The sequence below is a fragment of the Sceloporus occidentalis genome, unplaced genomic scaffold (genome assembly GCF_023333645.1).
Source record: "Sceloporus occidentalis isolate IW3139 unplaced genomic scaffold, rSceOcc1.0.p SCAF_25, whole genome shotgun sequence".
Classification (NCBI taxonomy): Eukaryota; Metazoa; Chordata; class Lepidosauria; order Squamata; family Phrynosomatidae; genus Sceloporus; species Sceloporus occidentalis.
The window spans coordinates 13,482,359-13,626,537 of record NW_028317005.1 but is presented as its reverse complement, the minus strand read 5'-3'; the positions used below and the strand labels follow the sequence as shown (position 1 = coordinate 13,626,537).

General features: G+C 40.4%; 5 protein-coding genes across 5 annotated transcripts; 2 read left to right on the top strand and 3 right to left on the bottom strand.

The window, feature by feature from the left end:
• Positions 1-41,222: 41,222 nt before the first annotated feature.
• Positions 41,223-45,893, top strand: GNB4 (G protein subunit beta 4). The gene is made up of 9 exons (XM_089485239.1): positions 41,223-41,279; positions 41,789-41,827; positions 41,935-42,041; positions 42,138-42,201; positions 43,395-43,557; positions 43,758-43,824; positions 44,567-44,768; positions 45,300-45,516; positions 45,787-45,893. Exons 1-9 carry the CDS (start codon positions 41,223-41,225, stop codon positions 45,891-45,893), a joined length of 1,023 nt encoding a protein of 340 aa, XP_089341365.1.
• A 5,794-nt stretch (positions 45,894-51,687) lies between these two features.
• Positions 51,688-60,718, bottom strand: LOC149300421 (mitofusin-1-like). The gene is made up of 17 exons (XM_089485393.1): positions 60,604-60,718; positions 60,363-60,498; positions 59,764-59,926; positions 59,536-59,660; positions 59,062-59,170; positions 58,616-58,723; positions 57,796-57,949; positions 57,525-57,592; positions 56,036-56,157; positions 55,648-55,774; positions 55,206-55,310; positions 54,682-54,784; positions 54,034-54,260; positions 53,623-53,775; positions 53,084-53,280; positions 52,429-52,563; positions 51,688-51,757 (listed from the first exon to the last, which is right to left on the bottom strand). The coding sequence occupies exons 1-17, from the start codon at positions 60,716-60,718 to the stop codon at positions 51,688-51,690; spliced, it is 2,217 nt and encodes a 738-aa protein (XP_089341519.1).
• A 4,810-nt stretch (positions 60,719-65,528) lies between these two features.
• Positions 65,529-69,045, bottom strand: LOC149300420 (zinc finger protein 639-like). Its single transcript, XM_089485340.1, has 5 exons — positions 69,012-69,045; positions 68,275-68,376; positions 66,976-67,071; positions 66,775-66,882; positions 65,529-66,613 (listed from the first exon to the last, which is right to left on the bottom strand). The coding sequence occupies exons 1-5, from the start codon at positions 69,043-69,045 to the stop codon at positions 65,529-65,531; spliced, it is 1,425 nt and encodes a 474-aa protein (XP_089341466.1).
• A 451-nt stretch (positions 69,046-69,496) lies between these two features.
• KCNMB3 (potassium calcium-activated channel subfamily M regulatory beta subunit 3) lies at positions 69,497-87,296 on the top strand. The gene is made up of 6 exons (XM_089485339.1): positions 69,497-69,653; positions 71,555-71,643; positions 81,323-81,435; positions 84,784-84,984; positions 86,155-86,353; positions 86,889-87,296. The coding sequence occupies exons 1-6, from the start codon at positions 69,497-69,499 to the stop codon at positions 87,294-87,296; spliced, it is 1,167 nt and encodes a 388-aa protein (XP_089341465.1).
• Positions 87,297-97,833: 10,537 nt separating this feature from the next.
• LOC149300418 (phosphatidylinositol 4,5-bisphosphate 3-kinase catalytic subunit alpha isoform-like) lies at positions 97,834-121,003 on the bottom strand. Its single transcript, XM_089485238.1, has 20 exons — positions 120,652-121,003; positions 117,315-117,524; positions 116,706-116,956; positions 114,879-115,124; positions 114,705-114,790; positions 112,487-112,592; positions 111,347-111,499; positions 111,122-111,256; positions 110,028-110,152; positions 109,572-109,653; positions 108,817-108,981; positions 108,116-108,219; positions 107,665-107,836; positions 105,760-105,866; positions 105,078-105,199; positions 102,792-102,870; positions 101,371-101,541; positions 100,423-100,540; positions 100,180-100,331; positions 97,834-98,104 (listed from the first exon to the last, which is right to left on the bottom strand). Exons 1-20 carry the CDS (start codon positions 121,001-121,003, stop codon positions 97,834-97,836), a joined length of 3,207 nt encoding a protein of 1,068 aa, XP_089341364.1.
• Between the last annotated feature and the right edge of the window lie 23,176 nt (positions 121,004-144,179).

Below are 144,179 nucleotides of genomic sequence, written 5' to 3'. Positions count from 1 at the left end.
CTTTTAACCCTCTAAATGCCAGAGTGGCATATAGGGGTATAAGGCATTTCTGGAGGCAGAGTGGCACATAGGGGGTCAAAAGGCATATCATGGGACACAGTGGCATATAGGGTTAAAAGGCATATCATGGGGCACAGTGGCATTTAGAGGGTTAAAAGGCATATCATGGGGCACAGTGGCATATAGGGGGTATAAGGCATTTCTGGGGCAGAGTGGCAAGCCAGGGGGCAGATGTGCATAACTGGGGGGCAGGTTGGAAAATAGAAGGAAATAAAACCAAAATATTTTTCTCAATCATAGCTTTAATTAAAAAAAAATAGTTTACATGAATTAACATTTATTGGTAAAACTTTTTTCCTATAGGGTCGTCTTATATTCAGGCTTTTTCTTTTTTTCCTAAATTAATATTCAGATTTGGGGGGTCGTCTTATAATCAGGGTCGTCTTATAATCGAGCAAATACGGTATTTATGCAACTGTTCTAAACAAATACTACATACGTATTTCTTACAACCATAGGCTGATAGCAAAATACTAACCCCGTTTGGTGGGAGTTTTCCTGTAAAGGAGCATTATTATAACAGCTTAAAATGAAACACATCTTTACATCTCAAGAATCAAACAATCCTACAGGAATTTTCAGACAACATTGAACACAGATTAAAACTAAATTTGAAGTAATCACATGCACAGATAGAGTCAGATGACTTGTGAGCACAGCCTTGTCTCTCATCTCTGCCTTTCTCCTTCTTATCATGATTGTGAGCTGCAGAGAGACAGAAAACCAGTAAACCAGTAAATATATATTAGGAAATTATATAGGAATATAATGTGGTTTTCAAATCAAGGCAAGTTAACAAATATTTTTTTGAATTATTATTTTTTCCATCTATACTAGTGTTAATAGTTTATATATCTGTGAAACAATATGTTTTTTTAATCTTTTTAAAATTGTATTCATAAAAATATGTTTTACATATATGAATGTTTATTTATTTATAAAAAAAAGCCCTACTTGTCCCCAAATAATTTATGTGGGTACACTAAATGAGAAAAAGGGAAATAACGGTTGAAGACGGACACAAAAATTGCTCTGGTCCTATAGCATAAAAAAGCCCTAGTACTTAAGTGGTTAAGGCACAGAACCTGGCAGAAAGCTAAATTAAATACCGCTTCTACAAAACTATTTTTCCTTAGCAGATCTGCCTGTTTTGAACACTGGTTCATAACTAACTGATATGATAAAAACAATAAAATTATAGTATAAAAACGTAATTCTATTTAGGAGCAGATGTTTTTTTATAAAACAGATGAAATGCAAACATCTCCACAATGCATTCAGGATATATCCAAAAATATATTAAAGTGAATCAATATTTGGGCTGGTTTATAAAGCATAGGAAAGATAAAGAAGGGGGATACGCCGATACATAATGCTACTTAGATTGCTAGATTGTAGCATGCACATTAGCTATTATACCTAACATAAGCCTTATAATAATTTAGACATTGCTCATCTACAGCCGTTATTTGCATTGTAGTGATAAGCAGGTCTTGCACGGTTACCAATAACACCATGGAGTACCGCGTCACGCACGCTGCTGCTACCTTCATGACTACTAGCTCATGATCTGCGGTCTACACCAACATTTCATGCACCTTTCAACTAGGTGACAAATAGCTTGTAGAGTTTGAAATGTTCACAGAATATTTTATACAGTATAAGCTCGGGTTCGTCTGTAACATTTATCGTTCATCACAAGTGGAACAAACCTGAACTACCAAGAACAGAATGGGGGTAAAAAAAAATAGCTTTGGCACTAAGGCCAGTGCCTGCTAAATGGTTTTATCACCGCCCCTCTTGGGATGCAGTATGTTCTCGATACCTAACGCTAAACTTAACTGTAAGTCTGAGATAATTACCTTTGGGTAACAGCATCTCCTGACTTTATAACTTCACACGTAAGGTGCTTCTCTTATGGCAGATTTTAACCCCTACATGACCAGACGGATTTTCAAATTTTGGACCCTTCGTGACAATGGCTGTTTTAACATTTAGTGGTTGTGTTTAGCTGTAAGTTTCTCATTTACTATACGGACACAAATCTATTTTTCCAGGCAAGAAGGGCTTTTTTATTAATATAACATTAATCTGCTCATTTCATATAATGTACTAAAAATAAAATTATTAAACAGTGTATGGAGGACACTGATGCCCCGGGGAGGAACGCCTAACGCACTGCGAGGCCGGGAGGTGGAGCAGGCGCGGGCTTAAGGCTTACAGGCATGTGGCGGGGGGCTGATGGCTGGCAGGTAGTATGGCGGAGGTGGGGGGATTAAGGCTGACAGGTATTGGTGGTGGTGGGGCCTTAAGGCTGGCGAAGGGCCAGTGACGAGAACCTCGGAGCAACTTGGCCTGGTAGGGGAGGGTGTGCTCGATGGAGAGCGGCGGGACCTAAAGCCAGGGTGGCACGTCGACTCATGGAGTTAAGAGCGCGTTCCCTATGAAAGCTGGAAAAGCACGCGGGTAGTTGAACGTAAACGGTGCTTCCCCAGGTCAACAACCAAATCCTGACACGCCCCACTCCCTGCCTATTTCCCCTTTAAATAAGGGTGTTTCCCGTGATGTCAGCAGGAGCGCCCCACTGGCATCGGCAGGAACAGCCCTGCCATCAATGGGAATGCCCACCCACCTTAGCGAGACCACCAACTGACGTCAGTGGACAGTGCTGGCCGCATCCCACAAGGGTAGGCTCCGGGTAATACTGCTTCTTGTCCCGGTGGGACGCTGGTCAATAGCCGTGCAAACTTACTTCAGTGCATGGCTGCCAGCTGGATACAAATTTAACGAGTGGCTGAGTGTACCCAGCCAGCGGCTGCACATACATTGTTTGACGGCTGCTGGCCTTAAAGTGCCATGGCCACTTAGTCATCCCCAGTTCAGCCCTTAACAGTACCACAGTGATAGTATAGTCTTGTTGAAAAAACATGCATATATCTATTAATTTAGCAAAGCACTGACGTGTCCCCAGACTCCCCACATTGGCCATCACTCCAAATGCGGCCATATGCATATCTGTTCAGTGGCCTTTAGGAAGGGCTTTTACAATTGGGAACCACAAACCTCTGTCATTTATTGTTCGTTCCGGTAAATATTAGTACCTCGATGCTAGTTTTAGCGCTAGTGGTGCGCACAGCAACATTCCAATACGTGCTAGCACACAAGCCTAATTCATGTGACGCTACCCTATGGAACTACGATTCCCGTGATCCTCTGCGGTATGGGTGGGCTGGAACCTGAAAGCATCCATTCCGCAGCCTTCCTCCATCAGCTTCTCTTACAGCAGACAGGGAGACAGGACAAAAGGATCTCAGCTGGAGAATTACAATTACATGCGATCCCCAGCTCACCCTTTACATTTTAGGTAAGTGCTGTCACTTCTGTACCTCATTTTCCATCACTATCACATATCTTACAAATATATATGTATATATTGAAAAAAAAAAAACCAGAGGGTACAATATTTTATATATATATATATATATATATATAAAAATAAAAAGAAGCATTTATTATTGTATTATATATCTATATCTATCGATATCATATATATATATTATATATATATATATTATATATATTTATAATCATCTGTGTGTTTAGTGTGCATGCAGATTTTAGGTTGAGACATCAGGAAATGGTCCCCAGGGAGGGACTGAAATGCTGGGCTTGATTTATGTAATGGGGAGGATATCCTTGCAGGGGTAGAGGGAAGATATCTTTTCTTACTGCTGATCACAGTGACACGGTGGAGGCATACAGTATAAAGATGGGCTATATTTATTCCGGCACAGCTGTCCCCGTGGGTGTGCCCAATGTGAATGGTGCCACTTTAGGAGGCTGGAACAAGGATGTTCCTATGCTTTTCGCTGTCAGGCATATGATGCAATGAAAAAAAAAGATAAACCAATAAATGAATGGCTGTCATTTTACAATTTAGCTATTCTAGATTGCTTTTTTTTTGACATTTTTATATGCGCCTTTTGTCCTTTGCAGTCCTGATGTGATTGTGTCGGATGATGGTGTTGCCTGCATCTTAAGACCTAATATGTAATTGTGCTTAAATATTGATCAAGAAAGGAAAACTGATATTGAAAATAAATTGCATGAAATGGAACCCTGTTGGGTTTTGTAAGTGACCACGTTGGATTATGAAATCATTAGATGGAATCACAGAAGGCAAACTATACAGACTTCTTTACTTGCATAAAATGCATCTAATACCTCGATATTCATTATTTTAAATGGTCTCGACCATCATTTAATTTTTATGTATGCGTTTTGTGACAATACAAGTTGTAACATGATAGAAATCAGTATTCATGTTGCGCTTATATGAATTTCTAGGTCATTTTTTGAGAGGAATAAAAGAGTTTTGATTATTGTGATCTTATTAGATTATTATTATTATTTTTATACCTTATTTATAAAGCGCCGACAGATTCCGCAGCGCCGATTCTGAAAGCCTTGCGGGCTATCTCAAGAGCTTGTCTTCAAGTAGCCAGTCAGTTGATAATGTGCGCTTACTTGGCAATTTGGGACCAGTGCATTTGTGAAACATCAGCACCTTGTGCGTATATTTAGGAATCCGTATATTTTTGGCAGTTCTGTTATTTGAACTTTGTTGATTTTCTTAGACTTCCCTTGCTCTACAATCTTTCTGAAAGCCTCTTGGTTCAGTAGGCTAGTGTTTCATTGTGCTTGATGGGACCCGACAGGATTCTTTCTTCTGGTAGGAGAGAATGCATTGGTAGCTTGTAAGCGTGAATACTGTTTGTACCACCGATGTCTGAAAAATCAGCACTACTACCCCTTTAAACGTGGCTGTAGCAAGGTGTGTCCAGAATGTGCAATAGCAGCGCTGATGGCCAGTGCACGCGCACCATAAGAGATTGGTCCAGAAGGACATATTGAGGCATGGAAAGTAGAACGGGCCAGCAAACTAGGAAGGGAAGGCTGATGAGGCTAACCTACATTCCCCCACTTCTCCATAACTGCCTCCCACTTCCTCTGGCTTGTGTCCCTCACTTCCTCGTTCCCCACCAGGCAGTCATGCCTATTCCAGTCAAGGCTTCCTTTAATTATGCACTATGATCAGACACACTTAAATTAAATGAGGGACGTCTTAGCGCACGTATGTGATTTTCACTTCCTGCCCTACAATCCTGTAGATGCCTGTAGACATTCACTCCATCCTGTCCCTCCATTGCTTGGTTTCTTGTGTTTTTTTCCTTATGTTTTTTGTATCTCTTAAGTGCTTCCTAAAATGTGCATCTGAGGAGCTTCACTTGCTTGCTTTGTAGGTGAAGTCATATTTGGGTTAACCTCCGAATCAGAAGTATAATTTCCTGTGGCTGAGACTTCTTTTGTGCCTCTATATAAACCCATATCTATCGATAAATTAAAATTGAATAACGAGGTTATGACAGTGGGTAGGAATAAGGCTCATATGTATGTTACATAGTACATAAGGTTGAAAAAAGACCTAAGTCCATCAAGTTCAACCCTTCTACCTAACCTTCCTACTCTTGATCCAAAAGAAGGCAAAAAAACCCTGTAATTTACCTACTTCGAATTCTGCCATCAGGGGGGAAAAAAATCCTTCTTGACTCCAAAATGCTTTGGATTTCTCCTTGGATGAAGAAGCTCTAAAATATTAATTCTATTTATAGCCCTTTTATACCTGCAAGGCTGGCCAGTTGCTCCGACCCATCACACTCTGGCTTCTAAAAGATCTGTCCTAAGAGCTAAAGTTCAATTAAACAATAGATGTTGTATTCACTCATTAGGCATGCCTGTGGTGCTAAAAAGTTGTTTGTTTAGTAGGTTGGAATGGAAATTGTGTCTAGTCGTATGCAACAGAATGTAAAATTACGTTCTGGTACTCTCACTACTTCCAACATGCAACTGACCAAGACTTGCTGCTTATATTTTATTCATAACCCTAGCAAAAATTTCCACCTAAAGATGTGCAAGAGGAACGTTGCCTTGGTGGCTTCCAGTGAAATAGTCTGTATGTGTTTCCACCCATATGTTGCTTCATGGCCACTCTGGACAAAAATGCATTTTAATACTCTGGCACAATGCTCTCTGTGCTCCTTCTTGGGACATTCTCACAATATTTGGTATTTTTACCTAAAAGACCATTTTTTTTGGTGATTTTTATATGTTTGGTAAACCAAGATTCCATATTTGATGTACCCACACAAATTATACATCGTTTTGTTCACGAGAAGTAGGGCATAATAGAACATAATAATTATTAGTGATAACATGTAAAAAAACCATATACCTAAAATAGGAAAACATTTAGGCTTTAAAATGTATTTAAAAATGTAAAGATTTAAAAATGTAAAGCTGTAGGTGCTCCACCTGAACAATGACTCAATTTATGTTCGGCAACATCTCCTGAATACAGTAATACCCCACATACATATTTTTCATATTTTTAAGACGGTCACATCGATACTTTTTTTCCCCTCCTACTTCTGTCTATGCTGATCCAGCTGTGATCAGCAAGGAGGGCTTCATAGCCCTGCTGATTGCAATACAAGGCATCATCCACCAAGAAAGACTCTGCTGGGTCTCTCCTGTCCTCCAGTGACCTTCCAGAGGGGTGTCAGCATTGACATCTACCAGAAGGGAATGCCCAATCGTGTGACGAGCATTTCTTATATAATAATGTATTAGCACTTGCCGACAGGCTTCTTCCGACGGGAGAGTCCAGGCCGTCAGTAGACAGCCAGATCCCCCATTTAGTGGTAGAGAGATTTCCCTGCTGCAAAAAAAAATCAGGATGTACCGGTATGTCCTAAGGGACATCTTGGCACAGCTTTTAAGGATATTTTGTGAGGCAGGAGGGACAATAACAACATATCTACTATGTTAGATGTCAATGTAAAAAACTATGCATTTTCACACAATTCAGTTTTTGGTAAACTGTATTAAAATATGTTAAAAGTATTATTATTGATTCGTATAGTGCCATCATATTCTACATATTCTGGAAACAGGACATAACAATGCTTCACATAAAAATGTGAAGTTACGCTAATAATAATGAATAATTGGAAATAGAAAATAATAAATAAATAATAATACATGTGCACAAATGTATGTATGTGACTTTGGCATCTACATGAAAAAGAAAATAAGTATTAGATCTGTTCCCAATTATTTCATTTTTAATGTATGCAAATAAACAGGTAATGTTGAACCAGCGCTATGGTAGTGTACAAAATGTCACCTTTTGCTCTATGTTCCAATTTCAATGTTAAAGAAAATAAGAATAATGTTGGTAAAATTCTTGGTAGAGTTGCTTGTACCATGACTCCTATAGAGTGCCAACATACATTGGTTTTTTTGCTATTTTATTGATTTCAGGGCTATGGTAACCTGTATCTTTCCAACAGTTACTGGACAGCAAACCTCATCACCCATAACAAATTATTACTGGCATTTTAGTCTAACAGCGATAGATTGGTGTCTAAGGTAAATCAGTCAATATTGCCAAATATTTATACACTGCTATGGGACTATTGATTTATGGGTGGAGGAGAATGTGCCAGTGAGTACCGGGTGAACCATTTGTGTGTTAGTGTGATTATTTTTAAGTTTTATGGAAAATCTGACTAGTCATCATGTGGCAGTGATGAGAAGAATCAATGGGTGCCAAGGAGTGTTGGGCAAGTCAGTGTATAGAGTGGGGTACCTGTAGAGTCAGTGTGTTCTGGGACATATGAGGAGAGCCATTTCATTTCATCTGACCAACTTAACAATGCATTATGAATTACCTACCCTAGCAAATCATCGCAGAGGAGCTAAGGTGGCTCTTCATAGAACATATTTAGGTCTGTGAGAGGATATTGGTACATTTAACTCGGTGTTGTGGAGGTAAAACCCAGCCCTTGAAGGAGATGTTCAAATCTGTGAGTTAGAGAATAAAGTCATGCCTCAACTCACCTGCCTCTCATTGAGGTTTATTCTATGTAGGGATAGTTTGCAGGAGAGTTGTAATTTTGACTCCCTTACCTCACTATTCATTGTGGGGCACACAGCAGCTATGAAGGCCTTCAAAACTCTCCACCAGCACCAGATGCTCATTTGGTTGTCCATTGATAATATAAAGTGAAATTAAAGTGCTGAACCACAACTCTCCCTTTAGTGAATAGATCCCACTATGTAGTGTATAAACCTCAGCGTGTTCCAGGTTCCATAGTATGTGAAAAAGGAGTGTACGATTTACAGGGAAAACAAGTTCTGGAAGCATTGGAACCAGTCATAGGGACCTAAGTAAGAGTAAGCAAGCATAGGAAGAGTAGCTAGCCATGGAGCATAGAAAGGGTCAGTGTGCACCGTTAAGTTTTAGTGATACAAAGATTATGGGTAGGCTATGTATGTGTGCAAAAGAGTAAAGAAAAGAGCTACTGTAGTGACACTGTGACCCAAGTCATGTATGGTGTATAGTGCTTCTTTTGATCTATCGATCACTTACAGAGATGCAACCCTGAATTGGTTAAGGTATCGTTGGTTAACGGTGGCTTAAGGTGATAGAACTTATTGTCCTACAACCGCTGAAGGACCACAGTTTGACAAACCCCAGTTGTATCTTTAATAAAGTGTTGGATTATGTGAACAAGTGATATTCAGCTCTATTAATGTACAGGAAAATTATACAAAAGTGATAACAGCGTATGAGAAGCGGGGACAGTAAATGCAGATGCTTGGTGAGATGGCAGGTGGGAGACCAAACTAACAATTTCTCCTTGAATGGCCTGTATGTAAAGCATCTTATAACTACTTTCAAAACAGTGAGAGCGGTTGTATGATAGCGCTGGTATAATTCGGACGGGGACTAAATGTATTGCAAAAACATATTTAGATATATTTGTGAGCATTTGGATTTAGGCAAATCAAAGGCTCTTGTGACTGCAGTGCACCATGGCATTTAACAAGTTAAACCTCAATCCGCTCCAGTGTGATAATCACAGAAAAGAGCTCTTCAAGCACTAAACTGCGTCTTGTGTCACGATTTAAAAACTAGATTAATGGCAGACGAAGCTGGATGGTGAGCTGTTCGGATATCATATGAAAGGGGCAATTTTTCTCGGCGACTTGCTATTTCAGAATTTCTAAGTGACATGCCATATTACGCATACACTACCAATCAAAACTTTGGGGTCACTTAAAAAATGTCCTTGTTTTTGAAAGAAAAAAGGCAAATTTTGTCCGTTAAAATAACACCAAGTAGATCAGATACAGACATGTTGTTAATTGTGTATTGTATTGTAACTATTGTAGCTGAAAACAGCTGTTTTTTTAATGGAATATCTTCATAATGTGTACAGAGGCCCTTTTTCACTCTCATCACCCCTGTGTTCGAAAATCCCATTGCAATTATATTACACAGCTAGAAATGTTCTTGTTTTCCAGTGACCCCAAACGTTTGAATGGCAGTGCATATATATGATGCGCATATGCTATAGATATATCAATGTGGTTCATTGTGTGACGAGTATAATTTAGGGACGAGGAAGGTGTATTTTTGAAACCCTCCACTCTAATTGCTTGGAGAAGTGGTGGTAGCAGTATAAATATACATTCTGTATACTTAACATTAACAAAAGACTCCGTGCATAACTGTTGTAATGGCTCCTTAAGTACGATTTGTGTGTGTTTTCCGAGCTGTCCTTTCTCCATTTAATGAGACCGGTGTAAGATCAGACGCGTGATTTCATGCATAGCCAGATTTATAGAGGCATATACAGTAAGTGTTATCTGTCAAGGGAAAAAACAGGCAATTTAAATTCAGCCCGGGTAGCTTCTCTATGCCGAAGAGCTATTTTTAGCCTCAGCTGCAGCTTAATTTAGAAACCGAACACTTGAATTTCTTTTTTCTTTTTTTTTTCACCCAGACCGGGCGTTTTCTCTTTCCCTTGCATTGTAGATCTACATATCAGAAGGACGGTGGCATATCCTTGGTGTATGCCCCCATTTAACCTCTCCACTGCCTGGTGGTCCTCAGATCGATATGTTTTCCAGGATTAGATATAGCGGAAGGGAGATAATAGTCATTAATTTCCCTTCTCTGCCAGTCTTGATATTTCTTCTCCATTTTATATAACTGCAGAAAAACTGGATGGCAAATAAACAAAATGATCATTTTTTTGTGTATTTCCCTAAAAATGTTATGGCATTTTTTCCCGTGTGCTTCATACAGTGTTGTTTATTTATTTATTTTTTGTTATTGGCAATGTTGCATTCTCTGCTATTGAATATGGCCACCTACCCCTGGTCAGCCATTAAGGTGATGAGCACCTTCTGCGTTGCTTATTTCTAGAACTGGAACACTGAGAGGCATCATATGCCCTATAAATAATAATAAATAACATGTTATCTTGTGAGATTTTACAACACCTGGATAGGGATAGCGTGGGTAAAGGTCCACTTAAAAATGAATCCTGGGCATATCCTGGGAATATGGGGTATAAATAAATGAAAATATTTGGGGTATCTTTATCTGCACAAGCTAGGTATAACATTATTATTGTTATAAGGGTTAACAAGGCATATTGCATTGATACCAGAAATTCTAACTTTTGTTTAGGTCAGATCCGGCCATAAATGATATGTGGAAACCTGGTCATACCCCATCATAAAGTAAGTGGGGCATGAAGAGCACTGATGCAGAGCATCTTCAAAGGATACACAATGCCCTGCCTTGGACATTGACAAAAAATCCTACAAGGGACCAGGCATTGGGGTCACATAGGGACACAGCACCTGGCATCTTCATAGTTATGACTGAGTAATATGGTTAAGTTGCGATAACAGAATCATTACGTGAAGATGTTCTGTGTGATCTCCAGAGTGATATGAATCATGGCATGAAGGGGGTTGAAGAGGGCGTGAGAAGCAAGGATAGGTCACATAGGTGTATGGTACATTGGGGGTGTTTGGTACCTGTACGCTTGTGATAACATGGGGGACGTGATCACCATACCTGCAAACTTTTGGCCTCCAGCTACCCGGAGCCTTCCCTTGCGCGACGCGGCCAGCGCTGCCCACTGACGTCGGTGGGCGGTCCCACTGATGTCAATGGGAGGTCCCGCTGACGTTGGTGGGCTGTCCCCTGCTGTCAGGGGGGGGTCCCGCTGACATTAAGGGCGTTCCCGCTGATGTCTGCTGGAAACACTCCTATTTCAGGGTAAAATGGGCGCAGAGCTGGGTGTGTCAAGACCCCGCTCCCGCGACCTGGAGGATTCGGGTCTTCACCCGGAGAACCGGAGAAACCCGGAGAGTTCCCAGGTATGGTGATTGACATACAAGTTACTATAACAACACTGTCGTGTCTGGGCTACACACTCCCCTCCCCATGTGACACCAAATGGGCGTCTCCCAGAGACAAAGGAAGAAGACTCCTATAAGAATGGGAGAAAAAGCATTTGATTTTTTTATTGACAAGGGACTGTAACCTCTGGAGATTCCCACGGATTATTTTACTTTTGTTATATGTACGTTTTTTCTGTGTTTTATCCGTTTTATGGCCTCTGTAAAGTTCTGTGAATATTTTTTTTATCAGATTAGATATAAATTAATCAGTTATGTCTTTGTGCTCTATGTTTTAAACTCATAGTTTTAGGGGATAACGTTTTTTTAAGTTGAGTTTTTTTTTTTACTAAATTGGGTTTTTATAGAGTTTGAGCAGTTCAGGGGGTTACCAAAGCCTCATTAGGTATTATTGTAGTTAATGCATCGAGTTATTCTTGCCACCATCTTCTCCTAACATTGTTTGACAAAAACAATGACCTTTAAATAAAATGAGCAAATCATCGAAAGTCATCGAAAGTAATATTACGACATGTGAGACCCCCAACAATGAGGGGATTTATAAGAATAATAGATGTGTAAGAACAAGAAAGAAACAAGGAGAAGTGTGATTGCGCCTGCGTATAAATAGCATTGCGAGAATAAATTATCGAATCCAGCAGTCGCGCCCAAAAGCTTATTTGGGAATGTAAAAGTGCCGTCGTATTTTATGCCATAAAGGTAGTGATAGTATAGCATTGATGAGTATTGACAAGTTAGGAATTCTGTTTTCATACGCATTGTTATGTGCACATTTTCTGTTGTTTGGAGGATAATCAAGGGGTACTATTGCCCCATTATGTCTTTGTGCAATAATGAATAAACTAGTACAAATACAATAATAATAATAATTCAATAATGAATAAATAATACAACAGGGCATCTAAAACTAGAACTTTGTGAGTGGCCAAAATCGCACAAACCCGTGGCTCTCCAGCTGTTCCTAGAATGCAACTTCCATCTTTTTTGGCTTGTAATCCAATACATGCGCCTCACACCCTGATGTAAAGGTACAGTTTAATGTCCTTAACACCAATGTTAAAGACCCAGGACACTGCCTCACAACTGGGGCAAAATTTTGGACCCAAACGGTGATCGTGGGGTCAGGTGATCACTACTATTAACCAATCACAGCGATCACTGACGCTCACATGTCAAAGTCCATGTTTTGAAGCATTGCCTTTGTCTCTGTGTCTCCCTCTAAACATCACACACTGATCCCGTGTTTGGGGTTGTAGACTGACAATATAACCAATAAAACCAATATCTGTATAATAAGACAGAGGTTGAATTGATGACCAGTGCCACGCCTTAGAGGCAATTGCTGGGATTTTGCCCTTACGTCCACGATTAGCCATTTAGGCTAAAAAAAACTTTGGCTGTAAGTACATACTATGCACTCCCCCTAATGTATCGGTTTGTCTTAGTCTGTCAATTCTCGTCTTATCATACCCCTTGAACTTATGTATTGTATTAAGCGCTGCGTAAATTGTTGGCGCTATATAAATAATAATAATGTCTCACCTTGTTTATTAGATTTGAGTAAGTGTTTAATGTTCTCCATATTTTCTTTACACATGAACAATTATTTTGTCCAGCTTTCCTGTGCCATGTGGAGCACTTCTACATGTAAGGTTATGCACATGGGGAAGAAAAATCCAGGCTGGGAATATGTATTAAATGGGAAAACACTGGGGACGACTGACATGGAAAAGGACTTAGGAGTTTTAGTTAACAGTAAATTTACCTGTAGCGACCATTGTCAGGCAGCTGCTGCTAAGGCAAATAAAATCATGGGGTGCATCAAAAGGGGCATAGATGCCCACGACAAGGAAATAATTCTACCACTGTACAAGTCACTAGTCAGACCACACATGGAATACTGTGTACAGTACTGGGCACCAGTGTACAATAGAGATATAGTGGAGCTGGAGAGGGTTCAAAGACGGGCAACCAGAGTAATAAGGGGAATGGGAGGACTACAGTACCCAGAAAGATTATCAGAATTAGGGTTATTTAGTTTGGAAAAAAGACGGCTTAGGGGGGGACTTAATAACTATGTATAAATATATAAGGGGGCAGTACAGAGATCACTCCCAGGGCCTATTTATACCCAGGACTGTATCTATAACAAGGGGACATCCCTTACGAAAAAATTACTGCAGTTTTTCTGAAGTAATACTGCAGTTTTTTGGACATGAAAAAACTGCAATACTGTACTTTTACTGCAGTATTACTGCACATTTACTGCAGTTTTACTGCATTTGTACTTCACTGTACTGCAGTTTGACTGCAGTTATTTTTGTACGGAAGTACAAATGCAATAAAGCTGCAGTACATTGAAGTACAACTGTAGGTTTGCAGTATAAAAAAAAAAAGTGCACTAAATGTGCAGTAATACTGCAGTACAACTGCAGTACAGTGAAGTACAAATGCAGTAAAACTGCAGTAACTGTGCGGTAATACTGCAGTAAAAGTGCAGTATTGCAGTTTTTTCATGTCCAAAAAACTGCAGTATTACTTCAGAAAAACTGCAGTAATTTTTTGTAAGGGATCCTCTACGGTTGGAGGAAAGAAGGTTTCTACACCAGCACAGACGGGGGTTCTTTACAGTAAGAGCGGTGAGATTATGGAACTCTCTGCCAGAGGAAGTGGTAATGGTAAACTCCATAAAAGAGTTCAAAAGGAGCCTGGACGTGTTTCTTGAAAGCAATAATATTACAAGTTATGGATATTAGATTAATAGGGACAGAACGTTGATCCAGGGATTTATTCTGATTGCCATATTTGGAGTCGGGAAGGAATTTTCCCCCTGGTATGGGGCAATTGGCATCTGCTTCATAAGGGTTTTTTTGCCTTCCTCTGGATCAACACAGTAGTATGAACTATGTTACTATGTTACATGAAATGGTGCGTTGGACATCAATGCTTTACCCTTCTTACACTGATGGCATCTAGCTAGAGTGCCATCTGTATGGACACGTTGTATGGACACTGCTCCTTTATAATTAGTATTAACCACTAAACCTATGTGAACATTCTTAAAATATTAACCATTATATAGTCAATCACAAAGACTATTGCACTCAAATTGTGGTAAGTAGTTCTGCTAATGGTCCTTATGATTACTAGTTTGGAGATAAAAGATATTTTGAATAAGGTCACCTGAATTCAAGCAGGGTTTCAACTATGATATACTAGTTACAAATGTACCAATTAGGACTTTCATATATCATTAAGTCAGTGTAGGATATGAAGGAGCTACCTGTGTGACCCTGACAATCTGACTATTCACCCTACCACACAGGAATTTAGGGACGCAATTGTATTGTCCACTGCGCACAGCAATTATAACAGCATATGGTGCCGGTATAAATAAAGGATTATAAAACATTCTTATTCATAGAATTTTTTTCCTTTGCTTTGTTCTTCGCTGATGTTACTGTGCTCTAAAATCCTATTTCTGTTTCTTTCAGTACCCCCTATTCTGTTTCCTCTAACTTTTAATAACACACAGCCTTCCTCTGATAACAGCTGCAGTGATATAGCTTGTTTAGTTGCCAAATCTCCATAAATGCAGGGTGCTGTGACATCACACTTCCTATGGTGCTAATTATCAGGTACTAAGAATAGTATCAAATATACACAGAGTAGAATGTAAGATGAGCCTTCATCCTCTGGGAGCAATGAAGCTGGCTTTGCTGACTCAAATCATACAGATAAAATTATACCACATATCCAAATGGTGGTTTTTAAGTGTTTTTCATATATATTTTTTCTGTAGATAAGAAACTTATGTTTAGGTGAGGATTCCATATCTATATATCATATAGGAAGAAGCATAATTAAGGCGCTTAATATGTGGAAAATGTTTCACATACTACTTCTTCCCAGTTCACACACTAGGTTTAGATTTCTATTTCAGGCTAGAATTTATTGTCTATGGGTTCTCCAAAATGACCAGAAGACATTAAGAGTAATCCAAGCTGGTTTATGAAGGTGTTGCAGAAGTAAACACAATCTCTGTCTCCATTCACATCTCCTCTTCTAACCGGGCCTGATGTCTTGGGGTCCTCAGGCCCTCCCCTTCAACCCTTATATTAAATCTCTCTCCAGATCCTGCCACTTGCACCTAAAAAAAACATCCTTGCATCTGCCCTTTCCTCACCCAAGAAGCCACCAAAATCTTATTTAATTCCCTTATCTCCTGTCTCGACTATTGCAACACCCTTTCTGGTTGGTATTTCTCTGTTTCAACTCACTCCTCTGCATTTTACCCCAAATGGTGCTAGGCACTGTTCTTATTCTGCTTCCCCATATACTAACTTATACTAGCAGAAAGCCCTCTATGATACTGATCCCCATACATTTCTTCCTTCCCCTGCTTGATCTTTACGTTCTTCCCGTGGGCTAAGACTGTCCTCCTCCCTTATCACCTCTTCCTTTTCACGCTTTTCACTTGGGCTGCCCCATATCTCTGGACTTGCTTTCACCGAACTTCCAGCATCCACCCTCCCTCTCAATCTTCAAGAAAAACCTCAAAACCCACTTCTTCAGAGAAGGGTACAATGTTATCAGATAAAACCTATCTTATGTGCCACTAATACAACTCCCACATGCATCTATGGCACTGTCTCTCCATCTTTGTCTATACTTCTTGTCTTTCTTCCCCATGATCTAGATTGTAAGCTTGTGAGCAGGGCCCTCTTGACCTAATGTATCGTTTGTCTTAACCTGTCAATTCTAGTTTTGCCATAACCTTTGTACCTATGTACTGTAAGAAGCACTGCGTAACTATTGGCACCATATATAATAAAATAATAATAACGTATCTGGAATGCAAGGGAGCAAAATCAGATCTGTAAATGAAAAGGTGCACAAGCACACCATATAAAGTGACGTATAATAATTGCATAACAGTACGTTCATCAGCAAACAAGCCGAAGTCAGAAAAACCTGCAGATAAAATCCAAGAATTCCAAGTCTCTAATCCAAGCGCACCCAGGAAGACTGAGCGCTGATAAATTCCAGATACAGGTTTTTATTTTGGAAGCCTGACGGCAAAGATACGGAGCGTTGTGTATGCACCATGTGTCTTTGGGGTGCGTCAGCCTGTGTTTCCGTCATTACATTTTCTTAATCGCTAGTTAACCCATGACGAGCCATTGTGGCAAGCAAGTGACCTGGAATTATGCCACATACATCAAACATGTCTTCCGTGTAGTTGTGAAGACATGGCAGGTGCATGCGGGGTTTGTATTCTGAAACCTGCAGGCAGAGGCCAGACATTCGGAGGACAACATGGCTTTCCATGTTTTCATTAACTAAACACCATTAACCAAAGGTATAGATGATTTTGTGGATAAATAGCTGCCTTCATCACACTGTTTTTAGTATAAATAATGAATTAGATGCTTTTATTCTCCAAACTGGCAGTTAAAGTGAGGACAGGAGGTAAGTACTTTAGCAGTGCTAAAAGGGATTGTAAAATGGATTTACCGTAAGTTTAATGTATATAGAGATTCGGGAAAAAAATACTTGTTAATGGAAGCTAGTTATTTATTTATTATGGGTAGCTTAACAATCATGCGTCTGCAACAGTCTCCGCAGAATGTTTTTTTGTGTGTTTAATAAAATTTGAATAAACAGTTGCAAAAGGCAATTACTGTATAGCCAAGGGTGCGGCATTGAGGAAGCTAATGGCTGTGCTGCTTGGCAGCTAAGAATGACTTCAAAAAGGGAAAAGGGAACCAGCAACCCGCCATGCTCTGGGTGAAACACATAGGGGTTTATTACCTAAAGTTGGAGATGACGGGAGAGCTGTGGTTTCAATGTAATTTTTACAGTGCATTATATAGGGCCATCCCTGGCTAATGGCTCTGCAATGGCTAAGCTGGTCCTACGTATTGGATAGTTTAATTAGCCGGTTGACATTGGTTTGTCTCGTGTGAGCCTGTCCGCTGCATTACTTACTGTATTTATTTAACTTACCTCTATAAAAGGGTAGGAATGACCATATTTTCTAGGCTCAAGGTCACAAACAGTGCTTGCCTCAGTGGTGCCCTATTCGGCTGAACTAGTGGGTTTCCATTTAAAAACACCATTTGCTTGTTTTCCCATGGCTGGCGCACGCCTCCTGGCAGGCAGCCTTGACACGTCTTCATTGTGCTTCCAGTACATACTTCCCTGGCTGTAAGGTTCAGGTTTTAACGCAGGATTAGGGTCTACAGACATATGGGAGACTGCAGGGTAAATGACTTTAATATAAAGGAGCAGATTCCAGAATAAATCAATGAACCAGGGGATGCCCAGACCCCATGTAGTAATAACAAAAATAAATAGATATGTCTAGCCAACCAGCCTTTTTTAACCACCCATTTTCTGTAATATATAGTTATTGTTTCTGAGGGTTCCACATCACTAGCATCATTTGTAAGGCTGCAACTAACGATTATTTTAATAATCGATTAGTTGGCCGATTATTTTTTCGATTAATCGGATAAAAAAAATGCAATTTTTTTAAAATGATGTAATAAGAAACGTACAATTTACACTTTCATGTCTTTATCGCAATGGCCTCTCTCTCTCTATTCACCTTCTTATTTTACTGACGTAATAATAAAAGCTACAAGAACCCAAACACAGTGTTTCTCAAACTAGGTTTTAATACAAAGTTATTAGTAAATATTAATTCATATTTTCATATTTAATAAAAACTATGAGAAAAAAGCCTTGTTTATATTTTCTTTTATTTACCAAACTGCCCCCAGTTATGCACATCTGACCCCCAGCTTGCCACTCTGCCCCCATATATGCCTTACACCTCTTATATACCAGATTCCACTGTGCCCCCTGATATGCCACTGTGCCCCCGATATGCCTTATACTCCTTATATGCCAGTGATATGCAACTGAGCCCCCTGATATACCTTTTACCCCCAGATATGTTTTATGCCCCCCCTGATATGCCTTATACCCCCTATATGCCCTGAAATTCATAATACCCCCCCATACACCACTATAACTCACCCATACACCACTCTGGCTCCTCCCTCTCCCATTCACCACTCTGCCTCCTCCCCCTCCCATACACCACTTTGGCTCCTCCCCCTCCCATACACCACTCTGGCTCCTCCCCCTCCCATACTCCACTCTGGCTCCTCCCCCCTCCCATACTCCACTCTGCCTCCTCCCCCCTCCCATACTCCACTCTGCCTCCTCCCCCTCCCATACTCCACTCTGCCTCCTCCCCCCTCCCATACTCCACTCTGCCTCCTGTCAGCAACGGAGGTTCACAAGACACCAGGGAGCCGGGTAGAGAGGCAGAGTGGCGTATGGGAGGGGGAGGAGCCAGAGTGCTGTATGGGAGGGTGGCTTCCATACACCCCTCTGACTCTTCACCCCTCCCATACACCGCTCTGCCTCTCTACCCGGCTCCGTTGCTGACAGGCACTTTCACTGCAGCTTCATAGAAGCCTCAGCGTAAGTGAAGGGCAGTAACGGAGGCGGTCTGTGCGATGCAGACCCCCACTGGCTGACAGAGAGGATGATCCTCTGCAGGAGACCTCGATTCTCTGTCGGCCGGGTAGAGAGTCAGAGCTATGTATGGGAGGGGGGGAGGAGTCAGAGGGGTGTATGGGAGGGGGGAGAGAGACGGAAGTGAGAGACCGGCCGACAGTGAGGGGAATCCAGGTCCCCTGCAGCGTTGCGGGGGATCTGGATTCTAGTGTTATAATCCGATCTCTGTTTGAGGTCGGATTATATAAGGAGAGGAGTTTTTCAGAGCATTTGCTCAGAAAAAAACCTCTTTTTATAATCGATAAAAATCGATTCGAATAATCGATAATGAAAATCGTTGACAACGATTTTCATTATCGATTTTATCGATTAGTTGTTTCAGCCCTAATCATTTGAGGAACTAATTTGAATGGACCTCCAAGACAAGCAATCTCTATAAATACAGGTTCCCCAAAAAAGCACACCAAAGCTCGTCCAAACTTACATGTGAGGCGTTTGGTGAAAATATCCGGTTTTAGCTATATCTGCCTAAATATTATTACACCCATGTGCCATGAACTTTCTCCTTAATACAACCAATGCGATACCTACTGCTTGGAATACTTCATTCTGTAACAGTCATTTGAACTTCAGTCATGTACATTGCACAAGTACCGAGAAGTATCAAGTATCTTGAAAAAAACTAAATTCATTGGCAGCTTTGGTACATGGGACCACAAAGGCCAAACAACGACCCTTGCCACGTTGCGCTCCAAAAAGGACCTTAATCATAGGTGCCTGAGTGGTGTTCTTTTCCCCTGCTTGTTGATAACAGTCCATTATAGTCCCTGATATCACTATGCCAGGAAGTCTATAACCTCATCGCCCTACCAGTAGTACAAACCTACGCGAACACAGAAACAGAAAGGATAGTTAGAGAAATTGGACATGGAATAATTATTTTAGTTTTATTTATAGAAGGGATGTCGACGGTCCTTTCGACGTTAACCTTAAACTTCCAGGACTCTCAGCCATTGTTTGCGTTGACGAAGATCCTAAGGGTTGTAGTTGAACAAGAACCAGGGAGCTTCATTATTCTTTGTGTATTCTTTGTTATATTGTGTAATGTTTAGTAGCAACTACATGACTACTACATTGTTACTGTACAGATTTTAGAAAGGTATTTCCAGATGAAGAATTACCGCTTTAAAAATAATCCAAGCACAAAATTATCTAAAAAGAAAAGATGTCGTTTTGTAAAATAACATACTGCTGACACAGTTCTATTCCCAGCATAGTTTTCTCAGCCTGTGCCAATCTTCTAGGAGGGAAGGATGGGGATTTACAGAATGTTAACTCGCCTCTCGCTGGATATTCCTTATTCTCAAACAAGGCTGCCTGGCAACCTAGACATTCCCTTATCCAGCAGTGAAAAGCATTCCAGTTCTCTTTATTTTTGGATTACTTTTTTTTTTCCATCTCACGGGCAATAATAATGGCAATGAGACTTCCCACACCAGAACATTCTGAATATGTGTATTATTCAAATAAGGATAATAGATTAAGGGAACTGAAGGTATACCCTCTTTATAGCAATGAGTTATATGCACAGATGTATTTGGTGCCCTGCATCTTGAAAACTGCCCCTGGGATAAATCCCTGTTGTCGAATTTGTCCACACAAATTTGAGAGGGTTGTCGAATAGCTTTTAGAAGAAGTAGCACATGCAGAGGTGTATGGCTATTTTGAACAAGGACCAAACATGGGTTGGGGTTTTTATGGCAGACTAGATGGGCCAAATGGTTAATTCCTGTTAAAGTCTTTCTATGTTTCTATCTCAGGTGGTCTGGTGCAATCTAAAGGATCTAAACTCAGCAGTCATATGCAAGGAGACGATCAATAAAAGTTGTTCATTTGGGTTACCTGGTTGGAGAAATTGGGCAGCAGGAGTTGGAGGGAAGCAGTGTCTCTGTAGTTGTGTAATGACCTCATACATGCTGGTCACTGCTATAGCTGACTGGTAGAGAAGCAGAGAGGACAGTGATAAATAAGCCACAAGATCATTGTAACTGGATCAATCTTGTGTCTCTGCTCCAACGCTGTTGTGTTACACTACTCATAGTAGAAAGTGTAGGTGGTCTTGAGCTTTAATTTTCAATAGGATCAGTAGTTCATCGGGAGTTGTAGTTCATGAAAAGCTGTGAAACCATGAGTCGACCAACTCTGATGCACACATATAATAAATATTATATAAAATTGAAGAAATGTGGTACATTTTCTTCCAATTGCTAATTATTCCAATATGTATTCCAATATGATTGGTATTGTGTAAGAGCAGCTGATGGCGCAAAAAAACATCAATCTTGCAAAAATGTACAAGTAAACATGGAAACACAGAATTTGACAGCAGATAAGAACCAGTTGGCCCATCTAGTCTGCCAATTTGTCTGATGTAGAGACTCAGACCTTAATCCGTCTTGGTCTTCAAGATTCAGGATAGCATTATGCTTATCTCATACATGTCCCCTTGCTGTATTAGCCTCTGAAACATCTGATGGGAGGCTGTTCCATTTAGCTACCACCCTCTCAGTAAAGTAAAAACTTCCTTACATCACATCTGGGCTGCTCAGGTATAACTAGCCCTCCTAAAGTACTAATAAATAAAGTGTAATATTAGGGCTGCAACTAACGATTATTTTAATAATCGATTAGTTGGCCGATTATTTTTTCGATTAATCGGATAAAAATTTTTTATTTTTTTTCAATTTAAAATAATGTAATAAAAAACTTACAATTTACACTTTCATCTCTTTATCACAATGTCCTCTCTCTCTCTCTATTCACCTTCTTATTTTACTGACATAATAATAAAAGCTACAAAAACCCAAACACAGTGTTTCTCAAACTAGGTTTTAATACAAAGTTATTAGTAAATATTAATTCATATGTAACTATTTTTCATATTTAATAAAAACTATGAGAAAAAAGCCTTGTTTAAATTTTTTTAATTTACCAAACTGCCCCCGGTTATGCCCATCTGACCCCCAGCTTGCCACTCTGCCCCCATATATGCCTTATACCTCTTATATGCCAGTGATATGCAACTGAGCCCCCTGATATACCTTTTACCCCCAGATATGTTTTATGCCCCCCTGATATGCCTAATATCGATATGCCTTATACCCCCTATATGCCACTGAGCCCCCTGATATACCTTTTACCCCCAGATATGTTTTATGCCCCCCTGATATGCCTAATATCGATATGCCTTATACCCCCTATATGCCCTGAAATTCATAATACCCCCATACACCACTATAACTCACCCATACACCACTCTGGCTCCTCCCCCTCCCATACACCACTCTGGCTCCTCCCCCTCCCATACACCACTCTGGCTCCTCCCCCTCCCATACACCACTCTGGCTCCTGCCCCTCCCATACACCACTCTGGCTCCTCCCCTCCCATACATCACTTTGGCTCCTCCCCCTCCAATACTCCACTCTTCCTCCTCCCCCCTCCCATACTCCACTCTGCCTCCTCCCCCCTCCCATACACCACTCTGCCTCCTCCCCCTCCCATACATCACTTTGGCTCCTCCCCCTCCCATACATCACTTTGCCTCCTCCCCCCTCCCATACACCACTCTGCCTCCTCCCCCTCCCATACATCACTTTGGCTCCTCCCCCTCCCATACATCACTTTGCCTCCTCCCCCCTCCCATACTCCACTCTGCCTCCTGTCAGCCACGGAGGTTCACAAGACACCAGGGAGCCGGGTAGAGAGGCAGAGTGCCGTATGGGAGGGGGAGGAGCCAGAGTGGTGAATGGGAGGGTGGCTCCCATACACCCCTCTGACTCCTCCCCCCTCCCATACACCGCTCTGCCTCTCTACCCGGCTCCGTTACTGACAGGAACTTTCACTGCAGCTTCATAGAAGCCTCAGCGTAAGTGAAGGTGAGTAACGGAGGGTGTCTGTGCGATGCAGACCCCCACCGGCTGACAGAGAGGATGATCCTCTGTCAGCCGGTGGGGGTCTAAACGATGCGCACAGACAGCCTCCGTTACTGCCCTTCACTTACGCTGAGGCTTCTATGAAGTCAGTAACGGAGCCGGGTAGAGAGGCAGAGTGATGTATGGGAGGGGGGAGGAGTCAGAGGGGTGTATGGGAGGGGGAGAGAGACGGAAGTGAGAGACCGGCCGACAGTGAGGGGAATCCAGGTCCCCTGCAGCGTTGCGGGGGATCTGGATTATAGTGTTATAATCCGATCTCTGTTTGAGATTATAAACAGGTCGGATTATAATTTTTATAATCGATAAAAATCGATTCGATTAATCGATAATGAAAATCGTTGACATTTTCATTATCGATTATTATCGATTTTATCGATTAGTTGTTTCAGCCCTATATAATTTATATATATAGTGGAACACATATACACAGTAGCTCTGGAGCAACACAGTAAAATGGTTCAGTCATCGTAGCCGCTAGTGGAATGTTGTAGTCCTCTGCTCCACTTTGAACTAGAATTGCTCTTTGTATGTAACCCACCAATACATTTAACATTAAGAAATGTAAAGCATACAAAAGACCACTATGGAAACAACAGTACAAAAATAAAGATGTATGAGTGAGATTCCAGACATCTGAGCCTCTAGAATGCTTTTCTCAAAGATGCGATCTTATGTGCTGTTCCCAAAGATGTTTTAACCATTAAATCTGTATAATTCAGCTCTTAAAAGACCATGACTATGGAGCAGCACCTTTAAAACCCGTAGCCCTTATATTACATACATTCACTGCACGGAAACGCCTTCATATAGCAATATGTCTGTCTAATGGCTGCTTAGAGCATTAATGACTAGGAGTAATATATAGGGTATAGAGATGCACTTTCGCTTTGCTGCAGTGAGACTTTACAATCCATATTTTGGTTGGAAAGCTAAATTTTCCTCTCAAGGGCTGAGTGCGACTAAGAGTAGTTATATCATAGGCCAATCTAGTAAGGGAATTGGTTAAGTTTCCCCTTTCATGACGCAGGCCTGGGAATCCCATGGCAACTGTCTGTCATGTGGGTTCAGCCTGTGTGCAGGGGAAGAAGCTGCCTGCTGCTGGGAGTTGCTAGGCTTCACGGTCAGCAAGTAGCTTGGAAAATCTGTAGCTGCTCAGCTGACCTCTCCTTTTCTGTGCGGATTCATATACTGCTAATATGCAGTGTGAATGTAAAGGGATATAGATGTGTAGGTTCCGTCCAACACCGCTATTGTGTTTATCTCAAACAACAAAGAATTGGTTCAAGGGTATCAATCACTTTTTGCAGAGACACTAGGCCCAAGGCGTAAAGCCTGCACAGCCTGCTTTACCAATGTGTTTATGGCAGAAAATGGCAGATAAGCAGAAAAAACAAAACCAAAAAACATGCGCTGTCCATGGAGGACACCTTGTATATACACATCATCAGAAAAAAGGCAGCTAAATCAATCAGATGTGTGCTGGCTGTGAAAAATGCCAGTTTGATGGCCTCATAATTATAATATATACTTATGGTGTTATTATCCCTTTTATGTGCATGTACTATTACATATTATTTAATACATGTAGTATTAATATTTTGCCTTGTATACATTTTCAACTTACGTGTGGCTTCCCTCCTCCTATTAAAGCAGGGCCACATGTACCATAGGCAACCTGCAGGAGTACCCAGTGTACCCAGTCTATACAGTGTACTGTGCAGCTGGAAGGGAAGGCAGAGCAACCCCCCACCAGATTGGTGTCCTTAGTTGCTCCCACTCACTCACACACTCACTCACTCCAATACCATACACTAAAACCAACAGACTTGCACACACTGACACACTCTCTCTCCCCCCATCTCTTACACTCTCCCAGGCTCCACTAACTCAGCTCATGCATGACACTCTAACACCATATCCTGACATAGATACTAATGCCAATGCCATACCCTAACATATATACATTGTATGCTGACAAAGATACTAATGCAACACTGTACACTAAGATATTCACACCATATTCTGACACACTCCATACAGTAATACACACACTCATACACTAACACCTACATATACAGTGAAGGAAAAAATATTTTGATCCCTTGCTGATTTTGTACGTTTGCCCACTGACAAATACATGATCAGTCTATAATTTTATTTGAACAGCGAAAGACAGATTAACAACAAAAAAAATCCAGAATAAAGTATTTCAAATAAATTAAAATTGATTTGGATTTTACACAGTGAAATAAGTATTTGATCCCCTATCAATCAGCAAGATGACTGCCTCCCAGGTGTCTTTTATACAGGTAACGAGCTTGTTACCTGTATAAAACACACCTGTCCACAGAAGCAATCAATCAGATTCCAAATTCGCCACCATGGTCAAGGATGTCAGGGACAAGATTGTAGACCTACACAAGGCTGGAATGGGCAACAAGACCATTTTCAAGCAGCTTGGTGAGAAGGTGACAACACTTAGTGCGATTATTCGCAAATGGAAGAAACACAAAATATCAATCTCCCTCAGTCTGGGGCTCCATGCAAGATCTCACATCGTGGAGTTTCAATGATCATGAGAACGGTGAGGAATCAGCCCAGAACTACACGGGAGGATCTTGTCAATGATCTCAAGGCAGCTGGGACCATAGTCACCAAGAAAACAATCGGTAACACACTACGCTGTGAAGGACTGAAGTCCTGCAGCACCCTCAAGATTCCCCTGCGCAAGAAAGCACATGTACAGGCCCGTCTGAAGTTTGCCAATGAACATATGAATGATTCAGAGGAGAACTGGGTGAAAGTGTTGTGCTCAGATGAGACCAAAATCAAGCTATTTGGCATCAACTCAACTCGCCATGTTTGGAGGAGGAGGAATGCTGCCTATGACCCCAGAACACCATCCCCACCATCAAACATGGAGGTGGAAACATTATGCTTTGGGGGTGTTTTTCTGCTAAGGGGACAGGACAACTTCACCGCAACAGAGGGACGATGGATGGGGCCATGTACCGTCAAATCTTGGGTAAGAACCTCCTTCCCTCAGCCAGGGCATTGAAAATGGGTAGTGGATGGGTATTCCAGCATGACAATGATCCAAAACACACGGCCAAGGCAACAAAGCAGTTGCTCAAGAAGCATATTAAGGTCCTGGAGTGGCCTTGCCAGTCTCCAGACCTTAATCCCATAGAAAATCTGCGGAGGAAGCTGAAGGTTCGAGTTGCCAAACGTCAGCCTCGAAACCTTAATGACTTGGAGAGGATCTGCAAAGAGGAGTGGGACAAAATCCCTCCTGAGATGTGTGCAAACCTGGTGGCCAACTACAAGAAACGTCTGACCTCTGTGATTGCCAACAGGGGTTTTGCCACCAAGTACTGTTTTGGAAAGGGGTCAAATACTTATTTCACTGAGTAAAATATAAATCAACTTATAACTTATTTGAAATGTGTTATTCTGGATTTTGTTGTTGTTATTCTGTCTCTCACTGCTCAAATAAACCTATCATTAAAAGTATAGACTGATCATGTCTTTGTCAGTGGGCAAACGTACAAAATCAGCAGGGGATGAAATATTTTTTTCCTTTACTGTACACACACTAACTCTTCCCCTCTCACAGTCCTATGCAAAGGATGGTCCTGTATGCAAGCGTTCTGAGCTGGCCCAGAATAATGCATAGTTCAATTAGTGATACAATTAAATCTCATATATATTGAAAAATGATTACTAAAGGGCCATCCAAACTATTATTTTAGCAGAAGCTCACCTGTCAACTCCCTCTTTATTGCAGAAACCCCATTATATGTCATTTGTTAATGGGAGATATTGCTGTGTGGATCTCATAGGAGACCTATAGCTTTACTGAATCCTGAGTTCACTTCTGAGATTGTTTAAAAACTAGCTATGCCACCTTAGATGTTTGCTAATGAGATTCTGGTGCATCATGAGTGGACTTGGCTTTTGAATTTACAGGACCCTTGGCTGCTGGGACTCCAGCTAAAGCTCAGTATATTAAAAGTTCATTATGATATCACTGCAGTCATCAGAACATGGAGTTACAGGATTGTAGTGTGAGGGTGTCCTTACCTGCTATCTCACTTGAGAGAGCTAACATGGAAATGAGCCATAAATTCTCCAACAGAGCATAGTGCCTGATGAATGGTGCTTCTGTATAATTCAACAACTTTCTATGACATTTAACCCGTATAGGAAACAGCTCACATCCGTCTCTAGTCGTAAACCTGGCATCATGCCTCCAATTCCAGTCCATTTCAAACATAGTTTCCTTACAAGGATGAATAAAGTGAAACGTCCCCTGATCTAAACATAGTTTGTGGAAGGTCTTTTTTTTATTCGGCATGTGCCCTAGTGCACAAAGCAAGGTCCATAAAGTCATGGTTGGATGAGTTTGGTGTGGAAGAGCCCCATCGATCACCTTTGGGATAAACTGGAACGAAGATTGCGAGCCAGGCTTTATCATCCAACAGCAGTGTCTGACCTCACAAATGCTCTACTGGATGAATGGACACAAATTTCCATAGAAACACTCCAAAATCTTGTAGAAATCCTCCCCAGAAGAGTAGAAGCTGCTATGGCTGTAAAGGGGGGACCAACTTTAATTAATTAATGGCTATGCATTTAGAATGCAATAATAGTGTACAATGTGTAATAATCTGGCCTGTAAGTATTTACGGAGCTATAATGGACCATCAGTATTATGTGCAATAATGAATGTAATCTAGCATTGAGATTGGTTTGTTTTAGTCTATCAGTTCTAGTTTTGTCAGACCCTTTGAATGTATGTACTGTAAGAAGCGCTGTGAAAATTGATGTCGCTAACTAACTGAAGTTGTTCAGTTTACGGCCCATTAATGAATCACAAACTGCAGATGTGACATATTTATGAAAATGTTATATCACTATTATTTAAGTAAACATGTTGCCATGCTATGTTTAAGGGTTAACAAGGCATCTTGAAAAAGTAACTTTTTCTTATACCAGATCCTTCCAAATGTTATCTAGAAGCCTTGTCAGACCCCACCATAAAATCAGTGGAACAAAAAGAGCACCCATGCAGGTCATCTTCAATGCCAGATGTCCTGTCCTGTGTGCCATAAAATCCCAGAGGGGACCAGACACTGGGGTCACACAGGGGACGCAGCACCAAGCATTTTTAGAGTTATGGTATCAAACATTTGGTTAACTTTCCTTAGTAGCATCATAACATGAATATGTACTGTGTGCTGACAGTGTGACCTCCAGACTAATCGTAAAACATGTCAAGAGCGGGTTAAATGGGGCCTGACAAATAACAATGGATGATCTAGCTGGCAGGTAGATAGGGGGTGTTAGGTACCTGTACGTTTGTAATAACATGGAGGACATGATCACCTCACAGTCAGGCTCTACAACCCAACTCATTGTCATAGTGTTTTCTACAACCTTTATATTTGTAAGCACTGTGACCATTTTATTCAGATGAAATTACATACATCAATCAGTTCTGTCTTTGTGCTGTAATTTTGAGTTCAAATTTGGGAGATAGCACGGTACCTTTCATGCTAAATTGGATTTTTACATAGTTTGAGCAGTTCAGGGGTTACCGAAGCCTCAGTAGGTATTTTAAAACCTTAAATAGAACTTGATGGCAGCGGATAAAGTTTTGGGGTCGTAGAGTGAACAGGTTTGGGGTTACGGTGTAGTTCCTTTTGAGTGAGCTGGCAGGTAGTGGCTCCTATACTATGCGTGACACACACAACAGCCCCTAATGCTGTAGTTAAAACCCCTTCACACTTTCCTGTAGGTCCCATGTTGTGCAACCTTGGACTGTGCAAGGTTGCGTACATTCTTGCACTCCTTGTGCTTCCCCTATTGGGGATGGGTTTAATCATGGGTTCCACAAAGAACAATTATTTTTATGTTAAAAAAATATATATTATTGCTGTTAGGGCAATAATACTGTGTGTACTAGAGATGGACTATACTGTCTGCCGCTGAAGGGCATTCCTCCTTCTAACCGGTGCAAAAATTAAGAGAGCGGGTGGTCTGTTCATACAGACCATAGTATCTTGCTCCCAGCTACTGATGCTGAGTGTCGGCATTTGATGTAGGCACTGAAGTCGTGCCCACTGTCCTTATTCAGTCGGCCCGGAAGGCCGACAAAGACAGAAGAACGAGAGAAAGAAGAAGGGGTGGAAGAACACAGGGATGCAGGAAAGGTAGGGAGACATTGTGATAGTGTGAGAAAGCATGAGTAAGTGTGTGAGTGAGCATGTGATTGGAGTTATGGTGTACCTCCTTCAATGCCTGGCTCAATATAAAGTGATGGGAGTTAAGGTGTACCACAATCAGTGCCTGGCACAGTATAAAGTTATGGGATTTAAGGTGTACCACTATCAGTGCCGGCTCAGTATATATAGTGATGGGAGTTATGCTGTTCCACCGCTAATAGCTGGCTCAGTATATAGTGAACATGAATATAGCTTTGATAAAGTAATTGATCAATTTGCAGAATAGAATCCATTTACCTTTGCAGAATAGAATGAGTGGCCACTTTGGACCTGTGTTTTTATCTGTTAAGTAAATGTTATTTATGTAAACTTACTTATTAAAAACAATTTTAGTGTGGGGAGTACTTACAAAGTCACTCTGCATTGTTTGCTTTAGAGGGCTGCCTAGGGCTTCTCTTTAATTGTACACGTAAGCGGGGATCAGTCACTGATGCCCCCAAAAAACACACAGGAGCATTTATTTTTATAATATGCTGTTGGGCAGCATGGCTAGCAGGACGGAAGAGCACCCACCCTCTCCTCCAGAATTTTGCATGCATTATTATAAATAGCACCATCCATATTATGTAGCGCTGTACAATGTACGATATGTATCTATAAATATGAAAAAATGGAATAAAAGATTATTTTTAGTTGTGGCTTTTATTGTGGTAATGGTTAAATTTGTTATAAGGGGGTGCACTTGGTAAAATGCCTTCCGACTAATACAGATCCATTTAAGGTTGTAGGCCAAGGGCTTCTGGTATTGTGTAACTATTGTAATGCAGCAAAACTAAATAAAGTTTTTTCCATCCAAATTATGTGTTAAGGTGCTTTGTTTATTTGTATTTCGTGTGCCAGCCATAACAATACGTGTACATGCGTGCATACAGCGTGTGCCCCATCCAGAGCATTAGGATGCTGCCAATATCCAACACGTTTGTGTTTACTGTTCGGGTACGTGCCGGTGTTACTGGTTCCTTGAAAAGCTCCCAATGACGCAATGTGCGTGATGGGTGAGCGCTGCTGTAGCGCAGGTCGCATCCTCCCCTAGGTGCTGTTTGCTGGATTCGCTGCTCAATAGGCAGGATGGTGATTAAAAAAAAAGGGTTGTCAGTCCTGCTTTTCCTTCACCTCCTCCTCTTCGCGTTACTTGGTAGGTTCCGTGCTCTAGAAGTGGGTTGTACCATTTTTCTACGGGGGGTGTGTTAAGGGAAGGACGTGTTTAGCCTCACCATTGAGCTTTCGGCATTTGTGGTTCACCGTTGTAGGGACGTTGTGGTTATTTTTGTTTATTAAATACACTGTTTGGGGTATACAAGACGCAGCTTTGCACTGTGCGGTGTGGAGGAGAAGATAGAATTTCCACCCCTCATCTCAGCTTTGGTTGGTTCCTGTCTGGGTGTGGCGGATTTCGGGGCCGTATGATACGAGCTGCAGGGAGGCCGTTTCTTCTAACGGGATCCGGGGAGACCGAGTCGGAGGGTAGAGGCGGATATCGAAACGGAGGCCGCGGAGCAGGAGCGGGTAACTGCACAGCGCTTATCTTGCCATCGCTTGGGTCGGCATATTCATAAATGCGGGCCGTCGTCTTTTCCCCCAAGCTCCCGTCTCCCTCCGCTCCATCGCTGAGGCCCCCACCATTCCTCTTCTCAGCACTGGTCCTAACCGCTTTCTCCACCGCGCCTGTCTCTACCGTCCCTGCCTGTCTCTACCGTCTCCGCCAGACTTCCCGGTCTGGAATGTTTATATGGTCCCCACCACTACAGCCACCATCTTCGCACCCCCCCTTTCCCTTGTCGTTAACGCAGTTCCTCCACTCCCTCACTGCTAGGAAACGGCAGCACAGCCCATCGCCTCTCCCCTGCCTTTAGTACATAGACCCAGACCCACTGCATTACTGCCTGGTATCCCCCCTCCTATATCCCACCATCTGGGTACCGCCTTTACCATCGGCTCCATCTTTTAGATCCCTTCTTATTCTGTATAATGGCCTTTATTTGCATCCCTGTTAATGAGCATCCCCTCCAGCGCTATTCCTCCCCATGTCTCTCGCACACCGCTCCTCTGATTCCCAATTCTTTCATGGTTATTCTGAGTAACGTATATATCCTATGCCTTTTATATAGGGTGGTTACATATAGTTATAGTCAATTGAACCTCTATCATCCTTGCTGTTACCCAGACCTTGTTTCGACGTAGTTCTGTAATGAAATTGTTGTGTTTTATATAAAATCTGAGTGTTCCCTTTAAATTAGTTTCCCTTTTCTAATGCATTGGAGGGGTCGGTGATTGTGCAGAATACCCCGGCATGGGTTTGCCCTCCCCGGGCTCTTTTCCCTGCAGGAACACTTCTCCATGCATGTGATGTACTAACTGTCGGTCCGCTCCGGTGCTGGCGGGGGCAAACACTGCAGACGGGTGTATTGCGACCCGCGTGGTTGGCATGCATCAAGTAGCCCATCAGTGGCACTGCTGAACCACAGGGGAGGGTAGCTGGGATCCGAGTACTTTAATATGGATTCTTCATCAACGAGGCTGTCCAATGAAATATCCTTACCTTTCTGCAAGTGTCTAACTATCCCTGTCCTTTGCCACACCTATATTCATGCAGCAACGTCATCCACCTGATTATTATGCATGCCTAGCCACGACCATGGCTCTACTTAGCCCTACATAGTCGTCATTGCCCGGGTATACAGGCTGGCCTAGTCATTGTGTCTCGATACAAGTAACCTCAAACATACATGTTCTTAAGCAGCCTCATCATCTGCTCACGTGTCATCCTACACGCTTTACCTGTCATCGAGGTGGTCGCCATGGAAATGCCGCAAACTTACAATTGGTTTGGGTGTTTCTGTAAACATATCTTCTGCCACTTTTGGAATAAGAAAAGATAGAGGGAATTAGATATTTATGGGGGGGCGTTATCACCTATCATAAATGCATACGATGACTGGAGGGTCCCATTAATAATAATTAATAATATTAATGTGATTCTTGTATCTGTTCTCTATCGCTACACTAGGGTTTAGTTGCTTAGCTTGTAGCCCTATTTTTTGGTTTTGAGTTAATCTGTATTAAGGGTTCAGGTATTCTTCATCTAAATGCCATGTATCACTTTAATTCTAAAAACAGTATAACTCTAAAATAACAATTTAATAAATAACTGGATATGCAGGCAGGTGTATGAGCCCCGTTATAGCAGAACGCATATTAAAGTACCCTGCAGAATCCCCCCGGGGCGTTCGTGATGCATTCACAAGGGGTAACCGTGGCGGGACCACCCAGCTCTCCTATGCATTAAAGTCATCACATTAAATGCATGTGATGACTGGGAGGCCCTTTCATTCAACATTTGTGTTTCCAGCACAGTTTATCTGGTTGTTCTCTCAGATGCCTAAATTTTACTGCATGTGTGTAATATATTTAACCCAACAGCAGACAACTGGTCTTGTGCTTTTGGGTAACGGGACATTTTTTGTTGTGGTGCCATACAATTTGAAGGTTCATGTTATGTGTGTGTTAGTTTTTTGTGTGTGTGAAGTGGCACCAGCGGCACTGAATACGCCAGCTACTGGCGATCAAGTAATGTTTAAGAAGTAAAGGGCCCGTATTGACGATTTCCCCCTAAAGCTTCTCCAATTGTTAGCTGATTGCTGGTGAAAGTGGCCAGTGATCTGAGCTCCTTGTTGCCGCAGGATTTCCATGATGTTGCCATAGCCAATGGGAGTCTAGCTCACCATTACCTAGCACTAGAGAATAAATAGTGAGATCCTATCAATCTGAGTTGCTATATATATATATATATTATATATATTAGTTGATGAGAGGATGTAGTAGAACATTAGAATTTTCTCACCATTTTTCCCCCCGTAGAGCGTATATCTCGGGGTGATGTACGTAATGTGGCCTTCTCTTCTAGATTGTAAGCTTGTGAGCAGGACCCCCTTTTCCTGATATTGGTTTTCTTATATGTCAGTTCTAGTATTGTCACACCCTTTGCATGAACTGTGCAAAGTGCTGTGTTAATTCTATATAGTGCTACAGAAATCCAATATAAAAATAATTGGTCTGCGGTCTTGGCTATTTGTACGATGTACAGTTGGTGATCAAGAAACGCAGAAGGTCCTGATGTAGAACTGTGATTATTTACAAACATGACACACGGTGGTCCTCGTGAGAGAGATATATATATATATATATATATATATATATATATATATATATATATATATATATATATATATATATATATTTTTATTATTGGTTTGGTAACTCCAGTCTTGCAGTGATGCAGTGCTTTTTACGGCATTAATAATTTAGCTATGGACGTTAGACTATTGTCTCATTTAAGTTTTTCCTGGCTGCTGCTACTAAACCATCGAAGCAGCAGCAGCCAATGGTGCATATGCTAGCAAAACACCAGTGTTCAAGTAGCATACATGTAATTGACTAGAATGCGACTCCTACTGAACATGTGCAGGAAGCGTGTTGATGAATGCTGCTGGGGAAGGAGTTAAATGAGAGAGACATACTGTTTTCTAGCTGTGATAACTTGCAAGAACATGCACTGGAGTCTGATATGCGCATATTATGGAAAAAGGAATTCTTTTAAAGCTATTAAAGGTTTTATTGCTACAAAGGAAAACCACAATGTAGCTGCTCGGTTGTATCGATCCATTTACATTGTACAATACCCTGCACCAGAAGAAGTAGGTGATGGTGTTTGTGTCCGTGTCGGATGTGGGACAGAAAGCTGTCGTTTGACCTGGCATACTGTAAGATGACACTCTGTAATTGTTAAGCGTGGATTGTGATATGTCAAGGGTGAGATTTCCTCTCTAATTCTACCGTGGATAGGGTTTGCATGAGTTTTAACTTTCTAAAGGGCTTCATACCAAAAACGGTAGAGTGCCAACGTTGGTCTAGAAAAGAGTCTGCACTTCACACACTGACTTGAGAGCCGGCGTTCTGTCAAATGCCCTGATAATTATATATGATGTATACAGTATGCATAGCACAGGTGGGTTTGGTATTTCTTCTATAAAGAAAACTCTCTAGTTTGCCCCGTTAACTTTTTTTTTTGTAGACACTTCTGTGCCAGTTGAAGTCAGCAGAGACCGAACTTAATTCCGGCCAACTAACAAGCCTTATGCCGCAATCCCCATTGTTTTTAATAGACTCTCACTCAAGGGATGCATAACGGCGTTGCCTTATTTAATAATAGTCGAGAAATGGTCACTATGTTGGCATGCACAAAAACTGTCGCAAGGCGGTGCACATGGGAAGATGTCGCTTCATAGGGTGTGACTTTCACCTTTTACTTTACAAAAGCCAACTGGCTACCAAAACATGGCTGTTGGGTGGGTTGTGCTCGCACATTGAAGGCAATGGAATTCCAAGGTGGCTCTGTAGGGCATGACCCGTAACCAGTGCCAGCACCAATTAGCTAGGTGTAGTTTGTTTATATCCATATGTTAACGCTTTCGCTAGAACTATATATGTCATTGCCTGGAAAACCTAATGGTCCTATGACATAAAAGCAGGTATTGATTGTTGCCATAAAATCCTCAAAAGGTGGAACAGCACCTTGAAGGAAGGGTACTAAGTCTTTCTTGACTCAGTTGTTTACCCTCAATTATTATCGCAACTGTTTGAAGCAAGGGCAGCATCAAAGATTGCAAGAAATAGGAGATCTGGCTTTACTATTCAAGGTGTAATGAATACATTTACTGTAACTAATGTTAAGGGCCTAAGTTCTAAATGGCAATCAGTAATTGTCTAGAAGAGATCCCATGTCTTCTCTGTTTTTTCTGTGGCAAGGGGTTTTACCAAATGATGCCCCCCATGCAAATCCTAAAGGGACGGTGTTGGTTCTTGCCAATGCTATAAATGTATGTGTGCTAACGAGACACCAAGGCTTCTGTGAACCTTAAGAAACCAATAAAGCAAACCTTAAAAAAATAAAGTATACAGAAATGTTGTGTTAATCTCTTTGAAAGAAGCCCATTTACTCTCTGCAGAAGCTGGCGGTGTCCATACTGTGTAACCGGATCCGTTATGTTAAGTGAACGGTCCGCCTGTGCCTTACAGAGACATCTGCCAGATTGGAGACCAGCTTTTGCCTCGAAGAAAAGCAGACACAAGCAAGACATAAGTACGCATTGACAGCCTTTTAGGGGGTCAGTTCTATAAATCTATTGTACCACCTCCAGCACCCCAATCATGTAGAAGACACACCACCTTCCCAATTATAGGGCCATACTGGGTTTATTTTATTTTTAGAGTGCTGGATCCATCGCTTGTTGTTTTTATAGCAAAAATACCCTAAAACAGACTAAATGATGTGGTTGTGGCAGCACCATGAGATTTCTGAGATAACAAGCCTTCTGCCTTGTCTGGTGTCTGTAGATGAGTGTTTAATAATGCTTCTACATACCCCTAAATTTTAGTGGAAGGGTTTTCCATCACCTTTACCCACCATAACTTATGTAATGAACGTTGGGCTAGAAAAGAGTCTGCACTTCACACATTGACTAGAGAGCTGGCGTTCTGTAGACTGCCCTTATAATTATATATGATGTATACAGTATGCATGGCACAAGTGGGGTTTGGTATTTCTTCTTTAAAGAAAACTCTCTAGTTTGCCCCATTTACTTTTTTTTTTTGTAGACACTTCTGTGCCTGTTGAAGTCAGCAGAGACCGAACTAAATTCTCTCTCTAAACTCTATGGATACGTGCCTTTCCTGATTTCTAAGAACAATTCATTCATTTTAACTTATTGCTGCAGAAACCTTGTTCTAATAACTTTCCTTATGGCATGAATAGCGTAACCATGGGCTTATCCATGATAAACATGATATCGCTATAGCAACCAACAAACTGTACTTAACAATGTCACCATTCTATTGGTTACTATGGATAATTTCTTTAAATAAAATTATACCAGTGCCACTTTTACCCCCTAAACTTCCCACTGTATCTTCTGTTTCATGTACCTGATAAAATATGTTTCGTCATTGGAATTTTTACGTTTTAATGTTCATTTTCTTCTTAAATGTCTTGTAGCAGTGCTACTTTTTAATTCTATGCTTGGTTATATCAGGGTGATTGATCATATGACTTGTCATAAGCAGATATATCGGTAACGGTGTCCATGTAAGTAGAAGCGGATTCCTTGTATAATGAGATGATGGGTCTTGGTGTCCCTCACATACAGTGGGGCAAAAAAGTATTTAGTCAGCCACCAATTGTGCAAGTTCTCCCACTTAAAAAGATGAGAGGCCTGTAATTTTCACCATAGGTACACTTCAACTATGAGAGACAGAATGGGGGGATAGAATACAGGAAATCACATTGTAGGATTTCTAATGAATTAATTGGTAAATTCCTTGGTAAAATAAGTATTTGGTCACCTACAAACAAGCAAGATATCTGGCTCTCACAGACCTGTAACATCTTCTTTAAGAGTCTCCTCTGTCCTCCACTCGTTACCTGTATTAATGGCACCTGTTTGAACTTGTTATCAGTATAAAAGACACCTGTCCACAACCTCAAACAGTCACACTCCAAACCCAACTATGGCCAAGACCAAGGAGCTGTCGAAGGACACCAGAAACAAAATTGTAGACCTGCACCAGGCTGGGAAGACTGGCAAGCAGCTTGGTGTGAAAAAAATCAACTGTGGGAGCAATTACTCAAAAATGGAAGACATACAGGACCACTGATAATATCCCTCGATCTGGGGCTCCACGCAAGATCTCACCCCGTGGTGTCAAAATAATCACAAGAACGGTGAGCAAAAATCCCGGAACCACACGGGGGGACCTAGTGAATGACCTGCAGAGAGCTGGGGCCAAAGTAACAAAGGCTACCATCAGTAACACAGTACGCCGCCAGGGACTCATATCATGCAGTGCCAGACGTGTCCCCCTGCTTAAGCCAGTACATGTCCGGGCCCGTCTGAAGTTTGCTAGAGAGCATTTGGATGATCCAGAAGAGGATTGGGCGAATGTCATATGGTCAGATGAAACCAAGGTAGAACTTTTTGGTAGAAACTCAACTCGTGTTTGGAGGAGAAAGAATGCTGAGTTGCATCCACAGAACCACCATACCTACGGTGAAGCATGGGGGTGGAAACATCATGCTTTGGGGCTGTTTTTCTGCAAAGAGACCAGGACGACTGATCCGTGTAAAGGAAAGAATGAATGGGGCCATGTATCGTGAGATTTTGAGTGAAAACCTCCTTCCATCAGCAAGGGCATTGAAGATGAAACGTGGCTGGGTCTTTCAGATCCCAAACACACCTTACGAAGCCACTCCTTCGTTGCCAGTCTCCAGATCTCAACCCCATAGAAAACTTTTGGCGGGAGTTGAAAGTCTGTGTTGCCCAGCGACAGCCCCAAAACATCACTGCTCTAGAGGAGATCTGCATGGAGGAATGGTCCAAAATACCAGCAACAGTGTGTGAAAACCTTGTGAAGACTTACAGAAAACGTTTGACCTCTGTCATTGCCAACAAAGGGTATATAACAAAGTATTTATGAACTTTTGTTATAGACCAAATACTTATTTTCCACCATAATTTGCAAATTCTTTAAAAATCAGGCAATGTGATTTATGGACTTTGTTGTCTCATTCTGTCTCTCATAGTTGAAGTGTACCTATGGTGAAAATTACAGGCCTCTCTCATCTTTTTAAGTGGGAGAACTTGCACAATTGGTGGCTGACTAAATACTTTTTGGCCCCACTGTAAATGAGGGATCGGTTGGCGTCTGCTTAGCAAGATCCCAAGGTGACGTAGTGAGATAAGTTACATAGGCTGAAAAATGACATATAGTCCATCAAGTTCAACCATTCCACAATGGTCCAAAAAGACAGGAGTAATATCGCAAAGGGAAAAACAAACTCCTTCTGGAGTCCAAGGCAGCCGGACTCGCCCCGTATCCACATTCTCTTATCTGTGTGGAAGTGGTGTTTGAGGTGTAAGAGATCTGTAGGAAGGAACTACAAATGTTTGCACCCAGAACCATCTTTTCCGCATGAAGTGAGAGTGGGGCTGAAATGCTGAGCTGAGAGCGTCCAATCACACTGCAGCAACTGTGATATGATTGGACCTTGGCCTTAAGCCCCAACCAATGACCAGCAGTTCCCACAGTGAATGCCTATTAATATGCAAATGTAAAGGAATATTTTGGCCCCTAAATGTAATCTTGACAATGATTTACACCACGGCATACAGGCTGACGTGTCTTATTCATATGTTTTGGGACAAGCCCGCACGCTAAGCACCTGTAGACCTCGATAGGAGATTAGCTTTTTGTTTCTTTCTCTCAGTGATTCTATAAAATGAGAAATCTCACTGTTTTTCTAGCGTCGGGGGACTAAAATGTATTTCCCTGTTTACATGCCTACTTTAGCTTGTATAAAAAATAAATAAATAAATAAATGTGTGTGCCGGTGCCATAATGATGGCTAGACTTGAAAACTGTGCTGTCATGATCATGCGGCTCATTGTCATGCAGAACGCTGCTTCCTTTGAACGGTGCTAAGGTGTAAGACAGACAGACGTTATGGGAACGTTTTGCTCTGATTTCGCACAGTGGGAACATTGTCCTTCGCACGGGCCTTTTTACCGGTGTATTAGGTTATTTCTATTGACCATTAAAACTTGATTGCATTGCAAAACGTGAAAGAAACACAATAAGACGTTCCAAGCTGCGGTATGTGTGCGGAATAAGGTGTGTCCTGACCGCAGATCTGTATAGGAGAGCTGACATTCCTAACCATGGTTATTTTAGTACACAAGAGTTCCTTGGACCCACAACAGGCTGCGGCTAACCGGAAGTCTGCTGTAAAAAGAACCGGCCTCCTCCGTACCTGGCTGTTATAGTGTAACTCTCCAATGTGAAATGGAATATAAAGGCTATGAGGTCCCTTTTAAATTTTAATGTTGTCTGTTGTGCAAATGTGTGTTATCACAGCCAATAACTCCATCTCTGTGGTTGGTCTGCGCATCACTTTTGCTCTTATCTTTGAGGTGGCAATGATGGGGCCCTTGGCAAAGCCCTGCTGGATGCTTGGGATCATATCTCACCAGACTACCTCGTATCAACAGGGAATATCCTCAGCAGACATTCGTGTTTGCCAAGTGCCGTTCCCAATGCGGATCATGGGTTAAAATAAATAAAATCTGCAATACTATTTATTTAAATCTTCAAGGGTCGTGTAACCCATTTCCTATCTCAGGTAGGTTGTTTAACGCACATGGAGATCCAATACTACAGGGCTGCGTTCAGTTCATTGCCCTCCCGTGCTTTCTTGTTAAAGGGCAAGTCTGGCCAATGGAACCTTGCATGTGTCGCGCAGCATCTTCATTGCTGGCCTCGCAGGCAGTGAAGGGTTAACCGAAATGGACTTCCTTGATAAAGGAGTGGCAGACGGTTTCCTGTTTTTGTACTCTGTCTGATGGAGGCACCTCTCTTTTCAAGCACTTCCAGAGCTGTGCAAAGGGAAAAACAATAGCTAAATGACCTCAGATCAAGGTTGCGCCCAAGATCATTTCCTGTTTTGCCTTCCGGTGGGGTTAGTCTTAAGTATGTGTTGGAGCCGGAAAACTGTAAAATAGGAGTCTGCCTCCTTCACATATAGTCTACGAATAGCAACATTGACACCTATCTCGACACACTAGTATGAAGCACGCAGATCAGGTTCTTTGCGAGTCTTTTTAATATGCACTCTTTACATGTCGGCAAGAAATAAAAGTACTATGCGGCCGCTGTGTTCGGCAACATTGCGTAAGGGCTGCAGCTAACTCTCTTTCTTGGATCGTGTTTTGTTACTGTGTGTGTGTGTGTGTGTGTGTGAATGAGCAAAGTAGGGCTTTACTAGAACCAATCGGCGAAGCAATGTCTCCCTCTCCTAAAACCAATCTGTTTTGCGTTTTAAACCTTAATTCTCTTACTGAAGTTATTCCTTACGGTTTTAAAGTGGATCTTACACTATTCCCAGATCTTCCATTTTTAAAGGGACTGGACACTCCTACTCTAAAAGCAGGGCATTTAGCCTGGGGTGGGGAACAGGGAAATTTAAAGGGACCATGCACCTATTAAAAGCACACATGATGGCTGGAGTGACCTTTAAGTTACGGGATACACTACTGAACTATGCTTGCAGACCGAAAATTGCTTTGTGTATCCCAACTTTGTACAGGATGCTTATTCCTCCTAATTATTGCTTCTCTTTTTTTTTTTTTTTTTTTTTGCCGATGGGCTGAGGAGGAGAATGGAGGCAAAATGACAGGAATGAAATCTGATCAGATAATTCTAGTTTTGCCAGTGACTAACCAGCTGCGGTCACAAAATGTACAAACTTTAAGCTTTAATGATGACAGTTCCCTTTTTTAGTTTGTTTTTTGTTTATGTTGCAGCGTGATAAGTGCTAAAGTATACTTGCATGTAGTATTCTCGGATTCACTTGGTGCTTCGTACACATGTAGATGGATACCTGTAAGAAGCAGGCAGAGACCCCAGAAGGGATATTTCTTTTGAAAGATATATATATATATTTTACATTATTTCTTATTTCGATGATGGTTCTGTATGTTTCAGATCTTGATAACTGTTAAATCTGGGGCAAAGAACTGAATGTGAAATAATCGGCTCCGTGGTCTCCATGGTGATCGCTTCACATTTAGAACTCAGCACTAGAATTACGTGTTCTAAATAAGGTGCATTGTTTTAAGTTCAGCTCTAAACCTCATCACCCATGTCAAAGGATAGTGACTTCTCAGAGGATCCTCAGTCTTGGTAAATTTAGCCCAAAATGAGCACGGGTGCTGCATCGCATCGCCTGGAAACCTCCAGTTTTTGCCTATGATTTGCATGAAAAAAACTAAGGCGCTGTGTCCTGTGCCTCATCTGTAACACGACTAACAGATTTTATTTCTCTGTACAAGCTTTTCAGATCCATTGTCCGTTTTTGTGGCCAAGTTGTGAATAGTTCCAGATTTCAGAATGAGTGAGCTGGAACAGTTACGACAAGAGGCAGAGCAACTTCGGAATCAAATCAGAGTAAGACTTGGGCTCGTTGGGCTTGTGAAGCGGGTGACAAGCTAATTTATTTATATATTATACATGCATTTATTATATAAAGTGCAACAGCTCTATTCCATCCCCGGATCTGACTTATATACTAGGTGTTTGATGCTCTTTTATCAAGTGGTTGATAGAAAGGTGGAAACCAGACATTGAGGACCATTCCTACACAAAACTTCAGTCCATCGAGTTCAACCTTTCATACATACCTAGTTGATACAAAAGAAGGCAAAAAAAAAAGTAAAAAATTCCTTCTTGATTCCATAGGGGCAATCGGATTACTCCCTGGATCCACTTTCTAAATGATTATATTTCTCACTGTCCACTATGTTCGTCAACACTCCATAGCAAATCTTGCAAAAGGTTGATACTTAAAATTAAAATCGCGGGGTTCTTGATATCGTAAATCTTCTGTATTTTTCACAAGAATGTTGTATTCTGCAGAGTTTTTGGAATGTTTGTGACCCGTGTTATTTCTTTATCAGGATGCGCGGAAAGCATGCAGCGATACGACGCTTGTTCAGGTATACAAAGTGCTTGAATTGTAAATGTTCTCTGTGTAGTCCTGTCCTGTTTTTTTCTTTTTACTCTGTGAATGCCGGCAATAATCTGTCTTTATTCCTCACATTAGATTACAACCAGCTTGGACTCGGTAGGTCGAATCCAAATGCGAACGAGGCGCACGCTGAGAGGCCACTTAGCCAAAATCTATGCCATGCACTGGGGATCGGATTCCAGGTACGACGAAATCGCAGAATATTCTTTCACCGGTCGCCTACCTAGTCCCCGTAGCATGCTGTTCTAACACTAAGACGTTCTTATTTTTTTTTTTAGGCTATTAGTCAGTGCTTCTCAAGATGGCAAATTAATTATTTGGGACAGTTACACAACAAACAAGGTATGTTTAATACGTTTTGAGTGCTGTAAAACGGTGTCCGCCATTGCATTACCCCCTTAGCCTATGAAAACACCAATGTTTGTAACATGCTCCTAACAACGCTGTTTAAAGGCCAGAACTCCCTAATAACATTAGACACGGGTATTATCTGAATACAGTGGAGCCTTTTTATTAAGTTGCTTCTAAAATGTTCTCGCTATATCTTTCGAACACATCTGCGCATAAAATATGAGTATTCTTCCTAGATTTACACCAGTGAGATGGTGTGGTGTCTGAGTGGGGGAAATGAGGTCACAGAACTATAGTGTCTCATACTGCCCCACCATCGACCAATGCGTATTGAAGTACTTTCAAAGTGTTTTAATATGTATTCCCTAACCCAGGGGCTCATAAATTTGGTTTATATCTAGGAGTGAGTTTGTTTTTTTTTTTTCTTCCCTCAGTACTAACAAACACGCCAAGACACAGACATTGTAACATACTTTTATGTATATGTAACATACTTACACGCACACAAACTTTTTTCTACCTCTCCCTTCACTGGTTTTGGACGTCTCTTCCGCAGCTTATTGTGTCTGTTAGGACTTTGGGCCAGCGGTATGGTACTGGGCAGGAGACCCCCCTCAAGATGCAGAAGAGCCTCCAATACATAGTACAATGCTCCCCTGCAAAAGCCTAAGTGTCAGGAAGCGATTTCTTGTTGCCATGGTGACCTGGGGGTGCCGAGCCCTGCTTGTAGAGAAGCTGCAAGGCCCTGCCTTCTCTGTGCTCCCGCTTTTGCTCTATTTTTGGCAGCATGAAGCAGCCAGGGTGTGGCAGGAACGTGCTCCCTTGTGTGGGGGTCTCGTTAGACCCGCTGGTGGTGAATATAGAGCACGTGTGGTGGCGATGTCTTTGGCCAAACACCGCTCATGCGATCCTTTTAGCTTGGGGGGGGGGGCAATGTTGCCGCTAAAAAGCATTATAAAATGTAGTGCCAGGTCACCTCTAGATCAATGTCTGTGTAAGTCAGAAATAACCTGCAGTAACGGACAGTGGACGGCAAATAAAATGTGCTTTAGAAGACATGGGACAGGTTTATGGCCACTATGGACGTCTTTTCATGGTTCTGAAATAGTCAAGATGGCTTCTGACCAATTCCATCCAGCCCTGGTAGTTGGTTATCTAAAGTGTGTTGCCTTGTTTCTCTGAAGATGCATGCCATTCCTCTGCGGTCCTCTTGGGTGATGACCTGTGCATATGCGCCATCTGGAAATTATGTTGCTTGTGGAGGCTTGGACAACATCTGCTCCATTTACAACTTGAAAACCAGAGAAGGCAACGTGAGAGTGAGCCGGGAGCTACCAGGACACACAGGTCAGCATTCACAGCTTTGAGCTCTTGTGCTTTTGTAAGACTCAACGTGGCAATTGTATAGTCGGGCATACATGTTTATGTTTTCTAGATGTTGGACAATTTCTGGGAATTGTATCTTCATTTTTAAAATGCCACAGTTTCTTTTTCTTTTTTTGCTAGTATTATGGAGGGACTTACCTTGTTTGGTCTTTTCTTCTCAGGTTACTTGTCATGCTGCCGCTTTCTAGACGACAACCAGATTGTAACAAGCTCGGGAGACACAACTTGGTAAATAGAAATCTATTGTTTCACTGCCCAGTATTTTGGATACCAAATGATATCCTTTACTTGAAGTACATTTCCAGTCAATGGATATTTTTAAACCTTCCATCTTAAATCCTTTTTTTTTTTTTATATCATACAAAAAGTTTTGTAGTTTTATTTTTTTTTTAACATGTTAAAAACCAGCTAAAATGCTAAAAAACCAACTTTTTACTTCATGGACTTTTCCGCTTGATGGTCCTTTTCCATTTTCTACATTCTTGTTAGCACATAAGTATTCAAATGTTATCATCCGGTGTTGATGGAGTGATTATACCTGGGTATAGTGGTTTACACAATGACAGCAGAATTTGTTTAAAAATAGATTTTAATGCCAGGCATTTTTATTTTCCATTTTTCAATGGGAAACCAAGAGGTTGCTGAGTTTCCCTGAAACTGCTTGATAACTGTGTTGTCTGTTATGGCCCACTAATCAGGGCGGTGCCTGGACTGGTGATACAGGACAACCAGTTGCCTGTCCACCCCTACCTCAGATGGACAGTGATTTGTAACATTTAGTTTTTTGGGTTCTCTTTTTTTTTTTGTAAGGTGTTTATTTTTTTTATTTTTTGTCATGTTTTCCCCTATTAGGAATGAAATATTTGTAACACATTTGTGTTATGTCTCATGAGCGTTTTCTCGGTAACTCAAGTATATGATATTTGTAGGTCGTGACCTATGTTGTGACATGTAATTCTTCACTTTCTAGTGCCCTGTGGGACATAGAAACTGGACAGCAGACCACAACCTTCACAGGGCACACTGGAGACGTGATGAGCTTGTCTCTGAGCCCTGACATGAGAACTTTTGTGTCTGGTGCTTGTGACGCTTCATCTAAGCTCTGGGATATCCGTGATGGCATGTGCCGACAGTCTTTCACTGGACACGTGTCGGACATCAACGCAGTGTGTGTAAGTAATTGCTTCTGTTCACATTACTGTATTTGCTCAATTGTAAGATGAGTTTTTGTTCTTCAGAAAAAACGACCTTGTGTTGTAATCAAGGTTGTCTTTTATTGAGACAATAAGCCTAGGGACTCTCACATGCTCTCCCGATGTCCTACAACCGCCTCCATATTTTTTTTCCGCTGCTCCACTTCTCTCTCGCTCACGGGGGTCACTGGGTTGGACTTTTGTAATTTTATAGGGAAGTCAAGAAGATTAAAGCACGACTGTTCTGTAAACTCCCCCTTTAGTTAACAGACCCCCAATTAATTTTTTTTTAACCACCCTTGAGCAGTAAACGGGTATGGTGTAGGTGCTAGATACAATTGGATTGCTTTATTGTGATACATCGGTGAATAAGTTATCGCAGTGTGGCTGGACTTCCAAAAAGAGGAGTGCCTTGAGAATCAAACAATCCAGAAATCTGTATTGTTATGGATGATCAATGCATACCAATTTATAGTGCCTGCTCCTCACACCTCTCGTGTCCCTCCCCAGTTCTTCCCCAACGGATACGCGTTTGCCACTGGCTCTGATGATGCAACCTGTCGGTTGTTTGACCTGCGTGCGGACCAGGAGCTGATGATGTACTCCCATGACAACATCATATGTGGTATCACTTCGGTGGCTTTCTCCAAAAGCGGTCGTCTTTTGTTAGCTGGATACGATGACTTCAACTGCAATGTATGGGACACTCTGAAGGGTGAAAGAGCCGGTGAGTTGATGATCTGTTTCAGATACAATGGATGAAAGACACCAATAACAAACCTGCGCGGAGTCTATAAAGTGGGGGTAAATTTAGCGTTTGCTCTGGTTTTACTTTAAATGTGTTAATTATTGATATGTTTCCACTATCCATATCAACTTCTGATCCATTGTTTCGTGGTAAAAAAATATCATTACGTTAGACTGAGCAGTTCAGGAAGCCTGGGTGAAACATGGCTATTCTCATACTCGAGCTAATCGTGTCCTTTCTCTATTCCAGGCGTCCTTGCTGGCCACGACAACCGCGTGAGCTGTTTAGGTGTAACCGACGATGGCATGGCTGTAGCTACAGGGTCTTGGGACAGTTTTCTCAGAATCTGGAATTAACCCCCGAAACACGAGAATGGTCTTGTATATTCTCCACTGAGATCTGGAGAGATCAATGCTGCAGCCTATAGCTGTGAAATAACATTTCTACCTTGTATTTGCAGGTGAAGTTTTTTCTATTCACTGATAATTATTACACAAAAAAAGGCTTTCTTTAAACTAGTAAAATCAAGTGAAGTCATAAGGGTTTAAAGGGGGAAAAGAGCATTGGTGACTATTTAAAAAGGGGTTAGCACACAGGATCATGGTGACCGAAAATCTAGGAGCCAGTCTTTGTTTTGTGGTTTGGTTAAGTTGTTTAACCCTTTTGCTGCTAGTAAAACATAGTTTTGCATCGTAGACCTTTTTACAGCAGCCACACGGTTAAAGGATTTCTGCTTTGTGCTCAAAGTCTGCTGAGTCTGTACTTTACTATGTATTTTTTTGTTATTTTATTTTTGTACATAACTGAATGTACGCACTATAGCAGCCTATCATGTAATGTTTATATGTTAAACAACAAAAAAAACAAAGAGAAAAAAAAAAAAAAAGCATTTTTTCTATTTAAGGAATAAGAATTTGTAGCTTTGAACGCCACAGTAGTATAAGTGATGGATAAACTTGATTGCCGTGTTTTGTTTTTTTTTTTGGTTTTTTTTTTCCTTTTGTGACTTGATGTGGATGAAATGAAGTCATCGTCCCTCGTATGTATCAATCACACTGTATTATATATATATTCCTGTAGATGCGGGCCAGGTCGCTTAGTGACTCGGTCCCATCACATTCCCATAGTGTGACTGCGCGTGTAACTGACCGGATGATTTCCGGGGTGACGTGTGATACGGAGACCATTGTGCAGTCGCAAGTAACTCAGTCCCTTGAGAACGCAGGAAATTTTAACCCTCGATTTTCCTGACTTGAATGCACTAATGGAAATTGCTAATGTTCCCTTCTACCTGCACTGAAAGAAACTTGAAAGTTGTGTTTTTTCCCTCTTTTCGGTAGTTTTTTTTTTTTTTCGCCGCATTCAAAACCACTAATTATTTTACAGTCGATAACCTGACCGTCAAAGTGTAAGCCCTTTGCATTGTCTGAAATCCCCAATGTTTTGTCATACAGTTGCAAAGTCACGCTTTTTATGTGAAAGATTTAATATGCCGAAGCAGAAGGCATGATTTTTTTTCTTTCACTTTTCATTAACCTCTTGTTGGCTTGTAGAGGGCTAGAACTCAGCGGGGGCCACGCGTACCATTGAACGTCACTGCTTTTCAGTTTTACCAAGTTGTTGCTTTGCAGGTTATTGTAATGCAATAATTCCCTAGCGTAATATAAAGTAAGCTTGACTCTTCTGAACCTGTATCAGAATATATATAATTATACCCGGTTATTGTCTGCATGGCTGACCAGTGAAGCAGTAAGGAATCGTACACCTAAAAAAAAAAAATAACTTTAAAAACGAGCATTTCCATCATTTGTACAGGATAGGGAACCTAGTTTATATACCCGCCATCTCTTAATGATACACAGTGCCAAAATGCAGCTGCCCATCCGTGAACGAAGAAGCTTTTAGTTGAGACCCATGCTTAGAGCTGAACTTCTGTTGGGGAAACTTTGTGCCTAGACTTGTTTCCCACCATGATTGTGCCAATTACCAGTGCTCGGAAGGAACCCTCGATGGACTGAACTGTGCTGGGAGTTATTGTAGTTAGCATTGGATGGTGGGGCAGTCTGTGCCAGGGCTACGTTGTTGCCACCCCCCCCCCCCCCCCCCCCCGTCCTTTCACTTCAGTGGAATTCTTATGGCTCGTGCCGTTTGGTTGCCAAACGCTTGTGAAATCACTTTGTAGACTATAGAAGATGCCGCCGGAATGCCTAGTTAGCAGCACTTTGAGATCAAACAGATTTCTGCACACTATGTATCCTCCTCTTATACTTAACCAAGCTGCAAAGTCACGGCGGTGTGTTATGCTTCGTTTTGCGACCTTGTGGCCCCGGCCATTTCCAAGGCTCGAGGTGTTGGCGTTGGAAATGACTTTGGAGTTCAAGAAATGTATATATTTGACTCAGATAGTACTGTTTTTGATCTTGTCATGAATCCAATGGGAGCTTTGAGAAAAAAAGTGTGAAGTATTCTAACCAGACATGACAAGTGACTGTCCCTTAATACACAAACTGGATGGAGCTTAGTAGAATAGAAAGCAGCACCTGCCCGGCCAGCCAAATCAAATGTTTACCGTTTTAAATTTATTCTATAAATTGGCTTTTTTTAATTATTTATGGGGATTTCACAATATGTGCCAGTATTCGAACCGATGTATGCTCCTTGCATTTGAAGCAAAAAGGAATTTCTTTTGTAAGATAGGGTGCTTTCCACAATACTTTGGATTTTGTGCCAACCCGTTCTTCACGTTATTTAAATGCCACCCTGTTACCAGGACCTCTGGTTAAAACAGTATTTTTTTTTTCTGCCAAAAAACAAAGGCAAGCAGGTGTTTTTATGCAGAAAGTGCCAATTAATCAAAGATGGGTTTGATTTCTGAATAAACCGTACCAGGTGGGAGACCCGTCCTTTACCTACAGACCTTACACACCAGTGCGATTTTCTTATTCTGATCGTGCTTTTCCCTTTTTTAATTTACTATTCTGTGAATTTTACTTTTTTTTTTTTTTTTTTTTTTTGAATATATAAAACTGCAAGCCGCTCAATACATTCCAACAGTTAGTAATGAAGGACCGTTGCCTCTGAAGGTTTTTTGTTAGTACTGTACTCACGGAAGCTCAGATGCATTGAAATCCTAAATATTTGTATCTCCGAGTGTTTTTCTCTTTTTTTTTTTTTTTTCTAGCAGAGTAACAGAATTTGATAGCATTTTCAGACCAAGTAACGACGCATGGTTTATTGGTGCACCTTGTATAAATCCGGCATTGCATGCGAGTGCCGATATCTTCCTGAACTGTCGAGGCACCATGAGCCCTGTCTCCTGTTTGTATCTGATTGCTGGTTGTATAAAATTACATGCCGAATGTTTTAACGCAGTGTCGTATGGTAATAATGTGCAGACAGTGTTACTGATTTTGATATAACCCGAGAGAACACAATACATGCGCCTCCCAAAATCTTCGACCGCACGGTATGCTAGGTTTTCGAATAGCGCAGAATTCGGTGGAGAGTAGTTCTAGATCTTTACAGCCTTTTAATGCTTTCTTTACATAGTGGTGCTTAATCCTGTGTGTTTCTCCATTATGGGGGTTGGGAAAGACAAACTAAAAATAAAAAATATATATATATTAAAAAAAAAACATAAAAAATGAACAAAAATGAGAAGAAAAAAAAATCTAACACGTGAGTTATTACTACACTTAATATCCATGGAAGTCCAACATTTCGTTGCTTTTGGAAGGAACATTGTTTTGTTGCTGTAAAATATAACACGAAAAAAAATAAAAATTCCAGCACATTCATTTTATAAACATTTTTACTCGTGTGTTGCTGACTTTGACAAAAGGCTTTATAAATATCAATTCTGACTTAATTCTGCACTGCCTTTTGGATGTGTATGTATTCTGAACTGTCTAAGGGTTTTAAGCCAATTAAAAACCAGGGACATGCCATGCTTTTTTTCTTTTGGTTTTTTTTTTATTTGTTTTTTTTTTAACCGTTGCTGTTGTATAAAGAATTTCCCTGTGAAATAATCACTTGCTATAAATGTTTTGTTTATATTTTTTCCACAATTGATTTTTTTTTTCTTTGTATTTGTACAGTGGCTCAGTGAAACTGATATGTTACCATGAATTGATATTGTAACCAATAAACAAGTGCTTTTAACCAGATACAGACGCGTGACTCACTCTGGTTTGTCTAAACGGGCAACGCGTCTCGCGTATTCACTACCGCCAAGCAAACTTGACTGTGGCGCATTTATAGCGGCTGTGGGTCATTTACCCCCAGGTGACCTAAGGAAAAAGGGGCAATCTAGCCTAAAACTAACATTAAGCATTTAGAAAAGAACTGGGGCGACCCGGGCCTAGAAGAGTAGACATACCTGAAAATGGTAGAAAAAGAACTTACCAGTGTTTGCACTTAATGCAAAGCCAGTGATCTGAGATACTCCATTACCCTCCAGCATAGTTTAGTAAACTCGCCCCTACCAACATATCCATCTATGAAAACCCTCATTTCATCTTTCCTTCTGTATGTCACCTCTAGAGGCTCCTTCCAAACGGTACTTGTGAATTCTAGGTAAGCCAGACGTGATTCCTCAGACAGTACAACCTAAGAAATGCTCAAAACACCACTGCTACATTAATCGGAAATTGCAAAAATTTATTTTTCATAAATGTGAAATTATGACTGTCAAATGTGTAGAAAACAGTGCTGTCTGCAAACATGTGAGGAAATGCAGTAAAAAAAGTTAGCGTAACAAGTAGCAAACCTGAATATTTCTTTGTTCTTTAACTCTGAGGGGTTCATTATCTTCATACTATTTCAACTTTCACTAATAAAACCATGAATGTGGGGAAAAAAGAGAAGCAAGAACCAATCCAGACCTTGGCCTGCTGAAACGGTGCTCATTATCCCCAGACAGGTCCTCGTGTACATGTCCCGATCCCGGACACGGTGCTTACGAGGACCCTGCGCAGGATCGAGCGGGTTCCTGTTAAGCTTCTTAATTAACTCTACAACCTGGGCTTGGAGTACAAGCGATGGTGTCACCCGTACTGCTTATTAATAACACTGATCAACCTTATGGGCAGCAGCATGATATATGCTGGTTTTGCCCCTATAGATTAACAAAGGGATGGAAAGTCTTAGGAGAACGCATAAAAAAAGGGTCTTAAGTAAAAAAAACTGTATCCCTGATTTCCAAAGTTAGGGTGTGTGACGAGAAAATATTAATCCAATTCAAGTGTGGTGCCATCAACCCTGAAAGAACGACTTCTCAACAAACTGATAAATATATAATGCTTACCCATCCTTTAACCATTTCTTACAAATTACTATTTTTAATAATTCAAATAACTGAACTATGACACCAAAATATCCTAAATCAATAGGAACTAAAGAGACTAAGTCATAGGGAAAAATGATCTGACGAGGGCTGGTGGCTGGCTGAGCATCGACGGAGTTGTAGGCCTGGACAGCTGTCTGTTGGCTACCCTGCTGTTGAACATTGCAGAGCGGATTTACACGCTCCATTTCTAATGAAGGCTGTGGGATTCCTGAGTAAAATGTAAAGTTCCACAAAGTTCTGTTTTGCGGGAAAACCTAAGTAATTTGGTACCAAGCGACATCTTGAATACAATTAGTGTAAAAACGATACTACTTCACATTACCATGAAGACCTGCGTTCAAGCAAATGTAGATATTTTATATAATAAAATAAATACTTCAATGATTTAGCAGAAAATACTATTTTTTGAAACATTGGGCATATAGAAAGGACGTTTCCAAAGTAACCGAATCCTCTGGTAACAGAGGAGAAAATGCACCCAAATTCTTCTCTTGGCAAGAAGACAGTAACCAGCCAACGAAGGTCAATATGTGGCAATTTCTGGTCACTGCTACCCGAAGCCGTGGATGGAAACAAATCGTCATATCGCTCGGGGCCTCTTCCGCAGCTTCAAATGTTTATCACATGGGCCACTCTGTGCCATTTCAATGAACCGGACCTGTGCTAGCCCAGGTAAATAGTCCGTAGGAAGAAGGTTTCCTCTGCGCCGAGCAGCGGCTCAAAAGAAGAACAGAACCAAAGGATAACTAGTTGTAGAAGTCTCTGCAAGCTGCGTTCACATCGTTAACATAGCGGCTGTAAGATCACTTGCTCTGGGGTAGGAATGTCTTTATGAAATCATCCAGTTGAGCTTCTAGCTGGGTCGCTTTGTTTCTGGTGGGGGGAAAAAAAATGAGGCGTAGCGATTGGTAACAAAGTAAACAGACAGGGAACTCTTCATAAAAATGATGTAATATTTACTCAACCTAATTCCAGGGAATAGGGCAAAAATACTATTTGTGGGTACCAGCTCAAGCAAAGGTTACATGTAAAATAGTTGATGTTGAGATGAGTTTATTATAAGGCAGCCACATGAGTAACCTCATCAGTACTGTTTGAGGACTACATAATATCGATAAGTATATTGGAGGAGCTAAAATTGGGTAATATATGTAAAGGAGTGGCTGTGTTGCCCGGGTAAGTATATTTTTTATTATTACTTTTTGCAGAAACCGCATTTCCTTGTGAAAAATCTCTTCCAATCTGGCATGGAGTTTATACTGCACGTTTAACTTGATGGGCATGAGAAAGCAAAGGCAATATAGTTTCTCCAACCGGCTGGCCCAGTACCTTCAACAAATATTTTGTGGGCACCTGCTAGTTATGGAAGCAAGCAGCACTTGTACAGTAGCCATGCTAGCCAGAGCCGCTGCAAGTTACATTTTTACTTGCTGAGATGAACACGTCCTTTAGCAAAATATTGCCTTACATATGATACAAACTGCATCACTTAAAAGCATAATTTCCCACATATTCTACAAAAAAAAATAAAAATCTAAACACACCTCAAAAGTCTTGAGCGAGTCTGAATCTCTTCCAACTGCATTATTTCTTCTGACAAGTCACTGATGGACTGAACCAGATCTCTTTGCGTGACATCAACCTGCTCACATAGGTGGATGAAACTATTTTCCAGCTCTCTGTAAATAAAGATGATGTTGGAACTGTGAAATTCATCAGATTTTTGTATCATTTATACACTTGCCTTCCATAATTGGTTATTCTACCCAATTAACCTGATCGCTTTGCACATACATGTGTCTTTTTAGGTCTCTACTGAGAACAGGAAGCATACTTAGGTACACTTCCTGTGCATGCACTGTAAAGCTCCCGCTGCAACCAATGTGAGTAATGGCCGACAGCAGCATTCAAGCAGCTTCCTCTACTCCACATGAATAAGGAGGTCACTCGGCTTGCATTGAGTGCATATTTAAGTACACTGCTAGTTTGTTTTAAGACATGCAAGACAAGAGAGGAAGCAAAGGTCTTTTTTTCTAATTCATACAAAAAGCAACACAGACACCGATTAGCATCTAGAAGGTGTACACCAAATGGACTTTTGAAATGTAAAATAAATAAATAAAAATCGGGACTAAAGTGACTTCACACATACGCTGCCGAGCTAATGTCAGAGTGTAACACAGAAGCAACGATACTCACTTCTGGACTTGGTGGCTGCAGTTGGCGCTGGTGATGCTAACAATCATGTGAAGTTTTTGGGCAGCGTAGTTTACAAACTGCTGTTTGAAAGCCCTTTCCTTTGCTCTTGTTGTCCATGTTAGCCTCTCAAACAGGTATAGACCCCCATATGCCAGTAAGCTACTTGCAATGAGCTTCCAACCCAGGGATCTCCAAATCTGCAAGAAACAAGAACAGATATAAGTCAGATAATGCATAGAAATGTCTACTAATATAATCTGCACATTATTAATAGGGACTAGGTTACCCGAGAACGTTATCATTTAGGCCCTGGTGATTTCTCTTGCTCAGACAAAATAGTTTCCATTGAGCAAACCTTTATATTAAGAAGACACAGTTGCTACACAAAGGTTTATTACAAGACACAAGCAAAGGCGGAACTAAAACACAATTAAAACACACATCCAGCAAAAATAAGACAGGTGAGTACAGTCATACGATGGTGTCCCCTCTATTTCGACAACAGCACTAATGCAACCCGCACATAAAGTGCGACTTACCACTCCTCCGACTATGATGATCCCCATAGAACCTCTCGATGTTAGAGATGCCAGGCCAGACATCACGGAAAATACAATCTCTTCCTGGGAGCCAGACTCGGAAGACATGGCTGGGATGCCGTTTGCAGACGGAGTAGAGACAGGACGAGGTACCTTGTGAAACAGAATTCAGACGGAGGTTTAGCTACCAAACTGAGTAGGAATCTCAGATGAAATGAAGCAGAAGTATTTAGTCCACACTTTACAGCGATACGTTCAGGTTTCCAAAAAGCACAGTAGATCACTTGGCTCTCCATCCACCTAATGCGGAATTCTCTGAAGCGCCTGCCGAGAGCTATTACTGAATACCTAAGCTGTATGTTTTTGCTAAAAATAAAGTGTTAGGTTTAACGATAAAAAAGATTGTAATACCTGAAACGTGGGTTCTGCAAACGCTAGCAGGAGGCGAGCATTTTTATCCCCTAGATACCGATTGACAAGTGATCTCCAGCCAAATGAGAAGCGAAAGGAAATATCTTCTTGGAAATCCGCGCATAACTTATCACAATTCAGGTTGTAGCTGAGGTCGAACTTTCTGCACGGTAAGGACGTGTAGATTTCCTTTTCGACAGCAGAGGGCAGCAAAGGCTTCAGCTTCTCTGCAAACGGCAGAAACGTTACAGCTCAACACTAAACGAAGCAACGATAACCAATCCAAAACCGCGGGCACAATCAGTGCTGATCATCAGCATACAGGTCAGGAGAGGGTTAATTCTGCACACGTGTTTCGGAAACTTCAGAAACCGGGTACTGCGGTTTTGCTCTTTTTAATGAATGACAATTGGTATCATTAAATATTAGTACACAGCTGTTGGAAATTGAATTCTAATTGCGTTTCCTTTTTTCCAAATGTATAGATAACGTTACTGTATAACTATCCCTGACGCCCATAGAAATCTTGACCCGTGTATGTCCAAATGAATAAACTTCCCACATCTACATAAGCCGACCCCATGTAATAGATCGCTAAATCAATGACTTAAGAAATCTTGTCTAACCCTCTAAAAAAAGAGATCTTACCAATGATGTCCTCTTGTGCTTTCTGTATGGATGTGTTTACTGCACTGGAACAGCGATCAGCCAGTTTTCTTCCCATCCCTTTCTCGATGTGTGTATTCAGCTCCTAACACGATATCAGCTTATTAACAATACGGATTCATATTCAGAAAGCCATGCTTACTCACACAGTGTTTTAATAATTGCTAAAAATGACAAAAACACCCTCTAGAGATTTTGGTGACTCTCTCTAATTCGCACCAATGATCAATTACTTTAAGCCACATTACCACATGTGTATAAAGTAGGCGAAGAATGAGGTTCTATTCGGACCTGTCTGTTACAACGTGCCGCTAGCGCAACGAGGACTTTACAAAAATGTTAAATTAAAGGACTTGTAAACATGCTCAGATGGGCAGATGTATACTCAAGTGGTGCCCACCATCGAAACCAATGCAATATTATTGTTGATTACTCCAAATTTAGCTCTTCATTCCTGAACTGCTTCACTTATGCCGAGTGGGCAGTAATTAGCGGTACTCTCTTACGTTCTTATAGTGCTTTAGAACTTGCAAAGACGGGTGGAAATCTGCATCAAACTTGTCGACCAGGAAAGAAAGGTGACAGATCTCCTCCTTCATGGCACTGGAAACCTGCAAGGTGTGGACATTAAAACAGGGAAAGCGTAGCGTGCCAATCTTATCCAACACACACAAGGACAGTGGAAGGACTCTTCAAACGAGACTGACCAGGTCACATGATCTGTAGGTCCTTCTACATATACATTGTTGTTACCGATACATTTGTCGGTTTAGCGCACCAAACTGTCATTTATTTTAATTATGTCAGTGATTTAAAACTACAAAGTTTCATTAGTTTGCCCCAGTAACAAACGTTTTCACAGAAGGATTCGCTCGGCTGCCGGCACATGAAAGGTGAAGGGATTTGCAGGACATTATTATTGATATTAAATGGCGGCCAGCTTGTTACCTGTGCATTCACTTCCTCGGTGATGTGCATTATCCGTCTCCGGATGTCCTCCGTCTGTATGGTCATCTGACCCTGAATGAACTCCAGCCTGTCCATCTGGTATTCCCGGTCCTCGATGGAGCGTATCCTGCAAGCATACAGAGAAATCAGCGCCGACTCCGCAGTGGAGTACATGTATCCAGCGCTGTCAACGCAGGGATGATTGCTGAATATTTACCACATTATATACAATATACAAATATTTTAAGCTGTATAATATATTGCAAACGGAAACGACCACAACTAGTTGAATTTTTATGGAGTAAAACTTAATATATACAAATATATCACCGTAAATATATTTTAAAAAAAAAATCAAAAAAAAAAATAAAAAATCGCATGGTCCTACCTTTTATCAGCTGCCCTCACGTTAATAGAATCCATTATAGATTTGACGGTGTCGGTTATTTGTTTAGCTCTGATGGTGTGATGCTCAAACTTTGTTTTCACTGCTGACTGCGAGATACATTCCTGCAGGGCCCAAGTCACAACACATTACTGGGATTCCATCCAAAACCGGTAAGGAATAACGAAAGGAGATGGTGCTACCAACGCCAAAGCAAGGCCTCACTGCTGCCGCCGCCACCACACGCAGCTCAAACAGGACATGGCGTGATCAAACGGAAACACGCAGCAGCCGGTCCGTGCGCCTCTCCAACACAGTAATGTGAAGTCAACACAACGTAACAGGCACATGCATCCCTCAATGAATACAAGATGATAATAATATTCCTTAATCCTCTGTAAGAGGAGTGTAGACTATGGCCAAAGCTATGTGGACACCCATACTAATTATTGTACTTGGGTGTTTCAGCTGCACCCATTGCCAACGGGTGTATAAAGTCAGCGACCTCCATAACAAATATTGATAATATAATGGGTCATACTGAAGAGATGAGTGACTCTAAACAAGCCGCTGTCATAGGATGCCACCTCTGCACTGCGTGCCAGGAGCTTCATGAAACGGGTTTCTATGGCTGAGCAGCTGCACACAAGCCGAAGATCACTACGTACAACGCCAATGCCAATTTCTTTTTTTTTAGCACAATGCTATCGTATATGCTATAAATTCACAGTAAGGGTCCCTTCAATGGTACGAATCCTTATGAAATTCTCAGTAAATATGACAGCAGGTGGAATTGCTGCCCATTTTATAAAGGGAAGTATGTTTTATAGAAATTGAAGAAGTTGGGTTCTTTTGATATTTTGACACTAGATGGGGAGATAAAATGTGAAAAGTCAGTTACAAGCACATTTAGCGAATAAAGGTGAAAAGGAAAACAGAAAAGAAGGTTATTGTTCCCCAAAGAAGTGAATCTAGAGGTCAGCAATGACTAACAAGCAGTTGAGGGAAGCCACACACCATTAGAGCTAGATCGTAGTAGGAAAAGGCTAAGGGCTGAAGCAGAGAGCAAGTTAGTGACTAGAAGGAAGAACACAAAGCCGGAAGCAAATGTTAATTCAGAATTCCGCAGACATGCACTCATCGGTCATAATAACCTATACATCAAAGTAGCAGGTTTTTCTGGGACGCTGAACTGTCTCCAGATTACTTATTATCTATGTAAGAAATTGATGAGCACTCCTTAATCTTCCAGAAATTCAGAAAAATGGCATGCTTGTGTCTATTTAAAGTTAGAAGGGGAGGGGGAAAAAGGGAACAACATCCTCTCCACAAAACTGGATAACGATCAACATCCTATAGTCTACAGCTTCACGCGAGAACAGTGAGTCTTATAAGGTGGAATATTGATTGATATGTTAATCGGTGAAAAGCTAAAGCCAAAGAAATAAAAAAAACAAAAACATTCAAAACACCATCGGAAATAAATTGGTACCTCGAAGAGTTTTTCAAACTGCTGAAACTCCAAGAATCGGGTTTGAAATCCTTCCGCAAAGATCCCACCTGCAAACCGAGAACGTTATTCTGACGCTCTGTGACTTTGCCAGTAAGAGAAGAGTCACAAAGTCTCTTCAGTCAAAGTAAATCAGGTGTGACACCAATAACCCTTCTACTGGGACACTTACCAAAAATCTTGTATACATTATAACCTGCCCCCCCCCCCCATTAAGAATGGACCAGTTGATTAGGGAGAACAATCTACCCACCTGTCTCAGGCAACCCCTTTGCTTTGTTCATTCTGGCGCTGAGAACTTCCTTGGCAGAAATAAAAAAGATGCGATTCTGGGCCTCTGAGGGGTCCACTACTTTCAGTTCATCCACAAGAAACGACTGGCAGCGCTCGGTGTGTTGTTTACGGACCTAAAAACCGGAATACGTTGCGATAAAGCCAAGTATCAAATAGTCATCTACAACCCCTTCAGTATGATGGTTGATTGCTGGAGTAATAGCTCGAGAGGTACATGGTGGCCAATTATATCAAGAATAGTACGGAGGATTAGTGGAGGGACACTCCAGCCATCCCACAAGAATAGTCAACCATGGAGGAGGAAGAGGTGAACTGCAGCTTCTCACTAAGGTAAGCACCATTTTTTACTTTCAATTTTGAAAGGATCCATAATAAAAGTACTCCTAATGTATGCATTCTTCTTTAGTAAGACTGTTAGGGACTTCATACTGTCCCTTTAAGCCTACAGACTAAATGACGGGGTCTGTGTGTAGGAGTAAGACTCCGCAGAATTAAGCTATATTAACACTCCAAGGAGGGTCAATACGAATGAAATAACAAAACAAACAGACCCAAATAAATAATATGCAAAATGAAGGGTTTGTTTTAAATGACAATACTGAGTTTATTCACTAAACAGGGTAGTAGGCTAGTTGATGTGAAACAGACCATAAGCCCCTCATCACATTGTCTATGCATTCTTCACGTTTGAGTCATGAGAAGGAGAAATTGCTGGCCTTGCATAGACGATGCAGTGAACGTTATGACACCGTAATCAGGAAAAACCCATCCGTACTCACATCTTCCATATACTCCGGTTCAGATGCAGATGCGTCCCATCGGTTATTTAGAATGAAAATATTGGGTTTAGAGAGTCTCTCATTAACTTTATGGAAAAAATGTTTCTCCTAAAAACAGGAAATACGAGAATAAAAAGCTTTAGGAAACAAATACCGGATACAGAGATAACTTTGTAATCCACCGCTTGCACAGTATGTCTGTATCAATAACAGATTAAGTCCCAAGTCTAAGAACAAAGAACGACAAAGAACAAAAACCCGCAGAAACTGCACTTCAAGACTGAAATCCAACACCAATTAGGACCAAAGAATGCATATTAAAAAATAAATACATAAAAACATTCTGCAAACAAATGATTTTGGAATGATTATTATTACTTCCTCAAGCTTTTGTTAAATCAAATGCTGTGCTGCATCAGTCCCATAAGATAAGGTCAGACACCCACCGTGTTCATAAGCGTGGATTCCGAATTAGCCACCAGCACAAAGACGTCAGCGTCCAGACAGAATTTATCAATCCAGCTATCCAGCTCAGTGGTTACATCTGTTCCTGGGCTGAAAGGGAGCAAGTGAAACGTGGTGTAAAGCCACAGAACGGCTAGTAATAACACAAACAAGCAGTGTTGAAGTTGTTTTGCAGTACATAACTGCACCTCTATCAAAGCTGCCCACATAAGACGAGACAAATATATATATATATATATGTCGCTCCAATATATTTTCTGCCCTTCATGTTCCTTATCTGTCGCTTTACAGCCCAGGCATTACACCGACGGGATTACACCGATTAATCTACACACGCCGGAAGCACTGAAATAATACAGTGCGCTCATGGACATGCAGGGACGCACATTAACCCTTTGCTACACACGAACGCACACAGACTTAACTGTTAAACTCGGGACAAACAAAGCATTTACCTGTCAACGAGAACCAAGTCGTCTCTCAGCAGCGCACACTTTGCCTTGGGCCAGAACACGTGTACAAGGCACCCAGCTTCCAAATTCTTATCCATGTGCAGGGCATGCGCCAGCTGATTAACAGTCTACAAAACAATTAGAAGACGCTGAAACACAGAAAAACGAAACATTTTCCCAAACATTGTGGTCTTCCGTCCGCAATCATCACGGTCAATCTGCTCCTGGTACCTTGACACTCCTCTCTTCCTCGCATCCCTCGGTCATCAGATACGCCTTGTCTCCATCTGTGCCCTCCACGCTCAGGAAGCAGTTGGTTGTGTGGCCGATGCCACTCGGCAGAACCTTGTCCCACAGCATTGAGTTGATTACTGTGCTCTTTCCACTGCTTGTCCTAAGGGGAAGAAAACCACAAACTCACCGCCCTGAGCAATCTGTAAACAGTATCACCAAAAATGGACACAGTACACAAAACGGTTCTTTTTAGCATTCTAAAGCGTTCAGGTCAAAGAATCCGTAACACTTAATCTTAAACCCAGGTCACAGGCAAATATGACGGAGAGCAGCTCAGGAATAAATGCAAATGATATCTAGGTTTGAAATGATTTTCCTTCTATTGATGGTTAAGTCAATCTGAAAGGAGAATACATGGTTCACATCACACCAAAAGCAATGAACGAGTCTGATTTAGGTTCAGGTATCACTGATGAGCAGAACGAGGGAGGAAGAAATACACCGTAGACGGCATCAAAAGACTAACAGTTCTGCTAAGTATGCAGCATAATAACGGAAATTATTTTGTCTACCGAATAGATCAGAAGCCCCCGTACCTGCCAAAAAACGCCACTTTCATGTGCCTTCGGGCCAGAACCTCCCCAATACCAGCCAACCTGGCCTTATAACTCTGAATCTTCTCGAGATCATCTTCTGTTGTTACATATCGCAAGTCAGGGTTCTGAAAAGTTGCTGCGGGAAGATTAAAAAAAATAAGAAAACTTTTTTTTTTTCTCTTTTAAACCCAAACACTGATAGATGAATAATAATAATAATAAAAAAAAAACACATGCTTACCTTCTACAAACGAAACGCCTTCACACACGTATCCCACCAGCTGGTCAAAGATGGAAGTTATGGATTTCTTCGCCTGGACAAAGTGCTTTAAAGGAGAGACGTTTGTTTCATCCATGGCTTTCCTACATAAAAGATACGTTATGTTTGGAATATTAAAAACAATGAATATTATATGAAAACATTAAGATACCTCTCACGTATATTGCTGCGTACCTGCTGGAGAATGTATGGCCGGTGGGCAAACTTACAACCTAGCTGCCTCCACGGTGGGGTTTATTTACTAACCGGGAGTTGTAATCTATCATATGCATTATTCAAGAGGACATCAGTGAGTTTCTCTTGCAGGAGAAGGCAGGTGGTCCTTCAGAAGGCATAATTCAGCTCACCGCATGACTGAGCTCCACAATGTATCTCTCCCAAACATTAAGAAAATGAAAACACTTTATGGACCGTAACCTCTGAACAGCAGAAATACCATTATTCTGGACTAAATGCAGTAGTTACAGGCAACTCTCTCCGGCCTTCTGATGGAGGGATGCACTGGTAATATGGCTGATAAAACTTGTCTGCGTGTCAATACAGCGGCTAATGTTTACCGTAACGCGTTCAAAATAAACCAGCACGGCTGGGCGGTGGATTTGTACGGGACTAAAGGGACTGCAGTCACAGTTGTATTTAGTAAAACTCTCACTGGAGCCCACGGCCACTTATTACAAAACCCCACATGGATGGCAAATATTCCATTTTGGAAATGCCTCAAAATGATTCCACCGGCAAGATAAAAGTGTCTAATAAAACAAATGAAGCTCCCCTTTTGCTTAGATATACAGTATTTGCCATTCTAACATGTTATAATGCCTATTATAAAGTCCTATTAGTTTATATATAACATGTACGTACAAAGATATATTTATGTTTGGTCCTGGATAAACCATGCGTAATTTAGGTGCCTTACAGACAATTTCTCTGGCCACGGACATTACTGGGCACTTGCCGGAGATTTCCGGGTACCAAGGCCACCTGATTTCTGGAACTTGTCCATCCCGGCACATATTCATGCAGACTGTGCTTCCCGCCGAGGCATTTTAAGATAACAGATGTATCCAAAATGTAAGAACAAACACGATTGTTTGTCGAAGCCACAAGAAGACTATTCCTAAAATGATGCATGAAACATAATCGTCAGCAGTTAAGAGCTTCATTGCCTTAAACTCTAGGATTTGTCAAGCTCTGCATTCGTTAAGCAGTTTAAATTACTTAATGCATATCGGACATGGACTCATTTACCGCTCTTTCTTGCTGCATCTACTAAAACCAGGAAGTGAAGTGTACACAGGAAGCATACTTAAGTACACCCCATGCTCTTTAGCACTCCCAATGAAAACAATGTCAGCCGGAGTGGTCGATGAAACACACGGTAGTTGAAATCAATGTTCAGCTAGGAATGTCATTAATCAGAGTCCTAGGAAAAGTTTTGCTTCCTGGTTTCAGAAGCAGCAACCAATGAGAGGAATGAGATGTGACAGAAGTTCAACTTTCTAGCCCCTAAACCATGTTCCAAATGGCATGCGGTTAAATGTGCTGAAGTCCACTCCAAATGGACGCCAACATGATTTTTGCATCAAAGCTCAAGAGTTTCTTTAGATAACCTAACCTAAGAATAAAAAAAGTGATTCTCTGATGATACGACTGAGTGAAAATAATACATTCATACACCTAGTAGATATATCGCATCTGGCATATTCTCTGCAAATACACAAAGGCACACAAGTGGCAGCAGAAATTGAAAAATTGGCGCCAAACTTAGCCGCATATGTTCCGTGGGGAATTATGAAATAATTTGCACCCCAGTTTACGGCTTAGACCAGGACTGTGCAATAACTGTAGCCTAGAACAAGCATAGCCTAAACGGCATACATTTTTTTTTTCTTTGAGTTGTCCTTGAAATCTTTGCTATGTTTGCGATCTCTGGGATCATTTGGATTCTTTTAACGTTGGACACGAGCAGCATAATAAATGTTTCCGTGTGAAGCTGGCAGCTATCTGCAAACATCTTGCTCGTGTAGCAGAAGACAACTCATCTACACAAATCCACGACCTGTGAATCGCAAATATCTTTTCTTTTTACTTTGTAAAGTGTTATTATCACGAAGGATCTAAAATGATATCAATAATACGTTTATGGCTTTAGTAACGGCGTGCTACAGATATCTGCAATTGGTTTCAATAAAGTTATTATATTCAAACAATGTAAGGTTTCATTCCTGCGCCCAGAGTTTTTTTTCTTTGACTTTGCCCCTTATTACCCACAATATGCCAGTCGTCATAATAAATGTTACCCCACAACTAAATAGTAGTAAATAATTCAATCAAAGTTAACACTGAAGAAGCAGATAAATAAAGGCATAAGCAGGGACAAGAGCGGAAATAAGAATGATTAACGAACGTGATGCTATGATCTGTACCGCTTCCTGCCACTTTTACACCCAGAATTGTAAATGGTATGATAACGAACGGCCATCGCATTTAATAAAACATGGGATTTGATGACAGATGTTAACAATTCAGCCCATCTATTCTGCCTATTATTCCTGATGTAGAGACTTGGACCATGATCAGTCCTTAACTTCAGCCTGTTTAAATGCCCTCACTGTATTAGCCTCTACCACTTCTGATTGGAGGCTGTTCCATTTATCTACGACCTTGCAACTGATTTGCTCGTTTATTACTAGTATAAGTTTAAAAGTACATTTTAAAGGGTATTGCATTTTTTACATAATACTTTCACGCAGCTGTATGTCAGCCATTTATATCTAAGCTCAACCCACCAGACAAACGAGCCGATATGCACCTGCCCGAAAACATTATATGATAAAACAGAAGAATATTTGGAAAAGAAATAACGGTGGGAGTCGCCTTTAAAGGGGGTGAAAGTATGTCAGCCGCTTTGCATAGCGGTAACATATACCAATGCGGGCCCGGGGACGCTCGGTTTAGGATACCCCCAGAACACACATTAGAGACACGTGACGGCGGTATAGAAATGTACACACCGACCTAGCACCGGCTTCAAGACACTTCTCGACTCCACCGTTGCCCGGCGTGCTGACCCCGCAGTACTCTGACACTTCCTCAGCCAATCAGGAGAGGAGGCGAGGCTAACGTAACTTCCTGCAGCCGAAAGGATGTCAAACATCCATGTCCTTGCGGCTCATCGAACTTCCGGGTCAGTCATGTGACCTGGTCTTTCTCTTCAGCTATTGGCCCGTTCTATAAAGCGTTTATTTCGCTCCCTGTGTGTCATGGCTGCTGCGTCGTAGTAAATATTCAATTTTTTCCCCTCCAGAAAGCCTCTCGAGCGCCCCAGACAGTTTGCTTGGTGAATAAACCTCGATGTCGTTTACAAATGCTCCTTTATTTGGGAGTATTTCATGTCTCACACTAAATGCAATGGGGTTACTGCACCAGCCATTTTTGTTTATGCCAACTGTCCCGGATTTGGTCAGAGCACTCCAGACACCTGGCTCAGGTGACTTACTGTCGCAACAGACTGTCCCATGAGTGACTGTTTTGTGGAAAACCAATGACGCTGCATGCATTTTAGAGCCATAGAGCACTGTGATGGACATTCTGCGCTCTCAAAGAGGGACATCTGGGGAAGGACAGTCGTAGGGAAGAGGGACACTTGGGTTGTATGGGGTTGCACCAACAGCCGTAGTTATATATATATATATAATAATAAAAAAATGAAAACTGAACAGAATTTTTGGGCTCAGCCGTGACCCACACTGGGGTTTATTCATTAAAGTCGAAGTTCCTGCACTTGTACCTGTAAAAAGGGTCTGGTTGTCCCTGCGAAATGCAGATGTTTGGGGGATTTTTAGGAATTATTGCTGTTAGTTATTTGAATTACTCCGGGTCATTCATACAAACAGAATGGAAAAGAGATTCTGTGGAATTAAGTGGGCAGGGGCTTCACCCCCCCCCCCCCAAAAAAAAAACAATTGATCAACTATATAAAATATATATATTAAAAGGGTTTTTTGTAGGAGTTTGTAAAACCAACAGCGTATGTGTATTTTGATAACACTTAAAGCTATAAAGTGGCCTTTTAAGTATCAACCTTTAATAACAATATCAAAAAATTGTTTTATCAATGTGGGGAGAAATGGGAACTCTCCAAAATTTTCTAGTCATTTGCATGTCAGATGCATTGTGTCTATAATATAGGCGGAAGTGTTTAACAATAATTTTAATTTTACAGATTTATCAGACCGTACACAGGCGACTGCCCACCACAAAGCTGTAACTAAAGCAGGTATACAATAAGGTCACACGCTGCACTGCACTTAAGAATTCTCTGCATGACTTGGCCACATAGTAAAGATCATCTTTTTTTTTATGCAACAGAAGAAATGTATTTTTTCAATTTAGACACTTATTTAATAACAGCACAGGTGCATGATTGCAAGATACAAGCTATTCTCCTTATAGAAAAAGACACACCTTATACATTTCCTATAATGTGGCCGTTCATGCATGTAAGGTGCATTCAGCTGTGTGAGCAGAAGATTAAAAAGATTCCCCACAAATGGCATTTGTCTAGTTCAATAAGATTTTTTGTATGATCCAAGTCCATGCAAATTCATTTTCATAAATATACAGTAACAACGTCCACTGGAAAAATCATGGAGTTGTTTTTTTTTTCCTTTTAAATACTGATTGCAAACTAATTCGGAGTGTTATTTATTACTGTGAAAGTCACTATCCAAGAACGCACGTTTTGCAACAAATAGGCGAGTCAGATTTAATTTAACACATAATTACATCCGCATGCATTTGCCACCAGCAACCGTGAGAAAGATTTATTTGGTAGAGCTCTAAGCGATAACTACCAAAAAAAGCACAACAATCTAGTCTACTTCTTAATTCCCCAAATGGTGAGTCACGAGATGACTTTTAAGTTCATCTTCTGACCCAAACCTCAGCAGGCAATTGCTGCATTTATGGGGCATGTCCGCAGAGTGTCTAAAATCTAAGTGCGTCTTCAGATCTTCCAGCTGGCCTGTGGAATATTCGCAATACTGGCATAGGTAGACGCCTTCAGATGAATGGGAATTTAAATGCTGGCTGTATTCCAGCATCCCAGAGAACCCTTTTCCACAGTCATCACAAACATGAGGGTAGAATCGGGTGTGTTCTATTGCTACATGCCTATTGACATTGGTGTGGAGCCTGCTGCTGAAGCCACATACTTGACAGACAAAAAAGTTTTTGGACTTATCAAAGTTGATTTTGTTTAGGAGGCTGAACTGCCCGCGAGCCCCGCTATTATAAGCATCGCTTAGCTCTATCAAGCGGCAGGTGTGTTCGTTCACCACGTGGCTATGGAGGTCTTCCGGATCGTTGGTCTCATGCTCACAGAACTGGCATAAGTACTGCTCATCGCAGCTGTGCTCCTGGAAGTGCAAGTACAGCTCGCTACTAGTGCAGAACTGCAGGTCGCACTGCTCGCACCAGTACAGAAAGTCATTGAAATGCACATCGGCCACATGATGGTTAAGGCTCTCAAAGGAATTGGTCTTGTAGTCGCAGTGCTTACAGCTCAGCTGCTCCTCGTGGATCTTCGCGTGTTCTGAAAGCAAATCATCACTGGAGAAGCCCTGTTTGCACACTTTACAGATGTGAGACTCGGCACATTTGTGCTTCAGAATCATGTGCTGTTTCAGATCATTGAAGTACTTGCTGTTATAGTCACACTGCTCACATCTGAACAGGCCGCTGCTGTTGGCCCGGAGTAAAGGCCATTTCTGGGCTGCAGTCAAATTCGAAGGACTGCTCTCAGGACTTTCATCGATCTGAAGAGGCGAGTCTTCCTCGCTGACCGGTGAAGGCACGTCCTCAGGTTCTTCGGTGTGGATCTCCACGACTGCATCCTCATCATCCAGCTGCGGGATTAGCGTTGGGGACTCACAGTTGTCCCTGCTCTCTCCATTAGTACTGAGCTCATCTGAAACGCACAGAAATTAGAATGTAGCCGACACAAGTACATTGAGACTATATACAAATTTCACCTTAAGATGCAATAAACTATCATCTTACACACATTTATAAACTTGTATGCCTAGAGTTTCCATAAGTAGGCAACACATATATATAAAAAAAACATACCTTCAGTTTCCGGAGGTTTATATTCCAGTGGGATAATGGAGCAGACACTGTAACAGTGATCAAAGAATATGCCATTGTTTTCTATCGTTTTGACAGGAACAGACACTTCTGTTATCAAAAAGGAAAAAAATTAAGCCGGTTAGAAAGCATTAATCAGCATAAAAAGCCTAATGGATGGAGGACACCCTCTGATTACCGTACCAGGAGATGTTGCAGTAGCAGCCTGTCCTGCATAGCGAGATGGGAAAGAAGTTTTCCTTTTTCGTTTCTTGGGGTGTTCATTCATGTCTCTGCAGTCTAAAAAAAACACAGACTAAGTTAATTAACAAGAAAGTACGGATAAAGAAGGTTAGAAAAGAACCGCCATAACCCGATATATATAACTGTACTTTGCAAAATGTAACCTTTCTATAGACGTGGACATTACATTTAATCCTGAACCTGACATCTATAGTGCCCATCAACCCTGCTTGCTTTCACATGTCATATACTTCACTCCGGTCCATTCGTTTGCCTCTTAAGTTCCAAGACATCTTAGCCATGAATCTACTAGTTTAAAGGAGTCTTCTGCCAAGTCAGTTACATGTGGACTGCCTGGTACCTTTTTGTTTTGTCCTCTGGTCTCGCGAGCACCGAGAGCACAGTGCTCAACCCTTGGAGGAGGGCGGTTGTAGAAGACCAATATCATTACTGGTTTTTGTCTATGTAAGTTTACCTGGATAGCTTCCTATTTTCTTCCAGTTTCTTGCTTAAGATGAAGCGCTGCATGTCTCCACTTTAACTCTGCTAAGAACCTTCTTCTTTCACCTAATGTGCCCTATGTTTTCACCCTGTAGATCGTAAGCTTGGAAAATGTGCCCTTATACCCTATGATGATATAGCTTGAGTGCTGCAATACATTTTGGGTAATATCCAGAATCACCAAAGAATACCATCGAGCCGCATCTTGATGATCATGTAAACTTGGGTAACTAAGTTACATAATGTCATCGAATTGTTTTCAAATTGAAGAGCTCGCTAACTTTTTTTTTTTACGTTAAACGTCAACAAAGTTTCAACAAATAAAATTAACTGAGCAATGATGCAGAAGAAAAGGCTTTTGAAGCTTGGCCGTGAAAAGGCAGGTAATGGAGAACGTTTGGGTGATGAAAGTCTCAGTTGTAATTGATGTTTGGTAGAGGAAATATTTGGCACCTCCTTTACGCCCGAAGATCCACTGCCGTTCTGGGACCGTGCAATGCTTTGCCAGTAAAACAATGATTTTATAATGAAGATGCACTTAATAGACTAGAAGGCGACGTGTTTACTTTTATGTTTTGCGATGAGCAAATGTCAAGGTAAATAAACATACAAAATGTCAGGGCTAAATAGATTTGTCCCGATCCGTGTTTAGTCCGGGGTAATTTGGTTTTGTTATCGCGTATACAAATAAAAGTATTCCTTAGTGGTGATGCTGGGAGGTCTTTTCACGCGGCTTTAATGTAAGGAATCACACCTCACATTTAGATCCAAGCTCTGCCTTCTCCACGATGATCACCCGAGCTCCGTACACAAAGCTACACACCACGGCAATTTTGCTTTTATAGTTTGTATCCGCAACATCTGGCATAAAACACAAAGCTGAATACTGCAATGCGACATGCGCTCGCTCACCAAAACAACTAATATACTAACCCGAGAAGGAACAGGACCTAGCTATGGCCACCCCAGAGCAAATGTCAAAAGTAACGGGACAAGTTGCCTATACTTACCGTTGTTGCTCAGTCATAAGAAGCGGGGGTGCTGCTCTTGATGTGCGGGAACACCAAAGCTTCTGTACAGAAGAAAGGAAATATACATATATATTGTGTATACATGGTAAATCCGGGGGGGGGGGGGGGGGGGGGGAACGACCCACGCAACCCAGACCATCCATCCCTATTCCCCCACCTACCTCTGAGGCACACTCACTGCACAAACTACCGCTCGCAAAATGCTTCTTACTGAACCGTTTATTCAGATGTTAAAACCACACTTCTAATGTGTTCTACCAATAAAAGGAAAGATTCTTCGGGGAAATAAGCATGTTTCAGCTTCAAAGAATCTTCTTGCTACGGCCTGTCTACCTATTGTACAGCACTACAGAATATGATGGCGCTATATAAAACAATAAGAGATCACAAGACAAATCCAACATCCATTGAGGCCCATGGAACATAATAAATATGCAGGAAATTGCATGATTGGGTACTTTTTACTTTGACCTTTAAGCACAGTGACCGGATCAGCCATTTTTTCCCACACGTGAACTGCTACCAGGCAGTACATGGGACATAAACTCCCAGATGGCGATCAGTTACTCCACTAGCCATGCCACATATTAAAAGGCTGCACTTTACATGTGCTGCCCCGCAACATGTGAAACGTATACGAGTCCTGGAAAAAATGGCTGATATGGCCGTCCCTCACCAAAATAGCGTATATTATTTCACTGGGAATATTCCATGCCGGTACCACAAAATAACACGTATGTAACTATAAATATCAACCGAGGAATGAATGGCAACACATGACAATATATCGCGGTTTCCTTGCGGAGAGAAAATACATATTGCAATCACATCACACCGAACGCTCGCGACTCACCTGCAATGATTACAGACCCGAAAAAGAAGCGCGAACCCAACAGCCCCGAATAATAACCGATGGTTTCTCCTACTGAGAGGCCACAACTTGAATCATCATGGAGCGCACTCCTTCCCAGGCCCAGAACCAACGAGCACCGAGCGGGAAGGAGAAGCCCCTCTTGAAACCAGAGAATGCAGGAGCGCCACCTGCTGCCCGCCTGGTGGAATTTCGCACAGCAGTGAAAGCAAACTCCAGGAACGGATATTGGAAACGTAATCAGATTACATAATCTTAGTCCTCCGACTGTCTCGCGTTATTTTCTAATAAATACTTCTTCACCTATACACAGTGGGGATAATAAGTAGCAGGTGAGGGCAGCCAACATTCAGCCGCGGGTTCACTCCAGCCACGTGTTTCAGTGAGTAGTTTAAAGCTCATGTAGAATACATGTATATTACATGACAATCCGTCCTGGGCAACAGAAAGGGAAATGCATGGAAACATATAATGTGAAGGTGTACATTATTCTTTGTTACACTACATCCTCTGGTGGTTGTGTGTGGAATTGCAACCAAAATACACTGTAGAGCTTCAGGCTGTAGCACATTTTTGGAGAATGTTCAAGGAGAATGACAACTAGAAAAGTGAATCTAAGACAAACCGATACATTAGGTAAAGAGGGCCCTCTACCACGCCACTGCCTGGCTTAGTATATAGCGATGAGGGTTATACTTTATCACCTCAATGTCTGGTTTAGTGTATAGTGATGGGAGTTATTCTGTACCACCATCAATATTTGGCTCAGTGTATATTGTAGTGATGGGAGAAATATTTTTCTATGTTGGCCCATCAAATATTTCTCTTCATTTTCTTATCAAAATTGATTACATTTTGCATCAGATGTTTATTGTTAATACCATTAGATAAGAATAATTGCCACTGGAGGAAAGGTTTATTATTCATTATTTTTTTGACTGAGAGCCAAATGGATGCTCTTCATCTCTGTGGCTCGCACTGATTTCTAAAAACTGTAAAGGAGACATGTTAGGTGCCAGATGCTAATACAGTAGTGAACTTAATTATATTTACATCTAAAATACAACTATAAGAGCTCACTACCGCAAACAATACAGTTTAGGGGATTTTAGTACAATGAATAATGGCTTATGGACTTGGATCAAGTCCCATGAGCAAATTTGTTTTGGCCCATTTATGGATATGTTGGCCACCAGAGGGCATAAACTGTATGTTAGGTTCTTGGTGATAAATCCAAAATAAAACTGCTGATTATAGTGATTATAATTATTAGACATTATTATGCATACATTTTAATGCTATTATAATTATTATATGTTTAGATTGATTATTATTATTCTTTATTTCTATTGCAGCAACAATGTATACAGGGTATGACAAAACTAAAATTGACAGACAGACAGACACGCTGATACATTGAGTTAAGGTGGCCCTGCTTGCCATTTTACAATCTAGAGGATTTAAAGTATGGCAAGAGAAAGTAGACATTACACTATATAAGTCTGTGCCTAGACAGCACAACCTACATAGTATCTTGTGCCCAATAGCACATGTTCTACTACAGCGGACAGGCTTGTCACACCGTATCCTGGCGCTCAGTAGAGAGGACAGCTCCAGCAGAGGTGGGCGCTGGGGGTACTACTCATTCACATAATGCAATTGAAATATTTTGAATTTTGGAAGATATGGAGCAGTATATCAAGCTTAGTATTTGTGTATTAAATGCTACGCATTATTCCCGTATCATCTCCATCTCTGTGTTTGTATCAAATACAAATACTGTAGAGTATTTACAGAATACAGAAATGTTTATAGACTAAATAAATTACCCAAAATTAAAGCCATCTGCATGGATGTCTTCCAATAATTCATTAAAAGACTATTTGTAGGAATTGCACAAGATTTTCCTCCTTCATATACAGTATCAGTATCTGTTTCATGCTGTGTAACATTTATTCAATTATATGACCTGTAGGCTTATCTTCCATCTTGAACTGGTATGAGCTAACCTGAAGCAAGGTCCTTTCCTGTAACGCGTAGATGCTGAAGCCATGTACACTCACTGACAACAAGCCGTACCAGTTTCAAAATATTGTCTTATAAACAATGCTTTTTCATTTCACTGATATGACCACAGGCAACAATTCTCTTCCTTCTGAAAACATTCCATCGCCAGAAGAACCAGCTCTGGACATTTTGTTCTGCTGTACAGCGACGGTTAAGCTGGTGAGAATGGGCAACGTTCCGCTCAAGGGAAAGTCGAGTAAATTGAGCGTGAAATAAAGCAGCTCATAACACATTTGGCAGAGAACACACGTGTGATCCTGTTCAATATACCTTTACAGCAGTTGAATAAAAATTCATAAACGGAGCACAGAAATAACCAAGTTATTTCTTGTTGCTCTGGGCATCCTGGGGCTACATGTGGAATCTTAAGTAAAGGACACAAGAAAGAGTTAGGCAGTGGCCCATATAATTAAATCAGAGCAGCCCTAGCTCCATGTTCAGGAGAGGACTGGCACCTTCTGGCCCTTTGCCCACCCTGGTAGCTAATATACCCAACATGGGGCACATACTCACACATACACACTTGCCCTAACACACACATACTTACGCTCACTCATTCTAACAAACACTCCCTCTAACACAAGCGTACACACAATCTAATATACATTCACACATACTCCCCTCCTTTGCCCCAAGCCTTCTTTCTTGAGCCTCGCTTTTACTGGGGGGTCACGTAACATCACGTTACATGGCCGAGGCCACATATTCCTGCCTCCGCAAGTATGCCAGTTTAAGTCTGATTGGTCTTTTTTGAACAACTTTGGAGCAGCTCGGGGGGCGAATTGCCCCTCGACCCCACGAGCCAGCTCCCCCATGTTCTCCTTAGTGATCCATTCTCCAACATGTCATCTCTGTGTGAGATCTGTAGAACTGTCAGTCTTGTACTCATGAAGTTCTATGCAGTTATGTATTTCACTCATATTCAGCCCAAAAACCTCTTTGCAGCACCCTGATGAAGTAATAATCATTCAGTAATCATAATTACTCTTTTACCATGCCTCAGATTCTTAAAAGGTACTTATCACTTCACCATATGAGGGATCTTACCTAAAGTGCATTACCGTGCACATACGGGCTTTGCCTGATATTTGATACAGTAGAATGTTCCTTCTATTTACCCCATAACTGCCCATTCTAAATATGTCACATTGGCATTCAGGATTGTTGAGAAAACTTTGATTTCATAAACATTTTAGTTTTTTCTTTAACCTGATGGCATTCCATAATAGCTTGAATATTATTCCAAGCAGACACTTTCAAACTTATTGACAGGGGGGGGGCAGGGAGCACTCAGATTTCTGCTGATCATTGGGGGAACACTTGTACTCACTCTAAATGCATTTTCTCCTAATAATTAAGTTTAATAGTGATATTTGGGTGTCTACTTTTATGCAAACTCCCAAAAGCTCCTGTGTCAGGATCAGGAACACGAGTGGAAGAGCTCTGTGGAAGGAAGCCATGGGAAGTTCCCTGATTTAGAGAACACATGTGATCAGCCACGCATGCATACACATGCTTCCACACATCCTACCCCTGGCAGCAGGGACTAGTAATGACCATGTCCTTAGTTCACCAAGTTCACCATGCAGTCCACCACTGCCACGGAAGCCCACGGGACCACCCCAACTTCCAGAGCAAGCTAATACTGAATTCACTAGTCAGTTTGTTAAAAGATATGTAACAGCTGTTCGATTTAGTTTAATATCCGGAGCAGGTAAAACATAATCAACCAACACTCAAACTTATGTGGAGTGTTTTTCAGTCTGTTGTGAGAGTGTAAACAAAAATCTGTGTAAATACTCATTTTTGTGGTATACTTCTCTTTAAATTCCCTGTTGATACTAAATAAAGAATGATGTACGTAAGTCTGCCCTTTTGTCATTTTGCTTCCTGCTGGAATCCCTCGAGATCTTGAAGGTTAAACATACATCTGTACCCTGCAACGCGGGGAGCCTTTCCTAACAATACAGAAATCTTTTACATTTACCAATCTGGGTTAACTGCTTGCTGACGGGAAAATATCAGACCGAAAGTACACCCTACTTTAAATGGAATTTAATATAAGAGATGATGTCTTTCATATTTAAAGAATTGCTGGTATTAGGCTATATTCCTATTAAAAAGAAAACATTTCTGGTAGAGCAGTGCGGTGAAGGTTCATTTTTAGGAGAGTTGTAGTTTAACTAACTTCGCTATATGAAGTTATGAAGGTCCAATACTGGTAAGCTTCTCTAACTTGAAAGGTTCAGTTGTATTTGCATAATTCAATGGGTGAAGAGAATGTGAAGAATATACGTTATACAGGACCAGCCAAGCTCTTCCTGCAGCAGGATCTCACTGGGACAGGACCTTCAACTCTTCCTGCAAACTCTCCTTTTAGTGAATAAACCCCATAGATTACACTGTATGTAGAGTTCCTGAACTCAATAGTGATTTAATGGATAGTCACCCTATCTTTGCAGAAACCAGAAGTGCAAAGGAGAACCAACACCAATTTCTTTATTGCTGGTATCAGATGAAAAATGTTTCCAAAAACATTGTACTGTTTCCTTTTCTAAAACTCTTCTAGTGTTATATTTGTTATTTTGGTCTAATGGAACACTTTGCCTCCTTAACATTCTGCTTTGTTGTAATCAATAGAATGGCTCAGTCTAAAGCACCCAGACAGATACTCTGACTATGTCTATGGAGAAAGGGATTTCATTGTTCTAACAGGACTTTATTAGCATCGCCATGAATGAATTCAGTAGTTGCTCATCCTTTTTCTTTTACCATCACAGATTATCTGTTGCAGAAAACACAAAAATGATCTGGATGCTATAGGGAGGATGTTATACCTTTCTTGCACAGGGGTCATAATGGGGGGAAAGATAATAAATGTGTGGGTCATGGTACATCTTTCAAGTGTGGACTGCTCTCTTATCTAACAAACTATGAATATTACAAAAAACAAATAAAAAAACACAAGAAAATGATGATGTCCTACTTCCCTCTTACTGGCACACCAATAAAGCAACTCCTTCCTAGGACCAGGCTTGATAGTGGGCCATGGACCTTTTAATAAAGTGACCTTTGGTCGCCTGTCCCTCAACACTTTTTGAACCAAGGTCTAAATATGTCTCTGTCCAGTTTATTTTATTGACTTGACCTGGCCAGGGTCTGAAATGTATTGTATGGTTGTGTGAAGAACCACACCACATATGGGCAGTGTCGTGAAGTCACAGTCCATCTGTAGGGTTCCCAGTCTCCACCTCATTTTCTTCCTGATTAGTTGCCCAAACCTTGGGATTAATTAATGACAGGTTAAGTTAAAAGCTGCAGACCTATATGACATGAAAGTAAGAACAACTTACACTTTAATGCTCTACCTGAACTCCCTTAGGATTTCTTTAGCATTGTTGCAAAGGCATATTTCAGTTGTACGCATGTATGATGTCACCTGTTTGGTATACATCTTCTCTTTGTGAAAACGTTTCAGTATAATTAAGCATATCTAAATATTTGAACTTTGACTAGTTTAAATAAAAACATACATTGAATGAACATTTAAGTTTAATTTGTAAAAGCAAATTTAATAATTAAAATTATAAAAAAAAAAATAGTAATAATGAAATTCCACACTATTAGTAAAGACAGATCATTGGTGGTGGTTATATTGAATTTTACAGTTTCAGTAGCCTCTTGGAAAAGCAAAACCAGATGCCACCTTTTCAAATATTTATGAACCACTGAGTAGCTAAACCTTCTTTTCTATTCAACACAAAAAGATTATGTACAATTTTAGCCCGTTCAGCCAGAGACAACAAAATATTCATCAATTATTTACAGGTCAGTTGGGTTGGTATAAAAAAAAAAAAAAAAAAAAAAAAAAAAAAAGAAAGAAAGAAAAGGGAAAAATCCTGGCAAGTCATCATGTTCAGGGAAACAAAAGCTTCACTTATAAAATTCTTTCAGGGGATTTCAACCAAAGATTAGTCAAAGGTGCGTGAAGGATGACAAGCAGGAAGATGCCCACTCATCGAGAAACTGATGGCTCTCTGTTCATTATGTCGGGTAAAGTATTTTCATTTGACCAAGTTACCTTTTGTTGGCGATGAGAGTTAAAACTTTAATGATAAACCAAATGGGAATTAGGTTTTGATTTGACCGTCAGCTAAGGATTCAATGATAATCAATGATCACCTTTGGATCATTATCATTTATTCATAATTATAGGGTTTTTTTTTCATTCCATTCAATATTTGAGAGATTATATATCCACTGTTCTACCAATGATTACTTATTACATGTACTATATTACTATATTGTGTTAATTGTATTTATTGATTAAAATATGCCATGAGCCAAGATTTATTTTTACTGCTTCTTCATGTAATATATTTTTTTAAATTAAAATACATAAACTAGTTGATGATCTGACATTTTTCTCCAGTGGGTAAATAGCAAAACAGGTTTCTTATTTTAGAAATAATCACTTTTTAAATAATACCATAAATGGTGAAATCTAATTTTCTTTGCCTTCTTTGTTGATCAGTATTTTCGCGGATGAGATCTTCTGTATATTTAGTGACTGTTTCAGTCCACATAGCTGAGACAAATCAAGTAGTTTTTTATGTGTTGGTATAAAGACACTAGTGCAAAAAAAGTAGCTGCAAAAATAAGTTGTGCATGTGCTTATCAAAGGCTGAGCAAACCCGTGACTCTCCCGTGTTTACTGGTGTGCTATAGCTTTTACAATATCTGATTGAAGGTGATGGGAGTTATAGTTTAGTGGAAGGCATCAACTGGTCAGACTGAGAGCAAAATCTTGCACAACCTCTGCTACCACGTGTATAAGCGAGAAGTAATGGCGGTTGCGCCACCATGAAGGAAACAGCTGTAGACCATGACTATATGACTTTGTGGCCCATTGCGGCTATATACTAACAGTACTTTCTTTTAGAACTGTAATAAACGTGGGTTATCAGTGCTTCAAAAGTTTGTATGTGAAGCTATATCCATCAGTTGTCATTTGCACCGGGGATTCCAATATTTTCTTGTAACCCATCTCTTTCTCAGGTGAAGGCAGTTGATTTTGTATTGTGTGTAAAGGCAAAGCTAGAACAATAGTGCTGCTCAATATTCCTGCCTGCAGTGTAGAAATAACAGATATAAGTCAGGGAAAGGCAAGTTACACGATGACTGGATCCTTTCTGTGCTCCTTCCTGTGTCCCTTTTATGGGGTTTTAATGCATTTTCTGTACATGTGCATTGAATGGAACTAGACAAGACAAAAGTTGTTCAAAAGGGGTAAACTAGATGGGCCAATTGGTTATTTTCTGCTATCACTACGCCTCCGGTTTTCTTAGCCCTTTGCTACATGGCGTTGCATATAAAAGGTGGGAACCCAGATTTATTCATTTTAAAAACTCCCTCTAATAGCCTACAGTGCATTATGAAGTTTCAATGTGACATCAACAGGCAGAGGTCACACATACTGTATTGGTTCGGATATGGGCCGCACCCGAATATAGGCCGCACCCTAAAAGTTAGGTACTTTTTCAAAGAAAATTTGTTTTTAGTAAAAAAAAAACAACAAACACTTAGTGGAACAGATATGCTGCCACTTTGCCCCGCGAGATATGCTGCCACTCTGCCCTCCCCAGATATGCGGGCCACTCTGCCCCCGAGATGTGCCCCCCAGAGATATGCTGCCACTCTATCCCCCCCCTGAGATATGCTGCCACTCTGCCCCCAAGAGGCCCCCCCCCTCTGGACTTACTGGTGCAGACTCCCCGGGGTCTTGCAGGGCCGGTAGGGGACAGTTACGCAGTACGCGTATTTAACTTCCGGTGCTGGCACTTCCGCCGTGGGAAGTGCCGGCAAAGAAGATTGTTAGCGTACATCGCGCAGACGTTCACCGGCTGCGGCGATGCAAGCATTAACAACCTCTCGCTGCCGGCACGTCTGCACGATGTGCTTTAACAATCTCCTTTGCCAGGACTCCCCCCCGTGGGAATTCCCGGCAAAGGAGATTGTTAAAGCACATCGTGCAGATGTGCCGGCAGCGGGGGCTGTTTACTCGCGTCGCTGCTGCCGGTGAACGTCTGCACGATGCGCTTAGACAACCTCCCGTGTCGGCACTCCCCCCATTGAAAGTGATGGCAGGGGAGGCTGTCAGAGGGTATCGGAGAGTAGGATACGGGTCCCATGCACAGCTGCGGGGAATCTGTATCCTAACCCTGCTGCCTGCCCGGCGCCCGGAACTGCATGTTCCGGGCGTCGGGCGCTAGACCCCGAATATAGGCCGCACCCCCACTTTAAAGACTTAAAGTGGGGGGAAAAAGTGCGCCCTATATTCGAGCCACTACGGTATTTGGGTCAACTGGACTAAACTCCCTACAATTGTTCCTCTTAGATGGCTCCTGCCTAGTCTTATCTACCTAGCCTACTAAGCTCACCCTTTCCAGGTTTAACCATTAACCTTTTCAATGGTAATTCGTATCATTCTTGTCCTATGCCACCCGTTACACACCTTACCCCTGCACCACAGACACCTCTCCCCACTTTCCACCTTTCACACATCGAACCCTCCATTCATATTGTCCTTCTTTTACCTCCCCACTACGTCCTCCATCCTTTATTGCACCGTAACGCACAACCAGACTCAGGGGCATTAAAGTATTTCAAGTATTAACCCTCTTCAGCCTAACTATGTGCGGCATTGTTCCCTGTTAAGGAGCCACCTAGACATTTAATACTTTTGTGCCTAATACAACGACAAAGCTACTTGTCATGCATAACTGCATGCAATGGCATTTAACCCTGCCTCGACGTGGTTAATAAATAATAATCATGTAATTAATACATGATTGGCGGAAATCCTTAAAAAAAGCACCGCATAAGCCAAAATCCATTGACAGACAGCATGGAGTATCCGGCATGGCTGGTGAGCGGAGACATCTGGCTCCAGCACAGGGAAGCAGAGTGGGACAAATGCTTAATTGATGTTAAATCGCTATGTGCTTAGTGATTTCCAAACAGCAGTCAGTTCAAATAAGTCTTATTTTTAAATCTAAAGCAATGTTTGGCATTTGCGAAATGTCACTTGTAATGAGATGCAGACAGATGTTTAAAGGGGAAATTCAAGCAGATTAATTTGCTCATATTTGCCAAATTAATACCGATTGTATATTTTAAAGTGGTCTATAGTATATACATTTTTTGAATTATACATTTAAAAAAAAAAAACCCTTTTAGGCTAGGTTTCCACTTGGTTTTTTTTAGCTAAAAACGCCCATAAAAACGCCAATAGAGCCACCTGGCGTTTTTTTAGTGAAAAAACGCAGCAGCCAGATGTTAGCTGTTCTTCAATAGGAAATCGCAAAATGCCATATCCACTTGGCGTTTTTTTGTTTGGCGTTTTTTCAGTCCTCTGGCGTTTTTCTGCTTTTTTGGGCTGTGTGGCAGTTTTTCAAAATCGCAGCATGTTGACACTCTGGCGTTTTTTCAAGGAAATCTTGGCGTTTTTCTCCAATAGAAGTCTATGGGAGAGAAAAAACACCATGAAAAAGCCATGTGGGTTTTTTGCCTTGGCGTTTTTTATGGCGTTTTTTCCACAGTTACAATGCAGAGGATGGACCCAGTATCTGTGTGTCCTACGAGAAATAGGCTGGAAACAAACAGTTTCACACAAAACAAAGTTCATATTGAATTCTACACCATTTGGAACAAACATGCCATTACAAACAAACATACGCGACACATCAACTGGATCCTGCGTGCCAAAAGCAACAGCAAACAATTTGCACCATCATTTGGGGCCAATCTTCCTAGAGGAGCAGACATTCGGAATAAAGCAGGCCTTACAAACCACAGAAAAGAGACAAAAGGGTCCGCCGGGGCATTTAAGTAGAACTCTACCAAGTAAATGGCATCAGGAGGGGACAGATACTTGCCATTTATCCTAATCCCTTTTAGCTGGGTGAAACTTCTAACTTGTAAAGGCTGGAAAAACTGCCTAAGGTCAAAAAAAGCAATTTCCACAGAAAGGCTAAAACGCCAGAAAAAACTCCAGAAAAAAACGCCAAAACGCAGGAAAATGCAGTGGCAGTTTTCTTGGCGTTTTTCATCAAGAAAAAAAACGCAGGACAAAAACCCAAGTGGAAACCTAGCCTAAAACAGCTTATTTTATGGTAATGTTCACAAATCTGTGCATGTCTTCTAGGCACCGTAATTTTAAGTAGTTAGTGTTATTTGTCCTACAATAATACATTGAATGTCACAAGTAAACGCAACAGGCCCGGACTGGCCATCGGGCAAACCGGGCGTTTGCCCGGTGGGCCGAGCCACAGCAGGGCCGGATTGACTTAGGGGCTGATGGAGCTGCAGCTCCAGGCCCCTACCTTAAAATAGGCCCAGTCAGGACCGAACTGACTGGGCCTATGCGGCCTCTACGGCCGGATTAACGCAGGGCATAAGGGGCACCTGCCCCTTAAGCCCGCCGCAACTGCGTCCGGGTCCGCCACTCTAAGGGGCCGGGAAGCCCCCACCAGGGCCGGCCTTAGGGGTCTGCGGCCGCACAGGGCTTCCATTAAAACATAGTTTGTTTTTTTTTAAACTTTATTTAACATCCTCCATGTTAAATAAAGTTTTTGTTAACTTTATTTTTTGTTTTAGTTTTTGCCCCTTATGCATATATAGTGTATATGCTCACTTTTCTCACGTGGATTTAAAGCCCCTTAAAGTGGATCGCTCTATACACCTAATCCAGATTTGGCTACTAACTTCCATTATATGGTAGTATGGTTAATGAGAAACCCGGGGCATCATTGTCTGTGACTGATTTGACCTGAAAAGTGGGCACAGGCAACTGGTCCATGTGTTTTAGTTGGCTTGGCTTTAAAACACATCTAATATGTTCTGATAACCCAGATGTCGGGCTCCAGAGTGGCTTGAGACCTTTCTGGCTAACCTACAGACAGTGCTGTCAAATAACAATGGCAATATTAGGTAAACTGGGCTCATCAAACTTAATCAGAGCTAGAGCAGATCTGGGCTCATCCCTTGAATCTCCAAAACACGGTCAATCAAGGACCAAACTTCCAAACGTTGCTTATGGAGGACATTTACTGGGGGCTGTGGTGGACAATTTAATGATGTTATATGGTGCCTATCCCTGCTATATATCATAGGCACAGAGTCACACTATGCTTTATTTTCAAAATAAATGATTTTGGCTGGAAACCGTATTCCGTAAGGGATACTTGACTTGAGTAGGAGGCAGGCGCTTGGAATACATGTTGGAAAAACCCTTAAACTCAATCATAATCATTTACTTTATGGCGGTATGTGTACTATGTGTCCTCAGTATAGAAATAGTGATCATAATAATCACTCTAGGCATCAAATAATTTCGTTTACTAATCATGTTATCACCGTAAACCTAAATTAGGCAAGTTTTCTGTGTTTCTATGATGAATTCGCTTCTGACAGTAAGTAAGAGCCAGCTGGAAATCAGAACTTTCCTCTATAGGCTTAACATGAGCTCCTGAGACTCAAGAACTTCCCAAAGGAGTCATGGTTTCTATAGAAACATGTAATTCACTGAAGCGGAAACACCCAGGTGATAAAATATGCTTTTTGTTAGACAGGCATTAATTAGGAAGCCTGTTATCTTCGTAGGAGACAAACCCTTTTTTGACCATTACGACACCTATGTACATTTGGAACACTGCGATAACAGCAAATAATAGCAGATAGACACATCTGGTGGCCTGTGTGCTGAAGAGGAGGAATCGTGTTGGGGCTTATGGCTGGAGTTTGGCCTTAGCTGGTTCTATTTAGCTTACCCTTATAGTTGATGGCCCTGCTAAAAGAGGAGATGTGGATGCAGTCAGTGCAGCAAAGGCAGTCATTCAGCGTGCCAATCCAGACCACCCTGCAAAGCAGCCGAAGGCAGCGCTACACCAGGTGAGGCCAAAAACTCTGAGAACTCTATAGACATAGCTATATAGGGAATGCAACCATGCTATCAATTCTGGCTTTTAAAAGTTCTTTGCCATCAATTTAATGAACCGTTATCCGTGTTCTTCTTCCACTGATGAGGTTGCATACCTCATAAGTTGCTGTTCTTGTTAACCGTGTAGGTAAGAAGGGTATGGTCTGAAAGAAGAGCTGCAGCTCACAGCAGTGGGGTGTTTGGGGTCAGTGTGACCATCCCTGTCACTCATTCCCAATGAAACACTGAATGGGGTGGAAGAAGGAACTAAAAACCAGTGGAAAAGCTGGAGTCATAGTTTTCCAATGGGCTAAAAACCAGGGGTCCAGACCATAGGACACATTCATCTCTGTATCAGAAATTATATAATTCATATCTTTGTGTCTAGGGACTAGCTCACTATTTGTGACTAGGGTCTTTAACAGGGCTGGTCATAAAACCTTTAGTGCACAGTGCAAACTGTCACTAATGCCCCCCCCCCCCAGCAGTTATATACTACATACTAATATAGTGATGTACATGGTGGTGGCATCGGGCTGCTTTGTAGGAGCTTGTAGAGGAGTGGGGGATCTGAGCGAGAAGTGTGGCTGCAGGTAGAAGAAAGAGGGCGCATGGTTTGTCTCTGCCGCAAGTGAGCTCTTTATCTTCCCTGCATCCAGCTGCAGAGGACCCCAGAAGCTGAGACCATTAAGTGCTAAGGATCCATGTGCCAGGTTGCCATGTGGCTGAAGGTATATGTGCTACATTGAAATTGCCTTGTAGTTTCAGATGGATTACTATTTGGTAGCAGAGGGATAGAAGTCACCTGTAAGATCTAAAGCCGCCGGACTACACTGGATACAGCAGCCAGGGAAAGGCACTCAGCATTATCTACAGGCCAGTCCCTATGTACAAGGACACCTATAGCATATACATACCTAAAAACACAAGTACCACCACTTTTCCATCCAGAGCCCCAACATATATGTGCACCACTGTTACCCCACAGAACTGGAAAAACATGATTTGGATGGGGGTTTATTAAAAAAGTGGTTTATTTGTTAGATAGCTTTCATTGCAATGTTAATGTTATGTTATTATTATTTTTTTTTATAATGCGCCATCATGTTCCGTAGCGCTGTACAATGGGTAAACAGCACATAACAAGTAGTATGTAACATAACAATTTGACAACAGGTGAGGAGGGCTCTGCTGAAACGAGCTTACAGTCTAGACCTCATAACACTCCTTTTTCAAGAATTTATATATTATAGTGTGTAATTCTTGTGTTCTGTGTGATATGTGTGCCCTAGAACACTATACTGTAAGAGTGATAATGGTAACAGTTTAGTGGTATTTTAATTTGGGAAGCAAATGAGCCCTTTGTGCAGTGGAACAGCTGTCAGCACCATGGACAGTGAATGGATTATAATAGCTCAGCGTCTGAAACACTGCCACAGAGCAGAGAACGTATGGATGTTTACAAAAGTCACATGGCCCATTAAACTACATAAAAATAGATTGAAACACATGAATTTTTGTTGCAGTCCGTTTAGTATTTAGCCTAAGGGCCAATGCTGTAAAAGCATTCTTGCTCAGATCTCTTTTCTTATTTAAAGTCAGTGAATGTATTCTTACGTGGCTAGCTGCCTTTGTGTGTGCATATCCTCTGCTGATTTTTACAGATATTCAATCATTTTCTATGTATTTCAATAAACAACTTTATTATTGCAGAGAACACTGAGATATATATATATATATATATATATATATATATACACACACACACACACAGACTTTTATGACATTGCATTCTAAATACATAGATACACTTTTCTGGGAAGGCTTTCCAGAAGATTTTGGAGTGTTTCTGTGGGATTTTTTGCCCATTCATCCAGTAGAGCATTTGTAAGGTCAGGCACTGATGTTGGACAAGAAGGCCTGGCTCTCAATCTCCGTTCCAGTTCATCCCAAAGGTGATTTATGGGGTTGCCGTCAGGGCTCTATGTGAGCCGGTCACGTTCCTTCTCACCAAATTCACCAACCATGCCTTTATGGATCTTGCTTTGTGCACTGGTACGCAGTCATTGTATTCCTCTTCAGCATACAAAGACATTTTGAACAATTCTAAGCTTTTAACTTTGTAGTAACAGTTTGGGGAATACAAGAGGTGCTTATATTTGTGAAATTGTACTAATACTTATAATGTACTAATATAAGGTAAAGTATAGTAAAGTATTCATTATTATAAAGCACAATACCACTAAAAATTATTCTTTTTCACGACGCTAAAAGTTACAGTAATGAAAAGGTGAGTGCGCAAAACAGTTGAAGAAATAAGTAAAATTTTAAAGTGGTTCAGAGCTTTAAGACATGTCTCTGGCTTGTATGTTCAAAACGAATCCCCAGGTTATTCTGGGGTAATTCTTATGCGGATATTTCCCCCCAACTTCACCAAGCAACATGTCCCACGGTGCCACCTTTGCCCCCAAACAGCTTGCGAGTACTTCCTTTAACCCCAAACAGCTTCTGGTGCCACCTTTGCCCCAAGCAGCTTATCAGTGCCACCAAACAGTCTGCCTATGCCATCTTTGCTCCAGCTCACCTGTGCCACAAACAGCTTATATGTGCCATCTTTGCCCACAAACAGCTTGTATGTGCCATCATTGCCCCTTGCCCCCATCCATATGGCACACAGATGCAAAAACACAAACACACACTTACCCATACTCGCTAACACACATGTACACATTAATTACACATACTCCATCTCGCACCACACATCTATGCTCACACACACATATACATAGACATCCAATCATGATCACATACACTTACACATAGACATGCATGCATGATTACATAAACCTATACATAGACATCCATGCATGATCACATACACTTTTACACAGACATCAATGCTCACATACATACAAACATACATACCCCCTTTCTCTCGGTCATACCTCCTTACCTCTCCTGCAGATTTCAGTACATAACGTGACCCTGCTATGTGGCAGTTCAAAATTGTTTAGAAAGGGCCCTTCCGAACTGGACTGCAATGTATACCTGGACCGCGACCTGAACTGAAGCGGTGCGGAGAGAGACTGGCAAAAGTTATTGAAGTGGTTGTCCGGGCCCCCTAGAGAGGTAACACCTGTAGTTACGCCACTCTATGTAGTCAATAACAGGTCCAAAAGCAATGATAAGAAGCGGAAAGAAGCAAATCCTCTAACGGTTGTTGGTCCTACAAGTCCAGACTTGTGAATATCTTCTAGTTCTTTTTTCCACACTAAAAAAAATCATAGAGCAATTGTCATTAAGTGCTCTCTTATTTTAAGGGAAGCCTTTTCCTCAGTACCTGGAAAGGCTAAGAGGAAGGAAAGCAGCAGCGATGGGGTTAAACCATCTGATAAGGTGAAGAAACAAGTTTCAAATGCTGGAGAAGATAGAGCGATGCTGCTTGGGTTCACAATGATGGGGCTTTCTGTACTCATGTTCTTCCTACTTGGAATCACCATTTTGAAACCATTCATGCACAGGTGCGTAATGCAACATTCATGCCAACACACATGGTATGTTGTGGCCACTGAAGACGCAGAAACATGTTCAGGTAACAGTCCAAATATAATAATGTGTTGATTTGATTGATAAAAACTAAAAACTACGATCTATCTGCGCTTCTATTACTCTTGTCCCATTCTTCATCTTCTCTTCTCATTCTCATCTTACCCTTGAGTGGAGAGGGGAATATTAGTCTGGGCTCCAGTATAGAAGTTTAGGCTGAACAGAAGTGCAGCCTACAGACGGGGGCTCAGCTAGTAATGGTGGGATATGTAAGTGGTTACATTAAACAAAATACAACCATCAGAGGATAAATCTATTAATATTCCAGGTCTGTTAATATATGTAAACCAAAAAGACAAAAATGGCAGTTCTGGATGTATCTAGAGTAGTGAGCCATAATATTTGGATATGCCAGCTTGTGCAGAGGCACCTCAAACAGAAATTTATGAAACTACTTGTTTTCAGGTAATAACACACAGAATGCATGCCTTATTTGTGCCCATCAAGGACAAAACAAATTGGCACTGAAATGGCATTATGAAGGAATCCTAGAGCATTGAAGTGTAGCTAGAAGCCATGGAACATATAGGTATTTATCAAATCATAGGGATTCAAACAGAAACATGTTTCAGGACCAACAAGCTTTGTGGCGTTGTAAACATTGCGTATACCAGGATGTCAGGGTGAATAATACCAAATATGCCAATTTTTATACAAGTTTGCAAAGCAAGTAACACAATTAACCATCTTAGATTAAATGTGTGATCAGATCTACCGAAACTACCTCATGGGTAGAAAAGCAAATATCTGCCACCCGTCTTTATTGCTTTTATCTAAACATTAGATCAGAGCAAATACTAATTGATACCATAAGATTATTGGGTTTATTATTTTTTGTCTGGAAGTTGTGGTTTCTCCCTGCCTTCTCTATTATGTATGGCCAACATGGACATGTTTCTCCAGCAAGCCTGGGATGGCTCTTCATAATGTATCGTGAAGTCAAGGAGTTGAAACCACAACTCTCCTACATTCAGATATTAAAATGTTAATATTTTCGTAAGGATTCCTGTTTCATCCGGCAGCCTCTTGAGATGCCACCAGCATGTGATTTTTGATGTGTAGGATATGTCTGTGTTTCTTGTCAGTGTGTGGAATGAAGAGTCCAACTGTACAGTAATCCAGGCAGATATAATGGACGAGTGGGTAGACTGTTCTTTTACATGCGGTGTTGACTGTCATGGACAATCAAAGTATCCCTGTCTTCAGATACTCGTCAATGTGTCCCACTCGGGAGAGGTAGCTTTACTGCACTACAACGAGGAGGCCATCCAAACGAACCCCAAAGTAAGTACACTTTTCAACCGCGCACAAGGAAAATCAAACGTACATTGATTAACTCTAGTGTTCAAAACCCCATTGTGGAAACTGCACAGGGAAAGGGTGACGAAGTGAGATCTTCAGGACAAAAAAAAAAAAGAAAAAAAGATTAGATAATGCTGACCCTGCCACGAGCTGCTGAATATCTCAACTTCCATGAACTATATTTATTCAATGATTTAAAAGAAATGAGACAGTTCTCTTTAAAAGGTGAACAACAAGTTTTTATATATATCGCTTTTTAATATAAAACACGAATAGGTTTATTTAATGTGAATTGTTCAAAAATTAAGGATTTGGTATAAGTATTTAACGTTAAGACAAAATAGAAACACCACCAATTGGGGCAATGTAAATTATTTCAAAATTAAAGCATTTTAATTTCTTGATAAAAGATAATGGTTTCAACAACAGGTTTACAATGATATAATATCATTTACTTTATAGGAAGCTTTATTAATTAAAAAATATTTGACTTTTTTTTTTTTTTTATTTCATCCAGTGCTTTTATGTCCCCACGTGCCAACGTGATAAGATTAATTTACTGGAAGGAGTCTTGGATGTGAAAGAATACTTTGACCGAAAAAATGACACACCTTTTGCTTGTTTCCATCAACAAGACCGCAAACCTGAAGATGTCATCCTCATAAAGAAGTACGACAGATGGGTGGTCTTCCACTGCCTGTTCTGGCCGACTCTGATGCTCATCGGAGGAGCCTCTATTGTAGGAATGGTTAAACTAACTCAGCATCTCTCCCTGCTGTGTAAAGTCTACTGCAGCTCAACAAAAGATGATGTTGGGAGCGTAACATCCCGAGCTGACTCTCAACCTAGTAAAACTAGAAAGGAAGAAAAGACTTTAAGGTGGCGGCTGAACTCGCAGAATATGAACAATGCACCATTTAAATGAGGCTGGCTAGCAGCCAGAATGGACAATTGTCAACTATATGGAGAAGAGAGTGTCCTAAATCCTGTACATGATAGTTTCGGTATCAGACAGTAAGATTCCAGTTAGAATAACAAAATAATTAATTTAGGGAATCTAAATTTTTTTAGAAGTAGATTTTTAGAAAAACATGGAAACCAATGTTAGCATTGTGAATATTTTTTAATAATGGTTTGAAGTAAAAATGTGCCCTAAATGTGCTAAATAAAAATGTGATGCTTATGCTTTTGCTAGCAAGATTGTAGAAAACAAATTTTTTATTTTTATTTAAGCAACAAAAGCCCACAACCGAGAGCAAAGAATCGGTGGACCCGACTACGCAGTCTGACGTTCCAGGAGAGCTTCAAATTAATAACTCCATTACAGATCTTTTTACACACACAGTTGTCTGAGGTCCAGCAAGCTCCATATGCAAACACTATGGCCGCTTGCAAAAATCTAAATTGGTGGACTCATGTCACCCATATTTACTTAAGAGCCAGAAGCATCGCTGAATCCTCATCTCCTCAAAATGTTATGTAATGGTTACATTACAATGGTTAAATAAATATGGGTGCCACAAGTGCACCAATGTAATAAAGATGTGAAATGCATGTTATAGTCATAGATACCGTATTTGCTCCATTATAAGAGCATATGGGGGATAAGGGCTTTCTGGAGGCAGAGTGGTATATAGGGGGTTAAAAGGAATATCAGGGAGGCAGAGTGGCATATAGGGGGTATAAGGCATATCTTGGGGGCAGAGTGGCATAACTGGGGGGCAGGTTGGCAAATAAGGAAATAAAAACAAAAAAATCATTTTTTATTAAATACAAAAAATTTTTTACATGTGAATTAGTATTTACTAGTATAACATTTTTCTTATAGAGTAGTTTTATATTCAGTAGTTTTTATATTTACATTTTAGGGGGTCATCTTATAATGGAGCAGACACGGTATATAGACTAAGGAACAGCAGCTCAGTTATTAAAAATTGCGCCCTGCTGATATAAATTAGAAGAACAAGCAGTACCACATTTTGTATTTACGTTTTGCTGTTTGGGGCACTAGAGTAATGTAAAAGGCAGGTCCAGAATGGGACCCTGGGCTGCCTGCTGACACACACTCACCCAATCTGATACTCCAGCTGCCGACCAGATTCTGCAGCATGTGGCCAGCGGCCATATTCAGCCGTCAGCAATACACGCCTTCAGTGGAACTAGACTGGATTCATAAGAACTTTATTTTTAATTTTACAATCTTGTGCGTTCATATGAATTTCTGATAATGGGCAGGGCTGCCAAAGAAACAAATAAATACTTCTAATATTTTCAATTATTCGTTTGCCACCAGTAGCAAGCCATCTCTCCCTTTCACACATTTTCTTGGATGGTTGCCAGTTAATTAGAAGATGTTACTTTTGTTGGGGTCAGACAGGCTTAAGCAAGCTGTGATTGGCATTTTGGCAATTTTTCCAGAATATGTGGTTATTGTTCAAATGCTAAGAATCCCCAGATAATGTTCCCAGAAAACTATTAAGGCCTGGGTACAAGAGGTTATATACTGCAAATAAAAAGTAATAGTTAACTATTGCAATGCTATACTATACTGAACAAAAAACCTACCTTAGAACACTCTAAAACTAACATTTTAATTAAATCTTTAAAAAGCTCAACTAAAACAGCAACTTGCAAAGATGAGGAAAAGAAAAGCCTCAGGGGTTCCACTCACTAAAGCAAATCTCCCTTACGTTAAAACGTTAATGTAAAAGTAAAAAGTGGTTCTGTGGACCTCAAGCTACTGAATGTGAGTATGTGTCACTGCCATGCTGTCCCTAAAATTATCAGTTGCTTGAATAGAAAACTAATGTTGCCTCACTCGGTTGCCCAAAAATTTGTACCGTCCCTCCCTTCTCTCACTCCCCCTACATCTTGTCAGTGTGTTCTCTGCAGCATCACAGAGAGATCAGAGATCATCTAATTTTGTTACTGAAAAAAATAGCTCTCCAAATTCTGTCCAAAGCGAAGGGGCAAAAAACTAAATGAATTGTCCAAAAACAAAAATGGAAACAAAAGTTCTCTGAAATGATTTAAGACCTCATGCACAAGCCCAGTGGGAACTATTTATGCTTACACTGAGAAATTAAAGTATAATGCACAGCAATGTAGGTTTTCAAGATGTAAACATTCAAGGTTTTGAAGTAATTTAAACCCTTAATGACTGGTGAGGTAGACAATACAGCACCAAAAACTGGACCTGGTTTAAAGACATATGTTCATGTTATGGGGTATTGGTACCAGCAGAGTTAAATTCATGCCAGTCAAATGACAGCTGGCCTTCCCTCTGAAAACTGGGGCCAAAACATATGGCCCCAGGTTGTCAGGTTGAATATGACTGTGCTTTAATTGAGTGCTATTAGATTCTCCAGGGATTTAATGGCTGAACAGAAGTTCGGGTATTTCCTTCTGGTGACATCACCTGGGAATCCTCTTGATGTAGCAGAGGCGCTGCAGAATCTTGTTACGCATTTGCAAGGGGGGCAACATGGAAATTTAAAGGGCTATCAGCCATCATATTAAAGTAGACTGGAAACATACATATATCCAGTATTCAGTAAGATTCAGCAGAGCATAGTCATCAAAACAAAATGATAAATACATTTATTTATAGTTTCTTACATAACACTCAAATGTTTTGAAACAAAGCATGTACAAAGTCACTTAAAGAGCATGGGTTATACAGACTGTGAGGTTAAACCTTAGTTTAAAGTTATTTCTTTTCAGGAAGAGACAGGAATCTAGCAACCATAGTTGAAATTAAATCTTAACGTGTGTAGCCCTTTAACCAACAAAAGGCAAAGGAAAAGTATAAGGTAATATTTATCAAAACATTTCATAATATGAGGTCGCTAACAAATACATGCAGATTGCCTTCGAAAATAATTTTATCCACTAAAAAAAAAAAAAAAAAAAAAGCATTTTATCATAAAGTAGGCATCTTCTAAAGCTTATGTAATAAAGGCCCACCAGCAAAAAAAGAAAAAAAAAAGGTATCCCATTAAATGATTGAATGTACATAGTCCCATAGGATCCTATAGAATTTAGTGCCAAAATGCGTTCATATGCAAACATGCTTCCATGAGGGCTCAGGCAGTAAACTGATATTATGGCTTTAGGATAGAATTGTAAAGGCATGTTTGCACACCACATACAAGGAGTACAGCCTGGTACATACATCTTCAGTGCTAAATAAGATCATGTTTGGTCTTGTGCTACAGGTCTCCATCTTGAAAGTTAATCCAAGGGTTCTTGGTCATAAATTTCACATAATTACTCCATCAGTGGTCATAAACTGCCGGGACATAATCATTTCCTGACACAAGGGTGGAATCAATTAGTTGGGGTTAACAATCATTTCGTGAAATAAAAGGTCTGTGAAGCTTACAGATGTATTTTAAGTTACATTTCACGATGCAAGACAACACCATGGCTCTCAATACGATTCTCCAAACAAACGAATATCCCTAGCACTCATTAATACGCTAGTGGACCATTACTTTACTCTTGGATTATCAATCCATGCACGGTGGTTTGACCAAGTAGAGCAAGCCAGTTTGTATCATCAGAAGCCCTTTTGAGACATGTACGTACAATGTATGCCACATTTCAGCTTTGCTTTCATTTAACCATAGATATTACGAGGGTCAGAGGTTTCAATGTAATGTAGGGAAGCTTCACGTTACCGGGAGCATGGTTGAGGCGAATACGCTGAGGGACTTTAAACGTGCATGGAATAGGCATTAGCTCTTGAAATGAAGACAAGCCTGATTAAGGTCTTTTTATTACGAAAAATAGGCAACCAAATGGTCCTCATCTCCTGTCAAATTCTATGATTCGATTATCTAGACACTGTATATATAAAATATGCATATGCAGTTCTCACATTACAATTAAAGCCTTTATTTGCTATGTGGTGGAAATGTACTGCAATGCCTTAAATCAACAATTCATGTTATCTTCAAACCCTGTGAAAGATAGTAATGAAGTATAATTCTGTGACAATGGAAAGACTTTGGACCATTTCCATGTAAATGACTGGACATGAAACTCAGAAATCAAATCGCTATCTGTGACCAAGTTATGCTACATAATTGAATTAGCAAAAAAAAAAAATTATATATATATATATATATATATATATACACACACATACACACTGTAGTTTGGGGTAGCCGTATTAGTCCAGTGTATAAGAATGCAAAAAAACAGAATGTTGCAGAATCTTGTAATACCTTTTTTATTGGACTAACAGTATTTAAAATAATAGACGAGCTTTCGGGAGTCCTCCCTTTATCAAGTCAAAAGCATTTCCGACCAAGCAAGTGAAAAACACAGTTTAAAACTGACCAGTACATGTTCTGATACAGGGTTAAAACAGGGGTTAAAACAACACGGCAGAGAATTTGCAGACAAAAAACTAAGAGGGTCGTAAATAGTAAATAGTGGCATATACTGCACAGATAAGGCTAGAGGGGGAGCAGGGGTGAGCGTGTAGGAGAGAGAGAAGAAGAGAAGAAAAAAAAAAAAAGCACAGGTTATAGGAAGTTTTGATAGTGTGCTAAGAAGCTCAAATCCACATTAAGTCCTCTGTTTTTACAATCATAAAAGTGTATCATTTTGGCTTCAAATGTCTTTCTTTCTTGGGTGTTTTTGAAATTACCTCTCAGTGTTTTGATTTTAAGGTCATGTATGCTCACCCCTGCTCCCCCTCTAGCCTTATCTGTGCAGTATATGCCACTATTTACGACCCTCTTAGTTTTTTGTCTGCAAATTCTCTGCCGTGTTGTTTTAACCCCTGTATCAGAACATGTACTGGTCAGTTTTAAACTGTGTTTTTCACTTGCTTGGTCAGAAATGCTTTTGACTTGATAAAGGGAGGACTCCCGAAAGCTCGTCTATTATTTTAAATACTGTTAGTCCAATAAAAAAGGTATTACAAGATTCTGCAACATTGTTTTTTTGCATTCTTACACATACACACATTATATATACACAAGCAAAACTGAAAATTTCTGCAGAAAATGGATATGGGCGTCCAGCAAAGTTTTTTGTCATTCAAATATATTTGCATGGTAGTAAATGCAAGGTTCACCTTTATTTACAGCATGATTTATTGAGGGTGGCAAAAAAAAATAGGCCCTCCATCGACACAAAAACACACCAAAAAAATAAAAAAACGAAACAAAACACACACCAGAATATTTACATAGAAACAGACAGCAGATTCATCCCATCTAGTCTTCCCAGTTTTATCCTTATACCATGTATGTTTACATTTCTTCACCGCATTAGATGTATCTAGTAAAATGCTGCATTCAAGGCAAAAAAAAAAAAAAAAAAAAGTACAACACTCACTAAAGATGATCAGATAGTCTATGAACAAAACAAAAAAAAAAAAGGGATGCTCAAAAAGCCAGATCTGTTAGGAAGAGATTAATAAAAGTATTTGGGCAAAGTGATCAGCGAATGAGTGTTTCATAGACTTTTCATAAGTTCATGTATATGTTATGTATATTTAGTTGCAATGCCCCTTGTCTACTTCTTACCTCCCGAGATACCTGAAATATAAAGCTTTCTGGGTTTTATACTCAAGAACAAAAATCTGTACAATTTTAAATAGATAATGCCAATTGAGGATGGTGATTTCTAGCATAATGATTATCTAATGTATCATCCAATAAATTTGCAGCTTTCATATGTAGTAACTTCCATCTTGAAAAAATACTTTTTTTGTTAAGCCAAACTTTGTGTTGAAATTCTGACCCACTTTACTAATATTGAGGTAGCTATGAAGATGAGGTGTTCAACACTGAATCTTGAAATCCTTAAAATCATGATCTTTTAAGAGACTCCGTAACACTATATAGACCAGATGTTTAGCATGCGTTAATGGACCTTCTGACACAACTGTTATCCTAGCCATCCACGGATACTGATAATAGAAATCAGGACTGGTATAAGGTTTCTCAATATATAAATTTATTTATAGGATGTATTAAAATATTAATATCACTGTTGGGGCACAATTGCCTTTTGGTAAATAATGATTCCCATGAAAGATTTTTTTGTAACGTAGAAATTTCTCATACTGAAAAGGACCATTGATTTTTTTCTTCTTTTCAGGAAAGGGAGCAGTAATTTGGCAGTAGACCAAGGAAATATAACACTGTACTGTCATATTTAAACAACTTCTGAGTTAACCCCACAGTCTTAACAAGAAAATATATTTAAAAAAAATTAAACTACCTGTATGTAGGAACATATACATTATACCATACCATACCTTGTCCCCCCCCCCCCCCCAAAAAAAATCACAGTTTTCTAAACATTTCCTAACAGCGGGATTGCGGAAGTCTGCACTGACTGAAATTTGCTCTAAACCTAGACAAACGTGGTCATTTTCGGTTGCGCCAAACACGTCAAATGAGTAGGAATTCAAAAGAGGCTCCCAACTCCCGTACACAGATAATGATGTTAGCGTTCATGGGAAATGTTACACAAGTATGGACAGATAAACTCATGCGGGCAATTCTATAGGAAAGCAGTAGGGATAACCTTCGATTTGTTGGTGTTTTTTCCTAGCACATACCCGACGAAGACACAAGACATTCGGGAAAGGCCAGTGTACAGAAACATGACTGGAAGCAGATGCTAACTCAATGTAAACATGAACATTTCAAGCCCTTTAGAAAGGTTTCATATAGTAACAAAAGGTGCATTTATTCATTGTTACCTGGGGGGGTTAGACAGAATGTAAACAGAAAATACAGCTTACGACGCCAAGTGAGCACCTCCTCTACAGCAATTAAACAGGATTTACAGATTTGCGTTAAGAAAAAACCTTTTGAAACCACTAAAGTGCACTGAATAGTTTAAACAGTTTTGCATACGAGATGCCCTTAATAGCGGTAATGTATACAGGATAAAGTTACTATATAAACCCTACATATTGCTAAAGAGTTACAATACAAATAAAAATAGAAGAAAAAAAAACACGTTCTTAGCTCCATGAACGACAGTGTGCGAAGGCAAGTGTATAATACATTTCTATTCTTCCATAAGTTAAAGCACCAGTCACAGCCAGTCACTAACTGGTATTGCACATCTCTTTGCCCTACACAATGCTACACACAAAGTTATATATGTATAGGTTTATCCTTAAACACCACAAAAATGTTTGCAGAAGTGTTCATTAAGGCTCTGCATGCGAGATGTCTCAGGTACATTACATGGAATAACTTGCAGGACATGAAAATTCAGACTTGAAAACTTCAAACTAATGGCTCACATTCTATTTGGTCTATTTAGAAATATACTTCAACGACCAGCTACAATGTGTTGGGTAAGCAATCAGCCACCCCAAGAGCATGTGCAACTTTGTTTACATCATTAAATGTATTTAAAAAGCTGGAAATTGTGATAAATAAAAACAAAAAACACTAAATATGTGATAATCTAGGAACTATTATAATAGCAAAAAAAAAAAAAAAAAATTTAAAAACTTCACCCACCACCAGTCCACACACTATTGCACTTCTTGTTCAACAATAGCCTAAATAGTATTTAAGCCTAACCTTTTGGTAATGAAAATAAAAAAGTTGAAAATTGTGCTGTATCCGGGCGTTCCCCACATTTGCATTTGAAGTTATTTCCAAACACAAACAAACTTAAGGGGTAACATGACATCTTTAACCAATATTAACCTTTTTTATTTATGTATTAAACTTGAGATTACCTCTTATTTTCATTTGTGTTGCATGGAAGCTGCCTTTTTGCTGCCACATCACATTTTATTACAGTAGTTTGGCCCTAATCAGGTTTGTTATGGGCCAATACAACGCCCATGACTACAGGAAGCAGATTTTAACTTCCTGCTCGGGCCGGTAGAAGGGATTCCAATATAATCATCACAGAGTAATCATAGGAAAGGAGAAAACGTGCATGAAATACGTCAGTGAAACCTTTGTTACAAACAGGTGTGGCTTCTAGGCTGGAAAATTTATCTGCATAACATAACATTAAAACGCCAAAAGTGGTGGATGATTTGACGCTGGATTCAATTACGGCTTCATATCTGTGCAAATATCCCAGAACGGGGTAGGGGTGGCAACTAACGCAGTCACTTACTGACAAGGCCACAGACTCAAAGATTCTGAAGATCACCATGACTTTTCTTAGTATATCACTTTGGTCTCATTTTAACAGATTAGAACCGATGCTTAAAGAGGAAGTCCCGGGGAATAAAAATATAAAGTGTGATAAAATGTAGTGTACAGATCATGAGTATTTGTTATTTTTACTTGCTTGCTCTGTAAGCATCAATAGCAAGAAAAAGAAATGTATGAAGTTGTTAAAATGCACTAATCACTTAATATACACAGATTAAATATATAAAAGAGAAATTCAAGCTGCCATGTACGTTGTTGGACTTGATTGATCTGCTTTTTTATTGCTACAAGGTGGTCTTCATTTTGGAGAAATCAGGCAAAAATGTTATTAGAGGACTAAAAACTGACAAATTCAAAACCAAAAGGGGAGTTCATGTGCAACATATTGTTTTCATAAAAAAAAGACAAGAATTTAATTCACGGTCACCCGCTAAAAAATGGACAGATGAGAAACAAATGGTAGACCCCTGCCATCCTTGAATGGACCAATAAAATGGAGAGTACTCAAGTCCCACAATATGTAACAAACAACGTTCTCTGAATGCGAATGTACTACTGTATCTCAATTCTCTTTATTAATCCTGACTAGGGTATTTAGATCTCTGTATTCTATACTGGAAACTCAGTAAGTCAAAGATCTACCAATTTACCAAGTAGGAGTTAAAAAAATAAAAGCAAACTGTACTTTATGAAAGTACTATTGTTGAAAGTGGAACAGGCAGTTTTTCAAGTGGTATTGAGGAGAAAAAAAATGGACTTCTCCTTAAAGCATAAAGTAAATAAAATATTAGACGCTTCATGGGAAAACATGCACCTTATCTACACACTACTGAACATCTGTGCCTTTACCATATTAAAAATAAAACGCATTTTCACTTATGAATGCATTAGTGTGCAAAGCATATCAATATATATATTTATATATAATAACATATATATATATAGAGATATCTATATAGATATGTCACAATCACACAAATGTTGCAAAGGTAAAACAGACCAATATGGCAAAATAACAGGTATGCAGATAATAAAACAACTTCCCACATGATCCATGCACTTTAAAGTGATACCCTATAAATCAACCTTTTAAAACAAATGAAGATTAAAAGGGTATGGCTGAAATTACATCTACCAAAGGTCAGATTAGTATTCTCAGGGGGAAAAAAATATATAACAAAACATAAAAAATAAATTGCACTATATAAACTAAAATGCATGAAGAAAGACACCTGTCAGTGCAACAAGCAGATAAGTTAAACATTTGATGTCATCTGGTCTCTGTGTACTATGGTAAAGGGTACTGCTGCTCACAAAAAAACTTCACATAAGGACAGTATGAGCATTAAGTTCCAAGGTATGTAATGTGGCAGGCAGTAATAAAAAGACCTATAAGCGTAGTAAATACCTAGTGAGCCGCTGTAAAACCGAGGTGTAAGTGGCAGGGGAAGCTTGTAAATATGGTAGCATAGTGGTTACAATGCAAGTAATAGAGTTTGTTTGACACCAGAGGTATAATGGTACAATTTGCTGCAGCCACCGGAGAAACATCTACCGCTCTTCTGTGGGCAGCTCACACGGGACTGGCTGGGATTAAGCTTGTCTGGTTGACACCGGTTCACTAGGTAAACTTGAGATTTGATTTGTTTATGGTCATATCCCTAAAGTTTGACCGTAAAACATTAGATGAAAGCTTCCAACTTTGTTCTTCTGAGAAGGCGCAACCATTTTAAAACAATAAACAAAGGTGTAGGAAAATGAAGAGGCTGACTTCTAACAATGCTAATCTTAAATCACTTCAATAACCTGTCACAGTTCTAAAAGTTGCATTGAAGTCATACAATACTGTGAGGCATTTGTGAAGGGTATTGCCCTCCAATCCAGTTTATACTATCACTCTTACTGCATCACGGCCCACGATGAGTATCCCCAAAATGTAACTGGGAATCACAAAAACAAAATAAGTCTGTGCCAAACGTCCATTTGTAGCAAAAAGACTGAAACCATTTACATTATCTATTGTACACAAGCAATGAGTGTTAGCCTTCTGTTCGGGCTTAAGGCATTATCTTTTGAAACCACACCGTAGCTCTTGAAAAGTGTTTCTTTAGTGTTGTTGCAGACCCTGTTAGCATTAATGTGTATACATGTTTTTCCTCTTAGCTTCTGTAGAAACATTAATGTTCTTCATGGTATGTGCAATTTCCATGCAGCCGGCTTCCACTGGCTGTCTATGTGAACAGTGCAGGACCTGGAAAGTAGTTAAGTCTAAAGTATGCTTCATTGGGTCTGTGTTCAGTTCAAAGCATGTTGCTTTATCGTGTGGAAGATCCAGTCCATTTTTGTTGTCCAGCCACCATGGTGGGCATCATTCATCTGCTTCATGAAATATTCCAGCGCCTCTTGCTCGGTTTTGTCCAAGGCTAATGTCTTTCGAATGTAGGCAATGTCATCAAAAGATTGCAGTTCAGGCATTCCGGAGCCAAGCATCATGGAGAAGAGGTTGATGAAAAGGTTTGCATGCTGACGAATTGCCAAGTAAGCTTTATAACACATTTCTTGAAACCTAGACAGGGTAGAAGGATACATGAGATGATTAGTAACCTTGCTTTATATTTCTCGCTTATAGTAGTAGTTGCTTCAAAGTGCCACCAAAAACTCTGGGTTTAAAGGTTTGCCCAGCAACATTCAAATATTGATAAGGACACAGGCACCTCCGGGCTTTGCGGTGGATATATCCCTAAAGGGCCCTAGTACACTTTGTCTACTTCTGCACAGTTATACATGTTAAATGGCTCAAACTGCACCTTTATAACGTATAATATAATATAAACCGGTAAATCAGAGAGTTGTGCTTTACTGAATTTTAGAGATTGGTTTAGGCAATATTTTTGCACCTGTGTTGAAAACCGGCTTAAAGATAGAGGCTCGAGAGGAGTTGTTAATGTCAAAATCTCCAAATGGACAAACGCGGTAAATGGTGTTCCTCAGGTTTGTCCTAGGTTCACCGTAAAAGTCTTTATTTATGAGCTTGCAGTGGGTATTGAAAGCCACGTGTCAGTGTTTGCAGATGACACAAAATTACTCAAGGTAACAGTCTGAACTATATGTTACTCTGCTCCAAATTGTTGATGAATGCAAAGTTATGGATTTATATATAAATGTGTAAATTATGCTTTAAATGTGGAAAACATTAAATAAAAAGGATCTGGGAATAATTGTAGACAAAAAAAAAACCAAAAAAAAACTTAGCAAAAGTTTTCAACGTCAGGCAGCTGCTGCAAAGGCCAGTAAGAGATTGTAATGAAAAAAAAAAAGGTTTTGAATCACCGGAGGAAAGTATAAGTTTTGCCTCGGTGTAAGGCTAAGTTTCCACTTGGGTTTTTGTCCTGCGTTTTTTTTTCTTGATGAAAAACGCCAAGAAAACTGCCACTGCATTTTCCTGCGTTTTGGCGTTTTTTTCTGGAGTTTTTTCTGGCGTTTTAGCCTTTCTGTGGAAATTGCTTTTTTTGACCTTAGGCAGTTTTTCCAGCCTTTACAAGTTAGAAGTTTCACCCAGCTAAAAGGGATTAGGATAAATGGCAAGTATCTGCCCCCTGATGTCATTTACTTGGTAGAGTTCTACTTAAACGCCCCGGCGGACCCTTTTGTCACTTTTCTGTGGTTTGTAAGGCCTGCTTTATTCCGAATGTCTGCTCCTCTAGGAAGATTGGCCCCAAATGATGGTGCAAATTGTTTGCTGTTGCTTTTGGCAGGCAGGATCCAGTTGATGTGTCGCGTATGTTTGTTTGTAATGGCATGTTTGTTCCAAATGGTGTAGAATTCAATATGAACTTTGTTTTGTGTGAAACTGTTTGTTTCCAGCCTATTTCTCGTAGGACACACAGATACTGGGTCCATCCTCTGCATTGTAACTGTGGAAAAAACGCCATAAAAAACGCCAAGGCAATAAACCCACATGGCTTTTTCATGGCGTTTTTTCTCTCCCATAGACTTCTATTGGAGAAAAACGCCAAGATTTCCTTGCAAAAAACGCCAGAGTGTCAACATGCTGCGATTTTGAAAAACTGCCACAGAGCCCAAAAAAGCAGAAAAACGCCAAAGAGGACTGAAAAAACGCCAAACAAAAAAACGCCAAGTGGATATGGCATTCTGCGATTTCCTATTGAAGAACAGCTAACATCTGGCTGCTGCGTTTTTTCACAAAAAAAACGCCAGGTGGCGCTATTGGCGTTTTTATGGGCGTTTTTAGCTAAAAAAACCCAAGTGGAAACCTAGCCTAAATCAATAGTAAGACCAGCTGTTCTTAAAGTGGTCATTATGGAGCTTGAAAAAGTTCAGAGGTGGGCTACAAAGTTAGTAAGAGACCACCACAGTTATGAAGTAAAATTAAATTGGTTTATGTTAGAAAAAAGGTGTCATTGACAGGATATGATATTATAGTGAGAACTAAGATTGTGATTTTGGAGTCAAGAAGGAATTATTTAGGGTACAATTTGAAATTGCTTCAAAGAGGGTTTTTTTTTTTCCTTCTGCTGGATCAACAACAAGGTTGAACTTAATGAAGTAATTAACAGTTGACATTTTTTGATTAAGATAATTTAGTGAATCAATTGAGTACAATTTCATTTCTATGCTCACCTCTCAAAATCCCTGGTCTTTGTGCATTCTTGAATTCCTTTACTAATTACTATTAAAAAGTCTTGGGTTAATACAAAGGGTACACGCTCACGTTTGTACCCAAACTTTTTCTTCTTGTGATCCAGAAAGTGCCCGAAATCTATGTGAAATAGCTGGAGAAAAAGGGTAAACATACTTAAAACTCCAAAGATGTGCAACAGATAGAGGAATAAAACAAGATACGTGCATTCAGCGTTAACATACCTGCCCATTGTCTTTAACCATGATGTTACTGTTGTGTCTGTCACCTATGCCGAGGATAAAAGTGGCAACGCAGTATCCCGCACAAGATCGAGTGAACAAGTCTATGGCAGCATCGTACCTAATAGAAGACAGATCGAGAGTAAATAATTGGCTTTGTGATTAAACACTCTAGATCAAATATTCTAAAATGTCAAGATAATCTGGGAAGTGCTCACAACAACATAGCAAATACAGAGAAATCAATTTTAAAGGCTTTTGTTAGCATATCAGTCATCATACTGCTGGATTATAGCAATCTAATTACACATGGTGTGTTGCAGCAGTTAGGGAAGGTTTGCCACGTGCACAAAAACAAAAATTGAAAAAACAAGTTTATATATATATTCCATTGTAGATTCCACTCTGCTTGGTTTGTGAAGGACTAGGAAATACACCCAGCAAATAAAAACTTTGCGTATGAAAGGTATGGACATGTTGCCGAGACACACTGTCATATCAAAGGAAAAGAAGAATAAAGCAGATAAATTATCCACTTTCTCCAAAGGTGCACGCGAAAGATGGAGAAGCAAAGGAAACACTGCAAAGGCAGTCTTCTACCCAACACTGGCTAGGAGACCATTAGCGCCATCTGCAAAAGTGGTAAGAAGTCTCATCTGGGACATTACCAAGATGTCCCAGGGGGATGCTGGTCTACATCGATACAATGCCTTCAACTTAACCAACTGGGAATAAATGGGGCAGACAATAGAGAACAGTTGTCCCTGGAACTAGCACATAATATGAAGGAGGTTCCAATATTTTATGGGCACATGTCTTGCTCTACCTAGTTATACAGCTAGCAAAACACATCTACTAAGACTAATGGGAATGATATGCAAAAATGGCTGAATTTAAAAGAAAAGACAATGCCAATGTAGAAGCAACAAATATAGGTAAAGCACAACTCACGTTTCACCCTTGTTTTTATCCTTTAGCCACTGGTGTAACGTGTGACTGTTGAACTGCAATGCACCTTTCAAGCCTCCCTTGCATTGAATTTGCATAATCGTATGAGAACATCTCACAACTTCAATAAGTCCTACGCAATCACCAATGGATAGGCAACCATAAGGCAGCATCCTAATAAGAAAGAGCACATTTCCAATTTATTAAAAATCTTAAAAGACACTTATTTATTTGGTCAGTGGATAAGAGACTGCCATATTTTTGGATTGGATTAAGCTGATGTTGTAAATTACACCCCTTGAACTACAAAATGGCACTTTTTTAACACAATGTCTATTCATGTGTCGCTTAATCTGTAGCACATTTTAAATTTTATAAAATCGATTAAATATATAGACACACACACACTATGCAAAAGGTTTAGGCAGGTGTGAAAAAAATCTGTAAGAATCCACTAAAAATAGACATGTTAGTTGTGTATTTTTACAATTTAACAAAATGAGTGAACAGAAGAAAAACCTAAATCAAATAAATATTTGGTGTGACCACCCCTTGCCTTCAAAACACTCAATTCTTCTAGGTACACTTTCACAGTTTAAGGAACCCGGCAGGTAGGTTGTTCCAAACATCCTGAACTAGTTCTCCTGTGGATTTAGGCAGCCTCGGTTGCTTTTCTCTGTTCATGTAATCTCAGACAGACTCAATGGTGTTGAGATCAGGGCTCTGTGGGGTCCATACCATCACTTCTAGGACTCCTTGTTATTCTTTACACTGAAGATAATTTTTGATGACTTTGGCTGTGTGTTTGGTGTCGTTGTCGTGCTGCAGAATAAGGAACCTCCTCAATGCTTCTTACCTGCTGTAACCTTCAAACATTCATTCTTGTACCGCTATCCAGCCCTTCAGCAAAGAAACTGCCTTCTGTTACCGCTAGTTATTTCACATTTTGTCTCATCAGTCCAGAGCACTGCTGCCATTTTTCTGCACCCCAGTACATGTGTTTTCAGGAATAGTTGAGCCACTTGGTCTTCTTTTCAGGTCAGAGGTATGACTTTTTGGCCGAAAGTCTTCCACGAAGACCCCTCTCTGACTACTCCGGACAGTAGGTGGTGTACCAGAGTCACACTGTTTTCTGCCAATGCTGAGCTGATGGCAGTGCTGCACATCGTCCGATTGTGAAGGGAAGTAATCCTGATGCGTGGTGGGCACGCCAAACCTTGATTCAATTTAGATCTCCTTTCCACTCACTTTGCATTTTGTTAAATGGTAAAACTATTAACATGTTTATTTTAGAAAGCATTCTCACTTTCACAGTACTGTACATACATATGCATGTATTGTATATAAGCCCCTGTGATGAAGTACAACATACTAGGAAACATTTCTAGATCGTGAAAACAGGCTTTAAGCGATTTTGAACTCACCGTAAATCAAGGCCTTGATTCTGCCAAATATTTTCCATGATGCGTATGATCTGAAGTGTCAGCATATCTTGTCTTAAATCTGTAAAATAAAAAATGCCACGCAAGGCAACGTTATCAGTTTTGGCAGGTGATCTTTGCTCATGTTACAAACAATAATGTGTCCTTAACATACCCAGTGATACAGCTTGTGTATACATGGAGTTTTACAAAGGATTGCAATAGTGACACAAGAAAGGAAAGCACATTCACCATTACATGCAGTACCGTATTTGCTCGATTATAAGACGAGGTTTTTTTCAGAGCAAATGCTCTGAAAAATACCCCTCGTCTTCTAATCGGGGTCGTCTTCTAATCAGACCTCAAATAGAGGTCTGATTATGAGACTAAGATCCAGATCCCCCGCACCGCTGCAGGGGACCTGGATCCTCCTGTCTCCCCCCCCCACACTTACTTACCGGTGCTTCCTGCTGTATTGCCGGGGCAGCGGGTTGACGTCTACGCGATCCGCGTAGACAACGGTCGCTGCAGCCGGAAGGAGGTGTGGCTAGCAGCGGGGGTTGTCTGCGTCCGTCGCGGATACCTTCCCCGACTGTCAGAAATCAGAGTTCCCCGCACAGGTGCCGGAACTCTGATCTCTGACAGCCGGGAAAGGTATCCGCGACGGACGCAGACAACCCCCCGCTGCCAACTCCACCTCCTTCCGGCTGCAGCGGAAGGAGACGTCAACCCGCTGCCCCGGCAATACAGCAGGAATTTGGAAGCACCGGTAAGTGTGTGTGCGTGTGTGTGTTAAATGGGGGACATAGGGCATTTCTGGAATGCCTTATACCCCTATATGCCACTCTGGCACTTAGGGGGTTAAAAGGCATATTATGGGGCAGAGTGGCATATAGGGAGTTATAAGGCATTTCAGGAAGCAGAGTGGCGTTAAGGGGGCATTTAATAGAGCACTCTGCCTCCTGAAATGCCTTATAGAGTGCTCTATACAATGCCTTTTAACTCCCTTAATGCCACTGCCTCCTGGAATGCCTTATACCTCCCTATATGCCACTCTGCCCCATAATATGCATTTTAACCCCCTAAATGCCAGAATGGGATATAGGGGTATAAGGCATTTCTGGAGGCAGAGTGGCACATAGGGGGTCAAAAGGCATACCATGGGGCACAGTGGCATATAGAGGGTTAAAAGGCATATCATGGGCCACAGTGCCATATTGGTGTGGCAAGCCTGGGGGCAGATGTGCGTAACTGGGGGACAGGTTGGAAAATACAAGGAAATAAAAACAAAAAAAATATTTTTCTCAATCATAGCTTTTATTTAAAAAAATAGTTTACATGAATTAACATTTACTGGTAAAACTTTTTTCCTTTAGGGTCGTCTTATATTCAGGCTTTCTTTTTTTCCTAAGTTAATATTCAGATTTTGGGGGGTCGTCTTATAATCGAGCAAATACGGTATATAATATTCTTAGGGAAGAGAAGTGTTTTAATAATTTGGACACAATGCATACAAACTCTCCAAGTGAAAATGGCTCTATATCTAATCAACAACTCTACTTGGAAGCTGTATTGTGATTTAACTAAATTTCAGGAAAAAACTAACTAAACTGTTTAAATCAAATTGTTATATACTAAACGTTATGTCCTGTCTACCCATTGTACAGCGCTATATAAAATAATAGTAGTGTTGATGGTGGATAAGTCGCATACAATTTGGCTGTTGGATCTACAGCTCTTACTGTGTGAGTGGTCACAAGTGAGTTATGTTTATGCATGTAACATACAGTGCCAGCACTTTATGAAGAATACATTCCTTTATTTATTGTAGAACATACATCAAGATTAGGTAGGATAAAATTCAGATCAATATATTGGGAAGGTACTGATCTCTAATATTTAAATGATAACCAACAGTAAGGATTTATCTAGGCCATTGAGAAGCTTTTGTTAAAAAGCTATTCCCATCTCTTCCTTGTGGGGTGGAAAAAATTATTTACACCTTACAATGAAGCACCTCCCTTACAAAAAAAAGTCTTTGCCGTAAACTTCACTGTTAACACAATTATTCATTTTGAGCAGCAGCAACTGTTAGAGGACATTGGGGCACGGAAAGATAAGATATAATGGGTGGAGGTATTTGTAAGAAAAAGGCAGACATACCGAACAGCGTTATTAAAAGGGGCGAGAGCTAAAGAGGGTAAATAAGGTATACACACAAACATAAACAAGATATAAAATTGCATAACGTTAACTGCAAAATAACATAAGTTTACCACCTCCCCTTACCATCTCCATTTTTAAAGATGATCTCATTGTTCAAAAACAGCATCTCTGACATAATATCTGGATTTTCCCAGTTTAACCAGAGCGGTCTTTTGGCAGAAGACATTATTCTGCATTCTTCCAGCCTATAAAAAGTAACCAGCATTGACATCATTCTTATATTTACTGTGGTAGCTTTAAAACAGCTCACTCATTCGTTTCCTACATCTGGCAATGAATGACAAATGAAAACTATTAAATTATATAAAGTAAATTTAAGCAAAAATTATAAAATTATAAGTCCCTATGATGTCCCAAAATCTTATGCGACTACTTTTTTTCCTATGTAGGCCCAATAACTTAAATGACTCCATTTTCTTTAGGTGTTATATGGATATTTACATTTTTCCTATTTAAATCGATATAAAATGTATTTCTTTGCTTTTATAATACTGTGTAATATATAGACATCCGTATCAATTAGACAATTTTACTGAAACACAGGCTGTGCACAAGTAAAAGCACACACTGTTGCAGTCTTCAATAGCTCTGCGAAAAGGTGTTTCATGAGAATAGTTAACTGTAAATTTATCCTCCGACTACCATAATTTAAATTGCTGGAACAGCAGTCACACTGTCATGGGGTAAGTAAACGTGGTTAAAAACAAACAGCAAAACTGAGATTTAAAAGGTCTGATGTAAATACCTGAGGTTGCCCAACTGATGTGCAGGGTTCAGAGGTGAGGTAAATCCCTGCAATGCATCCATGAAGTCTGGACGCTTCATTTGTTCAACAAGGAACTTCATCTGAACCTAAAACACAATGTTCATTCCTTAGCCATTCCGACCAAGTCACGCCTGCTCACTGAAGTCTATGAATGAAGCTGCACAAACAACTGTAGGGCTGAAACAACTAATTGATAAAATCGATAATAATCGATAATGAAAATCGTTGTCAACGATTACTCCGTTACTGCCCTTCACTTACGCTGCGGCTTCTATGAAGCTGCAGTGAAAGTGCCTGTCAGCAACGGAGGTTTACAAAATACCAGGGGGGAGGAGGCAGAGGGGTGTATGGGAGCCACCCTCCCATACACCACTCTGGCTCCTCCCCCTCCCATACACCACTCTGCCTCTCTACCCAGCTCCCTGGTGTCTTGTGAACCTCCGTTGCTGACAGGAGGCAGAGTGGAGTATGGGAGGGGGGGAGGAGGCAGAGTGGAGTATGGGAGGGGGGAGGAGGCAGAGTGGAGTATGGGAGGGGGGAGGAGGCAGAGTGGTGTATGGGAGGGGGGAGGAGGCAGAGTGGTGTATGGGAGGGGGGAGGAGGCAGAGTGGTGTATGGGAGGGGGGAGGAGGCAGAGTGGTGTATGGGAGGGGGGAGGAGGCAGAGTGGTGTATGAGAGGGGGGGGGAAGAGGCAGAGTGGTGTATGGGAGGGGGGGAAAGGCAGTGTGGTGTATGGGAGGGGAGAGGAGGCAGAGTGGTGTATGGGTGAGTTATTGTGGTGTATGGGGGGGTATAATGAATTTCAGGGTAGCAGAGTGGTGTATGGGGGTGTAATGAATTTCAGGGAGGCAGAATGGCATATCTGGGGAAGTTAGAGTGGTGTATAGGGGAGGTAGAGTGGTGTATGGGGGGTATAATGAATTTTAGAGTGGTATATCAGGGTGCACAGTGGCATATAGGGAGGTATAAGGCATAAATGGGGGCGAGTGGCATATTGGAAGTTATAAGGCATATAGGGGGTATAAGGCATATCGATATTAGGCATATCAGGGGGGCATAACACATATCTGGGGGTAAAAGGTATATCAGGGGGCTCAGTTGCATATCACTGGCATATAAGGAGTATAAGGCATATCGGGGGCACAGTGGCATATCAGGGGGCATAGTGGAATCTCTGGCATATAGGAGGTATAAGGCATATATGGGGGCAGAGTGGCAAGCTGGGGGTCAGATGTGCATAACTGGGGCAGTTTGGTAAAGAAAACAAGGCTTTTTTTCTCAGTTTTTATTAAATATGAAAAATAGTTAACATATGAATTAATATTTACTAATAACTTTGTATTAAAACCTAGTTTGAGAAACACTGTTTGGCTTCTTGTAGCTTTTATTATGTCAGTAAAATAAGAAGGTGAATAGAGAGAGGCCATTGCAATAAAGAGATGAAAATGTATATTGTACGTTTTTATTACATTATTTTAAATGAAAAAAAAAATAGCATTTTTTATCCGATTAATCAAAAAAATAATCGGCCAACTAATCGATTATTAAAATAATCGTTAGTTGCAGCCCTAAACAACTGTCAAACACTGTGCAGACGAGCTCAACAAAACAATGCCAAAAAGAACTCTCATCACACTGGAACATTAAACGACTGGTTTCCTATAAGAGAATTCTTAACATGTGTTCCGAAAAACCTTAATGAACTAAACTATACATTAGTTATATTGTGGCTTAAGTGTATTACTGTCAATCTATTTAGATAACGGGAATTGGAAAAGTTGTCTTCTTATACGTTAATCTACCTTGTGAGACTATTGAGAAGGATGTGGACTGATCATGTCTGGGGTTCTTCTAAAGACTTTAGGCAATTAATATGTGTGTACCTTCTGAGTCTCATCTTTCTTTTCCTGTTTGAGAATATCTGTGAGGTTAATTAGCTTCTCCATGGCCTCCACTTGTCTGCTTAAATGCTTCAGGTACATCCCACATGCACGGCAGTAGGATTCCAGCACCAAACCAAACCTCTGGCTGACAGTCTTGTTGTGCATTTCCGACCTTAAGAGAACATTACCCACAACCAATTGAAGGACCTTGGTTATTTTACACCACATGACCAGAACAAATGCATCACATTTTTGCTAGACTATGTTGTCTTTCTTGTTCAATGTACTCTAATAAATGGTATACTATTTTTCTGGGCAAGAACAGTTAATTAGTCAACTAGGATTAATAAAATAAAGAGATAGTGGAAAACATGTTTATACACATTACATATATATATATACACATATCATAAATAGACATGATGGTTTGTTGATCAGCTGCATCACTTACTTTAAATGCCAGAAAAAGAAATGTCCTATTCTTTGATTCGTCAGAGCCTTCTTTAGAAGAAATCGCACTAGTAAATTATCCAAGTACTGCTCATATTTCAGCACCTGCAAACAGGAGCATGTGAGACTTACCATGTGTCTGTAACTTCATCCATGTTGTGCTTATAGACAAAACATCTACATGCTTTAAAAAGTTGTGTCTGTATTCCCCAAACAAGAAGTTACAGCACTCAAGTGCCCTGCGCAGTGTAATTTGTGCAAAAAGTGCATATGGTGCATTTGAGACATACAATTCAAAGTAGAGTTGCCATCTCAGCCATTTAAAACACGATGAAGCCGAGTCTGACAAATGCTGATCTGCAGTATGTAAAGCACAAACCTTACACATTTCAAATTCTACAAACGGTAGAGGTGGCAATACTACCTGGCAGCGTGAACCCAGATGAAACCCATTATAAGCATTAACAGCATTAGGGATTTGTTGATTTTTGGTTCTTGCATAGTTACAGAGCCCATGGCAATGCCAGTGAAGACCTTGCAGAGTTTTAACTGCATTTAATCCAAGTGTAGCCAAGTCTGCATTCAATGCAAGTGATTCCTGGTTTCAGCAGGCTAACTCTGCAGCTAACACTCGAATAGCGCTTTGCGAATCAATATCGTCTATACATAAAAGGTGCAATCCTGTAACCAAAGCAAACGTACCTGGACAAGCTGGATTAAATACTGTGAAAGCTTGTCATCTGTTAAATACTTCTCAAGGCATGTCACTGCAAACGATCGCACCATCCGATCAGGGTAATTAAAATCCAGAAGTTCCATTGCTTGCTCTGGTCGGAGTGCAGGCCACTCTTTAAGCAAGCAGTGCATCTTTAAAAAGGAAAAGTACAATATACACAATGTTAACAAAACACAGCCAGCTCCAAAATTCATATTAACGCCTTCAGTCCCCTATGGACGTACCGGTACTTCCAAAAAACGCATCCCAAGAATCCCCTATGGATGTACCGGTACGTCCTGCCCTTCTTGCAGCGGCAGGGACACACACACACACACACACAAAAATGGCAAAATTGCTCTGGGACTGAAGGGGTTAATGAATATTGTGAGCTATTGAAAGGCCTGCTTGTTAGTAAATAGAGAGATTACATCAATAAACCCCTGTCTCTCAAACTCAACAATCCTAGCTATTAATATATGTGTAGTATAACATCACACACAAATTCCCCACTTGTAATTTTCCTGAAACATCATTGTACAGCTCTGTGTAACTTGTTGGTGTTTAATTATCGACTTTTATTTAACTGTAAATGTCAACATTTTAAAAATGAATGATACATAATTAAAATTTTCGTGGCATGTTTATAACAGAAATGCTAAAAATTGTAGTAGGCTATAATCGATTAACTTAGCTCAAATTCCATGCCCAGAAAGCTTACTTACAGTAAGTAACCCCCTACCTGTGCTACATCATCTCTGCAATTCCATTTGACTGCAAGAAGCAGCTTGGGCAGTACTTCAGGGGTATTCAAACAATAATGCCTGTGAAATAAAATACAATGTGGTCTAACATCACAGATTCTTTAGAGAGGAACAAATACATTGACGGTTTTAAACTGAAGCATTCAATAAATTCTCTATTTCACTCAGATGTGAAATACATAGCCTTGAATCATGGCTTGTTATAGACTTCTCAAAAAAAAGTTATATAGAAGAGTGTTGATAAAAAGAAAAAAAATGACAAGCTTCTTGGTATGTTGTGGGCTATATCTTGCTTTAAAAGATGGAAACCAAGATCAAGAACTTAAATTGTAGCGACATATTTCATTGATACAGAGACCGATGTAACTTGAAACGCTTTCCCCCTGCAAAGACATGGCGGCGGTATGGCAGGCATGGTGAAACGCACGAGGTACCTGTGACTCCATAGGAATTCTTTTTCTTGTTCAGTGATTTCCGAAAGCGGGTCGCGGTTAGAAATTGCTTTCAGCTGCTCTTTGTCACACTCTCGGACTTCATGATCTCTCGCTATTCTGTTAGTCTGCAACACACAATATAGCAGAAATTCAAGCACACAAAGGTGTGTATTTTCACCCCCAAAGAGTATTTTATTTAGGGCTTTATTCATTAAAAGTTCTATTCCACCATTCACAAAGATAGCAATTTCTTGGACCTTATGGACCTTAACCATTGTCTTCTAAGAGTTCATAAGGAAGATTTTGCTACTTAAGAGAAATGTGAAAATAAATAGTGCTTTATTTAAGCATTCGGACTCTACATCTTGATTTATCATGGCCTCCTTATAAAAATATATATCCCTATATATCCTTCATTTCAAGTTTTACAGGGATGGGAAGCAGATGCTTCACTCAACATCAGAATTTACAGAAAGAATATAATGCGAATAAGATTTCACACTCATGTAATTATCATTCCGGTGAGGGTTTCATGTGTAATGATACAAACACAACAATCCAACCTATCAAGTCTATGAACAAACCAATAAAGCCACTTACTGGGTGTCCAAAACACTATAGGCTGTTGCCAAAAGATTTAGATGCAAACCCATTGAGACCACTCAGAAGTTTTGAGTGCCAAAGTGTGTCACTGAGTGCCTCATTAGTCAAAACCACACTCTAAATAGCTCAATCGAGTCATTGTGACTGGAACATAAAACATCTCTGGCCTGGTTCCCAGTTCATAACAATATGGAATGTGGTACTTACAGAATTGGTGGCAAAACCAGATTGATTTATAACCCGGTGCTTGATGTAAGCACATAAATAAATAAATAATAAATGTTGAACCTGTTTCTATGGTACTGAGCTACTATACTATTGTCCAATAATGCATATAGAAGGCTAAAATACACTGTGCTTCCTTATGGACCCAACATGAGCACCTATGTAGCAGCAGAAACAAGTGTGTTTACAAAAATGTACTAAGGCTCTATTGATTTAAACATAAAAAAACGTGCATGGGGGGGAATCCCGAAGATTATACAACTTACTATTCCCGCGTGGCTGTAATTGTAGCCCATTTCACGCTCAAGGACTTTATTGGCGTGATCTTCGACTGCAGCCATGTCTGGGAATTTGACTGGGCTGCTAAAGCAGTCAAATTCGAGCTCTAAGCAGGGGGTTTCCTGAGGACAGAATACATGCAACAATGATGTGCATTATTACGGTAAAGAAACTCGTCAAGTGCACCAAAAAACCCCAAAATATATTCTTACCTTGTTAGGATTGGATCCACTAACACCAATAGGATTGAGCAAATCCTCCAACCCATGGGGAACAGGCCACAAGTTTAGAGCCATTTTCCCAGAAACTAAAGTATCTGTGTAATCAAACAGATTTATATTGCCCCAAGCTAATGGACAGTGCTCCTGGAACGATACAAACAGCATGTGTAAGACAAACAGAAACACAGTTCATTAACGAAAAAGAAAACATCCTACATCGCAGGATTCAAATATCTTAACAGGTAACATTTTTTGGCTTGTTATAGACCTATATTTTTCAACAAACCTGTATTAAAAGGTACTGGGAAAACTGGAATTCCAAGAATTCAGGTACTCATGGAAATACATTAACACAGACAATAAATCTAATAATCCATTAATATCAATGATAATGTGCAGATGGATCATTAGTTCACTTAAATGATAACGTTAAATCATTCCTTGTGGAAGTTCTAAGGAAGTTTGTTCTTCTATGCAGGCAGAAATGGGTACACCCATACAAATCAATCAAAAATTACACAGAAATGTGTCAATCCTTCTGCTGCGCCACACAAGTAAATACAATAATATATCAGGTGCAGATCATTCTGTCTTTCCTGCATTGTTTGTACTAAATGTATTGCTGGTAACAAAGGTATACAAGCTTCTATCTGTAGCAAAGCCCTGTGTCGCAGTCTTAATTCTTGGCCCTACGGAGACAGCGTGCAGAAAATGGCACAGTCACAGGTTATGTGACTATGTCCCTGTAATGGAGGCAGGATCCGGCAGTCGTTGAAGGTAGGCAGGGGTAGTGGTGCGTTGCAGTATTTGTTGGTAAGATGTATGTGGGGGTAGAGTGAGTGCGCATGTTATTTACAGGGAAGTGAAGAAATACTGCATTGGGACACCACTCACCCTAGGCCATCTCGCATGCCATTGGGCTATTGCTGGAGAGCATCCATTAATGAGCTACCACAGTAAATAATTGAAGGCACCAAGCAGGATTATCAGCCCCGCTCCACCTAGACTCCTCAACAAAACTATGGTCACTAAGTCTTAGACAGCCACTTTCTGTACCATGATGTGTAAAACAGTGGGGGGGCAACAAACACCGCCTAAAAGAAATACACAGCCACAATGAAGTGTACTTACTTCCTTAGCACCCTTCCTGCCTTTCACTGAACAAATGGAAAGACAAAGGCGAGCAGCACGGGGTAAATCGGGGATGTACATGTCATAGGAAAGCCATTCATTCCACCTATTAATAACAAAAAGTCCACGTATATGATGAGAAAGTTGCAGTAAATACACAAACAAAACATTACATTCTGCAACTCATGGCATTCATTTTAATTACAAAAATTAACATTTTAAAATCACAACAACAAATAAGACATAATACTTATAGGCAAAGCATCATTCAAGGAGCAGTAAGGCAATATGAAAGCCAATAACTCATTACATCACAGATTCTACTGTATAAAACCCTTACTAGTAAAATTGCCATTAAAAGAACTACCAATTTCCCAACTTGTGATTTAAGTACACGAACACTGTCCCAAGGAAGCTTGTATTTGGTTGTCATTCTCATATTTAATACCTTGAGGAACTGCAGATTTAAACATAGTTTAGAGTGTAACATTGCTCTAAACTGACGAGAGGCCAGGAACATAGGTGAACATTATGTTTAATAGCTGGGTCAACTAGTGGAGAACCCAACATTCAGCTTGGCTCCAGCTCACAGATTAGAGGAGAAGAACGAACCAGCTCAAACCCCTGCTTTCCTGAGGTCCTACTTCTGACTCGCGCAGGTTGCCTTTTGCGTGGCTCACCGTGTCACTCCCACCGTGCACACCTGGGGTATCTCAGATACAGAGTGTTTGCTTTTTAAATAGTAAAACCACAGATATTTTCACATGAGAACAAGACTGTTGAGACCAAAAGCTGCAAAGCAGACAGCTGTCTTTATGGCCTCCACTGGGCTGCATTACTAGATACAGATCAGTGTCTTGCTTGCATGTCACATATTGTGGCACAATATCTTTAAGGACAAACGCCCTAAATGTCTTCGTTCAACTGAAGATTGAGCCTACACTGGTTATTCAAGTTTTTATAAATAAACAATAAATAGCAATTCCTTTGCTCTATGGCTTGTCATCAGGACCGGCCTTAGGGGTGTGCGACCTGTGCGACCGCACAGGGCACCATGGTAGCAGGGGCGCCTGCCCGGGACTTAACTTAAAACATCGGGGTTTTTTTTTTAAATTTTATTTAACATCATTCATGTTAAATAAAGTTTTTAAAAAAAAACAAACGATGCTTTAATCTAAGTCCCGGGCAGGGGCGCCGAGCGCTTGCTCGTGAAGTTCTCAGCAACCGCTCGGCGCCCCTTACTCTCCGTGACTCTGTCGCGGTGCCGGCATCTCAAGTTGAGCGCCGGACTATTCCGGCTCTCAACATGAAATGCCAGCACCGCGGCAGAGCGAGAAGACTGATGCCTCCCGCTCTCACCGCAGGACTCCGGCAACAAGGTAAGTGAGGGGGGTGTAGTTTGAGGGGAGGGGGGGGGTGTAGTTTGGAGGGGCAGGGGGGGTAGTTTGAAGGTGTAGCTTGAGGGGGGGGGTAGTTTGAAGGGGCAGAGAGGGGGAGGCGCCAGAGGAGTAGTCCGCACAGGGCACCACAACGCCTAAGGCCGGCTCTGCTAGTCATTTATTTGATATACCCAGTACATTTCCTATTTAACAACTGTCCCCTTACAAACAGCACAGAGGTGCTCTGCAGAAGTTTTAGCTGGGGTGGGCCACCTTTTAAACCAACTTCTGCAATGGGGTTTGTTTCCAATCTATTTGCATGATAGAATTGAATTTCCAATTAGTATGGTTAGAGGTGATCTATATTACAGATTATTAAACGGTGGTAGTTAAAGCACAGATATGCACCAGAGTTTATCGCTTCATAAAAAATGTCTTAGATCTCTAAATATGCATTTATACCTCGACTTGTGTTTCTGGAAAATGTAAGCCGTCAATCCGTGGCAGCAAAGTACTTCCAATGAAATCCATTAGGGAAGACTTTACACATGCAAGCTGGATGGGACTGGAGGCGCGTAGATCACACTAAGGAGGGTGATTTGGCCAAATTCATCTATTACAAGGCATTTAGTTGGGGCGGCTGAAGTGTCCATTTCAATGATTCTTAAGTGAACCTTATTAACCCAAATCCAACTATTTATCAGCCATAGGATTTGGGTGGTATAAGAAAGACCCCCCCAAAGCATTGATAACAAAATCACTTGTTTTCAGGGATTCTTCCAAAAGAAGCAGGACACTTAATGGCAGCAAAAAACATAAGTCTACAACATAAGTATTACCTTGGGTTTGAACATGGCACCCTCTGAGTGTTCACATTGTCACACAGCGGCTCCACTCCATGATAGATACCAGTTCGGACATAGATCTAATAAAAAAAAAAAATCCAGTGTGAGGCTTACACACGTTTGCATTCATTTCTGAAATCAGGAGGTGAAGATGTACAGATAGTTTACCTTATCAATGTCTCTAATGTTTACGTTTACATAAGTCGCACACAGAATTTTGATCCGCAGAGTACTGTTGATTGCCCACAAGGATTTGGCGGAAGCTTCGCCGTTCATGTAAGGAGTTGCTGTTGATATGCGCCTCGAATAAGACGGCATTGTGAAAGTGTCCACTGGAATCTGGTTGTAAAGGCTGTCTTTGGCCATTAGCATTAAATTGGGCATGCGACCGAGCATTATACAGCTTCGTATATACTGAAATATAGAAGTCACGATAATGTCAATAAAAGTGATTTGAAAACATTTAGCACACTTGCTCTCATTCTAACAAGATTTGATCTGCTAATGAATGAAGTCTCAAAGGCTAAAAAGATTTTAAATGTCACCAAGGACAGCTCACTGAATTAAGAGACCGGCAAAGGAGCAAGTTGACAGAAAGAATAAAATATGTTTTCTGGGTCTAACAGATGCAAACACAAGAAATGTATTCAGTTACAGGAATTTGTCCATTAAACCGGGAAAACAGAAATACTTTACAAAATGTGAAAATGTTATTTAAAACGAGGAACTCCTATGTATTAAACACTCACACCTTATTTTCTTCTCTGTATTGGCTTGTATATGAGATTGCTACATGCATACGCCAGGCATGTTTACATTCATTCGCTACACACATTTCCCTTCACAGAAATAAGCATTGCACCGCTTTACTACCTGTGAGCGTTTTGTGCATGCAGTGGGTGTAATCTGAGGGACCAGGAACACCATTTTAGATCACCAAAATAGTATTAGAGAAAGCTTAGCAAAAAGAGAAACGACGTATTTCTACTATAAAATACTGTTAAATCTGCAGAGTCTATTCACTAAAAGGAGACTTAGCAGGAGAGTTCTGGTTTGAATTTCCTCTATTCAGTACACGTCATGAAGGGCCACCAGGAGTAGGTTTCTCTGGCAGAGAGCTGAATTGACCATGTATGGGGCATTCGGAACAGTTGGTCACTGATTGAACAACGTATTATACAGAACCTCCCAAGATGTCCCTGCGGCAGAAGCGCTCGCTGTATTGGGCCCTTCACAATGTTTAGCGAATCGAGGCAGTTAAAACCCCAACTCTCCTGCAAAGTCTCGGTTTAGAAAACAGACCCAAATGTTTGCCCTTATGAGGACACACGGATGTTATGAATCACTTTGACCTGGGGGATAGTTACAGAAGTTTTAATTATTTGAGTAAAGTAGAATTAGCAAATATATAAAGAAAACATTCTTGTTTGAAATGATCACACACATTTTTTAGAATATTAAAAGCGCAGAAAGCACTCCCTGTGAGTTGCTGGAATGGAATACTGCCGTGAGATGGGATCTTTTACACAGCACAGGTTCTTTTGGAGACTTTCAAAGATGTCCGGGTCGCACTTTAATTATCACGGGCGGGTATTTGACAAACAAATCTTAAAATACACCGTGGAGGGGGCTCCAGTGTTGCAGACCACTCACCACAAAAATCATCGGCATCGAAATACATCCCTTCAATACAGTATTAAAAAAAGAAATCTGCAAACCCTAATATCCAGTCAACATTAAAAACGAAAGTAGTTACTTTGGGACAGGGCTGGGTATGTCTGAGTTTAATGGCAGCAACTGTATAGTCACATCACAGATTTAACAAGAAGTGATTATAATGAGAACAGGGCCGTTCTAGATGTGGGGCACTTCAATGGTTTTTTAGGGTGATTGACATTTGGAGCAATCTCCCCTGGCCAGTCAATATGAATATAGCCCTCTCTCTAAACCATGACTTCACTTAAGTAATAAACAGAAAAAGCACCCAAAGCTCACCTTATATTGGCTCAGCGGATACTTTTCCAGCAAGTATTCATCGCAGCCGCACACTTTCAGAATGTACTTCCCCTGGTACTCCAGAACGCAAAGCTTCAGCTGCTCGGAGGACAGTAACATGCTTCTCGTTTTTTTCCTAATTGCTTCAGCTATGACATGTTCGGGGACACAGTCATGATTGATCTTCAAAGAGTACTTCTGCTTTTCATTGTTAGGGGATACAATGACCCAAATAACCACAATTATTTGCCCTGCAGGAACATAAGGCGTTTGCCAAATTCAATAACAACCGAAATCATTCATACAAATCAATGATTATAAGGATTATTGCACTTCGTTTTCTCACCCAAATCAAATTAGCTTTGCAAGGTGACAAATATCATTTGGCCTGCACTAATATATTTATACATACATACACATTTCCAAAGCGTTAAAAATGAGTATACCTTAACTGTAGAAGTGTTTGATCAATTTCATAAAATTATTGTCCTAACATTAGACAAGAGAACAAAACAAAGAACATATTTTTCTACTCAATGCACGGTCATTCACAAAAATGTCTTGTACCCGGCCTGGGGTGCATAGTAAAACAGTGCTTTCGTTGCTTACCTTTATCTAGTTTACTTTCTATGTGCTTAGGAAGCTCTGACGAGGACTCTACGTTGGGCGGATAAACATAAAGTGCTCTGCTGATGGGGCCGTTGGCATCACGAAGCTCTACTGCATCTTTACAAACATTCAGGATATTTTTACGGAAGTCCTGGACCTCTGGATCCTTCACCAAGTCAAACTCACAAACCGGCATGCCGATGGCAAAACCTTTCAGAGAGAGAGAGAGAGAGAGAGAGAGAGAACAATGAATATTTTTTCATATTTTCAAATAAATATAAATGAGTAATAAATTTAAGAACATAATATGTACATCGCAGATACATCTACGACAATACATATATAAATACAGTAATATACCCTTAACCCTAAAAGGATGGACTCTCAATAATATATGGAGAACAATGAATGTTTTCTTGCCACAGAATTGTAAAGGTTGTCCGTGTGTTTCACGCATCCGTCCGCAATACAGGTTGCAGGGTAGTGAAAGTCCCCGTTACAGATAAGAAACATACTATGCAAACCACTAGCAATCTGGAGTTCCGGCTGCTAACCGACTTACAAAGAGTACTTTTTGTCTGTCATTTATTACTATAATAGACTTGACGTACTAAACTTTCAGCGTGTAACAAACTACATCTGTTTTTCAATTTTGAATAGCACATAAGTAACACGATATGGTTGAGAGCATACGATAAGCACGTTCCCACATTATAGGTTGATGTATACATGATGATAATGTTAGGGTTGGATCTGCTCATGAGTGGAAAACTACTGCAAACGCACAAGTGACATTTAATTGATGGACAGATTATGATGAAAGGAGATTTCAAATCAGCAAGTCACGTGCACACAATTTATATTGACTACCACAAGTGATTTTGCTCCTAGTTTATATTAATCACCAAAAACGAACAAACTACCAATAATGGTAGAGATACGTGCACTGTACATACAGAAACACCAAAACCTATTGCAAGGAGAGCACATAAAGAAAAAAAAAGTTATATACAAAGTAAATCTTTAATAAACAATATGATTTAAATACATATAAAAAAATATATATATAATATAAAAGCATCTCGGCACCAAGATACACATAGGAAGGTACATATGAACAAGGGCACAGGACTACAGGAACTAGGAGGGAAATACGTATGTATATGAAGGCACAAATAAGACACACAAGGATGACCACAGCGATAAAGTGAAAAGGAACAAATGAAATAACACACTGCAATGGTACATCGGTGCTCAAAAGTTACTAACCAACCTAGAAACAAGGCTGAAAACAGCAAAAAGCCTGGTGATGAATGGTGCCAAGTCCAAAACGTACCAACCCCAACGTACGTTTTGCTGCAATGAGCTTCGTCAGGGGGCATCCTATATGTGTCTTGGTGCCGAGATGCTTTTATATTATATATATTTTTTGATATGTATTTAAATCATATTCTTTAATAAAAGATTTACTTTGTATATATATACACACCTTTTTTCCTTACATGCTCACCTAGTTTATATTGTAACAAATTGAGCTCCCTTTATTATTATTACTTTTATCTTTTATTTGTATAGCACCAACCGTTTACGCGGAACATAATACAATACATATATTCAAGGGGTGCGACAAGACGAGAATTGACAGACCAAGACAAACCGATACATTAGGTGGAGAGAGCCCTGCTCGCAAGTTTACAATCCTGAGGGAATGCTTCTATTCATAACAAGCCAATTACTAAAGTATTTTTAATAATATCGGAGCACATGATGAAGTTGTTTGGGGTAAACATTTATCACTGCTCCTGAACTAAGGCATCACTAATGTGCATCTCTATTATTCTCTTCTCAAGGAGCATGCTTTTTCGCAACAAAGAGTCACATGGCTTGTAAACAGTTTCCTACTGGTACCATCTCGTATTGATCAGCATGGACTCCTGCGTGGTTCCTAAGTGTGGCTATAGTGATAACACGCACACACGGCTCAGAGTAGAGGACTGCACTGGGAGGCGGGTCCCGCCAAAAAACTTGCGGGCGTGGGCGGTCTTGCTGGGGCTGCGGGCGGGAGCGGGCGGTCAGGCACTGTACCTGCGGGTCCCGGTAATCACGCGCAGTCCCGCAAGGCTGCCTTCTTGCTGCTCCCTTACAGTGTCTCCTAGCTTGCTCCGCCCAGGAACAAAACGGAGTCACGTGATGTGACGTCACTTCCTGTGACTCCGCCTTGTTCCTGGGCGGAGCAAGAGAAGAGACGCCGTGAGGGAACAACTCGAGGGCAGCCGCGCGGGACTGCGCGGGAAATCAGGTAAGGAGGCGGGCATGATTGGTCACAAATGTGGCGGGAGCGGGCGGGATTGGCCACAAATGTGGCGGGAGCGGCACACCCACATTGCGGGAGCGGGATTTCAAACCGCGGGAGCGGGATTAAAAAAGTAGTCCCGCGCAGGGCTCTAGCTCAGAGTAGAAAGTCCGTCACCGTGCTTACAATGTTGTACTCTCATCTAGAATGCACGTCTGCGATCATGTTGGATTCCAACGCATTCTACTCCATGCAAACGGGTTCCACCATTGTTTAGTTACAGTTAGAAAATACGGATTTTGTATAAATTAACTCTTCCTCCATGCACTAAAAACCAGGAAACATATTAAAGTGTGCTGCACGTGCTCGGTAACATTCCTATTTCAGTCAATAAGAGAAGAGCCCCCTCCCTGAGATGAATGGGAGTTGCAGCAGCACATATTTGCTGCCAGCACGCGCACTCCAATGGGAAAGCTACAGAGCATGCAGGAAAACAGACTTCAGTGTGCATTCAAAGAATAGAGCAGTGTTCTGCCACACAACTAAGATGACTTATTTGCAGACCACCCTTCTGGCAAGGTAAATATACCTTTATATATACACCCATACATGCTTGAAATTTGCTAGCACAGCGTATATATATATATATATATATATATATATATATATATATATATATATATATATATTTACTGTGGACGACAGGTCCACTTTATAAGCAGTTTAAATATTCCATTCTGTATATAAGATATAATCACATTTAGTCTTTTGCTTTACAAACTACACAAGACATAATGGAGCATTTACATTGGGGGCTCACGCAATGACCTGTTAGGGTGAGTACACGGGCCCAGACACTGGACCACAGCTTATAAATATGCGACAACTGAGGCATAAAGTTTTAAAACGTGTAATCAATGCTATCCACATACGGTAAATGACATCCAGCCACATCTGAGAAAGATAAACAATGTAAAATATCACAGATCCCACCGAAGGCAGGAAGGAGGGTGTCCATATACTTGCAGATCCTACAGATCTTACCTATTTCTCGGTTAAGAATTTTTTCTTCTCTGTTGCCAACGGGTTCGATGACTTTCAGGAAAGGTTGAAAGAGTCGAAGATCGCAGAGGCGGCGCGTCTCGTCGAAAAACTCCTCGCGTTCCGCCTCTTGTGTAACACTCACAAAAATGTAAGAGGATTCGTCTTGAAGAAGGTGATACAGAGGATACTTCCTGGCTTCTTTAAACAGTTCATGCTTAATATTGACAAGAGTCGCCTCACGAAGGCATTCTAAAACTACCATCATTCCATTTGGTAACAAACATTCCACCAGTATCCGAGGGGGCATCAAGTGGATGCCCCATAGTTCACCCGACGATGGCCTGGGTGGCATGATTGACAATGTTTTTTGCCTACTTTATCTTCAGAGGATGGTATCAGAGAGGCATCTCCAAGCATAAAGACCTAAATCAGAGAAAAAAAAATAGATTTAGGATGGGAGATACTTAAATCATAACAGAAATAAGAAGTATATATAAAAGTATATTAAGGTAGTAGTAGAATTAATGAAAGGTGTGCATGTTTTGAAAGGGGTAAACCCTTTGACTCATCTATCATACAGTACATTACTAAAGCATGTTGTCCATGCACCAAAAAGCATGACAACAGATAATATAAGAGGCTTTCCGTATTTATGAAACAGGAAAAGAACTTAGATGACAAACACAGCTGCACAGACACAGACAAAACATATCATGCTGCAGCAAATACATAAAATGTAACACTCATTCATAAACGGCAGAGTGAGTAATGGGTAAACCTGCCAAACCCGACCACAACCTACAAATACAATCCACACCGACAAAAGAGCGGCCCATTTCATAAGTAGTGGATCGATATAGGAATGCTATAATTTACGTTTAAAGGACTTGTAAATAGACTTCATATAATATATATATATATATATATATATATATATATATATATATATATATATATATATATATATATATATGACACGGCTGTGGTTTCAAGTTCAGCCTCTGCATTGTGTGCGGTGATGGAAATGATCGCCAGGAAAGGGTCCTACAAATTACACCATTTTTAGATCCGTTTAGCTTAAATGTGCAATAGGAATTCAAAAATGGTCTGAAGATCCGATCAAACACTAATGACTGGGCAGCTCGTTTATGGTGCGAGTCCCCATGAAGGTATTGGAACATCATGGGATCACCTAAGAGCAAAGCCGGGCAGATTTGGATAAACCAAGTAACACTTATTCTCTGGGGAAAGATACACGTAATCGATGTCTTGGCCAATCCTTGCAGTCTTTACTGTATATTTATATTTAGGGTAAATCTGTTCAAACTTGTTTAGTCACGTAATTGCCTTATATACATAATACCATTTTTATTGCTTAGGCACCATAAGTGTATAATTATACAGCAAGTGATTTTATTTTGGCAGAGTTGTACAAGGAAAAATAAAAGGCTTTAATATTAATACAAGTTGGCGAGGAGAACAACAAGAGTCGTTTGGGTTACATTACAACTTGGTGAGAGTGCAGTAAAAAAAAGTAGAAAATCAAGAGCAAAATGACAGCGAAGGGGGAAGTTATAATCATGAGTGACTTTCCTCTTCCTGATATCAGTAGCTGGCTGTGCCCGGAGTGCAGATCTTCTAAACTCTCTACTGGGATTATTGAAAGCGAGTAGTTGAGAAGCCAACTTGTAAGGAGGCCATATTGGATTTAGGCGGAAGTTTGGGATCTAGTGATCATCAGTCGGTGTGAGTCACACCACACAAAAACAATTTCGATTTTAGAAAAAGTGACTTTTCTAAAACAAAAGTGTGTAAAGGAGTCATTCTCAGACTGGAGCGGGTCAAATGGAGTCACCGGTGGGGGTTTCGTCTTGAAATTTGTCAAACAGTTAATGGTTCACAGGGAGAGGCTGTGTCCTTGCCAAGGCAATTTTGTCTGTATAACATGGTAGCTTCTAGAACGCAGGTGCTAACAATGTATTTAAGTAACATTTTCTTTTATTTTCTTAAAAAAATGTTAGCCATGTTACCCAACATTCATTGATTTTGAGTTCCAGTGTTTAGGCAACTATAATACAAAGTTTTGCGAGCGTATAGATAAGTGGAGGAAGATATCTTCACGTAAGGGGTGTGAAGGAAAGTCAAAGCACTCCCGATTGTGGTGCACTGGACCGGTAACATGTACCGTACATACAGAAGAACGGCAAAGAGGTTTGCACAAACGATCAGGCACTATTTGTATACATTAATAAAGCATTAACTTATTGTGACATAAAACTGGAAACCAATGTGGGACAGAAACAATATATATAGGTTGATTCAAAATCTGCGGTGATCTCTCATTCACTTTGTATGTATTAACAAGATTTACTAAAAAATTGAATATCAATTCAGGGCTCAATGGGAAATGTATGGATGCAGGGCTGCCATCATGAATCGGGTATAGCGGTTGCCATAAGGTGCCCAGAGGGGTCACACAACGCACACAACCAAAATAAAGAAGCTGATAATGCACACAACGTGACCCAACTGGGTGCCTCACATAACACGCTTCAGCGCGCACCCGCAGGAAAGCATAGCGTGCCGAATTCATAATGGAAGTGGTGTGGCAGGTGAGGTGGGGAGTAATGTAGGAGACCATACGTACAGTGCCAGAGTCAGTGTGTGAGCGGGTACTTTAGTGCCAGAGTCAGTGTGTGAGCGGGTACTTTAGTGCCAGAGTCAGTGTGTGAGCGGGTACTTTAGTGCCAGAGTCAGTGTGTGAGCGGGTACTTTAGTGCCAGAGTCAGTGTGTGAGCGGGTACTTTAGTGCCAGAGTCAGTGTGTGAGCGGGTACTTTAGTGCCAGAGTCAGTGTGTGAGCGGGTACTTTAGTCTGTGTGTATACCGTAGTATTAGTGTGTATATGTATAGCGTCAAAGTCATTATGTCTACTGTACTATAGTGCCAGATTCAGTGTGGATTTTTATTTATGTATAGTGTTAGCTAGTGCGTGTGCATATGTGTATAATAGTGAGGTGCTTGTGTGTTCTGTGTTTATGTTACAGTATGGTATCAGTGTGAGTGTGTATGTCAGCATATGGTATTAGCATGTGTGTGTTACTGTAGTGTGTTCGAGAGCATGAGTGTGCGTCTGTTACTGCATGGTGTTACAGTGTGTAAATGTATGTTAGTTTAAGGAAAGGCACCAGGTATGAAAATGAAAGCATGATTGGGGAAGAAAACAAAAATGGCAAGCTCCCAAATTTTTTTGCTGGTTCCTAGATCCAAACCAAATTTGTCAACCCTGTATTGATTAGCTTATTAAATGGATTCATGATTTCACTAATACTTTATTAAAAACGTTTCCTATTACATATGTTTTGTGAGATATCTTCATTATCTTTAGAATGGGACACATTTATTAATTATGACTTAGATAACATTTTATGTTAAGGGAGCACATGATGGTGGAGCATCACCTTAGATGAGAGAGAAGAGATATGACCGAAAATTTTTAAAAAATCATATTTCCACCGAACACCAACCACTGCATTTTCTTTAAATGTTTATAAGTCGCCTATAGTAGCCCCGCTTAGTAATACGAAGAGATATTTACATTCTTGCCCCTCTTTAGGCACATAAATGTATTAACTAAGCAAACCGAATGGTTGCGATTTTCATGTTAAGTTTTCTGGCAAATTGCACATAAACATCTTTTTAAAGCATACATCAAGAATAAAAAAAATAAAAAAAAAAGCAGCACAGGCCCTATAAATATGCCATATCCTCACATCCCCTTTTTTCCGCTTTCACAGGAAATAAGTCAGGGCTAATGGAAGCCTTCTACCTACAATGCCGAGAGAAAACAAATATGTACAGATACTAAAAGAAACATTTCTTGGTGTACATAAACGTTACTTTCTCCAGTTGTCACCAACAGCACGGTAGCCTTAATACCATATTCCGCCTTTGGAATTTTATCAACTTCCACTTTTAATCCTCCTCATTTACTCGAGCCATTAGCCATTTGGCTTACTCTACCCTGTTGTATTCATTTGTATCTCTGGCAAAGACAGATACCCTAAGAGCTTTTTTATTTTTAATAGGACTTATAAAAATGAGTCCTATTAAAAACTAAAAAGAACGAACCCCAGTACTGATCCCTGAGGTACACCACTAGTAACAAGTCCTTCCTCTAAAGTTACCTTACTCATTTAACCATTAAAACACTCATTTATTTATAAGTCTTCTCTAAAGGACACAGCCAAATGTCTTCTCAGATCTAGATATGGCTACATCTACAGCCCCTTATCTAACAGCCAAAACGTCAGTTCAGTTAGATTGACGCGATCTCCCTCAGCAAATCCATGTTTGTGATCAAGGAAGCCATTTACACTCAGAGATGTAACAATCCATTCATTTAAACCTGGTTTCTATTACTGGACCCGCAGCATACATTCTCGTACACAGCTGATTCTCAACGTAAATGTGCCCTACTTTAAGGATATCTAAAAGTACTTAGAAAAAGTACGTATACGGTAGATTGTGATTTTCTCAGTGTAGAAGACATTTGATCATAATGGACAATTGGCACCATGCAATGGGTATTGTAATGCAGATTACATTATTACGCTACATTTATTAAAGCGCCTGCAGATTCCATAGCGCTGTTACAACCAGTGGAATAATTTATTCAATTCACACACACGACAATCAACAAACGGAAACGAAATTTAATATTGTATTCTGCCTGCCGCACAACTTCCATCAGCGGGAACAGTAACCATGCAAATCCTGTTAACCCTATGCTACACACACAAGGTGGGTTTCTAGTAAATATACGGTTTGTTTTTGACATGTTAAAACAATTACCTGGGTTTCGTTAATGTAACGAAGCCCAAAACCTGGGATTTGTGAAAGTAGCAAATCCTCTTGAAATGAGAATCACTGGGCAGCTTGGAACTAGGCGGCAAACTCACTGACAAAGGATAATGGCCAATCACTCGGTTCTCTAGGGAGGAAGGATTGGGAGAAGTCTTCATAATCAGGGGACAGAAATGGGCATCAAACAATCCATGGCTTGTCCTAGTAACAGAACAGATACAGAGCAGAAAAGCACAGGACTACAAATGAGAATGGCTTCCAATTAGGCAGCTGCAGGGCTTAAAGGAGTGACATGACAGCATCACCGATCCCTGACATTCCCCAATAACCATCACCATAACAAATAACAGCAATAATACGAAAGAATGCGCTTCATCAACACCGCCTCATCTATGAGAGTTAATAAAAGCTGGCAATCCCATCATTCATTTTGGCATACGTGCCATGAACCCCTCATATTTAGACCCTAGGTGGGCATCATCAGCTCTTCTATATGCCATATATATACACACACACACACACATATATATATAAGTTTATTAAGATACCTGTAGGACTATTTGAAGCATTTCATTTCCTGGTGAGATATTTAGACAGGAAAGCACCACCTGTACGCCAACTATGTCAGATAACAGTCCCCTGACACGTGCAGACAGGCACCATCATGCTGCCAGCCACATCCGCAGTGAGGAGGACACTAAGGCTCTCCGCATCCCTCCCGGTCCGCAAACTCATTGAATATATCTCATTCCTGTCAGGAGCTCCAGTAGTTTAAAATACCTCGAACATATACGAAGCATTTAAGACACACAATAAACGGGATTAACCGGATGTCAGTACCGGGGCTGAGCCACTGGAGCTAAATATGTCCCGCAAACCCACTATACAGTCTCAGAAGAGCGCTAACGCCCGGTAATAACAACAACAACAATAATAATAATAATAACCAGTACAATAGGCGGGCTGGGATTGTGTCTCTATCAAAATACACATAATATAAGTAGACAGAGAACATCCAACGGAGCACAAAAACATAATCGGAACGAATATAAACGCCCAAAACACGTTAAAACACGTAGTGCCAAAGGTACGAGCACCCTGCGGATACCAGCCCCCTCCTTCATCCCAGCCAGCCCCTGTAATAGTACCAGAGGTCTCCGCTTCCTCCGGACCCATTCACTGCATTCCTTTCCACTCCATCCTCCCCCAAAATGGAGGCGCCGAGGCCAGCTGAGAACGGTTCGGCCGTCGGTACCGTCCAGTCCTGTGTCACACAGCGCGACTAGTCCTGTTATTTTTTTTCTCTTTTTTTTTTTCCCTCCTCCTCCTACTCAGCCGCACCGTTTCCTTTCCTGCTTCCGGCATCCGGTAGCAAATCCTGTGACGTCACGAGCAGCTACCTTTGACTCAGGAGCTGTTTTTTTTATAGTACTTTATTTAAAAAAATATGGTTGATACAAGAGATCGCAGTGCTGTTTGTTTTTCATTTTGTGGTAGAACAACACCGTGCTGGGCACCAAAATTGCAGGGGCAAAATAAAGCAAAAAAATATATATCTAATTACATATAAAGACCCATTCTTACTGAATACAAATTGTTTAAAGTTACATTGATGCTTTTACACAGCAGGCGCATGTACCTTACTACTAGCTTCTGTTTCATTGCATCTAAAAGTAACCATATCACTGCCATTTTATGGAAAATGTAATTATAAAGGTGACAGGGCAGTCTTTGGCATGTGCCTCTAACAGTATTTAATAGTCCAATATAGCTATACTGTAATATAGAACACTTCAGCTGCACATTTCACATGCAAACTGCATTCTGTTTTGCATGGGCTCCAATGCACTCAACACAAGGTTTTTTTTTCTTTTTTTTATTGAAGCTTGAAAATAGGGTTAGAAAAAACAATAGGTACACTTTGGATTAGTGTAATATCGCAAATCATAAGGGCCATTATTATTTTCCCTTTAAATTGGGGTGTTTCCTGCTGCCGTCGGCAGGAACGCCCCCGATGTCTACAGGACCTCCCACCGACGTCAAGGGACCCGCCCACTGGCATCCTGCAAGGAAAGGCTCGGGGTAGCCAGAGCCCAGAAGTTCATGTTAATGACCATACCAGGGAACTCTCCGGGTTTCCCCGCTTCTCTGGGTCAACACCCGAATCCTCTGGGTTGCCGGAGCGGGGTCTTGACACCATTTCCCCTTTAAATGGGCTGACATCAGCTTGAACACCAATGTGGATAAATAAAAATGTAAAGGGGGCAATAAATGGCAAAAAAAAGGCATTTAAGCTACTAAAACAGGAAGGCAGTGAGGAAGCACTAAAAAGCTATCGGGAAAAAAATAAAATATGTAAAAATCAGATAAAAGCAGCAAAATTGGAGACAGAAAGACTCATTGCCAAAGAGAGTAAAACAAACCCCAAAATGTTCTTTAACTATATAAATAGTAAAAAGGTTAACAATGAAAGCGTTGGCCCCTTAAAAAGTAATGAGGGAGAAGTTATAGACGGGGATCAGGAAAAAGCTAATCTATTAAATATATTCTTCTCTGCTGTATTCACAGAGGAAAATGAAATGCCAGGTAATATACAGCAGGATGAGATAAATGCCCCAGTACATGTCGCCTGTCTAACCCAGGAAGAAGTGCAGTGCCGCCTAAAAAAAATCAAAATAGACAAATCACCAGGTCCAGATGGCATTCACCCCCGCGTTCTAAGGGAGTTAAGTAATGTAATAGACAGACCCCTATTTCTAATATTCAAGGACTCTATAGTGACAGGGTCTGTTCCCCAGGACTGGCGCATTGCAAATGTTGTGCCAATATTCAAAAAGGGGACAAAAAGTGACCCGGGGAATTATAGGCCTGTTAGTTTAACTTCTGTTGTGTGTAAACTGTTTAAGGGTTTCCTAAGAGATGCTATTTTGGAGTATCTCAATGAAAATAAGTGTATGACTCCATATCAGCATGGGTTTACAAGGGATCGGTCCTGTCAAACTAACCTGATCAGCTTTTATGAGGAGGTGAGCTCAAGACTGGATCGGGGTGAATCGCTGGATGTCGTATATCTTGATTTTTCCAAAGCATTTGATACGGTGCCACATAAAAGGCTCGTACATAAAATGAGAATGCTTGGGCTGGGGGAGAATGTGTGTATGTGGGTAAGTAACTGGCTCAGTGATAGGAAACAGAGGGTGGTTATTAATGGTACATACTCTGAGTGGGTGACTGTTGCTAGTGGGGTACCACAGGGGTCAGTTTTGGGTCCTATTCTTTTTAATATATTTATTAATGACCTTGTAGAGGGATTGCATAGTAAAGTATCAATCTTTGCAGACGATACTAAGCTCTGTAACGTGGTTAACACAATAGAGGACAGCGCACGATTACAAATGGATCTGCATAGGTTGGAGGCTTGGGCTGGGATGTGGCAGATGAGGTTCAACACAGATAAATGTAAGGTTATGCACATGGGGAAGAAAAATCCAGGCTGGGAATATGTATTAAATGGGAAAACACTGGGGACGACTGACATGGAAAAGGACTTAGGAGTTTTAGTTAACAGTAAATTTACCTGTAGCGACCAGTGTCAGGCAGCTGCTGCTAAGGCAAATAAAATCATGGGGTGCATCAAAAGGGGCATAGATGCCCACGACAAGGAAATAATTCTACCACTGTACAAGTCACTAGTCAGACCACACATGGAATACTGTGTACAGTACTGGGCACCAGTGTACAAGAAAGATATAGTGGAGCTGGAGAGGGTTCAAAGACGGGCAACCAGAGTAATAAGGGGAATGGGAGGACTACAGTACCCAGAAAGATTATCAGAATTGGGGTTATTTAGTTTGGAAAAAAGACGGCTTAGGGGGGACTTAATAACTATGTATAAATATATAAGGGGACAGTACAGAGATCACTCCCAGGACCTATTTATACCCAGGACTGTATCTATAACAAGGGGACATCCTCTACGGCTGGAGGAAAGAAGGTTTCTACACCAGCACAGACGGGGGTTCTTTACAGTAAGAGCGGTGAGATTATGGAACTCTCTGCCAGAGGAAGTGGTGATGGTAAACTCAATAAAAGAGTTCAAAAGGAGCCTGGACGTGTTTCTTGAAAGCAATAATATTACAAGTTATGGATATTAGATTAATAGGGACAGAACGTTGATCCAGGGATTTATTCTGATTGCCATATTTGGAGTCGGGAAGGAATTTTCCCCCTGGTATGGGGCAATTGGCATCTGCTTCATAAGGGTTTTTTGCCTTCCTCTGGATCAACACAGTAGGGACACAATATGTATATAGGTTGAACTTGATGGACTTTGGTCTTTTTTCAACCTTATGAACTATGTTACTATGTTACTATGTTACCCCTGACGTCAGCGGGAATGCCCAATGACGGCAACGGGACCACCCGCTGACATCAGTGTGCAGTCCTGGCCGCGTCCCGCAAGGGAAGGCTCCAGGTAGCCAGAACTCAAAAGGTATGTTAATGACATTAAAGAGAAGCAGACATCCCAACCTGAAGAAAATCATTTCAGGGAGGTGGCTTCAGCGGCCACTAACCGCCACCACCAAACATGTATCACGGTCCTCCGGCCCCCGGTACTTGTGCCCTGGTCAGCCTCTGGGGGAGAGCGAGTGACACAGTGCGCATCCTAATTGGTCTCTCCTGTGGTAACATTTCAGAAAACTGATAGGTGCCTTAACGCAGAGAGACCAATCAGGACACGCCACAGAGGAGGAGACTCCCGGAACTTCCAGGAGAGTTTGGATGTCTTGAGAAGTGACATCACACTAAGTTCGTTAGGGGACACCCTAGCCGCCATATGAGAGGTCCCTTTAAATCTCTGTTGTGTCCCCCCTTGCAAATGTACTTTTTTTATTCGTTTATAGCAAAAAACATTTTTTAGACAAGGCAATAAATATAATACATGCCTTTGGGACATACTAGACAATACAAAAAAACTTTTTTCTGTGACATGGCAAAGAATATAATACCTGCCTCTAAAACATACTAGAAAATACAAAAAAATATATATATTAGACAAATAAAATATACAATGAGATGCAGCAAGGGAGGGGAAACCCAGAATCACTCATACTCAAGTTTCCAATAAGTCTAGTATTCTTTCCCATTTCCTAATTTTGATTTCGTTAAATCCATTTAATTTGATTATACCCAGTTCCATTTTACAATGGTAGATTGTACTTAATTTAATCTCCTCCCAATTAGGCAATTTTTTGTTATTCCAATTCTTCGCTATGAGTAATTTGGTAGATACAAGGATATGGGTTATTAAGCTTCTGTAGAGATTGGGAACTTTTGGCCAGTCTAGATGTAATAGAGAGCAGTCTGGTGTAAAAGGTAGGTATACACCAGTTGTTTTCTCGATCTGGCTAAAAAACCTCTTTCCAGAGAGCCTCTATATGTTGGCAGGTCCACCAGATGTGTAAGAAACTTCCAGTTTCATTCTCACATCTCCAACAGTTAGCCTTAGTGTGTACGTACATTTTTGCTAACTTTGTTAAAACAAGATACCATCTATAACAAACCTTAAAAAGATTCTCTCTCATATTTAAGCAGTGGATCTCGTTGTTAACCGATTGTATTGTATTTCTCCAAATATCCCAAGGTATAATCCTATTCAGTTCCCTCTCCCAGATCTTAATTGCCTTTACTGGCGTATGTTCATGATCAATTTTAATAAGAGTTAGACACTTAGTGATCATTCCCTTAGTATTTGTCATATTATATAAGGAATTAAGGAGAGCCCATTTTTCTCCGTTGTTTAGAATAACATAATTTGAAAGAAACCCTTTGATTCTAAGATAAGAGAATACCTCTTTAGAAGGAAGTAAGTATTCCTCCTGTATCTGAGAAAAGGGTTTTACTTCCTTGTCAAGGCAGAGATCATGGATAGTCAGGATTCCCGCCTGTTTCCATGTTTGTAATCGGATATCCTCTATACTAAGCTCCAAAACTTCCAATGGAAGAAAGTCCGCTATGCAGTTGAAAAGAGCTAGCTTCTTCCTAATCTTTTTCCAGGCGTCTAAAGTATCTTTTACGACCAAAGATCCTAGTCCCGCCTGACGATTACTTTCTGACACTCTCATAGTCCATGGGAGGACTGCTAAGCCTTCCAGGCCTATTGCGATTTCCTCAATTTGATACCATATTTCCTCTTTTATGCCTTTGATCTGAGCCAGCATCACATGTGCATCCATACAAGCCTCATTATAATCCTTAATATTTGGTACACCGAGACGCCCATTGTTTACCTTCCTAGATAGAAGTGCAAACCCAGTCTTGGCTTCTTACCTTGCCATATGAACTTATTAAATGCCATCTGAACCATTCCTAACCATACTTTAGGGATCTTTAGCGGTAACATTTGGAATATTTAGGCAATATATATGATCTAATTGTATTGATTCTACCAACCCAAGAGATTTCTTTTTTTATCCAATCTTTTAAGGATTTATTTGTGGATTTCAAGAGGGGTAAAAAATTTACCTCTATTACTTTTGTCGGATCCTTCGTGATCTTAATACCCAAGTACTCTATGCTATCCTTAGCCCATATAAAATTGAAGTTAGCTTTTAAATACCTTATATCCGTCTGATTCATATTACAAGCAAGCAGAATGGTTTTATTAACATTCAATTTATAATCTGAGTATTTTGAGTATCCTTCAATTACTCTCATTAACTCCGGTAATGACTGGGTTCTTCTAAGAAAACCAGGATATCATCAGCATAAAGACTAATCTTACTTTCCAGTGTTTTTAATCTAAAGCCATGTATATCCTGATTTTCTCGAATGTCCTGGGCAAGGGGCTCAACCGTCAATATATAGAGCAGCGGTGAAAGGGGACATCCCTGTCTCGTGCCGTTCTTAATTTCAAACCAATCTGCATCTATTCCTGGACCGATCGTCCTAGCAGAGGGGCAGGTATAGAGGGCCATAATTGCTTGGTATATATTACCACCAAATCCAAATGCCTGTAATGTATGCCCTAAGAAATCCCATCTGACCCTGTCAAAGGCCTTCTCGGCATCTAATGACAGGGCCAGAATGGGGGTATTTAGACGCTGAGAAACATCTATGATATCAATAACTCTTCTAATGTTGTTTTTAGATGATCTGCCTGGAACAAAGCCTGATAGCTGGATTAAATCCGCAATTACTCCTTTTAATCTTTTTGCTAATATATCCGCAGAGCCGGCCTTAGGTGTTCCGGCGCCCTGTGCGAACTACTCCTCCAGGTAAATTTCTTATTCAAGAAGTAATCCTGAGGTTGATCTTGTTCTTTTCTTGTTAGATTGTATAAAGTTTTATAATAATTATTAAAGGCAGCACCGATTTTCTCGGGGGTGAGACATAACTCCCCATTTAGTCTAATCCTATTAATTCTTTTAGATTGTTTCTCGCCTTTTAATTTGTTTGACAGCAGAGTGTCTGCTCTGTTACTTTTATAATACCATTTAATTCTTAAATAATGTAGATTTTTATTCTTTTCTTCGATAAGTAGTTCATTAATTTTATTTTGGATCTTACTTAGTTGTTTAGTTTTAGGTTCAGTTGGCAATAGCTTGTTTTCTTGTGAGAGTCTATAGTACTTCAGATAGAGATCTGCTAGCGATTCCCCTCTAGCTTTCTTCAAAATAGTGCCGAGTTTAATTAAGTAACCTCTAATTACACATTTATATGCACACCAAATAATGGGTGAGGTGACTTATTCCCTTTCATTTTCCGTCTGTTATTTCCGCTATATACTCTCTATTCTCCTTTTTAAGCAGTATATTTTCGTTTAAACGCCAATTTGTTCTTTTTTTAAATATTTGAGGTAGAATATCAATCACTATCATATTGTGATCCGACCAGGTTATCTCTTGTATCAGCACCTTTTTTACTTTCCTAACCATTTCATCATCTCCTAAAAATAAATCAATTCTGGAATAAGAGAGAAACGTTTTAGAAAAACAAGTAAAATCCATTTCCTCAGGATGATACAACCGCCAAAGATCTGAAAGTCCATAACTTCTAAGAATTTTCTTGAATTGAAACACCTGTGATTTTGTATTTCTATCCGAGGGCTTACTTCTAAAAGTTTTTTTAACCAGTGTCGGGTCTATTATGCGATTAAAATCCCCTGCAAGGAGTAATTTACCTTGTTTTAATCTGTCTATCTTCCAAAAGAGATTTTTTAAAAATAAATTAGAAGATCCATTAGGTGCACAGACATTTATCAAAGTATATATTTCACCTTGAATTTCAGCTATCAGTATTAGTACTCTGGCTTCTTTATCAGCCTCATGGTAAATTATTTTTATATCTAACTCATCACTAAGGAGTACCACGCCTCTTTTCCTATTGGTCTCTAACGAGGAGCAGAACACATTGCTAAACTTCTTAGGGATAAATCTCTTACTGTCTGATTTTTCCAATGGGTTCTCTTGTAGAAAAACAATCTGAGCCCTTTCCTTTCTAATATAATCAAATAATATTGAACGCTTATTAGGAGAGTTTAGGCCCTGGGTATTTATAGAGATAATCTTAACCATAATCCTTGTTTCTCTGATTCTTAGGGTTTCCTTCCTTACGCATCTCAAATAACACACAATAAACATTTAAAACATATACATTACAAATTATTAAGAATAGAACATCATCGCTCCTCTCTATATTAATTATGAAATTTCTTTCTATATTCCGTGGATTCGACCCCCCTACCACGGTTAGAGCATACCATATTCAAAATAAACATAAGAATGTGGTATTAAATTGAGCCGCGAGGCCGTTACCCGGAAAAAAAAAAAAAAAAAAAAAAAAAGCAAATGTACTTTAATATGCATTCTTCTTTACTGGAGCTGTCACATTAAACTACCCATAAAAAAAAGAAAACAGCACAATAATTTTAAAAAGTTATTTTTTAATCTGAATCTAATAATGGAAATGGTGGGAGTTTTCCTTTACAATTTTTGACATCAACACAATTAAAATATGCCTATTTTCAAGATGTAGATTACATGTAAACCCAAATGCGAAATGATAAAACTGTACACGCTGAGCTTCCAGTATGCTTTACACAGAGCCTCCAGTATGCTCTGCACACAGCTTGAGCTTCCTGCGAGAACCTTCAGAAATCTGTAAAGGAAAGAATACAATAATATAGAGTCTCGATTAAACACCGAGAATCACGGAAAACACCCAGAATTTAAATTTTTTTTAAAATTACTTTTCAGTAGCCAGAATATTAGTTTCAGGATCCAGATAACGTGCGAAACATACACATATTGTTATGTGCCTTGTTGTTTTAACCCCTTAAGGGCAATGGGCGGTCCCTAAACCCATTGAAAACAATGCATTTTGAGCCCGTATATGTACGGGCTTTGTCATTAAGGGGTTAAGATCAAAGAGCCATACGGACACTTTCCCATGCAGTTGTTTGCGCTGTCATACAAAAACATCTGAGTCATCCACCAAGAATTTCAATTGAGCTCATGCCACAAATGGCTTCCCCAAAAGTGAAGTCATGTGGTCAGTATGAGTCACTTAGTCTGGAAATTGAGGTATGAAGACCAAAATATTTATCTGCTCAGAATGCTAACCAAATGCCCCGGGGTAAGCTAGGATGGCCACACGCACACACACATTATATACATATATGTGTGTATAAGGTGGGGCATTGAATACATACTAGGCTTGCCAAGTGGCCAGTATTTGACCTGCTTGGCTGTTTTATAAAAGTTCAAGCTGGTTGAATAATCTGACCTGGTCAATACGTAGCCTGTTTTAACGTTCAGGTCTCCCCTCTGACAGTAGAAGCAGCATAGCCGGCTCCTTATTGTAAGAGACAATGTAACAGCTCATGCAGAGCAGCCAGCCTTCTCTTTTAGCAGAATGTATAACATATCCCATTGTACAGAGCTGCAGAATATGATAGCTCTAAATAAAACAATAAATAGTAATAATATAGCTGATACATTGTAACTAACACTATGATGAAGACATACCAAGACATTATGGATAATGCTATGCTTCCAACTTTTCTATTGCAGCATTGCTGTGCCCCAGTGCACAAAGCAAGGTAGATAAAGAAATGGTTGGATGAGTTTGATGTGGGAGAACTTGACTGACCCGCACAGTCCTGGCCTCAACCCCAGCAAACACCTTTGGGATGAACTGGAACAGTGATTGGAACCCAGGCCTTCTCATCCAACATCAGATTGTCCTGACCTCACAAATGCTCTACTGGATGAATGGGCAAAAATTCCCATAGAAACACTCCAAAACCTTGTGGAAAGCCTTCCCAGAGTGGAAGCTGCTATAGCTGCAAAGGGGGGGACCAAATACATACGAATGTCGGTGTATTTAGAAAGCAATAAAAGTCCCAATACTTTGGTCCATATATATATATATATATATATATATATATATATATATATATATATATATACTTAGAAACAGAATTCACTAGATAAAGCGTAAGCTGTTTAGAACATTGTAACCTATGATATAGCAACACTACAAACATTTTCTTGGCCTTCCAAAAAATGTGCCCTGGCACTCAAAGGGTTAATGCAGCAAATTGGTAACAGCACCCGCATCACAGCCACTTTACAGAAGCATTTCAGCACAGTATTATAGCTGCCTTTGTGGAGACATGTTCCTGCTCTTCCCACCCTCCCTGTACCCAGCAAGACTCCCCCTTGGGCCGGGAAAAAGAAACAGCCAATGGGGATCATACCTACTTTACAGCGACCAATGGCAGCGGCTACTCTTTCTGCGATTACCTTCTCCGTGTTATTCCCCGGGGACTGACGCAGGCATCCCCTTTAACCTTTATTGTGTGCAGCTGCCTGATGTTGGACTTGGGACGTTCCCATCATTACTCTCCTATCCCGCCTCCGCTCTATGACACTGTCCCCGTTATAAAAATGTCACAAAAATATATAACATGGGAAGTAAATCTGAGAGAAAAGCTAGTACATGTTGACAATTGTTACATACCAGGAAAGGGTTAAATATAAACAGGAGCAAATAAACCCATGGAAGTTATTTATCCAGCAGTGTAAAATATAAGAATGTTTACACTATGCTTTGTTTGACAAAGTTGCTTTTAAATGTATATTATTATTATTATTTATTGTTTTATAAAGCGCCATCAAATTCCGTAGCACTGTACAATGGGATATGTATATAAAAATATAAATTTTATATAGGATACCTTAAAAATACCATCTGTGTCATTACTATGCTCATTATTATAGCATAGTAATGAACCCTATTTAAGTACATTTTGATGGATTCACAGCATATATATGTTCATCTGCAAGAAAATATAATTTGGAATTCCGAAAAAAAAACATCCTATACAGAAAATCTACTGTAATCATTCTATGAGTTGGTTCAGCAAGGGTCTTGCTGGACCTGGAAAGCCACAAGAAGAAAGGTTTTTATGTTGGGGTAATTATTTTTCAGTTTAAACAGCTTATGAAGCAAAAAGGTAGGGTATCTCGCAGAAAAAAGATGCAAGGGAACACCTAGTAAGCCAGTTCTCAATTCCACATCAATGGGGTTTATTCACTAAAGCTGAAACTGGTTTCAACTCACTAACCTTACTACTAATTATGAAGGACCCTCCCCAGGAGTCTTCTGCAGACAGATGTTGCCCCTGTGTAATGCCTAGTCAAGTCAATATGATTCCTCTGAGTACCCTCACAAATTTAAATGTAGCCGGAGAAGGCAGGTACAACTGACATGCATGCTAGCAGAGATACTTACACCCACCCTCACAATAACACATACACTCACACTAAAAACACTTGCACACACACACTTACCCTAACATACACTCATACTTACACATGCACACTTGCTTCAATACACATAGATTAACATATGAACACACACATTAACATAATCACGCCAAACAACTCACTCACCAATTACACATCACACCCTTATCTTACCTGGCGCACACTGTGCGAGCAGCTGTGCTTTTACCGTGGGGCCACATAACATCGCATTATGTGACCCCACAGCCAAACCGTACCACCCTGTTTTGGATATGCCTGGGGTGCAATTACCGACCTGCCCCCAGGGCCAGCCCACCCCTGCAGCTCAGCCCTTCTTGTAGGACAGACTTGCTGGTGTTAGCCCCTCATAACATTTTGTAGTGCGCTGAAATCACAACTCTCCTGCGAATTCACTTCCAAACTCCAGCTTCAGTGAAGGAACCCATTCTCAGTGGGAATAACCTATTTCGTAACCCCTTTTAAACATTCAAGACATTCTATGACATCATAAAAAATGTGCCCAAAAACCTATATTGACAGAATAGATCAGGAAGAAAATAGCGAAGTACACCCATGGCTTCCTGCAACCATGCCATATAAAGTAAAAAAAAAAACAATAACCGGAAAAACTCTCACAAGTACATTTTATTTTTATTATAAATGAGCTGATGACAACTCCCATCAATCTCAGCCAGGCCGATGAGGTGATGAGGGTGATGGGAGTTTTGGCCCACAAAAAATTTTGCACAAGGAAAAGCAAAAGGCTGGCATGCTTCTGAAAATATACCTTTTAAAAAAAATCTAACCTGTGTTTGCATATTGCATGAAAATGTAACCCTTTATTATCTGTACCTTCCTTGTCCCAATCTGTGTGCTGTCATGTAGTGTGCCCTGTATATACAAAAGCCTATGCATGTGGGGTATGTCCATAATCTAGAGATGCAGCTGAACACAGTTTGGCGGGTCTCTCTGCGGTTGCATATAATCTGTGCAATAAGTCCTAAATTTGCTGGAAAAAAGCAATGAAAATCTACTTTACGGCTCCTTTTTGCCAGAGACTGCCGACCAAATGGTTGCATGGTAAGTATCCAAATGCTCCTAGTGAAATACTCTGGGTTGTCTTCTCTCCAAAAATCTATACTCCTGTATATTTTGAGCCGGCGGGCTATTAAACAGTCCCACATGGGACACAGGCTTCACATAGTAAGATTTCAAAATTTCAAGTTTAGAAAAGAGGACTGCCATGTTCTTAAAAAAAACCCAGGACACTTACATTAATATATTTTAAGTGTATTGTTGTCACAGAACTGGTTTAGGGACCATTTTCATAGTAAAATGTAAGAAAAAAATCTTTCCAAATATTTTCATTATTTTAATGTATTATTCATACGAAATGCTGGACTATACGTTTAAAAATGGTATCAAAAGAAAGCTCTCTCTCTGGGCACACGAAATATTAAAAAGAGACGTAAAAATAGTGTAAAAATGCTGAAAATGGGGTTAACTCTTTGGCTAAAACTGTCAAAGATTTCGTAATGATAACATATTATCTCTCCACTTTTTTCTCACTCTGTGCCGATATATCCAGATAGTTCTACACTTCCCTGTCCCAGGCAGCCTCCACAATACACAATGCAAGAGGGACGCCATAACAATTTAAAGGGGCCACTCAGTTGTATATATGCATTAAAGTGCATATAATGGCTGCGGGGTGTCCCTGTAACACCCCCATGTTATATATGGTAGCACCTGTAACCCACACCTCTGCTCAGCCCGGCTGCTCTGTGTTCGAGGGGCATCTGTAGACTGAGTGTGGCAGCCAGCCAATGGGAGGGCGGGAGGCCCCGGAAGCTCACACACAGACACACAGCGAGGGAGGAGGCAGGGACTCTGCGGCTGCTGCTGCCTGGATCATTACAGCTGCAGAGAGCTAGGAAACCAGCCGGCTTTTTTCTGGGCCTTTTTTTTTTCTTTCTGCATCCAAAGGATGATTTTTAGACCCGGCCATTTTCACATCATTAAAGGGGAGAGCTGAATAGTGCATGGTGGTCCCCACAGCAGCCCTGAAACACTGTGTGAGTAACCTGCATCCTTTCTCCATCACTAGGCTCCCACAGTCATCATTAGTCATACTCAGCATCACTCTGCAATGTACAGCTGCACATCACTGTCACCACAAGCCAGAATTACTTATCCTCAGTATCACCTGCAGACAGAAGCGTTTATAAAATACCTGCACATATATGTAGTATGTTATTTAATATATATTATATATATATTCTTATATCATATGTTCTATTTCAGTCTTTATGTTATGATGCTGGTTTGTCTGTTTTCTATTGCAGGATCTATTGTCTCTGTTAATACAACCTCTAATAAACAACTATTTCTACTGTGTTTTATGGTAAATCTGTCATATTAGCCTTCATCTGTTTTTAACCCTGTGTTGGAATGTATGCCTCACCTGTCATTTCAGAACACGCATACTGTCAAAATTGCGATTTCACTGCACTTTGCTTGATGTAATGGAAACGCCAACATTTTAAGATTAGTTGTATTTTTATATGTATTTATTCACTTAAATATTTAACTATAAGTACCACTGCTAGCAGAATTTACGGAAGGTAAGACAGTGGCATAAAGCAGCATCTTATGTATGATTTAACGTAGGATACAAGACCAAATCTTTTAAAGGAATCCAATTTTCTTTTTCATTTAATTTACATCTTAAGTATTAGAATAATCCCGGTGCTTTTTTTTTATTGGTTGTTATGCTATTTAACGGCAATAGAGATAATAATATTGTCTTTGGCATTATGGCTTTTAATGGACGTTGACTTATTCTGGCATAAGACCACTAATAGAAGGTCCTATTTTTGTATTCTTTAGTAAATGACTGTTTTCTGTTATTTTGGTTTATCTGTATTCGATGATTTTGGTTGATTTAAGATTTAGGGCAGAGGAATCATGCCCGAAACTGAAATGACCTAGTGGACATACGATGACTTTTATATTAAACGTATTTGATTCTCAGACATAATCTTTTTTTTACCCTGATATTAATAATTATTTATTAATAATAAAAATGATTTTAGATTATTGATGACCATAAGACAATGTATGTAGAACCAGGAGAAGTGTCAGTAGCTACTAAAATCAAAGCTAAATTGTAACGTAGATATATTTGTTTGTGCAATGAACATGTACTTAGTTGCTGAATATTATATACCACTCTGCTGTAACTATGAAGACCTGATGTGTATGAGAACCCAAAAGAAGAACACAGAAGCCAGAACAGGAGCGAATAAGCCCAGGGAACTAAATGCAAACCACTGCAGGAGCATCCAACATTACAAGGCTGAAGCCATGACACTGGCCCTCGAGGTCTGGAGTACGGACAGTCATGCTAGGGCTTGAATGATATGATTAGGGGAATTTCTGTCACTCGTAATGGTAGTAAATCTGTTTAGTGTTTTATAGCAGATCTGCTTCATCAAATCCAAACTCATATTTGTATTTTATGTTTTGTGAATTGTTTTTGTGATATATTTGTTTTTAATAAAGGGATGTTTTTAGCTTGAAATATAAAAGTACAGTAGTGATGGGGGAAAATACCAAATCATCTGTCTATCTATCCTCTTATCAATTGATCTCACTTTATAGGGATAGCAAACCAACAGGTGGCCCTCATGTTGCTGAACTACATGCGGAAAATAACAGCAATATCTGAATAGCCACGTGTTGATTGCCTTTGTATCTAATCTTTCATCATTACCAATGTGGAGATGCCACTATTGAGTCACTTTTTATGAAGTTACAGTCTTCTAGATCAATTTGCCGTAAGAACAACATTTGTTGCTTTTTGTATCTTTTTAAGGGAAGAAAAAACACCCCAAGACAGCACTTCCAAGTTAGTAATGGCTCACTTGGCGCTGGGGTTTTACTGGGTTTCTTCTTGCCCCAGGGGGCACATGGAAGCCGTGTACTCAGCAGACTCAATGTTCTCTTGTCTTCAGGGAGCTTAAATGTGTACTTTCTGTCTTTTCTTGGCTGCACCACGTTCCGAAACTGTCTTCACAGAGGCAAGCTGTCTATGTTCATCTCCGAAGCAGAATCCACTTGCTAATTTGAGTCATATAACTAGCAAGTGGAAACCATTCAGAGTGAACAGCTTATACCCTGCTTATAGACAGCTTTTTTATTAACCTGTTTTACTAACATAATATTCAGGGATATTATTTTTTAAATTATGGGGAAACAGCTTCTTGATCCAAGGAGAGATCTGACTGCCATTCTGGGGTCAAGAAGGAATTTTTTTCCTTAGTTTGTGCAAAATTGGAAAGAGCTACAACTGGGGTTTTTTTTGCCTTCTTTTGGATCAACAGCAAGAAATAAACAGACATGATGGACGCATGTCTTTTTACAGCCTATGTAACTAATGATAAGGTGTTTTTTTGTTAACTTTTTCAATACCACTGCCAACAGAGACATTACAATCATTAAACCCCATGTCTCTGCCCTACCTGCTTTATGTCACTAATATAGTGTTAAGATTTCCAGCAGAAAAACGTATATGTGAGCTTCACTCATAAACAGGTGTAAGCATCCTGTGTCGGCCCGGTATGAACTATTTCAACTGGGCTGACACAGAGCTCAATGGGCGTACGTATTTTTATTTATTGATTTATATAGCGCCATCATATTCCACAGCGCTGTACAATGAGTACACAGTAGTACAAAACAATTTGGACCTACAAAACTCAAACGTGAGGAGGGAGCTTACAATACGTAAGGCAGGAAGGCACAGTATTAATGAAATTAGAACGTTCCCGGAGCTCAAATTATTCCATAAAGAGGTGATGTATCCTGATACACATTTTCTTCAGATTGTTTCTTTAAACATCCACTTTTTGCATCATCACTTAAAAAAAACAAACAGTGGAAACTTTCTGATAATTGCCCAGCTTTTGGCATTTTTCACTAATATTGCTATTTATATGTAGCCCGACGTGGCTACATCTGGCCAAACACCAACCTTGAAGACGGCAACATGTTTAGTATATAATATTTAATTAAGATCATGGTACACTTGTTGCTAATGTTTTACATGTATTAACATACAGTGTTTTTGTATCGACTAGAATTTTGTATGAAGGTAACATTGCATGGAATATTGTTGCTACCGCTGGAGACGGTTTGAGGGTAACCATAGCAATTGCAGAACTAGCAAAACGGCTCAATGTCTGACAGCTAGCCACAAACAATTTATGCCGATGATTACGTTGCATTGATTACTTGGATTGGCCAATATTCCCATATCGATCCTGTAATCCAGAACACTGTACATGACAAAGATAATAATAAGATAATTATAAAATTATAACAATAATAAAACAACATTAATGGGTTCATCAAAATAAGAGAAGCTTTTATGCTAAACCTAAGAATTGTGTAATGTTGGTGAGAGTGCCTGTGATGACATGCTGCAGTTTTCATTGTATTTTATAAGACGTATGCTGTAATGTATATTTTATACAAAGAAATATAAACAAAAGATTTCAACAGCTATCACCTAAGGAGACAATTATTTTGGGGACTGTGTATATTGTGTATTAAGAGATTTCATAGATGGCAAGTCATATCTTCCTTGCATGTAATTTGGCAGAAACGCAAGGTGTTTCCCGAGCAAATTAATTTTGCCTAATGCATTTACAGGTAACAAAATATTGCAACATTGGAATGACTTGTGGTTAAAGGTATCACATACTGCTTTAATATTTTCATACAGTTATATAGCTGTTTGTCTAAAAAGTAACTTTAATAAAAGGCTAGTGCTCCTCTTTTCATGTTGGTTTATAACTGGTTTGTTCACGCGCCAATCTTTTTGTTCTTGATTGGTTCAGGCATCCTTTGAAGGTCCCCCCAGTGCTGTATATTGTAATGAAGGTTAGCCTTGACAAAAAAACATCGATTTATTTAATTTTGTCCCAATAAACTTGATTTTGCAGACCTGGAGGCTGCCATTGTTGTCTGTCACATGATCTCTTGAGTGACTTATCTTGCCCAAGCACCACACTGAGCTGATTCTTTATGGCAATGCTGATGAAGTCTGCTTAATCCTTTCCTCTGTTTGTCCAACCCAAGAAGACCACATACAAACGCTTAATATGCAGCTGTCGTTAAATATTATAGTATGCAAAAACTAGAACAGTTTAAAAAAAAAACCAAAAAACAGAACAATACTTTTGAAAACATATTTTTATCTGATACTAGACATAAAGAAGTGGCGTGAGTTCCCCTTTAAGTATGATGTGAAATGAATGGAAATAGCTTTGGGACAGGAAATTAATATGATAGTAGTTACTTTAAAAACTGATCAAAAAAACAAATAATATATAGGGTGTTCTTGACGGGCTTCCATTGCCAATGCCAGAGTTCAGTGTGTGCACGTCTATGCCCGCAGCCTGTGCGTTAACAGCCAGCATGGTTGTCCTGAGTGTCTGGTTCACTTACTGAAGCTTTATCTCATGGAAAGGGCTTAAGGGATTAAGTATTCTGCCAGTATTGTTCATAGAAACACTGTTTCAAACATTCAAATAATGAAGAAAATCATGATTCCCTGATTCTTGTAAAAGTATTTGCTTCTTCTGAAAAGATATTACAATTTATCATTGAAAGAGCTTAATAGAGATACCTCCTGGTAGAACTAGATTCCCACTGCTGTTCTTGAAACCACATATACTCCATTACATGCTCAGTTTTGGCAACGAGAATTGTTTTCCTAGCTTCAGCATAAAATTAATAGTTTTTTAGAGAGTTAGTTGACTAGTATGCCGCAAGGTAGTTTACA

Coding starts and splice junctions, on each gene's coding strand:
- GNB4 (XM_089485239.1), top strand. CDS start 41,223: ATGAGTGAGCTGGAACAGTTACGACAAGAGGCAGAGCAACTTCGGAAT. Junction 41,280..41,788: donor AACTTCGGAATCAAATCAGA/GTAAGACTTGGG, acceptor TTTCTTTATCAG/GATGCGCGGAAAGCATGCAG. Junction 44,769..45,299: donor CGGACATCAACGCAGTGTGT/GTAAGTAATTGC, acceptor GTCCCTCCCCAG/TTCTTCCCCAACGGATACGC.
- LOC149300421 (XM_089485393.1), bottom strand. CDS start 60,718: ATGGATGAAACAAACGTCTCTCCTTTAAAGCACTTTGTCCAGGCGAAG. Junction 59,661..59,763: donor AGGAAGAGAGGAGTGTCAAG/GTACCAGGAGCA, acceptor ATTGTTTTGTAG/ACTGTTAATCAGCTGGCGCA. Junction 54,785..55,205: donor TTCTAAAGCACTATAAGAAC/GTAAGAGAGTAC, acceptor ATATCGTGTTAG/GAGCTGAATACACACATCGA.
- LOC149300420 (XM_089485340.1), bottom strand. CDS start 69,045: ATGGCTGATCCGGTCACTGTGCTTAAAGGTCAAA. Junction 68,377..69,011: donor CACTGTGCTTAAAGGTCAAA/GTAAAAAGTACC, acceptor GTTTTATGCCAG/ATGTTGCGGATACAAACTAT. Junction 66,614..66,774: donor TAAACCTCCGGAAACTGAAG/GTATGTTTTTTT, acceptor TGTGCGTTTCAG/ATGAGCTCAGTACTAATGGA.
- KCNMB3 (XM_089485339.1), top strand. CDS start 69,497: ATGGAGCGCACTCCTTCCCAGGCCCAGAACCAACGAGCACCGAGCGGG. Junction 81,436..84,783: donor CGAAGGCAGCGCTACACCAG/GTGAGGCCAAAA, acceptor TCTTATTTTAAG/GGAAGCCTTTTCCTCAGTAC. Junction 84,985..86,154: donor TTGAAACCATTCATGCACAG/GTGCGTAATGCA, acceptor GTTTCTTGTCAG/TGTGTGGAATGAAGAGTCCA.
- LOC149300418 (XM_089485238.1), bottom strand. CDS start 121,003: ATGCCACCCAGGCCATCGTCGGGTGAACTATGGGGCATCCACTTGATG. Junction 116,957..117,314: donor AGAAAGTAAACTAGATAAAG/GTAAGCAACGAA, acceptor ATGTTCCTGCAG/GGCAAATAATTGTGGTTATT. Junction 110,153..111,121: donor ATTACAGCCACGCGGGAATA/GTAAGTTGTATA, acceptor TGTGTGTTGCAG/ACTAACAGAATAGCGAGAGA.